General features: G+C 45.1%; 4 protein-coding genes across 8 annotated transcripts in view; 2 read left to right on the forward strand and 2 right to left on the reverse strand.

The window, feature by feature from the left end:
• Positions 1 to 423: 423 nt before the first annotated feature.
• SCHIP1 (schwannomin interacting protein 1) lies at positions 424 to 79401 on the forward strand. 5 transcript variants are annotated; one of them, XM_056498878.1, is made up of 11 exons: positions 424 to 572; positions 13139 to 13203; positions 14028 to 14108; positions 15933 to 16422; positions 44569 to 45054; positions 72727 to 72845; positions 74921 to 75038; positions 75646 to 75843; positions 77280 to 77403; positions 77564 to 77657; positions 78778 to 79401. In XM_056498878.1, the coding sequence occupies exons 1-11, from the start codon at positions 564 to 566 to the stop codon at positions 78827 to 78829; spliced, it is 1836 nt and encodes a 611-aa protein (XP_056354853.1). In that variant the 5' UTR covers positions 424 to 563; the 3' UTR covers positions 78830 to 79401. The 5 variants fall into 5 exon arrangements, with proteins under 5 accessions (XP_056354853.1, XP_056354854.1, XP_056354857.1 ...); XM_056498879.1 differs by lacking the exons at positions 424 to 572; positions 13139 to 13203; positions 14028 to 14108; positions 15933 to 16422 and adding an exon at positions 35856 to 36350; XM_056498882.1 differs by lacking the exons at positions 424 to 572; positions 13139 to 13203; positions 14028 to 14108; positions 15933 to 16422; positions 44569 to 45054 and adding an exon at positions 50270 to 50541.
• A 7164-nt stretch (positions 79402 to 86565) lies between these two features.
• IL12A (interleukin 12A) lies at positions 86566 to 90621 on the forward strand. Its single transcript, XM_056499135.1, has 7 exons — positions 86566 to 87158; positions 87774 to 87825; positions 88864 to 88971; positions 89084 to 89125; positions 89226 to 89330; positions 90151 to 90221; positions 90510 to 90621. The coding sequence occupies exons 1-7, from the start codon at positions 86566 to 86568 to the stop codon at positions 90607 to 90609; spliced, it is 1071 nt and encodes a 356-aa protein (XP_056355110.1). The 3' UTR covers positions 90610 to 90621.
• Positions 90622 to 91736: 1115 nt separating this feature from the next.
• CARD8 (caspase recruitment domain family member 8) lies at positions 91737 to 105559 on the reverse strand. The gene is made up of 15 exons (XM_056499153.1): positions 105337 to 105559; positions 103478 to 103509; positions 102705 to 102758; positions 102186 to 102236; positions 100130 to 100177; positions 99994 to 100037; positions 99824 to 99873; positions 99014 to 99234; positions 97313 to 97560; positions 95958 to 96092; positions 95604 to 95742; positions 94920 to 94973; positions 94750 to 94833; positions 93636 to 93902; positions 91737 to 92676 (listed from the first exon to the last, which is right to left on the reverse strand). The coding sequence occupies exons 1-15, from the start codon at positions 105546 to 105548 to the stop codon at positions 92657 to 92659; spliced, it is 1659 nt and encodes a 552-aa protein (XP_056355128.1). The 5' UTR covers positions 105549 to 105559; the 3' UTR covers positions 91737 to 92656.
• Positions 105560 to 121131: 15572 nt separating this feature from the next.
• The window catches only part of IFT80 (intraflagellar transport 80), a 26910-nt gene continuing 5431 nt past the window's right edge, over positions 121132 to 142610 (reverse strand). Inside the window, exons 4-18 of the mRNA XM_056498251.1 lie at positions 139921 to 140030; positions 139541 to 139630; positions 137065 to 137202; positions 131829 to 132008; positions 130282 to 130400; positions 129752 to 129826; positions 129152 to 129315; positions 128560 to 128624; positions 128015 to 128150; positions 127503 to 127650; positions 126060 to 126231; positions 124265 to 124354; positions 123995 to 124167; positions 122883 to 123006; positions 121132 to 122159 (exon numbers count right to left, since the gene is read on the reverse strand). Coding sequence (XP_056354226.1) covers positions 122046 to 122159; positions 122883 to 123006; positions 123995 to 124167; positions 124265 to 124354; positions 126060 to 126231; positions 127503 to 127650; positions 128015 to 128150; positions 128560 to 128624; positions 129152 to 129315; positions 129752 to 129826; positions 130282 to 130400; positions 131829 to 132008; positions 137065 to 137202; positions 139541 to 139630; positions 139921 to 140030 — 1898 coding nt within the window. The 3' untranslated portion in view covers positions 121132 to 122045. The remainder of the gene's footprint in view (positions 122160 to 122882; positions 123007 to 123994; positions 124168 to 124264; positions 124355 to 126059; positions 126232 to 127502; positions 127651 to 128014; positions 128151 to 128559; positions 128625 to 129151; positions 129316 to 129751; positions 129827 to 130281; positions 130401 to 131828; positions 132009 to 137064; positions 137203 to 139540; positions 139631 to 139920; positions 140031 to 142610) is intronic.

Here is a 142610-nt window from a genome sequence, read left to right on the forward strand (position 1 = left end):
AGAATATAGAAGATAGAATATAGAAGATAGAAGATAGAAGACAATGTGGAATGTAGGATATATAAGATAGAATAATATAGTAGACAGAATGTAGGATATATAAGATAGGATATAGTATGTAGAAAATATTCCGCAGAAGGTAGGAGATGGGATTGCTGTATTTCTGTGGCGCTGCACACACCCGCCCTGCCCTTCCCTGCCCTGCCCTTCCCTGCCCTTCCCTTTCGGAGCCGGCGCCGCTCCCCGCCGCGCCCCGCGCAGAGCAGCGCTGGAGCGCCCAAAGCCGCCCCGCACCTCAGTCCGAGCTTCCCTCGGCTGGGAATGCCAGCGGGTCCATCCTGCCTGGAGCCGTGCCACAAGTTTCTCATCTCGCTGCCTGTGGGCTGCTCGCTCTCTCTCTCTCTCTGGCTCTTCCCATTTGTTTTTCCCTCCCCTCTCTTGGAGGTTTTTTCCCGGTGCCTTTCGAGCGAGCTCAACTCCGAGGTTCGCAGCTTGCTGCTGTTCCGCGGGAGCAGCGCCGGGAGCAGCCGCGTTCCTGCCGCCTTTCCCTGGGAAACTTCAGCATGCGGCTGGTAAGGGATGGGTTCCTGCAGGAGCGCCCCGGGGTCCCTCTGTGCAGCCCTGGGATGGAGCAGCTCCCCCGGGAATCGCTCAGGGAGGGGATGGAGGGCTGCGGGGTCCGCACCGGGACCTGGATGTGCCTCGCCAGGCCGGGATGCGCGGGCAGAATTCCCTGGGGAATCTGGGATCCGCCGCTTTTTCCCGGGGAGAAGGAGGCTGGAGCGAGCGCGGTGCGATTCCTGTAAGTTTATTAAGGGGATTTGAGGTTGGGGAATCATCTCCGGGTGATAACAATTCCAAACAGCGCTGGGAAAAGATGAGGATTCTCAGCGATTCTCGGGCAGTGGCCGCGGCAGAATTTCCTTGGATTTCACAGCGTTTTTCTTTTGATTGTACAATTACTGGGGGTGGGGAAAACGTGGCTGTGCTTCCCCGGGGCTCGGAATTCCTCAGGGATTTTCAGTTCCTGGCTGGAACAGCCGGCGGCCCCGTGCAGGGCTCCTGGAGCCGGGAGTTCGCTGTTTGCCAGCATGGAAAAGCTGCCGGCTCGGGGCTGATCCCGATGAAGTCATCCCGGGAATGCTGCGGGACCAATCCGGGCTCTGGCAGTGGGCACAGGGCTGAGATAATTCCTCGGGGCCGGATTGATTGGTTATTTTTGGCGTTCCTGCCGGAGCGGATGGAGCGGGGCTGCGTTGGGCATCCAGGATCTTTTCCCAGCGCGCTGGAGCGGAATTCCCTCAGGAGCAGCTTCCAGAGGGTTCTTGCCATCCCAAACTCCATCCTCTCTGCACTGGGCACAGACATCCCATTCCCAGAGCACTGACATCCCACGAGGCTTTTCCAAACCCCATCCCCAGGGAAAGAATGTGATGGATGAGAGTGATATAAAGACCAGAAGGTGGAAATAAAACAGGGAGAGACACTCTGGAGGCAATGCAGGGAGCTGGGAATGGTTCCTCAGGAATTCCAGGGGCAGGGAGCTGACCCTCAGGTGAGGATCCATCCTGCACATCCCATTCCTCACGGGAGGCTGAACACGTTGGGATTGATGGATCCTCCTCAGCCCTGAGTGGGTGGCTGGAAATCAGCAAATATTGAATTCTCATTTCTCCCAAGATGAGATTAATCTGAGCTTCTCTGTTTTCCAAGGATAATCTGTCAGGCAATGGAAATTCATTTGTTAAATTGCACAGGGAGAAAAAGGCTGCATTAGGAATATCTTGCTTACCCAGAGCTGAATTTATTTGGATTCCCTTCGCTGATTCAAGTTTTTCAGCTTCCCAAAAGGCTGGAGAAGCTCTAGAGGAGTCTTATAAATAAAATGAATCCAGAAGAATTTCCCTGAGCTGTAGGTGCTGGGGTTCACTTCATGTTCTCAATGCAGCACTGTCAAATATCTGGAATTATGTCCAACACTTTTGTCCCCTGCTTTCCCTGAGTATTCCAAGGCACAGACAGAATTTGAGTCTTTTCCCTGCTTTAAATCTCTTAAAACTCGGATTTTTTTGTCATGAGGCTCCTGCAGGTTCCTGCTCTGGCAGTCTGGGGATTCCTGGAGTCCCAATAAAACCAGGGAGACTCTTTATGTGCCCAAGGGCTGAAGCCTGGCTTTGTGTGTAAAGCTCATCCAGACCTGAAATACAGGGAAGAGATCAAATGCCAGGGAATGTTTGTACTTCCAGCAATTTCCCTGGATGCCACAGAAAACACAGGAATAAACAACAAACTGGTTGGGATGAGCTCTCTGAAGGGGAAATTTTCCTCTTTCAGGGGACCTGTAACTATTTCACAGACCTGTGGCTCTCAGTGTCCTGATTCCAGCTGGGAAACACAGCAAGGCCAATATTCCATATTTTCTACATCTGGAAAACCTGCCTGCAGCATCCTGGAGCACTGGGATTCAGGTGGGCCCGAGAAGTGGGACAGCTCCAGGTGTTGTCCCAGATTTCTGTGCTGTCCCCTGAGAGCAGGGGCTGGGACCTGAGCTCCAACTCACTCCTCTACAACAGGTTGGATGAGCAAACACAGGGTGTAACTACAGAGTAAAATCACCCAGAGAAAACATGGAAATGGCTCCTGAAACAAGGATCTTGGCTGGGGTTTAACTGGAGTTTGGGCAGCTCTGCTCATCCCAGGTTTCCAGCAGGATCTTGCTGTGGGGACATTTCCATTTAGCAGGGCAGAGCCTTTGAAGGGTCTAAAGAGTGAATTTGGGGAAAAAGCAGAGAAAATATCCATGGGGGAAAGGAATTCTCAGCTCTTCTCCTTCTGAGTGGGACCTGGAGATGGAACTGGGACAATCCCTCATTTGAAGGGATCTCAAGGGAGTGGAGACAGAGCTGGTGCCAGAGTGGGAGCAGGAAAACTGGGGAAAAGTGGGAATTTGAGAATCAGACACTGAACTGAACCCCACTGGATGATCCAGGCTGAGCTGTTGGGAACAAAGCAGAGGAGCTCCCATCCCTTAGGAATGGGAGATGAAATCCCAGCTCTGTGGGATTTAGGAACACCCTTGAGGCCTTTCCCAAATTTAATAATTCCATGATTGCCACTGAAGGATGCTGGTTCTGCTCTCCCAGCTGCAGGAATGCTGCCATTGGTTTTGTGTGTAAATCAAATTACACCCTCCAAGTGTTTTTTGCATTTCCCTTGTTCATGATTAATTTATTTGCCCTCAGTTTTACCGAAATTCCAGCATTTTCTGTCAGGTTTCCCTGAATCCTGGTGTCACCTGCAGTTCTTCCCCCTTGCTGTTCCTCTGCTTTTCCCACATAAATAATAGAAGGGATTTTTGGGAGCTCTGGGAAGCTCCTTTCAAGCTGTGCAAGTTGGGCTGATTTAATTCCTGAAGGCTGCACATCCACATCCTGATATCCAGGCAGAAAATTCATTTACATGCCATGGATAGCTCAGCCACCCCTCAACTGCTGGCACTTCGTCCCTGCTTTGGAATATTATTTACATTTATTAAAAAGCAGTTGGAGAATGTTCAACTTGGTGCCTTTTACAACAATGTGGAGCAGCTGCTTTCAGAAAGACACAGACAAGGGTGGTTTATTAATTAATTTCCTGCTAATCCTTTAAATTCCTTCAATTATCAAGTATTTAAAGTGTTTTTTGTGTGCTAATAACTGAATGAGAAGTATGGAGTGTTCCATTTTCCCAGGTGTTGGAGCTTGAGGCTGATTTTAAATCATCTTCTGTCTTGTTTTCCCCCTGCACAAAACATCCCAACTTTTATCCCATCCCTTTCCCCCTCTCCCTGAGGAGCCTGATGAGGCCAGCAGTGCCTGACAGGAATTTTCCATTGGACAGTGACACTGTTGTGGTGCTCATTGATTGGAATCTGATGGAAAAAGTCAGAAAATGCTGCAAAGGGAGAAATGCCAAAGGAATCTGGGAATGCTGGTGGGGTTTAGGCTCAGCCTAAATGAAAGAATGTGTCTGTGTCAGCTCCTCTCAGGATTATTTTAGGTCACTATTCCAGCAGCTGATTTGTGTCAAACTCCTCATCCCAAAGTTCTGCCTGCATCTAAAAATAAAGCCCCAAATTGGGTACAATTAAAATTAAATCAATGTTCAAAGTGCAATATGTCCTAGACAAAACAAACCTGAATTATCCATTTACAAGCACAGTTTAAGTTTTTTATTATGTGATATCATATTGTTTTATTTAAGCTATATATTTATAATTTTAGTTTTATTATTTAATTTTGGAAGGTTTTTTAAATATGGTTTTAGGTTAAATGTAGTGGTTTTTTAGGGATTAGTGTTTGTTAGTACAGAAAGTTTAAAATTTTTAGTGACTGGGGTTCTAACAGTGCCCCATGACTGCCAGCACATTTCTGCTTCCATCTCTCAGTTGTTCCTGGGTGTATTTTGGGACAGAAACACGTGTTTGGTAAAAACTGGAGTCTCTGGAATGTGAATAATTCATTTTTGGCAGGAGGCTCCTGTTGAATCTCAAATGACCAGGACATTTGGGATCAATGTGTGTGCTGGGAATCCCAAAGAAGGAATTCTGGATGTCAGCCCAGCTTCTGGGAAAAAGTCAGGGAAATCAGGAAAAAGAGATTCACTCACCATGGATTTGTTTCAACCTTCTTGAAACACCCCAAAGTTGTGTTTGTCCTTTGGGAAAATCCAGTTTTGTCACCAGGATTTCTCCTTGACCTCCTCACTCCAGAGCAGCCTCTGAGCTACTAGAGTTCACTGGAATGGAGCTGCTTGGAGCACATTCCCCTGGGAATTATTAGTTCCATGAGGAAATATTTTTGATTTCAGCTCTTCCCTTGCCATGGCTCAGCCAGGGTTTTCCAGAGTCACCTGCAACTCCAGGGCACTGCCCAGCCCTGGCTGTGAGGAGCTGGGAATCAAAACCCCTGGTGTGTTGTGCTATAATTCATGCCAGGAAGCAGATTTAAATTATGCAAGTTGCTGTCTGCACCAAATCTGCCATCTGGAAAAAGTTCTGCATGCAAAAATCTGTCGGGGCAAGGCAGGGGACAAGGGATCATTGGGAAGGGAATAAACACAAGATATTCCCAGAAAATGGATTCCCCTGCTCCAGTCAGGTGGCAAAGCTGCTGTTCTGTAGGAGCCAGGTTAATACAGTAGGGATAAAATATTTCTTTAAAACTGCTTTGGAGCAGGAAGAATTCCTTCTCAAGATGGATAAAATGCAGGTTAGGAGGGAAGGGAGGAGCCCAAGGGAAGGGGGAACACCCAGAGCTGGAGACAAGCAGGGATCAGCAGTGAGAGGGTGGGGCTGAGAGATCTGGCCTGGAAAAGTCCTGGAGCCATCCAACATGGAATATTTCTGTAACAATGGGAATTGGAGAGGTTGAAGGATGCAGGATTTGCTGCCTCTCTAGTGCTGGAGATCAGGGGAAGGTTCTTCCCAGAGGGGGCTGGGCACATTCCCAAACCTGCCGAGCTCCAGCAGCCTTGGGACACTCCCAGGGACGGCCAGGGTGGGGTTGTTGGGGTGTCTGTGCAGGGCAGGGCTGGGCTGGATGATCCCTATGGTCCCTTCCAGCTGAGCATATTCCAGGATTCTTTATTTTCCATCAGAGCAGGGCTGTGTCACTCTCCCAGAACTCCTGTGGCAGGAGGAATGTGCACTTTGGAGTTCCATCACCCCCAGGGCTGAATTTTCGGGGCAATCCCTCCCTTTATGGGCAGGAATTTCCTTTTCTTGTGCCCCCAGGATGTCCTCAGGTCAAACTCTGCAGAGCCCTCTCCAGAAATCAGTGTTGGTGGGGTCAAGGACTTGTGGGACTCCTTGGAAAGGCAGAGGTTGGTTCTGCACACCCTCACAAATACAAAACCTGTTGGCTCACCAGGCCCATTCCACGTGTGCTCTGAGCCCTGTTTGTGCTCAGTTTGGGTCCTTTGTCACCAGAGTGGCACAGGGAGTGTTTGGTGGCATCCTGTGAAGCAGAGCAGTAATTACAGAAAGTTTGTCAGGTTTTATTCTCAGCTCCTGCAAAGGATGCTGAGCACGATGCCAGGGCTGTGAGAGACTCCCATTAACTCCACAGGCACGGCCTCCATTTGGAAAATAACAGTTGGAGGCTGTCAGGGATGCTCCATAAAACCCCTGCCAGCTCCTGCTGCAAGGCAGACAGAAAACAAATGGTTCCCATTTCAGCTTGGCAGGCTGTAACCCCCCTGAGCTGACTTCCCAGGATAAACTATTGCCATGGAACTGTATTCCCACAAGCAGCACCAGATCCTGTTTAAAAAGCATCACACAACCCTGTGTATTCCTAATTATTTGTGATGAAGGAAGAAACACTTCAGTGCTGGGTTAGTCTTGTTCACCATCCTCATAAGTGAGCTGCTTTTCCTCTTTCCATGGAGTTGTTCTGGTAGCTGGGATACTGGGAAGGAATTCCTGCCTGGGAGGGTGAGGATGGATGGGATGGAATTCCCAGAGCAGCTGTGGCTGTCCCTGCATCCCTGGAAGTGTTCAAGGCCAGGCTGGACAGGGCTGGGAGAAGTCTGGGACAGTGGAGGGTGTCCTGGGGAGAATTGGATGGGTTTTAAAATCCTTCCAGCACAAACCACCCTGGGATTCTCCAGCAGGAGAGTTTGGCTCTCAGCAGCTCCTCAGCTGGGATGGCACAGCTTTGCAGTCCTGGTGCTTTGGTGTTTTGTGCTGCTTTCTTCTGTCCATAAAAATGGATTTTCCAACAAGGAAGGAAGGGATCACTGAACCAGGGACCCACTTGATACTCCTGAAGTTTGGGGCTTGTGTTTTTTGGTGGCTTTAATGCTTTACATGGCATGGAGAGCCATGTGCTTCAAATGCCCCCGTTGCAGCTTTGTGTCCCAGCACAGGGATGGAAGGATGGGATTCCTTCCTGTGACAGGAACACAGACCAGTGAATGCCCCCAAACACCCCAGCAGCCACAGCATCCCTGCAGCATTTCCAGACTGAGCCTTGCCTGCCTCCCAGAGATCACAAAGCATCACCCAGCTGCCCCTTCCTCCCCACAGCCAGAGCTGATCTCCCTGCAGAGCCTTTCCTGTGTTTGACCTTTCCCAGCTCCAGCAATCCCTGACAGAGGCAGCAGCAGAGCACCCAGCACCAACATTTGTATTTTTTAAGCCAGATTGTGGCAGATCCCTCCCGTGAAGGCTGCAGCTGCCAGAGCTCCAACCCAGCATTAAAGCAGCATCTGCAATGTAACATTTCCAGAATATTTCCTTCCCTCCACACACACAAGCCCAGGGATGGACTCCCAGTGCCTGTTTGACCTTTTCTGCTGCTTTTCACTGGATGAAGTTCCCTCCTGTGACCTCGGTGCAGCCTGGCAGTGCTTGTGTGCAGTTCCAGTGGTGTTCCTGACGTTCCTGCAGCAAACCTGGCAAAAATGGGATGTTTCACTCTCAGACTCGGCTGTGAAAGGTCTTTGGTGTCACTGTGAGCTTTGAAAATTAAAGGTGTTGTGAAAGCAGCAGGAAAAGAAGAGATTTCATCAGTGAGATGCTGCCATGGGGGAGCCCGGGGCTCTGCCTTGCTTTTGGATGGCAGAAAAGTTCAAAGCTCTGGTGAAATGATTTTCTGTCCTTTCTGCCCCTTGGGTGGAGAAAGGAGGGAGAGTTTCAAAGGGAAGGTTTAGTTGCTGCTCTTTCTGACAATTCAGTTTTGGTCTTGGAAACCCAAAGCAGAGGCTCATTCCTGGCAGAGAGTGCAGGGAGAGCAGACAGAGGGGAGGGGGGTTCATGTCATTTTTGGGGGATTCTTTTACTCAGGATAATTATGCAGCACTTTGGTTTAATTTGGAGAAAGGTCCTGGAAGGCAATAAAGCTGATGTAATTCCCCTCCCCCTTCCTGTAGCCAGGGCTCCTTTCATTATCCAGGTTTTGTTTGTGAACGCTGGGATTTGATTTGGTTTTTGATCTGATCTTGTGATGTCTGGGAGCTGAGACCTTTAATTTCCTGTCCTGGTGGATCTGTCTTTGAAATCCTCCCAGGGATGTGTGTTTGCAGAAAACTGGGACTGTAAAGATGCACCAAACACCTCAGGCAGGGAGAGCAGAATTAACAACCCAGTCAAGCCACAATTGTTTAATTCAGTTCATTATAAGCTGACCCCATCTGGCTGAATTAACTGAGGATGCTGCAGGTCCTGGGGTCACCTTCACCTTCCCAGCAAAGAAGTTCAGTGGAGCAGCACCAGCTGCTGCAGAAAATCAGGATTTTGGCTCTGTGATGGAAGAATCCAAAGGCTCAGCTGGGATCATCTGAGCAGCAGTTTTGTCTCCCAAGAACTTGTCAAAAAACTTGAAATAGGTATAATTTGGTCATAATGGGGACTCCCACAAAGCCAGGTGGGGTTTTAATCATTATTTTGTGATTATTTTATACGTATTTATATAAATGAGTGGCAGGAGATTACTCCAGAAACATCAGAGTTGAGGCTGGGAGTTGTGTGGCTGCCTGGGAGGAATCAAAGCTTTTCCAGCTTTTCAGGATGGAGCAGGCTCTGACATTAGAAGGAAGAAGAATTGGATGAGGTGTTGAACAAGTTCTCCTGGCAGCTCCTGTGAGCTGAGGAGCAGGATTAGGGAAGCAAAGTTCAGTTTTACTCTGCCTCCAGCATTTGTGATTAACTTCTCCTGCCTCTTGTTCTGCAGGGCAGTGAGGCTGCAAAATCCAAACCAAACTGCTCTGGACACAATTTCATTTCCAGTGCCCATTAAATATCAGGATATTTTTTTATCAGGATGAGGTTGATGGGAATGTTGGGTGCGTTCAGGGAGATTAATTAATGGGATCTCCATTATGTTATGGCTGGGGTGATATCTGGAAATAAAGCCCCACCTGCCTATTTTGTTCCAAAAATTGAAAAATATCCAAAGGTTTCTCTGGAATTCAGAAATCCATCTCAGCACTGGAGTCACATTCCCATGGATTTTCCACATTGGATTTTTCCACAGCAAAGCTCAACTTGGGAGTTGTCTGGGGAGCAAACTCAGAGTGCCAGAACAAGACTAATCCCCCTCTGTGTTTTCTCTAATAAAAGGGAAGAACACTAAATAATTAACGTCAACAAATGAAAACTAATTTGCCAATTTTTAATTTTTCCCCCATTGTGTGATCCCTGTTAATGAATAATTCAGCAGCCAGGGGTGAATACTAAATGAGAGGATTTCTCTGGGGTCTGCTGTGCTCTCTGAACATCCAGGCTAACTGTTTAGATATCCATATAGATTTTTTTCTTAAAAGAGTAGAAAATAACCCCAGAGAAAACAGCATTCAGCAGGAGCCAGGCAGGAATAAAAAGAGCTGCAGCCTCCAGAGGTTTTCCCATTTCCTTCTAGGCCTGAGATCATTTGTCTGAGGCAGTTTGTGAATTATTCATAACAAGTGGAGCTCTTTGCTTTCCCACACTGGATGTGACCAGTTTCCATCTCAGGGTTTCCTGTGCTGCTTTTTTTGTTTGCATTTCAGATTTTCCTGGGATGTCCTTTATCCCAAGCCCTGCATCCAGAACCTGCTCTGTGCTCAATGCCCAGCACTTCCCACAGCTGTGGGAATGGGAATGGGAAAATTGAGAGAAATGGGAAAGCTGAGAAACCTTGGGAATGATGCTGTGGTTCTGGAGTGCAAACTCCAAAGGAAAAGTGTTTGTTATTTTGGCTCTGGGTTGATTTTAAGGGTCCTGTGCATCCCCAATCCCTGTGTCAGGTCAGCAGGAACATCCCAGTCTGTGGAAGTGTCCCTGCTCGTGGCAGGTGATGGAATGGATGGGATTTAAGATCCCAGTTCAAAACCCTTCTGCTTCAGCTGCCACTCAAAACCTGCTTAGGTCTGGTTGTGTTAAACAGAACTGGGAAAACAGATCCAGGACTGGGAAAACAGATCCAGAATTGGGAAATCAGATCCAGGACTGGGAAAACAGATCCAGGACTGAGAAAAGAGATCCAGAATTGGGAAAAAAGATCCAGGACTGAGAAAACAGATCCAGGACTGGGAAAACAGGTCCAGGACTGAGAAAACAGGTCTAGGATTGTAAAAAGAGATCCAGAACTGGGAAAACAGATCCAGGATTGGGATGAACTTCAGTGTTTAGGCTTCCTTGGGGCTCCATGCCCCTCCAGCCCCCAACATGAGCAGCATCTCCACATCCCATGGACACTGGGGGCAGCCTCATGCCACAGAATTCCAGACTGGTTTGGTGGGAAGGAGAAGGAGAGGAGATGAATTCCACCTGCAGCTGAGTTTCCTTTGGCTTTCCCTGCTGCTGGCACCAGAGGCACAACAGGAGGAGAAGCACTGGTGGCTCGTTGCTGTCACTGTTTCCTGGCCCTGCCCAGCTTTGGGAGGAGCATCCCAATGTTTGTAAGGAGCCATCCCAATGTTTGTAAGGAGCCATCCCAATGTTCCTGAGGACCATCCCCCTGTTTCCTTGCTCCAGGTGAAGAGTGGTGCTGCCACACACAGGTGCAGTTGCTGAGCAACCACCAGCAATTAAAAACATCTTTGGAGCCATCAGTGGTGTCTGAGAGGGGAAATTTCAGTGTCTGAGAGGGGAGATTTCAGTGTCTGACAGGAGATTTCAGTGTCAGACAGGAGATTTCAGTGTCTGAGAGAGGAGATTTCAGTGTCTGACAGGAGATTTCAGTGTCTGAGAGAGGAGATTTCAGTGTCAGAGAGAGGAGATTTCAGTGTCAGAGAGAGGAGATTTCAGTGTCTGAGAGGGGAAATTTCAGTGTCTGAGAGGGGAAATTTCAGTGTCAGAGAGAGGAGATTTCAGTGTCAGAGAGAGGAGATTTCAGTGTCTGACAGAGGAGATTTCAGTGTCTGAGAGGGGAGATTTCAGTGTCTGACAGGAGATTTCAGTGTCTGACAGAGGAGATTTCAGTGTCTGACAGAGGAGATTTCAGTGTCAGAGAGAGGAGATTTCAGTGTCAGAGAGAGGAGATTTCAGTGTCTGAGAGTGGAGATTTCAGTGTCTGACAGGAGATTTCAGTGTTTGAGAGTGGAGATTTTAGTGTCAGAGAGAGGAGATTTCAGTGTCTGACAGAGGAGATTTCAGTGTCTGAGAGTGGAGATTTCAGTGTCTGACAGAGGAGATTTCCTCCTAAAATCCCAGGAAGAAAATAATGTAGAATAATGTATTTTTTGTATAGATGGGATTATTTTTTTTACCTTCTGATTCCCAAACTAGTTCATCCCTCTTTTGTGAGAATCACAGACATTCCCCTATGCTGAAAAGCTGAAAATTGGATTAATAGATTTCCTTTCAGTTTTCAAACACTCCTCTGTTGTTGTCACTAAAATTAACAGGCTCAGGAGCTATAAAAAGAGCTTCCTGCTTTTCCTGGGGAAAAATCCTTCCCCTGGGAATTCAGAAATGGATCTGTCATGTGAGATTTCCCCCTGCCTTCCCCTCCCTGCCATGTTGGAATTCACCCTGCCTGAGTTCCAATCTCCTCATATTTCCCTCCAGAGTAATCCAGATTCAAGTATGTCATGCAATTAAAGCCATAAAAAATGAAAAAATATAAAATTAACAAACCCCAGGATGCTGGGTAAGCTCAGACTGAAAAATAATTAATGGATAAATGGAATGAACACGTTAAGGACTAAGAAAAACACTTCAGGTTGCTCTGAATGTGCTTCTCAAGCTTTTTTGGATTTTTTTCCCTCAGTGTCTCCATGTCTGGAGCAATCCCTGTCTGTGTCTGTATCCAGCTGAAGGAGGGAAAAGAAAACCCCAGGAAGTTTCACAATATATTTGTTTTAACTGGAACTCCTCCTGGGTTCCAACAGGAGCGTGGATCCCTTCCAGTTTAATTCCCTGGAGCTGGGTGGCTCTGGGCTCAAGCTTCCCTGGATTTTTTTTCCCTCAGTGTTTCCATGTCTGGAGCTGCCCAATCCCTGTCTATGTCTGTATCCAGCTGAAGGAGGGAAAAGAAAACCCCAGGAAGTTTCACAATATATTTGTTTTACTGGAACTCCTCCTGGTCTCGTGGATCCCTTCCAGTTGAATTCCCGGGAGCTGGGTGGCTCTGGGTGGCTCTGGGTGGCTCTGGGGCTGTCCCTGTCCCCCTCAGTGTCCCTCAGACCCCTTTTCCCCGGGCTCAGCACACGGGCAGCTCCATCAATCCATTGATCAATATCCCACGGTTAATGAGGCCCAAGTGAAATTAGGATCGATTTCCTGTCTCCTCCTCCTCCCATCGATGCCAACTCGCCGTGCCCCTCCCACAGCTGTTTTTATCCCAGTTTTTACAGGCACTGCCCAGCCGTGTTTCATTGGGAATAGGCAAAAACGTCACAAGCAATTTTGGCTTCTGCTTTTTTGTTCTCTGCTCAGTCTTCACCCCGGGGTTAATAGAGAGTGATGTCAAGCACCAGGAGTGATTTGTGGAAGTCAGGCAGCTTTCGGCACCCTGAGCTATGGATAAAGTCAATTGCAAATTGTTTTCACATTCTAAATTACTGTACCCAGCTCTGGAGGAGGCTGGAAAAACTGCCAGGGGGAAACTGTGGGAGAAGGAAAGGTTGTGTGCTTATCTCTGAACTGAGCTGTGCCTCAAAAATATTCCAGTTTTTTTAAGCCAGACCTCTGTGCTGAACGCCAGATTTTTTCTGGGAATTATCGTGGATGTGGGAATTCCCAGCTCCACATCTGCCACGTTAAACTGGTGCTGCTGGAACAGGAGCTGGTGCAGACTGGAAATGTCTTCATTAAGAGCCTGGATAGGTTTTGATTTCAGAACAAAGATTCTGGAAGCAGGGGCTGGAGCTCTTCCCGAGACCATCTCTGGAATCAAAGACACCCAAGATGGGAAAGAAAACCTCCCTCTTTTACTCTGTGTATTATTTTTATAGCTCTGATATTTCCTTTCAAACTCCTGCTGGATTATCAATAAATTATTGGGGGTTTTGTCATTAATATGGATTTCTAAGTTTGAAATCTCAGGTGACACTCGAGGGATTGGTTTTGTTTCAGGGTTGACTCAAAACTTGGGTTTTTCTTCAGGCTGAGAGGGAATCTCCAAGGGCTTCCCATAAAAATAATGAATATTTTTTCTCTCTCTCCTTGCAGGAAGAGCTCAGGAGGCTCCAGCACACCCTGGAACAGGTCAATGATGGCAAAGACTCACTCCAAAGGTAAAAGTGCCTTTTCCAAAATATCTCCCCCATGAGAAAGTGAAATGCACTTCCCAAGGTGTGAAACCTTTTCTGAGGGATTCTCTTTGTCACAGACAATATCCCAGAATTTGCTTTTCTCCCACAAACAATCCTGTTTTTGGTTACAAGAGGATAATTTCTGACAATGATATCCTTGAGTGCCCAGGAAAGTCTCAAAGTAACCCCACAGGTTGGGGTCTGCTCTCCCAGATTTCCCTGCTGAGAGCTGCCATTCAATCCATCCCATCCAAGGCAGTGTTCCCAGATGCTGGATTTGGAAATTCCAGCATTTTCAAATTGCTTTCTTCCAGCCATCAATTCCCAGCACCAACTCCTCAGCCATCATTTATTACAAAGAATTTATTCTTCACCCCCACGTGACTTTTGCTGCAGTAACTCTTTTGCTACCAGCATTCCCATTGTTCCTTTTCCTCTCCAGCTTTTCCAGCGTGGCCATGGGGATGGAAGTTAATTTAGCAGGAATATCTGTCATATTTGCCAGGTTTGGTTTTTTTAAATTTTATTATTATTTACAGCAGCTCTTTTGCTGGCTGGGCCTGTCCCTGGAGCTGTGGCAGCTGGGAGATTTAAAGCAGGGATTCGGGCAGGTACCCACTGGAAAACTGGATCCAAATTCCCATTTTTTTGTTGGGAACTGGACACAGAATTTCAGATAACTTCCTCCAAAGAGAGCAACACCTTCTGATCAGCAGCTCTTGTTTGTTCTTGTCCAGATTAAGGAATTCATTCACATTAATGTCAGGCTGGAATATGTTAAACTCATTTCTTTTTCTTTCCCATAGCCCTCAGCTCTCCATGGATGAAGAAAATAATGTCCAGGATTATCCTATCAACCTCCAGCCCTCAGAGTCCAAAGTGAAAATGTGAGTAAGGAAAAGTGCTGGGTCTGCCTTGGAATGCAGCTGAGGGTGTCCAGGAGCTGCAGGATCACACTGGATCATCCTGGATTTCTGTGTAACTGGATAAAAGAGCTTCCAATTAGCAAATTAATGAAATTCTCTATGTTTAAGCATGTGGAGCTGAGAAAATTGGGATTGTTCAGCCTGGAAAAAAAAAGGAAGGCTCCAAGATGACCAAATGGTGGGAATGGGATGGGATTTATGTTCCCTTCCCACCCAAACCATCCTGGCATGAATCACAATCACAGATTCCCTTTGATCCCAGTTTCAAATGTTAAACACCAGTGTTGCACTGATTCTGTCATTCCCTCTGTGTAACTGAAGCATATTTGGGAATTATGGGATTTTTCTGTGTGCAGAGAAGCCAGAGGAGGGAAGGGCAGCACAGAACCTTTTCCCTGGCGTTTTTCCCATCCAACATCAGTTTCCCCTGGAAGGAGCAGCCCTGGAAGTGCAGAATTCCTGATCTGGGGGAGGTGGCTCAGGAAAAACAGGATTTCCTTGGGAATGAGCTCCCAAATTCCAAATACCACTAAATCAGGGAATCATGGAATGGTTCAGGTTGGAAGGGACCTTTAAAGACCTTTTAGTCCAGCCCTGAGCAGGGGTGGTTTCAATTAGGGCAGCTTGTCAGCCTGATTTGGGGTGTTTTTAGGGATGGGGCATCTTCCACCTCGCCACCCTCATGGAAAAAAATCCTTCCTCATATCCTAAATCCACCCTCTATTCAAATTATAGAATAATTTTAATTTTTGCTGTACATTACATGATATGGAGTTTTCCCTGGGCTCAGTAATTTTAGAAGCCTTGATTTTGAATAATTAAAACTTCCCCATGTATTTATCAGAGCCCAGGATTCCTTTTGGAGCTTCTCCCAGCATGGATCCTCCAGCCCTGTCTCCATCCAGCAAACACTGCCTCGCTTACAGGCCATTCAAATATTAATGCATATTAAAATATTAAAACAACATGAAGTTTCAAATTAGAACCCAGTGTCTTTTAAGCTTTTAGTGATGCAAATAAAAGCCAAATGAAAGAATCCATTTTCAGGGAGCTTTCTAGGAGGGTAATTAGGACTTAAGCTCAGTCTATTCTCCAGCTTAAAAATAGAAATAGATGTAAATATAAATATGTAAATAAAAGTATGTAAATACTGCTCGTCCCAGTGAATAAACCTTCAACTGCTTAAAAATCCTACAAGGAGCTAATCCTATAGTGAAGTTGTGGATGCTGGAATTGTTCCAGGCCAGGCTGGATGGGGTATGGAGCAACTTGGGATAGTGGAAATCATCCCTGCCCATGGTAGAGGATGGAATGAGATGACATTTTCCAACCTAAACCATTCTGGATTCCATAATTCCATGATACTTCTCTGGCTCTCAAATTCCAGTTGTATCTGAATTATAATCTGCAATGTGGTATAAAAATAAGATATAGAAGGTTGTTAATTCCTTTAGGTGGACAAATGGATATTTTTTATATTGATTGCAGGATGTAGGATGAATTCTGAGTTCTGGATGGCTTCAATTGAAATCACTTCCTTAGGTTTTGGGATTGGGCTGGACTCTGAGTAACATGGCAGGAGTTTGGAACCAGATGATCTTTAAGGTCTTTTCCAACCCAAACCACTCCAGAATTCCCTGATTCTCCTTAAGAAATATCCTCAATTATCCCCTTATACAAACCCTACAGAAGTGATCCTTACCCAGATAGGAAAACAAAATGCAGGAACCCCCAATCCCAAAATTTTGAGCCAGGGATTTGAACTGAAATCCTTTGTTCCCTCAGCATCCAGCGAGCATGGCGTGAGCACCTGCAGCACCAGGAGCTGTCCCCATCCCCAGGGCTACGGGACAAGCACAGCCCCAAAAATCCAACATCCCCAAAATCCTCAACATCCCCAACATCCCCAACATCCCCAAAATCCTCAATATCCCCAACATCCCCAACATCCCCAACATCCCCAAAATCCTCAACATCCTCAACATCCTCAACATCCCCAACATCCCAAACATCCCCAACATCCCCAACATCCCTAAAATCCTCAACATCCCCAACATCCCAAACATCCTCAACATTCCCAACATCCCCAAAATCCCCAACATCCCCAAACTCTCCAACATCCCCAACATCCTCAACATCCCCAACATCCTCAATGTCCCCAACATCCTCAACATTCCCAATGTCCCCAGTGTCCCCAACATCCCCAACGTCGCCGGCCTCGGGCAGGATGAGCAGATCCATCAGCATGAACACCTTCTCTGACAGCAGCACCTCTGTGAGTCCACCTGCAATTCCTCCTTTTTGCTTTCTGGCTTCCTGTCTGGGATTTGGGATTAGTGAAAGCTCAGCTGTGGGTTCACTGGGTTGATAAAGGGTTAAAAAGGGATTTGTAGGTGTCTCAAATGACCTCCAGGCAGAGATTCCTCTTGTAGGATGGGACTGTGGATATCAGAGCTGGATATCAGCAGGTTTTGGAGGTGTTTTTGCTGGGGAAAAGGTGCTTCCAAGTGGTCTTGTGTTCCCAAAAACTCAAATTGTGGTGCTTTTCATGCAAAGAAATGTGGTTTCTTGGTTGGTTTGTTTCTTGTGGTTTCTTGGTTGATTTTTTTGCGTTGTTTTGTTGGTTGATTTTTATATTTGCTAAAAGAAACTTTGAGAAGTTGATTTAGGGGATCAAAATTAAATTTGATTTTGGGATAAATATTCCACCTTGACCAGTGGTAAAGGCTTTCTCTTTTTGAGGTGACCCCAGATAAACCCCAAATACAGATCCCATTTTTGGAATACAAAGAGCTCTGTGGCTGTCTCTGAATTGGGAATTTTAGGTAAATAAATAAATAAATAAATAAATAAATAAATAAATAAATAAATAAATAAATAGAGTCTGGAAATGTTGCCTTCAGCTTTGTGGCAGAAGATAAGATTTGATGGAATTACAGGCTGGAGTGCATGGAATAGTTCAGGAATTCCAGGAGCAGGAATTGCTGTGGTGGGGGGCGCAGGAAGTGTCTCCCTGCTCCTGAGGAGGGAACAGGGTTGGATCCTCACTGTCAGTGGCTCTTGCCACTCACAGAACAGCTTTGGTGGCTTCTGAATCCCTGCAAAAATCTGGCAATTATTAGTGGTTTATTTCAAGCTGAATAAATTTAATTCTGCCTTGAGTTGCAAATTCGGAGCGATTTTAATCTCGTCAAGCCCAAAGCACTGATCAAACAGAGCTTTTCCACACTTAGAACTCTAATCTTGGAATTTTGGAGATAATTGACTCTGGTTTCCAGTGTTGATCCAAGTGTTGATCCAGGCCCAAAGTGAAGCTGTTTGCAGCAGGTTTATTTTGGGACATGGTGCTGGACAGAATTTAATAAAATATTCCTGAGTGTCCTGCTTTGTGTTCAGTTGGGAGCTGGAGAGCAGGAGGATGAAGTGGGCTGGAATATTGGGTTAGGCACTGATGTTCCATGGATTAAAGGTTTGGTTCCTTTAGTCAGAGCAATAAATGAGGATATAAATGTTTATCTGCCACTGGAATCTGCTTCCAGCAGAGGTCCCTCGTACCCTGCGCAGGGACACTCCCGGGCACTGCAGAGCTTCTCCAGCACTAACCTCGTCTGGAAAACGACACTTTTGGGATGTTTGGAGTTCAGTAAGGACAGCTGGGAGTTCTGAACTTGTGGGGAGAAAGTGATGGCTCCATCCCCGAGTGTCTGTGGGGTAGAACATGAGGCTCCCCTGGGAGACAACTGACAGAACAGGTGGGATGTCAGAGCTTCAGGGATGAGATGGGAAACAGGGAATTCTCATTTTTCTGCTGCTTTGTAGCAGAGAAAGGTGTGTGTGTGTGCAGTACAAACAGTTATTTAACTCTTGGAAAAGATCTGTTATTGATCACTGATTGGATTATAGGATGAGGAGCACACAGGCCTGAGCTGTGTTGTCTTTCTTTGCTTTTGTTTTCCTTTTGTGCTGCTATTTTTGCTAAAAATGGATTAGAAGACAGACATGTAATAGATTTGAAACTTTCTTGTAAATGTTTTAATTTTTGTTACCATGTAGAAAAGTGCCAAAACTTCCCTTCCTAGATGGGTTTCTGCTTTTTTCCTCCAAAATCACTGAATGGTTTGGGTTGAAAGGACCTTCAAGCTCATCCCATCCTACCCCTGCCATGGCAGGGACACCTCCCACTGTCCCATGTTAATCCCAGCCTGGCCTTGGACACTTCCAGAGATCCAGGGGCAGCCACAGCTTCTCTGGGCACCTGTGCTGGGGCCTGCTCATCCTTCATTTCCACCCTTCAAATTTCCTCTCCTTCGTCTTGGAGCCATTCCCTTGTTCTGTCACTCCAGTTGCCAATAAAGTCTCTCTACATCTTCCTTGTATCCCCATTCAGAATGTGAAAGGAGCTCTGGGCTCTGAACACAGCTCCCTCTTCTCCAGGCTGAAAAACTCCAGCTTTCCCAGCCTGACTCCATAGGGGGAAATCTCCAGTCCCTTTATCCACTTCATGGCCCATTCTGGGTTTGCTCCAACCGTTCCACATCCTTCTTACAGTGGGGACAGCAGATCTGGGTGCAGCATTCCAGGCGGGATCTCGAGGAGCATTCCATGTCCAGGAGGATGTGTTAGCTCAGGAGCAGGATCCCCGCGGGATGTGGTGCTGGGCTCGGCCGTTCAGAGGAGCTTTAGGAATCCCTTCCCAGGAGGATGTTTAAGCTCAGCCACACCCTGCAGGGATGCCAGGGAAGCAGCGGGATCCCCGCGGGATGTGGTGCTGGGCTCGGCCGTTCAGAGGAGCTTTAGGAATCCCTTCCCAGGAGGATGTTTAAGCTCAGCTCTGCAGGGATGTCAGGGAAGGAGCGGGATCCCCGCGGGATCCGGCGGGGCTCGGCCGTTCAGCACCGCGGGCAGCGGCGGGGCCGGGGCCGCTCAGCACCGCGGACAGCGCCGCGGTTCTCCCGCTCCTCCGGGACTCGCTGCCTTTAACGCAGATCTACAACCAACCCCGTCACTCCTGACCTCCCATCCTGGCAAAGCACCTCTTTTCCTCTCCTAAAAATCATTGGGATGCTCATGAGAATGGCGCAAATTGATTCTGTAAAATTGTCTTTTTTTTTTTTGCCTGAGCTAAATTCTCCAATAAGCAACTTTCTACCAATAAATCCTTTTTTTTTTTTAGAGGTGGAACCACACAAACAGGAATGGTTATTTCCCAGTCCTTCTCCACCGGTTGATGCCACAGAAATATCCAGTGGGGGAAAAGAGCCAGGATTGAATTCCTCTGCCCCAAACCCCAGTTTGTTTGTCCTCCCTGCCCCGTGTGGTACCTTCAAAGCTGAGGCTTTTTTAAATGATTTATTGAGGTTTGGTTCTAAAATAGAACAAAATCTCTCTGCAGCCTTTGTGTGTTCCTAGATCTCCCAGGAGAATCCCATTTTCCCACTGGTGCCTGTGACATTCCCAGGTGTGTTTTGTTCCTGCAGGAGCAATGGGAAGTTGAGGGAGAGGGAAAATCAATGTATGGGAGGCAGTGAAATCCTAACAAGCAGTGGGGTGTTAATATGAGGAACATTCCCTCATTCCTGTGAGCCTGAATTCCCAAATCCACGAGCAGCAGAAGAGGGAACCATCTGATAAATATTTACAATGTGATTTCTATATAATGTAAAAATGCAAATCTTGTTCTTGAGCAGCGCAGATGGAAACATAATTAAAGATGTGGGAGACAAATCCAACGGAGATGAAAAGGCCTTAATTAGAAATCAAATATTTGATGGGCTGGGGAGAAACATGAGCGCTGATGAGGCTGTCAGATAACATTTGGAATGAAGGGAACATGGAAAAAAATGTTGTTTTCAATCCCTCCCATTGGCTTTGGATAATCTCAGTTCTAAATGTGAGCAGGGAATTGACAGTGCTGTGGCCTAATATGGAACTTGTTTTCTAAATGGGTTTTTAATGGAGAAATAGTTGTTGAGTTTGTGTTTATTTGATTGTGTTTATTATCATCCCCAATGATTATCCAAGTTTAACTCCCTTACAAATATTATCCTGTGGGATTTTAACTGCTGGGATACAAAAGGACCCTCTTGATCCTTTCTGCTGGTGGGAGCAGAACACCAATAATTTCTCCTTTTTTATGTTGTGTGTACTGAAGGTTGGGTATTGATGTGATTATTGATGTCAATTTGAGTCTTTGTGGTTTAGCAGCAGCAAAATCAATCCAGAAATGATCCTGGTTGATGATAAAACCACTGATAAGACATTTCTGATGATGCTTCTGTGGGAATTTTCAGCTGCTTGAGACACTTGAGAACGGTTTTTGGTTTCTGGTGTTGGGTTTAGCTCTGTGAAGGTTCATGATGAGGTGACTCTGGTGGGTATCAATGAGAGGTCTGAAAAATAGTTTTATTTATGTCCCAATTCAGGAAATTGGGCTGGATGCTTTCTAAATCCTTTCTAAGCTGTTTCTATCTACACTATCTCCCTTATTCCCACAGCAGGGAAATTCCACTGCCTGTCTTTTCCAAAGCCAGGCCCTAAAATGAAAATAATATTAATGAAGACTTTAATGATTAATTAAGCAGGGGGGTGCAGAGCACATTTGCACCATCACAGAAAGTTCTGGGGGGTTTCTCTCCAGCCCTGTGATAATACACTGAAAATCCAGAATTTCCTTAGTCTGAGGAACTTCCAGGGGGAGGCTTTGGGTGTTGATGACTCAAGAGCTGGGCTTGGATGGGGAGAGGACACAGCAGAGCACAGCAATAATTCCTAGGAATTATTGGGAATGCCAGGATTTGGCAAATCCAAAATAACAAAGCCTTTGTTTGTCACCCATCCCAAGCCAGAGATCAAGCAGCTCAGTCCAATCCTGGACAGTGCAGGAAATGGGAGTGGATTTGGAATGGGAAGGAAAGACTGGGAATGGTGGACATGGAATTATTTGAGACTGGGAGATTTCCAACTCCAGGTTTCCCACAAGGAATTATCTTCACTGGCTGGAATGAATTCTATTTTTGTGGCACCAAAAAAGAGGGGAAAATGGAAGAAATTTCAGTAATGGACAATAAAGGCATGATTAGAGTAGGAGGAATTAGATGTATAAAATATATTTAATAGAAACTTACTGGGGTGAAGGGAAAATCCAATGGAAATTGTCCCATTAAATGATTTTATTGGCTCTATCACCACTGAAATGTGGCAGCAGCACTTTAATGGGGTCTATCACAGAACAGTGGATCTTCCCAAATATATCCAGATTATCTCCTCCCAAAGGGCACAGCATTGATTTCTGCTCATAAAATGAATTTTCAGAGTAAATACACCAGAAATGTACATTTTTGTGGGAATAAGTGTGATTTGAGCTATTTCACTGCTTGGAATTTAAGCAAATAATAATCATTGTTCTGTTTTTTGGGAGATTCTGACTCTGCTTCAATAACTCCATTTTTGGAGGCAATTTTCCACCTGTGAAATGACTTCTTAGGGTCAGCTAAAGGTCATTAGGAAGACATAAATGACATTTTAGGGAAGCATTTAAGGAAAAAGCCTTATTTTCTTTGGGAATTTCTTCAGGGGAGTGAAAATTTCACACTGGGGCTTAAAAATATCCATTTTAATTTTAATTTTAAATTCTGTATTAATGGAGATTCCCACATTGGAGTTATTCAGGTCTTCAACAAAACCTGATCAAATCCTGTGTTAATGGAGATTCTCATGCTGGAGATATTCAAGTCTTTAGATTTTCTCCCAGCCCTGTCTCTCATACCAATAATTTTTGGCAAAGCCACCCTTTAGCAAAGGTCTTTAGGAGATCTAAGTCCAGCAGTGGAGTTTGGGGTTTATTCTGGATTATTTTTTACTTCCATGATTTATTTGATTGATCTCTTGGTTCTCTCTTTTTTTACTTCTGTTCTTTCTCCCTTTCCTTTAAAGTATCAGCATTATGAACCCCAAAATTCCCCAAGTTCTTCTGTCCTACCCCTGTAATGTGAATTTTGGAGGGGTTTCCCATTTCCAGTAAGATTTTGTTGAGCAGTGCCAGGATCACCTCACACCCCACTTGTGTCCTTACTCATGGACTGTGCTTTTAATTTTCCATCACTGGTGACCTGAAATTCTGACCTTGCTTTGCCCTTCTTTGCCAATTAAATATTTTTCCTCCTGTTGGCTGGGAGCTGAGCAGTTCCCACCTGGGAACACCAGAGCCAGAGGTGAACATGGAATTTTCCTGTGGTTTATTAGCTCAGACATTTTCCTGCTGTTCTGATAACCCATTCTGTGTGCACACCAGTCCTTCATTATTTGCAAATTTAGGAGCTCTTGTTTTTCCAACTAAACCCTTGTTTAAAAACCTTGTTTAAACCCCAGTTCCTAATTAAGGCTCTGCTTTAATTGCAGTAATTCCTCTCTGAATGTGGAGCTTGGAATATGCTGCTCCAATCAGTGGCCACACTTTGGTTTTTCCAAGGTATTTAAAATTCTGTTGCTGTCCCAATAAACCTCAGCCAGTGGATTATTTCTCCTGGACAGACAGTCCATCCTTCTCCTGGGGGTTTTATGGACAGAGTCTATAAAATGATAACACAATGAATGGGCCACTTGCCATCCTCTATCAGCTGCTTAAATCAGCTGCTCCAGACAGGAATTCAATAGAGGAGAAGCTGCTCCAAATGGATTTTTCAGGTACAAGGCATAACAAGGAATTTCAGGAGTATTTTTGATCCATTGGCACCAAAATAGCTTTAAAGACATTTATGGGCCTTCAATAAAGATACTTTCAGAATAATAAAATTGCTTTGGTGCTCTGAGGAGCTCGGAAGAAAATCAAATTATTGTTAGATTTGATTATGTCAGTGTCCAGAAATCCCAGATATTGGATAAAATCTGCTGAGAAGCAAAGGGAGAATCTCATTCAGGGAGGGAAAGGAGGAGAAGGTTTTGCATGCAGGAATTGGATATTCCCCTGTAATTTTATTTTTATGTAAATTATGTAAATTAGATGAAGATGTCATAATATTTCCTGTGCTGAATTCATGCTATTTATGAACACTGCAGTGCTGTTTCCCCCTCTCCTGTAAAAACCTGCTGTGCTTCCCAGAAAGCTGGGGATTTATCTCCTCTCCTGTGTTTAATTTTGCAAAATTAGGATGCAAACTTAAATATGAAATCTTGAAGCCAAATTTCAGGAACAGATTTCCTACCTTGAAGGAAATGGAAAGGGAATATGGAGGTGCCATGGAGAATTCAGTGTTTTTAGTCAGAGCTGTGGGTTTTGGCATGTAGAGAAATTAAATCAGGCTGCCCAAGCAGTGGGGGATTCATGGATTCACCATCCCTGGAAATGTCTCAGAAATGTGTGGATGTGGTACTTGAGGACATTTTTTAGTGGGAAACGTGGGTTGATGTTTGGACTTGATTTTGGGAGTCTTTTCCCACCTTAAGGACTCTGTGACTCCATGAAATGATGGCTTTGGTGTCTCTCCCAACACTGGGAATGCTGCTGTGGCTTCCTGCCCACTTGGGGCCCATTTTGATGTTTCTCCTCCTGACTGCCAAATATTTCCTGGATTTTCTTCCAAAATAATTCGAAATTATCTTTGTGGGGTGGAGTTCCATGGGTGGCTGCAGGGCAGGGCTGGACCTTTGTCTGTCCCTTCCCATTTCTGGGGGGGAAAAAAAAGCCCCAAACCTTTGACTGAGCCCTGAATCTCCTCTAGGACAAGACTGAGGCTCAGAGGAGCTGGAATTTGCAGGTACAAATCCCAGTCTGGCTTTTCACATCCCAATTCCCATTCCATACCTGTAATCCTGATGAACACTTCATCTGCAGCAATTCCTTCATTCCCTTCTGGTGGAACAGATCCTTTGCTGCTCCTTATCCCAAAAGAAAGGGAATTGCACAATTTTGTGCCTGGGTTGTGACCTTTCCCTAGGGATTCTTGCTCCCTCTTGGAGAAATCCTTGGGAGGGCACTGACTCCCTGCAAATCTGAGCCTGACTCATCACATCATCAGAAATCCCCAAACCTTGGATGCTGTAAAAATATCCCAGAGTTCCTTAAATCATTTTCCAGGAGGAGTTTAATGATCCAGAAAATTAAGAATATTCACTTTTTTTTTTTTTTTTTTTTTTTTTTTTTTTTTTTTTTTTTTTTTTTTCAGAGAGGAGTTATTTTAATTCCAAATGTTCCCACTTAATTTCTCTCAGACCATAAACTCAGACCTTCTGTGGCAATGTCCTTTCAGCTGTCCTTGTTTTGGAGGATTTATCTTTTCCATGCTTTTGTTTTAAACCCTCATCTTTGACACAAAAAAAAGAGAATTATTTCATTTATGAAAGGCTGTGCCCACCATGAGATAATCATGGCAATGAGAGGCTGTCACTGACTCCTCTCTCCATGAGACAGGAATTGCAGTGCTGCTGGATGTCAATGGATGCATTTTCCAGCAGCACTGAAGGGCTTTATTTGGCTTTTTACAGCACCACTGTCCTTTGTTTCCACACAGTGGAACTTTGTCTGCTGGAAGGGTGGATGCCAATGGTGGGAAAGATCCTAAAAATTCATGGAATTTCTTTTGGGATACATGAGCCTCAGTAAATGTTTTATTACAGCAACAGGAGCATAAAGAGAGGGAAAGTTGGAGAAGGGTTTTGCTTTGAGTGTGGCAGAACAAATCAGGTTGGGGCAGGTTTAATTCAGCTAAATCTGGGTTTAGTCCCAAACTGGGGCACTTCCAAGAGGGATTTTTTATTAAATGTGCAAGTTTAAACTAAATGTATCAAATTTTTTAAAAAGTTGAATTAAAAGTCATTTTTAGCATAACCTGATGTTGGGGTTTTCCCACTCAATTAGGGCTGAACAGGAACCTGAGAATGAGATTGTTTTATGGTGTTTTTAATGTTCCTTTTAATGGTTTATTTTAGTGTCTCCAGTCATGGAGCAGCCAAACCAGCTGTGTTTGTAATCCCAGCACTGGTTTGGGTTGGATATCCTGGATTGATCCATGCCATAAATTTAGATGTCTAAAAGTGAATTCCCAATGTGTTGGAATTTTTGCTCCTCCTGTGTTTTCCTAGAATTCCAGGATGATTTGAGTGGGAATCCCATCCCACCCCTGCCATGGGACACTTTTAACTGTCCCAGGGTGCTCCAGACTCTGTCCAGCCTGGCCTGGGACACTCCCAGGGATGGGGAAAGTGTCCCAAAATGTTCTTTGTTTCCTTGGTTAAATAAATTCCTTGGAGATAAATTTAATTCCTTTAATTTCACTTAAAATTATCTGAGTTTTTGGGAATTCACCTTGATGTAAATGGGAAATGTAGCTGTATCCTCATATAAATATTTCCAAGTATGATGTAAGCTAAAATTGCATGATCCAGATGTTTTCTGTTCCATAAAACCTGGATGGACACATGCAAAACACAAATATCCAATCTCCATCTGCATCCTGGATCCCTTGGCACAGGGATGTGGGATCAGTCCCTGCCTCCACAATTTGGGGATTTATCAGAGCCTGACCTTCCCCAGGGACTGAAAACTCAACTTCCTCCCCTTCAGCACCTCAATTAAACCATGGGAAAGCCTTGCTTGGTCATTAGGATGAGCAATCCAGCATTGGAAATTGTTGCTTATTAAATAAATAATCATAATAATTTTAAAAAGTTGGATTTTTAAATGTAGTAATGCAGCTGGTTTGGGAGATCAGCAGATGGAGAAGGAGCAATGAACTCCCCTGATCACAGCTGAGCAAATGTTTCCACAGTGACACTAAAATCTTAATAACCTGTCAAAGGCACTGCTCAGGAGAGCTTTGGGATGAAAAATAGCTCCAAGATTTCCAGCTGAACAATGCTGGGTTCATTAAACATCCATCAAAACCCAAAGTGAAAGTTAATTTACCTCAAGTCTTGCTGCTGAGCAAGGCCAGGCCCTACTTTTTAATTTTCCAGGAGAAAATTGGGCATTTCAGCCATGACTTTCTGAGAACCCAAATTTGTGAGGAGTAAAATTCCCAGTGGGGAAAGATTGGGAGTGATCAAATACTTGAAGGTGCTGTTAAATCTCAAATAATTGTTACCTAAGCAGAAAAACTGGGGGAAAAATTAAATAAGTAACACCAGAGCCTAATTAATCTGACAGGGTATTTAGGGAAAATGTGGACAATTGGATCAGGAAAAACTGAATTGGTTTTGGAGAATCTGATCAGAAATTGAAATCTTCTGGTGTTCAGGAGAGCCTGGACACCCAAATTGTTCAGTTTTGGGAGGCCTTCAAACAATCAGACAAACAGGAGCTGCTCCCAAGGCATTTTCTCCCAAAATCTGAACTCCATGCCTTCTCCTCTCATGGGTGCTGTCCCAAACTTTGCATTTTTCCTCATCCCTGCAGGCTGCTGTTGCTTTATTTTGGGGGAGCTGATGTCCCTGAAATAGTTGTGGGGGTTTTTTTAGGTTTTTGTTTTAAACAGGGCTCTGTGGAAGGAAAGGGGAATTTGAGTTTTGCTTTTCACACAATCCATCCTGTCTTAACCAGCCAAAATTTCTTTTATATGTATATTGGAAAAACAGTATTTCTCTATAAGCTTGATTTTTAAGGCTCAAATTTCGTTTCTGTATTTAATTTTAAAACCATTGTATTAAGAGTATAAATTCTGTATTACAGAATGATTTTTATTTCTGTTTTATTGTTTAACTTGAATTCTTTCAACATTCCAAGTAAATTTTGGAAAGCCTCCAGACATGCCCTTGAATCAGATGTATGAGGATAATTAGTTAGGTTGTGAATTTAATATTCCTTTGTTTTCTTTTTATTAATTCTCTCTTTTACTTTACTCAAGTACAACTGGTTATGGCCCAGCCTGGGACAGGCAGGACAATATTTTCTCCTGCTTTAAAGCAGGATTTTCTGGGAGAGTCAACATAAGGAATGTGGGGACACCCTTTAAGGAGTTTTTTGGGGCTGTTATGCATTTAAATTGTCCCATTATGGGGCCCTGCTCCCCTGGCTGCCAGTAAAAATCACTCTCAGAGAGCTATGGAGGCTCTTCCAGGAAATATTCCTGCTATTTCCCACTTTAATGGGTTGCTTATTTTAGGAAAACAATGATTTTCCCCAAATGAGGCAGCCTGAAGTTTAACCTTTGTGGGCAGATATTTCTTTGCTGTGATGTTCTTATCTCTTATCACAGATTTATTCAATAAATGAGTTTATAACAATCTGATCAGGCCCTGCATGGATCCAGATTCCTGCATTCCTTCTCAATTCCTTCATTCCCTGCTCCTTCCAAACCAGCAGGAATCCCAGAGGTTTGTGTCCCCAAAAACCAGAGGTGGGGACACAACAATTCCCTGCAGTGGCTTTTGTCCATAATGAATAATAAAAGCTACAACAGAAATATTAATGAATGCCTGTAATACTCAGCTCTGCTTCTAAAGGCATGAGAGAATTTAAACAGAATATGGAATATTTAAAATATCCTAAAAAATATGAATACCTGGATCTACTTAAAAAAAAAATACAAACAAAAAGAGGTGGTTAAAACAAGAAAAAAGTGGGGAGGAAGAGTGAAAATATTTATATGAAGGGTTAAGACATTTCCATTGGAATTTACCTTTAATTTTCAGATTAATTTTCTTCCCAGGGTTGTGATTTCTCTGGGATGGAAGTTGGGTGTTAAATCAGGATCTTCCTTTAAATCCTTCCCCCTTCAGTGATCCAGTGATTGTTGTCTGCCAGGGAGCTGATGGAATTAATGAGGGATTATTCCAAAATTCTAGATTTGAAACATTAGACAACAACCCCTCCCTCTGCCCCCAGGAGATGGGACTTTTATCAACAATTCCTAGAAAAGATTGACACTGGGAAGCTGCAAATCCTCTTCCCAGGAATAGTATCAGGTAAAAAGTGTGGAACTCAAATACATTTATTTTCCTACAATTCTGACAGATCTCACTTGAAAATTTTCTGTGCCCCTCACTATTTTGTCTGACAGGAGTTGGGGAATGGAAAACAGCAAAGAAATTCAATTTTTTTCCCCACTCCAGTGTTAAAAAAAAATCATTTAGCAATGCTGCTCTGAAAATGTCTTTATTTTTCATTAAATTTGCTGCTGCCACCTCGTATTTTGGGATCCAGGAGATCCCAAAATCTGGCCAGAGTTTGTGCTGCCATTGGATTTTTAAATTCTGTTTCCTGGGAGCAAAAGGATGAGAAAAGCCTTGAAATCCTTGATTTTTATTTATCCCAACCCAGCTCCAGGTGTGGGATTGAAGCACCCTCGAGGTGTCCATGGATAAATTTACTCCTGTGACCAGGGGTTAGCAATGTTTATGTGGTGGAAAATCAAATAGAATTAAAAAAAAAAAAATTTAAATAAATCTTTAAAAAAAAAATTAAAAGTTTTAAAATTTAAGTTTAAAAGAATGAAAAATAATTTCAAAATTTAAAAGTGCCACCCTGGTCCATAAACCCAGGAGGAATTCTCCCAAATCCATGAATAAATCCTGATTTTGCTGTGTCACTGCTGCCGAGTTTGAATTAATTTAATTCACGGAATTAAAGCTGACACCTCTTTTCTGAGCTCACCTGAGCCCCTCCCAACCCGAATTTATCCCTTTGCCAGAGCCCAAAATCCAGCTCTTGTCCCAGCGGAATTTGCATTGCCAGGAGGGATTTCTTTTGTCTCCCAGCGCTGATTTTGTTGTCCTCGCTGATAATCTCTTGATTAGCCTCCCATCAGCGCTAATCACTTGTTTCCTCCTGATTAGGGAGTCTGAGAAATAAATACGGGACGGGGAATCAATTAGGAGCAGGAGGTTGGGAATATCCCGCGTTCCTTCCAGAGGAAATGCCACCGGGAAAGGCACAGGAATTAACGAGGGCTGATATAAATGGGGATTAAAATCCCACTTTTGGTGTAAAATAGGGGTTGAAATGTGTCCCGAAATGGAATTGCAGGAGAGGGAAAGCAAGAGCACATTTGCTGTGCTCCCACATCCTCCCCAAAGCCTGGAGCTCTTCCTGTTCCATCATTCCATGTTGGAGAATTCCAGAATTCCATTCCAGAGCCAGGAACCTGGAGCTGAGGTTGGGAATCCCCAGGGCTCATCCCTGTGGCTCCAGGACAGGAACATCCCTGTGGTTCCAGGAATTATTTAATAAACAAGGGCTGATTTCAGCCACCCATGGATATAAATGGGGATGAAAATCCCACTTTTGATATAAAATAGGGGTTGAAATGTGTCCTGAAATGGAATTGCAGCAGAAGGATTGCTGGGCTCTCCACCTTCCCTGTGCTCCCACATCCTTTCCAAAGCCTGGAGCTCTTCCTGTTCCGTCATTCCGTGATGGAGAATTCCAGAATTCCATTCCAGAGCCAGGAACCTGGGGCAGGAGTTTGGGAATCCCCAGGGCTTGTTCCAGAGGCACCAGGAATAATTTAATTACCAAGGGCTGATTTCAGCCACCTCATGGATATAAATGGAGATAAAATCCCACTTTTAATATAAAATAGGGGTTGAAATGTGTCCTGAAATGCTGGAATTGCAGGAGAGGGATTTCTGGGCCCTCCACATTCCCTCCCCTCCTGCCTGATCCACTCATCCCTCCCTCCCTGGAACATTAGGAAAGTAAAGAAAGCTGAATAAATGAAAAGCCCTGTGAATTATTTATCCCTCTGGAGCAGCTCTTCCCAGCTTTTCCAGAGCCTTCCCTCCCCCTCTGCAGCTCAGCTCTGCTTTAGGTTTATTTTAAATTATCCAATTTTAATTCTCCCCTGCTAATTAATAATTCATGGCCTCACTGGCTCTGGAATCTTTTTTTTTCCAAGCAGGGATTCAGGGAAAGGGGATGATGCTCATCCTGCCCCTGCTCAGGCTCCACCACTGCCCAGGTGGGAATTAAATTCAATTTTAAACTAAAGTTGTATTTTTTTAAAATTCCTGGTGTATTTTTCTCCTTTTTGCTCTATTTTTTCCCACTTTTTGTGGTATTTTCTGACCTTTTGGTGCATTTTTCCCCCTTTTTGCTGATTTTTCCTCTCACTGTGCTTCTATGTGCTTCTTTCCCAGGTCTTTTTCTTGTCTGCTCAATTTCTTCCCTTTAATCTCATTTTTTGGGGCTTTTCCCTCCAATTTTTGCCTTATATGCCACCACCCCAATGGATTTTTTGGGTTTTTTTCCCTTTTTTAATGGTTTTCACCCCATTTTTTTTCACTTTCCTCTGTTCTATCTGGGTGTTTTTCACTCCAGCTTTGCTCAGGTGGTTTTCCCCAATCTGCCCCTGCTGGAGGTATTTTACAGCCAAAATATCTTGATGATCCTTCCATTTTTCCAACAGCAGATGGACCTAGAATGCCAAATTCTGGGATTTATCCCCTTTTTTCCTTGTTTTTGTTTGAGCCAGGTATCATTTAATCCTTGAAAATTCCTCACCTTTTTTTTTTTTTCCTTTAAACCTTGCAGGAATTTTTTGCCTTGTGGTTCTTCCTGGGATTAACACATCCTCGAGGAACTGCAATTGGAAAAAATAAGATAGAAAATAAATATATTTTTATTTTAATATTTTTTTTCCTTGGAGGAAGTTTGCAGGGAGTACTTTGTGTCCATTTTTCAGCTGTGCTGATCCATGAAAAATTCAAATTTAGCTAAAGAAAGGCTCAAGGAGGGCACTGAGGATGCCTCTCCTGGGATTCTCCTGCTCCAGGTGTCAGCCTGGATTTCCTGTCAGGATGCAGAGCATCCCAACAGCTGCTGCTGCAACCTTCACAGCTCCTCTTAGTCCATTAAAAAGGGAACTTTAAAAGGTTATTTAAGGGAAAAACCCCTGATGGGAGTGAGATTTCCAAGCCTTACTATGAAAAAGAGAATTAAAAAAAAGACAAGTTGGAATTTCAAAGGCAGAATGGAACTAAGGGTTGGAATATTGCTCTGGGATTGATTTATTTGTGGTTTGACCTGGAAAAAGGGGGGATTTTTCCTGTCTCTTCCCACCATCCATAGAGCCTGTAGAAAGGAGAAGTTCATGGGCACATTTCAAGGACTGGGCCTTGGAAATGAATTCTCATTTTTGAGCTTCCTGCAATTTTCTCACTGCTAGAAACATTCCTTTTTTTTTTCTGTCTTGGATGATCTCTACATTTCCATGACACCTCCCACTATCCCAGGGTGTTCCAACCTGGCCTTGGACACTTCCAGGCATGGGGAATCCTTGGGGAAAATCCATTCCACCCTCACAGGGAGAAATTCCTTCCCAATATCCCACCCATCCCTCTGGCACTGTGAAGCCATTCCCCCTTCTCCTGTCCTTTTCCAAGGGATGTGTTCACAGGATGGGAATGGGAAGAGGAAGGTGGAATCAGGGATGTGTTTGTTTGTGCTCCAATCTCATCAGGAATTAGCAGAAACCCATTAGGGAAAATCCTAATCCCATATTGGAAAGGGGGAATTAAGGGACCCAAGGAATTGTCCCTGTCTGGAGTTGCAGCACATCATGAACTGTTCATTAATTAATTAATTGTGAGGGTAACAGGGACAAACTGGTTGTGGCTAAAGGGGGAGAAGATCTGAAAGAAGAAAAGCAAATTTTTATGGACAAAACAGAAACATCTGGGATTTTCCTTAATGCAACTTTAGCCTCTGCTGCTCAGGTTTTTGCTGAGCACCTCTGAGGAGAGCCAAGCTCTGTCTTCCCTGGAACCACAGAATATCCTGAGCTGGAAGACACCCACAAGGATCATGAAAATCCAACTCATCCTGCACTGGACCCCAAGTGAAAAGTAGTTGATTAAGACTGTGAAAACCCAAAATCTGGGATGTCCCCAGAGCCAGCCTGCACAATCCTTGCTCTGCTGCCACAGACCCATTTAATGCCCTTGTGAGGAGCAAATTTACCTTTTTGTGGATCAGAGATGCCACATCCAGGAGGCACTGAGGAGGAGAAGCCTTGTCTGTGTGGAGACTGTCCTGGCAAGGACACAGCTCATGTCCCAAATGACACTGAGGACACTGAATCCTGCAGGGACAGAATGAAATCAGATGGGAAAAGGACACTGAATCCTGCAGGGACACACTGAAATCAGTGGGGAAAGGACTCTGGATCCTGCAGGGACACACTGAAATCAATGGGGAAAGGACACTGAATCCTGCAGGGACACACTGAAATCAATGGGAAAGGACACTGAAATCAATGGGGAAAGGACTCTGGATCCTGCAGGGACACACTGAAATCAGATGGGAAAAGGACACTGAATCCTGCAGGGACACACTGAAATCAATGGGAAAGGACACTGAAATCAATGGGGAAAGGACTCTGGATCCTGCAGGGACACAATGAAATCAATGGGGAAAGGACTCTGGATCCTGCAGGGACACACTGAAATCAATGGGGAAAGGACACTGAAATCAATGGGGAAAGGACTCTGGATCCTGCAGGGACACACTGAAATCAATGGGGAAAGGACACTGAATCCTGCAGGGACACACTGAAATCAATGGGGAAAGGACTCTGGATCCTGCAGGGACACACTGAAATCAATGGGAAAAGGATTCTGGATCCTGCAGGGACACACTGAAATCAATGGGGAAAGGACTCTGAATCCTGCAGATGGAAAAGGTCTCTACCAAAGGACTGCACTGGGACATTGCCCTGGGCCAGGGACAGGAGCACAAAAAGTGACTGTCACAAACCTGAGGGCATTTTGAACTGGTTGTTTGGGTGTTGATATTTGGGATCTTGTGCCTTTTGCTTTTTCACCCTGCAGCTTTGGGAGCTGATGTTTTGTCTTTTGGGAGGGTTTGAGTGTTACGTCTTTGCCCTGGCCCTGAGCCATGTTTTATCCACTTCTCCCAATGTTTTGTCCATTTTGCCTGTGCTTTGTCCCTTTTGCCAGTGTTTTTCCCTTTTACCCATTTTTTGTCCCCTTTTCCTGTATTTTATCCCTTTTTCCTGTGTTTTGTCCCTTTTACCCATGTTTGGTCCCTTTTACCCATGTTTGGTCCCTTTTACCTGTGTTTAGTCCCTTTTGCCCATGTTTAGTCCCCCCTGCCTAGGCCCCAGCCCGTGTTTCATCCCTTTTACCCATGTTTTATCCTTTTTTGCCCATATTTTGTCCCTTTAGCCCATGTTTTATCCATTTTTACCTGTGTTTTGTCCCCCTGCCCTGCCCCCGGCCTACCTCTCTGCCCTCCGCCATGGCTCTTCATCACGGCTTTCCCTCATGGCTCTCCCTCATGGCTCTCCCTCATGGCTCTCCCTCATGGCTCTCCCTCATGGCTCTCCTTCCTCATGGTTCTCCTTCATGGTTCTCCCTCATGGTTCTCCTCCCTCATGGTTCTCCTCCCTCATGGCTCTCCTCCCTCACGATTCTCCATCATGGCTCTCTCTCATGGCTCTCCTCTCTCATGGCTCTCCTCCTTCACATCTCTCCTCCCTTACAGCTCTCCCTCATGGCTCCCTCGTGGTTCTCCCTCATGGCTCCCTCACAGCTCTCCCTCATGGCTCTCCCTCATGGCTCTCCTCCTTCACGTCTCTCCTCCTTCATGTCTCTCCTCCTTCATGGCTCTCCATCATGGCTCTCCCTCACGGTTTACCCTCATGGCTCTCCCTGATGGCTCTCCTCCTTCACAGCTCTCCCTCACGGCTCTACGTCATGGCTCTCCTCCCTCATGGCTCTCCTTCATGGCTCTCCCTCATGGCTCTCTGCCCTTATGGTTCTCTGTCATGGCTCTCCTCCTTCATGGCTCTCCCTCACGGCTCTCCCTCACGGCTCTCCCTCACGGCTCTACCTCATGGCTCTCCCTCATGGCTCTCCTCCTTCATGGCTCTCCCTCACGGTTTTCCCTCATGGCTCTCCCTGATGGCTCTCCTTCCTCATGGCTCTCCCTCACATGTCTCTCTGCCCTCCCTGTATCCCTTCTGCTCCTTCCCTGCTTCCTCCCAGAGCCACCAGAGTCTTGCCCAGCTCCAACCTGGAGCACTTCCCATTCCACTATCCCATCCCATTATCCCATCCCATTATCCCATCCCATTATCCCATCCCATCCCATAATCCCATTATCCCGTCAGTGTCCGAGTTCCTGGCCCTGCTCCCCTGTGCCCTCACCTCGTGACCGGTGGCTCCGGAGCCTTGGGGACACGGGACACAGGGCTGGCACTCCCCAATGCTGCTCTCACCCTCTTTCCCTCTGTCTCCCCTCTCTCCCTCCCAGCTTTCTGCCCCTTGTTCTATTTTCTCTATCCCTCTTTGGTGTGCTAACTCTTTTTTATTTTGCTTTTTCCTGCCCTCTTTTCCCTGTCTCATCTCTCTCTCCCCCTCCCATCTTTCTCCCTTTCATTCTGTCTTTTCTATCCCTCTTTAGCATGGTAACTCCTTTTTATTTTGGTTTTCAACACCCTCTTTTCCCTCTGTCTTCTCTCTTCCCCATCTTTCTACCTCTTGCTTTTTTTTTCTAGCCCCCTTTAGTAGGGTAACTAATTTTTGGGGGTTTTTCCTGCCCTCTTTTCCCAATCTCATCTCTCTCCTTCCCTCCCATCTTTCTCCCCCTTGCTCTATTTTGCTAGCCCTCTTAATATGGTAACTCCTTTATATTTTGGTGGTTTTTTGTTACCAATAAACTATTCTCAGACATGCTGTTTGCCTCATTTGAGTTAATTTTGTTCCCTCAGTCTGTTTTTAAAGCAGCTCTGACACACCTCCAGTTGGATCAGGATGCAGCTCCCAGCAATGCTGGATTTAGGGATTTCTTTTTTCCCAGGTGGAATCAGTGATTTTCAAATCCCACTAAATTCTGAGAGTTCCCAGTCCCAGAGCTGGCTCCTGCTCCAGCCCATCCCAAAGTGCAGCTTTGTGTTCTCATCCATAAGGAAATATTTCCAATATTCCCTTCTTTCTGAAATCTGGGAAAAAGGGGATTTTGTTGGAATTGGTCTCTTCCTATTTTGGATAAACTGGAGCTGCAGGAATTCCATGCTGGGATGTCTCAGGATACCCTTCATCTTTCTCCTCTCAGACACAGCCCAGTGAAGCAACAAATCCACCTTAAATATGGAAAACAATCCAAGGGACAATAAACTTGAGGAATTGAGGCTGGAATTCCCTGCTGCTGGAATTTCATTTAGTTCAGCTGACAGGGCAGCAATTCCAACTTTTGCAGCCCAAATTTGAGCAGAGGGAAGCTCTAATTGCTCATCCCACTTCCAATGGAAAGGGGTTTTCTGTGGGAAAAAGTGGATTTTGGGATTTGACCACTGTGGAGCAGCTTCAGACAGGCAAGATTCCAACAGATCTCCACGAGGAAGGAAGGAGGATCCTCTGGACACGTCATTTCCAGAGCTTGGAGAAGGTCTGGGATTGCCACAAACAGCAAAATTCCTGGGACAAATCCCAGTGGGTACATGGGGAGCAGAGCCTGGCCTGGCCACCACCCCCAGCACCACCAGGGCTTGCCTTCAAAATTCCTTCAGGATTCCTTCAAACAATAATCCCACAGTTTCCCCTGGAATTCCCACATGTTTTTTTCCTTGCAGACCTGGAAGCCTCCCCTGCATTCCATGCCCAGGCAGGCTGGGAAGTGCTGCCAAAAGCAGCTGGATCCAGCCCTGCTCTCCCTGTTCCCAGAGCTGTTCCTGGGCTGATTCCCACTGGGAAGGGAGTGAGGGAGGCTGGAGACGCTGATTTGATCCAGGAAATCCCAGGAATGCTGAGGAACAACCCCAGGATGGCGTGAGTTTGGAAGAAGGGGGGAAAAATAAGCCCAAAAGAATAAAAAGTCATGGCATATTAATGCCTGGAATTGTCTGCTGGAGCAGCACGGGAAGAGGGATGAATAATTCAAGGCAGACAGGATTTCCCTGGCAAGGTCGAGGCTGGTGAAGGGGAGGATTTTTTGGAGACAGCAGCATCCTGCTTTCCTTGGGAAGAGATTTCTCTCCATCCTGAGGGTTACAGCGACTCCAGGACCCGTCTGGATTTTGGGGGATTCTTTTCTGTCAGCAGGACACAGAGTTCAGCTGGAATCTCGGATGCCAAAGGAATTTAAAGTCGATTTTTGAGCTCCACAATCCCGGAGGAATGAGCAGCAGGAAGGGGAAAGGGGCAGCACAGCCATAGCAGGGCTCAGGATCCCAAAATCCCAAAATCCCAAAATCCCAACCCCTGGGATTTCTCCCAAAATGCCCTGGAAGGAGCCAGCACTGGAAGATGAATGTGAGTACCCTGGAAATGCAGCCTGAGCTCTGCTCTCTGCTGGTTTTACCTCAGTCCCCTCTGTGAGGCACAATCTGGGGGACAGATCCTTTAAATAATTCCCAAAAAACCCTTCTGGGCTTCCTTGGGATGAGGAGGAATTTATGGGCTCTGGGGAAGGAGCTGAAGGATAAGGAAGAATTCCAGGGCTTCTGATTCCAGAGCCCAGCTCAGCCTGGAGCCACCTCAGCAGCTCATATTTATTTGAACATTAATTTGTTTTTAAAGATATTTATTTATTTATTTATTTATTATTTATTTATTTATTTTTAATAAGGTCCTTTTATTTGTTTATGAAGATATGTGTTTGTTTGTTTGCTTAGGCATTTCTTTTGTTTATTAAGACATTTATTGCTATTAGGTGATACACAGTATTACAGCATATAATAATAATAATAATAATAATAATAATAATAATAATAATAATAATAATAATAATAATAATAAATGTCTTGGCTCATTCTCCACACCCCCAAATCCACCCCAGGCTCCATTCCAAGCTCAGCAGACAAAAATATCCATGGATTTTATTCTTCTGCAAAGAAGAATAAATTCTTCTCCACCAGCAAATCTTGAATCCTTGGGAGGGTTCCTAATACATCTTAAGTCATTCTTTTTAACCTTAATTTAATTTATTTGATGAATTTTACATTTTTGTTTCTCAAAGAGCATGTCAAGTGCAGAATACAAATTCCTTGGAGTGACCTAAATGGAATTTAAGGGCTGGGGATTTTTATAAGGAATTATTCCAGGAGGGATTTTAATGCCAGCAGAGCTGAGGATTTCATGGGAATTTGGGATGTTGGGCTGGGATTGTGACTCAGCATCTCCAGCTCAGGGGTGGAGGTGCTGGGAGGAGGCAGAGGAGGCAGGAATTGGTGTCCAGGAAATTCCCTGGATTTCAGACTCCTCTAGCCTGGGTTTAGAACTGCTGCTTGGGCTGGGTTTTGTGGAGGGTTGGACACTCTGGACAGGGAGGGATTTGGTTTTTGGGGCAGAGCAAAGTGAAACTCCAGCTCCCTCTCAGGGAAAAGGCAACACTTGGATATTCCCTGTGGCCACCAGGCCTGAGCAAAGTTATTCCATTCCCAAAGCCCCCCTGGTTGGGATTTGGGGCTGGAAAAGCCCAAACTGGAGCTGCTTGTGTGAGGCACTGAGCTGAAAAGAGCAGTGAGAGATGGAACAAGAGCAAGACAAAGCCTGAGCAGTTGCTTTCAGCCTAAAATGTAGATTTATGCAGAAAACAAATATCAAGAGCTGCATCTGTTGTGAGCAGAGCACAATTCCCCATCAGGGAGCAGAGCTCGTTCCTCACTGCTCCATTTGCTGCAGTCACTGATTTTGTTTTCCCTGGATTTGTGTGTCATAGAGGAGTTTGGGGTTTTTTTTCTGAAGTTGTATTTCTTTTTTTGGAATAGAAATGAGTATAAAAATACTTCCCTGGGCCGACCTCATTCCTGATGTGGCACATGAGGAATCTCAGGGCATCCTCATCTCTGGGCTCCTGAGGCAGCAAATCCTGGGAGGAGCAGCTGGGAAAGGGAATCAGCCTGGAGAAAAGGGGATCAGGGGGAAATTCTGGCTCTGCACAGCTCCCTGACAGGAGGGGACAGCTGGGGGGATTTGGGATCTGCTCCCAGGGAACAGGGACAGCAGAGGGAGCAGCCTCAGGCTGGGCCAGGGGAGGACATCAGCAGGAATTTCCTCATGGAAAACACTGGAAGGGGCTCCCAGGGAGGTTTGGAGTCCCCATCCCTGGAGGTGCCCAAGGAATTCCTGGATGTGCCACTCACTGCTCTGGGACAGGGACAAACATGGGGATCAGGCCCAGGTTGGATGATTTTGGAGATCTTTTCCAATTGCAATAATTCCATGATTCTGTGACTTTGGGGCTGCCCCATGGATGCAGCACCCCAGGTTTGGGGAATAACTGCAGGGAGAGGCCACCAGAAATGGGTCAGGGGCCTCAGGGCCACCCTCCCAAAAACAGCTCTTGGAATCCCAGAACCATTAACAAAAAGGAATCCCAGAACCATTAACAAAAAGGAATCCCACAATCATTAAGGTAAAAGAATCCCAGAATCATTAATGAAAAGGAATCCCACAACCATTAAGGAAAGGAATTCCAGAATTATGGATTAATTATGCCAGATTTCTGGGATTTCCTGGGATTGCTGGGATTTGATCCCACCCTTTGAAGCAGGAATTCCTCTTGCAGCCAGAATTGCACCTTCCCCTCTCCCTGGTTTGCTCCCTGCCCAGCTTTTGGCTGCTTTAGGCTGGGATTAATTATCTGTAACCTGACCTGACCCCTGAGCTGGGCTCAGACAGTGCTGGCAGGGAGGGGGATCTTGGTGAAGTGAGATTAGGGACTGTGGGAGGAATTTCCAAACTTTATTTTTCCAAATTTTTTTTTTCCAAACCATTTTCTGTACCTCTCCTTCAACTGATTTGGATGAAAAAATGATTCACTGTAAAATATTTACAGCCCCAGAAAATTTATGATCCTCAGCCCTAAGTCAGGCAGCGAGCAGGATGAAATAAAAACTTGGGAGAAATTCCTGAATTCTGGTTTTTGCTCCAAATATTCCTGGTTTCAGGCAGGTGGGATGAATCCTGCTGGATTCTGCTGGAGCTGAGCTCGCTCCTCCCTGCTCCAGCCCCTCCCAGTGACAAGCAGAGGGTGATTAACACACTCCTTAATTAAGCTGAGACAGCCTTTGGGGGCTGATTCCTCTCTGCCCAAAGGAATTTTGGGGGAGAAATGCTGCAAAAGCTTCTCTGCACAGGCTGGAATTTGGGAGTTAATGCATTCAGAGGAAGAAACACAAATATTGAGCTTCAGCAGGGCTCTGTGGATTCATGCATTTGAAATATTCCAGCTATTTCCCTGCTCACATTCCTTCCCCACAAAGCACTTTATTAAAGGGCTTTTTTTTTTTTTTTTTTCCTGGCCTTGATGATTACATGGAATTCCAGATAAGGAGATTCCTTTTATTTACTCCAAAGGTTTTGCTGCATCTGGACTGGGACAGGCACAGGAGGAGCTGCTCCATCTCTGGAATTGTTTCAGGACAGGTTGGACAAGGCTGGGAGCAATTTGGGATAGGGGAAAATATCCCTGCCCATGGATAGGGAATGGGATGAGCTTTAAGGTCCTTTCCAACCCATCCCATAATTTTATGATTCATCCCAGAGCAAATAATTTAAGCACAAGTCTGGGCAGGAGCAGCTCTTTCATCTCCAATTTTTCCAAAGGAAAAGAGACAATGTGGGACTTTGTGGGTGTTTTAGGATGTGGGGAAAACTTCTGGGAACAAGGGAAGCCCTGGCAGAGGTGGAGCCATCCCAGCAAACATCAAATCCCAGTTTGGAGAATGCTGAGCTTGGCCTAAGAGGAATTATTTTGGGGATGCTAAGAAATACTAAATAATTGGAATAGAATAGAATAGAATAGAATAGAATAGAATAGAATAGAATAGAATAGAATAGAATAGAAGTAAAATAATAATAATAATAATAATAATAATAATAATAATAATAATAATAATAATAATAATAGTCCCTGTCCTGCACCTCTGTCCCCTCCAGTGCCACCAGCAGAGCTTTGGTGGCAGTGCCACCACTCAGAGTCCTGCTGTGATTTCCCTCCCCCTCATTCCCCCTCTAGATTAAGCAAAGGATTAATTGGCTAAATTTAATTGGCTAAATTTCAAGAGTTCAAGCTGCAGATCCACGAGGGACAAGAGCAATGCCCACGGGGTTTTGCTGGTGGCCAGGAATGCTGAGCCATGGCATCCCTGTGCCCTGCAGCTTCCCCAGGGAGGATGCAGCATTCCAGAGGGGGATGCAGCTGGATGGATCCTCCCCCTGCCCCCCAGGGAGCTGCAGGTGAGTCCCCATGGTGTCTATTTTAAAATTAATCAGCCTTAATTTGGCGTTTCAGGGGTGGTGTTGGGTTTGTTGCTGGAAAACCTGAAGCAGTGCAGCATCCCAGTGCTCCTAATCCCAAATTAGGGATTGGGATCATCAGAGTGCACAGGCACTGCAGGATGTTATTGGGATTTTTGGGGAGGAGACAACTTTGCTGGGTGGAGAAGCTGTGGGATATTCCACCCTGCCAGAATATTTATCCCAGAGTCACCAAACCATAGAATTCCAGGATAGTTTGGGTTGGGAAGGACCTGAAAGCTCATCCAGATCCAAACCCCTGGTCAGGGGCACCTTCCACCATCCCAGGTGAACTCTGACAGTTTTTTCCTGCCCATGGAATCACAAATCCCAGGAATTCTCACAGAGGGGTGGCAGCAGGAAAAGGAAATGTGCCCTGAACTCAGTGCAATCCTTTTCCTTTCAGGAAAGGGAAATTCTTTGTGTTCAGAGGAAACTTCCCTTTCCTGCTTTACCCCAGGGATATTTTTATCCCACCTGGGCAGGGACAATGCTCAGCTCTGTGTGGCAGCCAGTTCAAGAAAAAAACCCCAAACCCCATTTTTGAAGGAAAAACACAATTTGGGAGCTCTGGCTCTGAGGATGTTGGGATAAAGACCCAGCTGGCAGAAATGTTCCCATATTTAGGGATTTCTGGTGTTTTAAAGGTGCTTGTGACTTCCCTGCTTTCCTCCTTCTCTGGCCCAAAAACTTCTGCAATTTAGCAGGAGAGAACACAAGAAACCCACTTTAGAATGGGGTTACAGCAGTGCCAAAATAGAAAAATCGACTCCATTTAAAAGTTTATGATAATCAGCACACTGTCTTTTAAACCAGCACCAGGAAAAGAAGGGGAATCTTATTTTTGTGATGTATTTCTGCCTCAGAACCAATCCCACAAGCCTTGTTTGTATTAAACCTCCTTTGCACTGGATAAAAGAGCTGCAAAACAGATTCTTTCATCTCCAAGGGTCTGTGTTCACACCCTTGAAAATTCCCACAAAGCCCAAGTTTTCCATGGTGTTGGAAAAAGGGTTTGTGAAAGAGAAAAATGCCCAAAATTCCAAAATGTGCTTGGAATAGCAAGAACTGGGTCCTTCCTGTGCAGGGTCGAGCAGAAATATGTTCCCTGTGTATAATTAGAAGTGAGGAGGGTTTACTGTGAGATTAAAAATGATTGGATCTGTCTGCAATGGGAAAAAAAAAAAAAAGGAAACTTGAAAAATGATGTGTATGATGTGTTAAACCTTATGAGAAAACAAATCTGTTTGAGGACAGGGCAGCAGGGAGGGGTTTGCAAGGTCTGGCACCTTAAAGGATGAATTGAATGAAGGCTGAAACAGCTTTATCCCACTAAAATAGGAAAATTTGGAATGGGAAGTGCCTGCCACTCATTTCATGCCATTCCAGATGTGCAACTGGGAAATTCAGGGAGAGGGAAACACTCTTGTCCTCTACAAATCATTATCAGAGCACTCGTGGTGTTGAAGGAAATAAACTCCCCCAACGAAGATCCCATAAATCAAACTTTCCACAGCCTGGGAGCAGTGAGACTCCTCCTTTGCTCAGCAAAAAAAATTCCTTCTGAGGCTGGTGGTGACGTTAAAGCAGCCCCAAATAAAGAATTGCAGCACACAAATTGTGTCAAAGTCCACCCCCTCCTAACCTTGTGGTGAAACCTTTTCCCCATCTCATTCATTTCCAGGGTTTTGCTCCTTCCTGCCATTTGCTGGGATTATTTTTAAAACTGCACTTTGCAGCTCCTGATTTTCTGGAGTTTCAGGCAGCAGGCAGCCTGGGAGGGAGGCAGGGATCAGCCGGGAGGAGGGAGGGATTTGGCTGCTCCTTGGGGTCAGGAGAGAAAATTGGGATAATCCAGGCTGAGCACCTGGAGGAGACACCTCCAGGGAAAGGTTAATCCCAAATAAACCGAGGGATATTCCCTGTGGATCCCAGCCCCTTTATCCCTCTGGAGCCGTGCCTGGCACTCAGAGCCTCCTACAGAAAAGCTGGAGAGGGATTTTTAACCAGAGCAAGGGGGAACGGCTCCCCACTGCCACAGGGATGGTGGGAAGGAATTCCTCCCTCTCAGGGTGAGGAAGGGGCTGGGATGGGATTCCAGAGCAGCTGTGGCTGCCCCTGGATCCCTGGCAGTGTCCAAGGCCAGGCTTGGAGCAGCCTGGGATGGTAGAAGATGTTTTTAGTTCCTTTTCCCCAAATCTTACAGTGAGTCTGTGATTCCCATCCCCCAGAGAGAAGAGGGGATGACTCCAGGACACAAAAACCTTCCAGCCCCAGTCTGTGCCCTGCTCCTGATGTTTTTCCCACCTGATGTTGGTGGCTTTTGGTGCTGCCAGGACTGCCAGGACGTCCCTGTGCCCAGGAGGGGGATGTGGAGCCAGACCTGGCACAGGATTCCTCTCCTCGAGCTGTAGCAGCAGTTCAGGGGTTAACAGGCTGCAGATGTTCCCTTCTCCCTCTGATCCCTTTGGAACTCCTGACAAACCCACCAGGGCATTTTTAAACCCCCGTGCTGATTTTGGGGTGCAGTTAATTCTCTGCCAGTGGCTGGAATGATGTTTTGGATTTGTGCTGGAGACAGAGTTAGCACAGAGATGTTTTGATTCTCACTGAGTGACCTCAAGGGTGTTTCTCACACAAAATCCTGCCCCAAAATCAGCTCCTAGCCCGATCAATGTTTCAATATCTCCTAATCTAGAGCTGCTGGTTGAGCTCTCCCCCTCCATATCCAGAGGGTTGGGGTTGCAGGGATCAGAGGGCAGCTGGGCGCTGCCACAGCTCCAGCCCTGTGTGGAAGCTCCCAGTCCATGTGATTGATGCTCCCCATTTCAGCCACAGCTCCCTAAAAGGTCTCCTTGCCGTGGATTTGGGAACGGGAACATTTGTGTGTTAAACTTGGCTTCGGTGACCCAGAATACAGAAACTAGATTAGTTTTTTTTAGCGGAGTTATTTATAGGCGGCTCTTAACGAGTTACTTTAAATTACTTTTAAAGGAGGAAGGAAAGGGAGAGGGTGGAAGCAGGGGTTTGTGGCGGGTGTCCTGTGGTCCCCGGGGGCGTGGGAGGGAGGATGTGACTCGCTGTGACTCCCTGCAGCCACCACAGCCCCACACAGACACCGTGCCAGCCCCTCGCCAAAACCAGCCATAAAATCCTGGAATGGTTTGGGTTGGAAAGGACCTTAAATCCCATCCCAGCCTTGCCATGGGGACACCTCCCGCTGCCCCAGGGTGTTCCAAGCTCATCCAGCCCGGCCCTGGACACTGACAGGGATCCAGGGACAGCCACAGCTCCCTGGGAATTCCAGCCCAGCCAGGATTCCTAATTCCCAAAATCCCTCCCATCCCTGCCCTCTGGCAGTGGGAATTCATTCCCTGTCTCCTGTCCCTCCATCCCTCGTCCCCAGTTCCTCTCAGCTCTCCTGGAGCCCCTTTAGGCACTGGAAGATCTCAGGCTGGGATTCTCTCCCACCAACACCCCCAAATCCTTTCCCTCCGGGCTCATCTGATCCATTCTCTAACCAGCCTGGATTTATGTTGGGGGGCATCGCTTGGGATCGTAACAAAGAATAAAGAATAACAACGTATAACAACGTAACAGAAAAAAAAAGAAGTTACAATAGCTACTGCAACAACACTAGCTAACATCCTAATATATAATAATATAATATAATTATAGTAAGCATATAATATTATATATTATATATTATATATTATATATTATATATTATATATTATATATTATATATTATATATTATATATTATATATTATATATTATATATATACTATTATAATAGTATAATAGTATATATTATGAATAGACTAGAATAGAATTATAATAAGTATGTAATTATATATATAATATATATTATATATTAAATGATAGTATATATTATGAATAGAATAGAATAGAATAGAATAGAATAGAATAGAATAGAATAGAATAAGTAATAATGATAATTAAAATAAATAATAATTAAAAACCCAAGAAGAAGAATTACACCAACAGCAAGGAGAGGCGTTTCCGCCGCCGGAGCGGTGTTTCCCCGCCGCCAGCCGGCGTTCCCCGCAGCTGCGGGCGGGGCCCGGCCCGCTCCGCCCCGCCCGGGGCCGGCGGCAGCTCCGGAGCGCGGGGGCGGCCCCGGGCCGGCGCTTCCCGTGCCCGGCGGGCGGCAGCGCTCGGGGCATCGCCGGCACGGCCGCTCTCCGCTTGTCTCTCCCCGCCAGGACCGCCGCGAGGATGGCACGGACATGGATTTAGGCAGCGACGCCGGCAGCAGCCGCTGCAGCTCGGGGTCCAACTCCAGCAAAGCCACGCCGTGCTCGGAGGGCAGCTCCTCGCCGTGCCCCGGCAGCCTGGAGCTGGCGGCGCTGGAGGACTCGGAGGAGGAGGAGGAGGAGGATACCGGGGGCTCCCCGCCGTCCCCCGCCGCCCATGGGCTCTGCCGCGGCCCCGGCGCTGCCCGTGGCCGGCGCTGCCCCCGCCCGCGGCCCCCGCCCCGCTCGGACCCCGCTCGGCAGCGGCGGCGGCGCGGGGAGGGCGCGGGGCGCGGCACCGGCACCGGCACCGGCAGCGGGGCGCGGCCCCCCCGCGACCCCCGGCCCCCCCGGCAGCCGCAGCCCCCGGCCATGGACTGGGCAGCCCTGGAGCGGCACCTGGCCGGGCTGCAGTGCCGCGAGCAGCAGCAGAACCCGCGGGCCAGCGCCGCCTCGGTGAGTGGGGACAGCGGGGAGGGAGCGGGGCTGGGACCGGGGCGATGGGATGTGCTGGGATCCCACTGGAGCGATGTGTTGGGATCCCACTGGAGCGATGTGCTGGGATCCCACTGGAGAGATGTGCTGGGATCATGCAGAGATGGTGCTGGGATCCCACTGCAGGGATGTACTGGGATCCCACTGCAGGGATGTGCTGGGATCCCATGGAGGGATGTGCTGGGATCCCATGCAGGGATGTGCTGGGATCCCATGCAGGGATGTGCTGGGATCCCATGCAGGGATGTGCTGGGATCCCATGCAGGGATGTGCTGGGATCCCATGCAGGGATGTGCTGGGATCCCACTGGAGAGATGTGCTGGGATCCCACTGCAGGGATGTACTGGGATCCCACTGCAGGGATGTGCTGGGATCCCACTGCAGGGATGTGCTGGGATCCCATGCAGGGATGTGCTGGGATCCCATGCAGGGATGTGCTGGGATCCCACTGGAGAGATGTGCTGGGATCCCACTGCAGGGATGGTGCTGGTGCTGGTGCTGGTGGATCCAGCAGGAGGATGTGGAGCTGCTGGAGAGAGGCCAGAGGAGGCCACGGAGGTGCTCCAGGGCTGGAGCCCCTCTGCTCTGGAGCCAGGCTGGGAGAGCTGGGATTGCTCACCTGGAGAGGAGAAGGATCCAGGGAGAGCTCAGAGCCCTTTGCAGGGCCTAAAGGGGCTCCAGGAGAGCTGGAGGGGGACTGGGGACAGGGATGGAAGGACAGGACATGGAGAATGGCTTTAAGGTGCAGGATGGTGGATTCAGATTGGATTTTGGGTGTGAGGCCCTGGCACAGGTGCCCAGAGCAGCTGTGGCTGTCCCTGGATCCCTGGCAGTGCCCAAGGCCAGGCTGGACAGGGTTTGGACACCCTGGGACAGTGGAAGGTGTCCCTGCCACGGCAGGGAATGAGAGGAGCTTTAAGTCCCTTCCATCCCAAACCATTCCATGATTCTCCAACTTTCCTGGAGCATCCTTGGGCTGGTGGGGCTGGTTCCCTGCAGCTCCTGGGATGTGGCAGGGGCTGGTGTCGAGGTGCCACCACCAGGCTGTCTGTGGGCTTGGAGAGGCCAAGGAATAGTATCAGTTTTCCCCAATATCAGTTTTCCCCAATATCAGTTTTCCCCAATATCAGCTTTAACCAATATCAGCTTTTCCCAATACCAGTTTTCCCCAATACCAGCTTTTCCCAGGCTGGGAGCAGTGCCAGGCTGGTGCTGTGTGCTCTCCTTCCCTGAGGGAAGAACCTTCCCAAGGCCCTGGTGTCAGTCAGAGTGACCTCCCAGCACTGTTCTACACAAACCCCTATAAATCACACCCTGATCCCATTATTTGGGCGATTTGGGAATTGCACAGAAGTTCTGAGCTGCAGTGATGTGAGAGGAGCAAGCACTGCAGCCAGGCAGTGACAGGGCAGGGCTGAGGCTCTTCCATAATTTATGAATTCCAAAGGAATCCACCAAAGCTCTCCTGGAAGCTCTGCAGGAGCCTTTGGATGGCTGGGAAACGCTGAGTGCCTCCCCAGCCCTACCCCCTGGCCATGCCTCTGGCACACATCAGGTTTTTTTTCCATGATTTTTGTGTTGTTTCAAAGACATTCCATGCCCTAACTTCCTGTGAAGTCACCTCGCTCAGGGAGGTGGGGATTTCCCCCTGAATCCTTGAATTACAACTAATTGGTGACAAATCTGGGTGGGTGCTGGGCAGGATGAGTAAGCTGAGGGATGAGTGGGACTGCTGCCATGCAGGGATGCTTTTTTCCAAAACCTGAACACTGGAGCCTCAGTGCCTTGAGGAACTGACAGGTAACAGCTTTAATTACAGTCATTTGTGCAGGAACTCAGCCTGAAAAAAGGAGAAAAAAAACCACACACACACACACAAAAAAAAAAAAAAAAAAAAAAAAAAAAAAAGTCTCATTTTTGTGGTTTGGGAGCTGATTCCTCCAGTATTATCTGAAATCAGCTCTGCTGCCACTGCTGGAAACTCTTTGCCTCCAGGCATGAGCTTAACCAGGTGAGCTGTCACCTAAGGAATTCCACCCCTGCCAGGATTTTCCTCCTCCATCCTCCCATTCCCTCCTACAGGCACAGAGGCCCTGGAAGGAATTCAGGCTGCCTCGTGCCCTGACTTGTCCCGTGGAGAGCTGGGCTGGGAGCGTGTGCTGTGCAGAACTGGGGCTGGGATGGGGCTGGATGGGGCTGGAATGAACCTGGATGGGGCTGGGATGAGCCTGGATGGGGCTGGATGGGGCTGGAATGAGCCTGGATGGGGCTGGGATGAGCCTGGATGGGGCTGGATGGGGCTGGATGAGCCTGGATGGGGCTGGGATGAGCCTGGATGGGGCTGGGATGAGCCTGGATGGGGCTGGGATGGGGCTGGATGGGGCTGGGATGAGCCTGGATGGGGCTGGATGGGGCTGGATGAGCCTGGATGGGGCTGGATGGGGCTGGATGAGCCTGGATGGGGCTGGATGAGCCTGGATGGGGCTGGATGGGCTGGGATGAGCCTGGATGGGACTGGATGAGCCTGGGTAGGGTTAGAACGAGCCTGGATGGACACCCAGATGTGGGATTGGAGGGGCCCAGGGCACACTCCCAAAATTTGGAGTTTGCCACTCTGCAGATGTGACTTCCCCCCCTCCCCAGACCCAAAACCTTCAAAGCTGAAGCAGACTGAAGTGAAAATCCCTCTTTTTATTTTTGTTTTCCCTGCCCTTGACATTTCCCTGCAGCTCAGTGTTTATAACAAACCCCTGCCTTGCCCTGCTGGAGACCCAAGTGTTTGTAAACATGGGGATCGTGGAGAGGAGGCAGCCAGGGAGCAAATACAGGATTTGCTGTCAGGAAAAGGGGAATTTCAGCAGGATAGGCCTTGGCTGGGGCAGGGAATCATGGTGGGAGGTGAAAGCAGCTTGGAGTGGAGCTGTTTGCTAGGCTGGTTGCTGTTCCCAGATGTTTTATTATTTAATTAAATTATTTATTAAGATGACTAAAATCGAGTTTTTCCTGCTGTCAGGACTGGATTTCCCTGGGTTTATCATCACCCCAGGGGGACAGGAGTGACCCTCCAGGGGCTGCTCTGCTCCTCTCCCCTGGATCCCCCCTGGCCCTGCCTGAGCATCCCAACAGGGATTCAGGAATCTCAGCTGCTCCCAGGGCTGTGCTGAGCCCACCCTGGGTGTGCTGGATCATGCTGGAGTCCCAGGAGAAGGAAATTATCACTACCTTGGTTTTGGGAGGTTTTCCCAGCCAGGAGGATCTGGGCTGGAGTGCAAGGAGCAGTTGGGAATGCTGGATTAAATTAAAGGTTTAAATGATGGGGGAGCTTTGGTCACATCTGTCTTTTTTCCCCCCAGAATGGTGAAATTTCTGTTTTGGGGGCTGGTTTGAGTGGGTGAGGTCCTTCCAAACCTGCTGGGCTGTGCCAGGTGACTCCTGAGTTTTCCTCTTCCCTTGGTTCATTTTGGACATGCTTGGCTCCATCTCCTCACCCAGCTGCAGGAAGCCACCCCCTCCCACTTTTTTTTCCATTTTTCCTCCTTTCCTCAACTCCTGGCTGCATCCAGAGTGGCACCAAACGTGCCATGGGATGATTTATGGCCCCCAGGAGCTGGGGAAGCAGCGTTGCTGTGCCTCTAATGGCTCGAATCAAATCCAAATCTGCCTTAATGGCTTTAATATTCCTCCCATTGCCTCTCTGAGGATAATTACAATCAATAGGATGGATTGGCTGGGAAGAATATCTGCAAATTCTGGAGTCAATTAAAGAAACACTGGCAGGAGGGGAAGTGGCTCAGGCAGGCTGAGCAGGGAGGGAGGATGGAATTGCTGAAGGAATTTTAGCAGTGCTGCTAAAAGCTCATCCCTGCAGCTTCCAGGATTTCTGCAGGAGCTTTCTGGATGGGGAAGGATGTGCTGGAGCCTCTGTTTGATTTTTTCATGCCTGGAGTATTGCTGCCTGTGCTGTGAGACAGATTGATGCTGTTATCCCATCCAAGGAATCACACATCAGTCCTGCCACTTGGATTCCTGCATTTCCAATCTTTCAGCAAGTTGAATTTGTGTCCTTCTGGCTCCTTTTGCCCTGAGGTGGGCAGGGTTGGAGCTGTCCCACCGTGGCTGCAAACAGATCAACCCTGGAAGGCAGCAAGGAGCACCCAGAGTCCTGAACTCACCTCGGGAGGGTGGGAAAACTTCAGGTGCACGTTTGGAAGCAGCTGGAAACTCCTGGAAGTGTCCAAAAAATGTGGGAGTGGCACCTGGGGACGTGGTTTAACAGTGAGGATGGTGGGGTTGGTTAATTTTTGGATTTGATGTTCTTAGAGGGCTTTTCCAATCTTAATGATTCCCTGAAATGCCTTCAGGGTTAACCCAGGATATTCCAGCAGCTGGAGATGGAATTGAGCATGGGCCATGTCAATACCTCTTTCCTCCCTGTGTTTCTGAAAATTTGAAACTAATTCAAAGCATGGGCTAAAATCTTGAAATAATTTCATATTTGGCCATGGGCAGGGATGTGATTTTCATGGGTCAGAGCAGCCAGGATGGAAGGAGAAATGGATGGACCAGCTTGGCAAGAGGGAGGAGAGGAATGGAGCCAACAGGTGTTTGTTCAAACCATGTGGGAGCATTGGTGGAGCAGGATTTTTGGGAATGTGGGCTGGGATCAAGCCCAGACCTTTGGTGGAAAGCCTTGATCCACCTTGGCCCAAACAGTCAGGGAGCAAATCGTGGCTTGGAGGTTGTCAGGGAGTTGGTTCTCCCTTCAGACTGAGTGCTGGAGCTGGGATCCCTCCTCCCTGGGATGGGAGCAGGGTCAGTGCCTGCAAGGAATTTTTCCAGCCAGGAGCTGTCAGTGTGGGAACTGACAGAAAACTTCCCAAAATCCAGCAGGAAATGGCATTTCTGGCACTGCTCAGCCCTTCAGACCCTCCCTGCTGCACCTGAGCTCCTCCCCAGCTCCTGCCAAAGGCAAATCCACCCCCAGGGAGGTTCTCCGGGGCTGGGCATGGAGAACAAACCTTTGGATTTGGGAAAAGCTGTAATTGTGTCGTGAGTTGCACAGAATTGTTGTGGGATGAGTGCAGGAGTGATCCATCCCTGCTGGATCAGCAGAGCTCTGGACTTTGGGACTTCCCACCCAGCTCAAAGGTTGCCTGGGGCATTCCTGATCCTGCCCAGGTGCCAATCCCTCGGGAAAACATCCCCAGGGGTTTTCCAGCTGCTTGCTGGGAATGCCACAGACTGGAGGGATGATGAGCCTTTGCTGCTTCCCAAACTGGGCCGGGCAGAACTCCCGGGATTAAAAATCCTGAGGAAAAACTGGGTTCCCTTTGCTGCTGCTGAGCCTTTCCCACACAAGGATGCAGAGCCCGTGGATTCAGTGTGGATGGAGGATTCTCCTTTATCCCAGAATGTGAATTCCTCCAGCTGATGGAGCCCAGTCGGTTGGTGAGTGGATATTTCCTGTGGGATGAGCAAAAGCTGGAAAAGTTGGATTTTCTAGCACTAATGGTGGTGCAGGCAGCAGGAAATCTCCCTTTAATGTGATGCTGAGGGATCATTGTTGTGGGATCTGGCTCTGGAAAACCAGTATATTTATTATAAATGAGTTATAAATCATTATAATAATTATATATAGTTATATAGTTTTATATATAGTTTTTATTTATATAGTTATAAATCATTATAAATGAGTATTTTTGCTGTTTGGGAATCACAAGTAGGAAATCCAAAGGATTTCCAAGGAGAGGAGTGAGCATTTATGGCAAGCAAAATTTGGAATATCTCACAACAGTATTTTTGTTGTTATTTTTTTTTTTAATAAGGAGATTTTAGAGCCTTGCACCTCTTCCCTTAATTCTTCAAATTCCCACTTGAACCCAAGTGTCTCAGGTTGGAACAGCAGCAGGCAGCAGGAATTTTGATTTCCCAGGATAATAATTATGTGCTTAGGCAAATATTCTTTGCTTATTGAGTGGGATAAGTGCAAGGCAGGGAGGGTTTAATTCTCACAATTAATTCCCACAACTGCCCCGTGCTGTGCAAATCCTGTTATTTTCCCCATGGATGGATGTGCTCTCCCTGTGGGATGGGGTGCCTGCAACACCTGGAATTGTGGAAAATCCAGGTGCATGTGGAGGGAGAAATTGCAGGCAGAGGGTTTTTAAAAACCAGAGGAAAAGGGGTTTATTTATTATATATTAGATTTATATTTATTGTATTTTATTTATATATTTTATTAAATATTTATTATATTTTATTTCTATTATATTTATATTTATTATATTTATTTATACATATATTATATTTAACCACACTGAAGATCTGCTGAGGAGCCCTGGAAAACCAGGATTGTCCTGACTCCAGGGACTCAGGGATGTCCTAATTATTCTAAATGATTTAAATATTAAGTATTTAAAGCTTTGTTCAAATATTCTAAATAATGCTCCAGATATCCCCCACACCCTTGCAGAGTTTGTTTCTGTGAGCTTTTGATAAGAACAGCAGGAATTGTGATTTATTTCCTTCTTCCTCTCTGCCTGGATTTAAGGTGGTTTGGATCTCACTGGTTGGAAAAACAGGTGCAAAACTTGATTATTTTATAAAGTTTGTGTAGGAACTGGGAAGGAATTGCTCAAAGCATCATTATCCCTACTCCTAACAGCAACAAAAATCAGGGAAATCAATATCAGTGACATAAATGTGTGTCCCCATCTCCTCAGGATGTGCTGCAGCCCAAAGGAGCTTTAAGGGAGCATCAGATTTAGTGGGAAAAATGAACATTTTTGAGGAGAAAACGTCTTGAAAGGATAAATAATATCCCAGTGTAATTCACCAAAGTTGGGTGTAATCCCCACTGGGAGGAAATGTGATTTCCCAGCTTCTCCCTGTGGGTATTAATTTAATTTTATAGAAATGAAGCTGTTGGAAATAATGCTCAGTGCAGAGTTTTCCAAGGCTGGACATTCTGGGCACAGTGACACTGCTGAGGGGGCTGGGGAGAGCCAGAATTTGGTTCTCAAATAATCTCAAACAGTTCTGCTTTTGTGTAGGAATGTCTTTAGTCAGAACTAAAAAGATTTAAAAATCTCTCTTGCTCTGGCTCTGAAATCAATCCTGCTCCAGCAGAGCACCCGTGGATTCAGTGGAAAATTATTTTCCCTCTTCCAATTATCCTCTCACACGAGGTGCTCCATAATCCCTGGAGCTTTTCCAGCTTTTCCAAGCCCTCAGCTCATTTTTGGGGCACCTCATCTTCCCCTGTGGAGTGGTTTGTGTCACCAGGAGTGGGAGATTTTATTTATAAATCCATCTGGGAGTGCAGCTCAGTGATCTATGGATCTCCTTTAATGAGAAAATCCTACCCAGGGCCATCCATCCCTGCTGCTTCCTCTGGAAATCCCAGAGGAAATGGGATTTCCAAGGGAAGAGAAGTGCCAGGCTGAGATTTGATCCTCTCCATGGTAGAGGCAATGTTAAAAAAAAAAATAAATAAAAGAGAACTCTATTAAAGTGCTGGATTCTTTATGCACACAAAAGCTGCTGCTGTGTGTGGCCCCTGGGGAATCCAAATGCTTTTAGTGAGTTATTAAAAATTGAATCTAAACTTTTTCTTCTGTGTAATTCCTAGATTGGATTTATTAAAGAGGGATTTGGGGAAATAGCAGCATTGTGGCCCAGGGTCATCCTCTTCTCCTTGGCCTGGCAGGTGTTTGATGATCCACTCTTCTTAGGAGGTCAGGAGATAAATAATTGTGGGAATCATTTTTTTCATGTGGAATTCTCTGTGTTTTTTGCATTTGCATGAATCCAGAATATCCAAGCTCTTGGCATTTTTCCTGGCACACCCCAGCTGGCCTTTCCTTCCTTCTGCTGCTTTCTCATCCATTGTTGCTTAGCTTCAAAGCACAAAGGCAACTTCTGCTTTTTGCAAAGATCTGAGAGTCCTTTCCCTGAGAGGAAGATTCCCAGTTCTGGGCTGGCCTGGGAGCTGGAAAACCCCTCCAGGAGCTTTTCCAAGGGGCTGGTTTTGGTGAAAATCAGGGTGTGCTCCTGAAAACCTTGGCTTGACCCCGTGTTCTCCTGGAATTCCTTTGCCTCCATCCTCAGTGACCAAACTAGCTGATGTTTCCATATATTAATAATATTTAAATGGCTGAAAACAGGTGCTCAGACGTTTCCATATATTAATAATATTTAAATGGCTGAAAATAGGAGCTCAGAGCTCAGCCAGCCCTTCTCCCTGCTCAGGGGCTGCAGGAATTCTTCCTATTCCCAGAAAACCCAATCCAGGCTCTCCATAAATCACAGGGATGAGGGTTTCCCACATTTCACACCTGTCCCCATGGGCCAGATTCCAGAGAAATTAATTTATTTTGCAAGATGAGTTTGGCACTGCTGATCCTGGGCTGTGCCCATCCCATCCCTCTGGAATGGAGCAGGAATGTGTGTTAATCCCAAAAAACTGTGCTGCTGGTTTGGGAAAGCTCCAGTTCTCCAATCCCAACCCCTCCTTCCTTGTTATCCTGGAATGACTGGGATGTGGAATTGGAATGGCTTCCACTCAGGAGAGATGCTCCAGAAAAAATTCCAGGAGTTTTCACAGCTGGGCAGGGGAGTTCTGGAGACTTTTGGGAATTCTGGAGATTTCTGGGAATTCTGGAGGCCTTTGGGAACTCTGGGAGAGTTTGGGAACTCTGAAGGCTTTTGGGAATTCTGGAGATTTCTGGGAATTCTGGGAGACTTTGGGAATTCTGGAGGCCTTTGGGAACACTGGAGGCTTTTTGGAATTCTGAAGGTTTTTGGAATTCCTGAGACCTTTGAGAATTCTGGAAGCTTTTTGGAATCCTGGAGGATTTTGGGAGTTCTGGAGGCTTTTGGGAACTCTGGATGTTTTGGCAACTCTGGAGGTTTTCAGAATCCTGGAGGCCTTTGGGAATTCTGGAAGCTTTTTGGAATCCTGGAGGCCTTTGGGAGTTCTGGGAGACTTTGGGAATCCTGGAGGCTTTTGGGAATTCTGGAAGCCTTTGGGGGTTTTGGGGTCTTTGGGAACTTTGGGAATTCTGGGGCTCAGAGCCAGTGCTGCCTGGAGGATCCACTCTCTGCTCAGGGCCCTGCTAATGGGATTTTTTGGGGGGGTTGTGTTGAACCAAATAAAACCAGAAGCAAACTGGGGTAGCCCTGATTCCCAAGGGAATCCCAGCAGCTGCAGCTTCAGAGGAGGAATTTTGGTTTTTTTACAGGAATGGATGTGGAGGGAAACCTGTGTGGAAATGAGAGTTTCCTGAAAAAGAAACTTTCCCAAAGGAAAACCAGCAGGAGCATCCCTGTGCCAAGAATTCCTTGGAGCAGTGAGCACTCCTGTGCCCCCAGCTCAGCAGGGGGATTCATTTTGTTCCCCAGGCTGGAATCCCCTGCCTCAGGGAAAGGAAAATTCCCTTTCTCTGCTTTTCCCTGAAAATCCAGCTGTGCCAGTGGTTCCAGAGCCAGCCTCAGCTCCACCCCCTTCCTCATCCCTCTGTTCTCCTCTGGCTCCATCCCAAAATAAAACTGCAGCTGATCCCAGTGCTGCCTTTCCTGGGAATTCCTGCCACCAGCAACTCCATCCTGACTCAAAGGCTCAATCTGATGGTGCAAATACAAAAAAAGCCCCAAATCCAACCTCTGATACCCCCTCCCGTGCCTGTCTGTAAGAGCTGGCCCCACTCCAGCAGACACCTTAAAATGAACCACACAGCATCTCCACCCTCTGGAAAAATTCCAGGAAAATTCCAGGGTGCAGAGCAAGAGGACAGGAATGCCTGAGGTAGAACAGGAGAGGGAAAAAAAGGAGATTGAGGAGAGCAGAGTTGTTTTCTTGCTCTTATATGGTGCTGCTGTGCCACCAGCAGCTCTGTGACTAATGAGGCTCAGCTGGGATCCACCCTTGCTTATCCTGATATTTTTAGCTTTTTCCAGCCTCCTGCTCGCTGTGTCTTGTTTGAAATCCTGGCTCTGCACCCTCATGGCTGCCCAGGAATGGGATTTCTCATCCCTGAGGGAATTGTGTGTGGAGCTGGCAGCTGAAGAGGAATCACCTCTGGGACCCAGGCAGCTCCAGACAAGAGGATTCTTTTTATTTTTCCTTTCTCCCACTGACCCTGGGTTTGAGACACAAACTCCAAAAATCATCTTTACACTCACTTTTTAAAGGCTGGAAATTGAAATGATCCTGAAGCAAGAGCAGGGCTTTATTCAGCCTGGGATTTTATGGGAGTGTCACTGGGGTGGGAGCAGGAACAGAAATCCCACATCCTCTCCTTAGCAACCATTAAATTCCTGGTCTGGGGCCAAAAACCATTTCTGGATGGAATTGTGGCAAAATCCCTGGAATTGCAGGCTGGCCATGCAGGCAGAGGAAGCTGAGCTGGTGGAAACCCAGGATAATTAATTCATTAATTAATTAATAAATAATTCCTGAGTGTGCCCTGTCCTGTGTGCTGCACCTGCATTTATCCAGCCACAAAAATCAAATTGGATTTGCTCCATCCTTCCCAAAATCCCTGATCCCAGCAGGGTTTGGGGATATTTGGGTGCATATTTTAAGGAAAAAAGTGGATTTCTGCCAAAAACTTTGGAGTTCTGGGCATCAGCCTTTGGAGCTGAGGGAAAAATCCCCTTCTATTTTTGTCCTGACCATGACTCAGAGGAAGATTTGTCCCTGCAAAGTCACTCCTTTTTTGAGGAGGCTTTTAAAGGCCACTGCTGTCACCTGCTTGGCTCAGGATATTCCTATTTTTGGTGTTTGGCTCTGTTTAGAAAAGACAATTTTTCATTCCACATCCACTTTCTAGCATGCTGGGTTTATTTTTTCAGCCTGCAAGTCCCAGGTCCTGGGCTTTTGCCACCGATTTTGCAATTAAAATTACAAAATAAAGCCACAAAGAAATGAGAGCTCTCAGCTGCTCCCAGCAGGAAGCACAAAGGGAATAGAAAAGGATGGATGGGCTGGAAGTGATAGTGGGATAATCCCAGATTTATTCCCAGATTTTGCCCTCTGGCTCAGTGCTTTATTTATAATTAATAACTTGATTTTTGTTGTTGGGTGAAGGCAGGTGCAGCACACTGGACACCCCACACTCAGGATTAATTAATGAATGAATTTCCTGGATTTAAATCAGCTTGGGCTTCCCTCAGCCTGCAATTCCAGGTATTTTGCCACAATTTAAAGAAATATTCCAGAAATATTCCCCAGACCAGTGACTGAAGTGTTGAGTAGGGAATTTCTGTTTGTGCTCCCAATCCAGCAAAGTTTCCAAATAATTCCTTCTGTCCCACCTGTCCTTCATCCTCAGGGAAAATCCCTTCTTGGGCCATTTTTCCCCTCCTGGAAAAATCCATTAATTCCTCTCCCTGCTGCTGTTTTAATGGGGCTGGGGGAGCAATTTTGTATTTTTCAAAATTCTTTTCAAATTCAGCAAATTTATATTGGAAAAATGAAAATGAGCCAAATAAATGGGAGAGGAGGGATAGGGAAATTTGGCTGGATGTGCTGCTCATGGATTTGAGCAGGTCTGATAAAAACTCCTCCTAAATTTGTTATCAGAGACCAGATGAGGATGTTATTTATGGGTCACTTTTAATGATTTTGGTTTGTTCTGGACCAATAAGGAAATTTTGGGAATCTTTCCCAGATGGGTTTGGGAATGGATGGGTGCATCCTGCTGCTGGGGAAAATAGTTTGGAGCTGATGGGATTTGCTACAAATCCTCTCCCAGATTGAGTGAGGAATTTATTGATGCTCAGAGAAAAACTGATTTTTCCTGCTGAAGAGCTGCTGTTGTTCTCCATGGATTCTGCACTCTGGGAATGCTGCTTTTCCAGAAGAACTGTTGGTTCCTAACAATAGAAATAAATCAAGTTGCAAGGAGGCAGCTGGAGCTTTTCTGTGCTGTGTCCTCACACTCCTGAAGATAAATTGGTTCAGGCAGGGGATGGTTTGGGTGGGAAGGAATTTAAAGGTTACCCAGTCCCAGTCCCTGCCATGGGGACACCTCCAGCTATCCCAGTGCTCCAAACCCTGGCCTTGGACACTTCCAGGGATGATGAATCCTTGGGAAAAATCCTTCCCTTCTCTGTTCCCAGCAGTAAATCCTTGGTGGGCTCAGACCTCACCACCAGAGCTCCTCAAAATTCCCTTTTAAACACTTCTGATCCAGAAATTGTCCAACTAAAAAAAAAAAAAAAAGCCTGTGTGGTACCACTGAGCCTTCCTGGATGGCTTCCATGGAAAAATCTGCTTGTTTTCCATATGTTTGGTGGCTTTTATATCACTGGAGAGTTATAAATACTTGGGTGGCTGAATTGAGTCCCTGCAAATCCCTGGGAAGTGTTGGACATGGGAGGAATCAGGGGGGAGAATTGCTGCTTCCTTCTGCTCCAGGTTTTTAGGGAAGGGAAAATCCTGGTTTGGTTTTGTGTTTTTATCCCAAATCCATCCCTGGTGCTTGAGGTGGGGTTGTAAAGGACTCCAGAAAATTGCAGGGAAGTAAAAAAGTCATGGAAAAGGGAAGGATGTTGGGTCCTTAACCTGTTGGAGGTTTATTCCCACATCCAAAAAAAGGGAAAACCCCTCAGCATCATCTTCCTTCAATAAAAAGGGAACAGTGCAGAGCATTATCCATGGATGTAATCCAAACAAATTCTCCCCTCTCCAAGCAGATGTCGAGTATTAACTGATTAAAAATAATCGCTTTTCCCTTTATTTTTCTTGCTGGATTTAAACCCAGGGAAAGCTTTAGCTGGAATTAAAGAGGAGCTAAATCCCTCAGTCCCAGGAAATCATCAGCAAATAGAGCTGAAATCCTGGGGTGCTGGATGTAATTCCTGCTTCCATCCAAGCCTGGGGAGCCCAGCAGGACATCCCTGGGGGTTTTCCTGGGGATCATCATCCCACAGGGTTCTTGGAGCTGCTCCAGGCTGGGAGAGATGGGAATGTCCACCTGGAGAAGGGAAAACTCCAAAAAGAGCTCAGAGCCCCTTGCAGGGCCTGAGGGAGAGCTGGGGAGGGGCTGGGGACAAGGATGGAGGGACAGGACACAGGGAATGAATTCCCACTGCAGGGTTAGATGGGATATCAGGAGGGAATTCTTGGATTTTCCCAAGGATTCATCACCCCTGGATCCCTGGAAATGTCCTGGGCAGGGCTTGGAGCAATCTGGGATAGGGGAAGGTGTCCCTGCCCCGTGGATGGAGCTGGATTTAAATTCCTTCCAAACCAAACCATTCCAGGATCCTGCAATTCTCTGAAAACTGAGACAAAACCTCCCCAGGTCTTGAACCCCTCCCTGATTTTCACCTGCTCCAGCTGCATATTTATTTTGGGATTTGAAAAAAAATAAAATAAATCCAACACCAAAAAACCAAACAAAAATCACTATTTGAGTGTGGTTTTTGTATTAGTGGGTTGGCCAACACCAGCCTGGAAAATAAACCTCCCCAGCTGATAAGGCCCCTCTGGGAATGGCTGTGGGCAGGAAAATATTCCAGCAGGAATTCCATGGCTGGGCTCCCTCCTGCTGCTCCTGCCTTTTTTTCATTCCCATTCCAAGGGTTTGTGGATGAAACCCTTGCAGCTGGTGGGGATCAGCACAGTGTGTAAAAATAAATGTGTGGGGCAGTGGGAATGCCAAAAACCTCGGGAAAAGGGCTGGATGTGGCTCTGCTGTGAGCAATAACCCAGGGAGGGGTCCCTCCCCTCGGCTTTATCCCTTTGAAGGGTGTGGGAATGAGGATGGGAGAGGTGATAACCTCGCTGTGCTCCTCCCTCTGCCCTGTTAATGATTTCCTTGCAGTGGGGCAGCCAGGGGATGCAGCATGCCTGGGAATTAATTCCCTGCTTTGCCACCTCACCCCTGGCTTGGGATGGAGCTTAAGAAAAATAATTCTAAAAATACAAGTACAGGAGCAGAAATTCTCTCTTCCCCCCAGAATTTGTTATACCAGGTGTTTCCTCCTTCTGTAGAGGAGTAAATAAGGAAATTCCATTGTTTCACCAGAAGAATTTGAGAGTCTGGCAAAGCTGAGTTTTCTTCCTCTTTGTGTCCCTGAACCTGGAGATTGAATTCCCTGTGGACATTCAGGATTCAGGCCTGGCTCACTCCTGGTGCCCCAGGACAGGAGCAGCACCTTCCCAACCCCACAGGAGGGGTTTGAAGGGAAGGATTCACCCCAGGGTTGTCTCAGAACCTCTGGAGATTTCTCCAGGGATTTCTGATCCACATATTCCTAATCCAAAACTGGTTTTTGGGAAAAGCTTTGGTGTAATTTGTCTGGATAATCTCACAAGTGCTATCAGACACCTTCAATTAGGGGATGCCTCGTTAATAAATTCAAACCAGGCAGGGCAGACACCCCTGGGTGTCTCTCCCAGGAGCTTCCCCCTGGATTGTGGCTCCATGGAAAGCAGCAGCCTGTGTTCATCCTTCCTTCATCCCAGAGCATCTCCTCCCACTGACCCAGCTGGAAACCTGCCAGGAGCCTTTCCCTCGGTTTAATCCCTCTCAGCTTTAATCATCACCTGCCTGCCCACCTCGTTCTGCTGGGAATGCAAATGGAGCTGGAGCAGAGCAGCAGCTCCACAGGTCCAGGATAATTTTGGCTTTTCTGGGAGCAGCAGGTGATCCTGGCTCTCTTGGGATCGTTTTTCCAAAGGGAAAAGCTGTTGGTTCAATTGGGAATTGGGAGTTTTCCTGGTGATGCACAGAATAAATGGAATTGGAGTTTATGTCATGCATGGAGCTGCTTTTAGCTTGCCACAGATCCTCCTCCCAACAGGCCAAGGTTAGGCAGCAAATTGCAGAGTGGGGATGGTTTATTTGGATGAATTTTTATTTTGATGTCTGCCTGAATGGGATTCTCTGCAGATTCAGGAAAAACCAAGGATGACTTCACCCTCTCTTAAAAATTTATGCAGAATATATTAATTTTTTTCTTTTTAAATGAAGTGTCTTTTTTTTTTTTTTTTTTTTTTTTTTTTTTTATTAAAGCTCTACTGCTGCAGGGGAGAGAGAGCACTGGGGAGGAGGGTCTGGGGGTTTTTCCATCCGTGCCCCAGCTGCACAGGGACTCCAGGGATTCTCCATCCATCCTCCCACAGCTGCTCCAGCCTGTCTGTGCTGGTGGGAAGCTGGGAAAGCTGGGGCAGGGTGATGATCCTACAAAGGCCTTTTTTTTTTTTTTTCTTTTTTTTTTTTTCCTTGAGGCACATCTGGTGTGGGGGAATCAAATCCGAGCTGCCCTGAGCAAGTGTTTCTGGATTTCAGTCATGTGAATCCCTGAACAGCTGGGCCTAGGGGCAGGATAAATCCCTGTTTGCCAAAGGAAAGGGAATTTCTGCTGCTCCCTGCCCAGGGCATGGTGTGAGCCCGGTGTGACCCCACTTGTTTTAGTGCCCCTTGGATGAGCTGTGGCCAGACAAAACAAGGACTGAGGATGACACTTCGTGTGTCCTCACCCTGCCGGGCCAGACTCTTGGAAATGAGGCTGTTTGGGTGCGTGCTGAGGTTGAAAAACCCCCAAGTGCTCACTGAAGCACATTCCCCAGTGCCTCACCACTCATTTTAGAACCTTTCCGGGGATGTGACTCCAGCACTGCCCTGGGCAGCTGCTCCCCGTGCTGATCCCACCTGTCAGTGCCTGGATCCCAGCCGGGCTTTTCCCGTGCCCCAATCCCGGGGCTGCGGGAGGTAAAATAGCCGGGAATGTAGGGCACAGGCTCTGGCAGAGGTTCCCGGGCGGGATTCCCGCGGCAGCAGCACAGGGAAGCTGTCCGGAGCTCTTCTTCCAGGGCTGGCTGCTTTGGGGTGCCCGCGGCCGCGCTCCATCCCCGGCCGGGCGGGGTTGGACCGAGCATCGCCGGCTCTGGGGGATCCTCCCGGTGTCCAGGGGATCCTCTCGGTGTCCAGGGGAGCCTCCCGGTGCCCAGGGGGGCGTTTAAGGGGTTTTTTCCCCGCTCCTGGAGGGGAGTGAGGCCGCAGCGGCCCCGCCCGGAGCGGGAGGAGGCGGCTCCCGGGGCTGCGCAGGCGGAGCAGCGCGGCCGCATCCATCTTCCCTCCTCCTCCTCCTCCTCCTCCTCCTCCTCCTCCTCCTCCTCCTCCTCCTCCTCCTGTGCTGCTGCTGCTGCTGCTGCTGCTCTGCCTTCTCCCCATCCTCCTCCTCCTCTCCCCATCCTCCTCCTCCTCCTCTCCCCATCCTCCTCCTCCCCCGCCGGGGCCGCGGCGGCTGCGGGCGCTGCCGGCGGGGCGGATGATGCGGCGAGATGGTTCACCAGGAAAACTGCTCCTACCAGGTGAGGGGGGGGCGAGCGCGGCCTGGCCCCCGGCCCCGGGCAGCTCCGCTCGGTCCCGGGCCACCCCCGCTCCGTGCGACCCCCGGGGCTGCGACAGCGCGGGGCCGTCGATCGGGTTCGGGCCGAGCATCGCGGGGTTCGCTGCGAGCATCCCGGTGATTGTTCCGAGCATCCCGGGGTTCTCACTGAGCACCTCAGGGTTTGCTCTGAGCATCCCCGGATTCATTCCGAGCGTCCTGGGGCCCGCACCGAGCACCCCGGTGATTGCTCCGAGCATCCCGGTGATTGTTCCGAGCATCCCGGTGATTGCTCCGAGCATCCCGGTGGTTGCTCCGAGCATCCCGGGGTTCTCACTGAGCACCTCAGGGTTTGCTCCGAGCACCCCGGGGTTCACACCGAGCATCCCGGGGTTCTCACTGAGCATCCCGGGGTTCACACCGAGCATCGCCCCGGCTCGGCAGGCAGAGCAGCCCCGGGGCTTTTGTGCTCGCCATGCGATGCTCGGAGGGGCAGCGGGGCCGGGGATGCTCTGCCCCCATCCCTCTGCCCCCATCCCTCTGCCCCCATCCCGCTGCCCCCATCCCGCTGCCCCCATCCCTCTGACCCCATCCCTCTGCCCCCATCCCGCTGCCCCCATCCCTCTGCCCCCATCCCTCTGCCCCCATCCCTCTGCCCCCATCCCTCTGCCCCCATCCCGCTGCCCCCATCCCTCTGACCCCATCCCTCTGCCCCCATCCCAGCGCCCTCCTGCCGGGATAAAACCTCTCCCTGGAACCGGGAGATCCTCGGGATCGCCGTCCCGCAGCGCTGGGCTGTGTTTTTCACGGTGTTTTTCAGGGATGTGTTGTTCAGAGCATTTCTGCGAGCGCAGGGCGGTGATTCACAGGCTGCGGCTCTGCTCTGGCTCCGCAGGGATGGGGGTGTTTGTGAGCGTGCATCCCATCCCTGGGGGTCCCCGTGTTTGGGGATTATTTTAGATTATTTAGATTATTTTAGGGGGGAGCTTGAGAGCTGGGCTGGGCTCGTGGTTTAATTTCCTCTGGAGAGAGGATGGGTGCTGGGGGTGCACCTGCACCGGGAGCGGCTCACGGGGGTCGATGGCACTTTTAGGGTCTCGATAGCGCGATTAGGGGCTCGATGGCACGATTAGGGGCTCGATGGCACGATTAGGGACTGGATGGCACAATTAGGGGCTCGATAGCACGATTAGGGGCTCGATAGCACGATTAGGGTCTGGATGGCTCATTTAGAGACTCGATGGCTCATTTAGGGGCTCGATGGCACGATTAGGGACTGGATGACACGATTAAGGGTCTCGATAGCACGATTAGGGGTTCAGTGACATGGTTAGGGACTCGATGGCTCATTTAGGGACTCGATGGTTCATTTAGGGTCTCGATGGCACAATTAGGGGCTCAATGGCACAATTAGGGTCTCGATAGCACGATTAGGGGCTCGATGGCTCATTTAGGGTCTCGATGGCACAATTAGGGGCTCAGTGGCACAATTAGGGTCTCGATGGCTCATTTAGGGTCTCGATGGCACAATTAGGGTCTCGATGGTTCATTTAGGGTCTGGATGGCACCGGCGGATCATTAAATGCACCAGCATCTGTCCCCCTGGCACGGCGATGCTGAGAGATGCCTTTGCCTACGTGCAGTGAGGGTGTTTTGGAAAATCCCAATTCCCAAACATTCCCAGAACTGGACTCTCAGCAAGCAGGGCCTGGCCCAGACCAGCTCCCCATCCTTGTTCTTCCTCCATTCCCGTGTTTAATTCCAACTTCAGGCCTTGTTTCCCAGCGAAACATCTCAGATGCAAAATAATTCTCGGGGGGAGAAGATACGAAGCAGAGAGGAGCTGAACTGATTTTTCACGGAGTGTTTTCAGTCTGGCAATTCTGGGAGTGAATTTCCATTTTTAATCTCTTTGGGGAAAAAAATATCCTGGATTTTTTTGTGGTTGTTTTTTTGTGGGTTTTTTTTGGTTTTTTTGTCCCTTCCAGCCTTTTGATTTGCCTGCAGCTCGGAGCCTGTTGCTCCGGACAGCCGGGATAAATGGTGCCATTGTTTGGGAGCAGCGGATGTTTTCCCAGCGCTCTCAGGAACGCAGGGGTTAAAGGTTGGGCATTGTTTCCCGGCTGAGCAGCTCCGGGGGGTGGGATGATGATGATGATGGTGGTGATGATGGTGATGATGGTGATGATGCTGCAGCACAAGCCTGGCCAAAATCCCTGGGTGTTACTGCGACAGCGCTGCTGCCTTTCCCTGCTTGTTTATGGCTCCATTCCTCTCCTCCAAACCCAGAAATATTAGAGGGAAACCAGCCAGAAATCACGCAAATCCTAGGGAAAAAAACATCCAGGGAAACATCTTTTTAATTTAAATCTGTTTCCAAACCTTCCTAGAGCACTGCAGAGATTAGGATCAACCCCAGCCCCCTCCCAAGCCCTCAAACCCGAGAGTTTTAATCCTTTTGTGGATGGCAGTCCCGGGCTCTGGGATCACACTGGAAGCTGCAGTGATGGGATTTTGGCTGCCAGGGGGAGGGGGTGTCAGTGTTTCATCTGCTCTGCTCCCTCCTCACACCCCTTTATTTTGGGAGCTGTTAAAGGAGCAAAAAAGAAATCAAAGAGAGGAACAAGTCAGCACTTGGCAAAACTTTAAAAAAAAAAGATTTGTTTTGAAGAATTCCAGCAGAAAAACTGTGACATGCCCAGGTCATGGCTGGGCCAGCGAGTCCATGGCAGGGAGGAGCTGGGAATGGCAGGACATTCCTGTCATGTTCCATTCCCTGCTCAAATCCCTGAATCCCAGAGCTGAGCTGCCAGTGCAGGTGGCCCTGGGCTCTGCTGCCCTTTGGATGTGGCTGAGTCAGGTGAATTCCCTGATTTGAAGCTGCATTTTCCATGCAGCACCTGCCATGTTTTCCATGGATGCATCCTGGAATCAGGCTGGGCGCTGCCACTCTCTGTACTGTGGATTTCTCTCTTAATTCTGCTTCTTTTCTTTTTTATTCCAATTTATTTTGCTGTATCAAACATTTTATTTAGGGCTCCATAGTTCCTCCTGCACTCTGACCAGGAAAACCTTGGCTGGTGCCCACTGGGTGATGCTTTGTGAGCTCCTGAGCCCACATGGAATAAAAACCCAGCGTGCAAATCCAGGCTTTAGCCCAGAAATAAAGGTTTCATTCTGCTGTGTGCTTCAGCTGGGCTTTGCTGGCCCTCAGCCTCAGCCAGGCCTTCAGTTTGTTGTGTAAATCTGTATTTTCAGCAGGAAAAGGCAGATCTGTGGGGCACTGCTGGGCTCCTCAGCCTGTTCCTGGTTTAATCCGTGTTTTTTACCATCCCTGTGCAAGTGGGTGATGTGTCTAAGTGGTGGATTTTTAAGTTTCTGATGAAAAGCAGGGAATTGAGGGGCACCCAGTGCCCAGTTGCCCCTGGGAACAGGATTTGGCTCCATGTTCTGGCAGCAGGCAGGGCTGAGCTATCTGCTGGCACCAGGGTCGCTCTGGAGATGCTTCCAGGCTCCACACGTGCCAGGAAAATTAAAATGAGAAAAGAGATCTGAGCAGAAAAGAGATTTTATTGGCTGCAAACCATCTCTGAGTGGGGCAGGGAGTGTGGTGGGTTTTTCTGGGATGTGGGATGTGCCCAGGTGCTGGGATTGATTTTTTCTTTTGGCTGTTTTTGGTAAACCAGAAAGGTGCTGGTGCCACTTTGGATCAGGCTGGAAAGCCAGGAATGAACCAGGCAAGGCTGGATGCCCTCCCAGGATCCCAGTGAGCCCCAGAATCAATCCATAAAATTCACAAGCTTGCAGTGCAAAGTGATCATTAAATAAATTAAAAGAATTGGAGACTTTGGTTTGATCTCAGGAAGGGGTTTGGAGGTTCCAGAAATCAGCTTTTTTTTTTTAAATCAGTGCAAATTCTGGTGGCAAAATAGAGCTCCAATGGACAGGCCTTGGGGAAAAGCTGGAATTCCATGAAAATGCAGTGGGGAAAAGCTGGAATTCCATGAAAATGCAGTGTGGAAAAGCTGGAGAGCTGCTGGCCTGGCCTCCTGCCCATGGAGAATGCTCCAGGCTGGCACAGCTGAGGGGGCTCCTGCCCCACATCCCCCAGCCAGACAGTCCAACAGAGCCTTTGGGAGGCTTCTTCAGACAGAAATCCCAAAAAAATTCTCTGCCAAGTGCTTGGAGTGTGCTGAAAGCTCAGGGAAGTATCCCCAGAGGGATGAGTTTCACTTGAATTTTATGGACTTGCAGGTGCTTTGTGCTGGGAAGGGACTGGGGGGAAGGTTTGTTCCAGCACTTGCCATGGAATGAAAGTTTTGTGGGATGGAAACACAGAATGACAGAATCATTTGGATTGAAAGGAACCTAAAAACCCATCCCAGGGACACCTCCCACCACCCCAGGTTCCTCCAAGCCCTGTCCAGCCTGGCCTTGGACACTTCCAGGGATCCAGGGGCAGCCACAGCTTCTCTGGGAATTCCATCCCAGCCAGGAATTCCTTCCCAAAATCCCATCCAGCCCAGCTCTCATCCAGTATAAACCATTTCCCCTTGTCCTGTCACCCCATCCTTTTTTAAGGAATCTCTCCCTGACAGTTCTGGCAACTTGAGATTCCAAGATCCTGGAATTTCCCTCAATCCCCTGAGTGCTCCATGCCCATGATTTTGGAGCTGGGAAAGCTTGGAGGGTTTTTCTCGAGCTCTGCTGGGAATTCAGGGGGTTCCTCTGCTCCTTGGGATGTCTGGGAGCTGATCCCAGCAGGAAAGGGGGAATTCCTGCCCCTCTGGAGCCCAGCCCAGCCCCGGGGGTTTCACTGACTCCAGAAATGCTTTTATGCTCAGGAAAGGGGAATTTTGCTGCTTTCTTGTCCTGGGGTGTGTTCCAAGCACCCCAAACTCGTTCTGCCCTATTTCCTCACGTGGCTCAGGGAAGATTTTAACACCCAGGGACCCTCCAGCTCCAGATTTTGCTGCTCTGAGCTTTCCCTTTCTGCTGGAAAAAGGAAATCAGGCTCTTCCCCCTCTGGCTGCTGGAGAGGGGCAGTGGGATCTGCATTCCTGGGGCTCTGGTGCCCTTTTTTTTTTGGGATGTTCCAAGCAGAGGGACAGTGGTGGCTGTGGGGAAGGGGCTGAAACTCAAAACTCATTTCCCTTTTGATATCCCAGACTGAAATGGGATTTTCCTCCCTTTTCCATTCCAAGGGAGCAGGTCCTGGCTCTGAGGAGGGCCCCAGATGTGCCCCAGGTGTGCCATGGTTCCAGGGGTTTCTGAGCCAGGTTTGGGGTTTTTCCATGGACTGGAATAGGATGTAGGATTTTCCCTGGAGAATCAGTGGGATCAGCTCAGGGAATTCCCCTCTGCAGAGTCCTGGGGCATCCCAGGAGGGCAGGGCAGAGGTGAGAGCTGGGATGGGGGATAAAACATCCTAAAAACTGGTTGGCAAGGGGGGGATATATTCATTTATATTTCTATTTTTAGGGTTGTGCCACTTCCTCTCCTTAGGGACATCCCTGATGGGTGGTGCAGGATTGTCACAAATCCTGAGGTGACAAATCCCAGGCTCAGTCCCAGCCACGGGGGCTGTGATTTATTTATTTATTTGGGATTTATCGTGTCAGGACCCATCCCCAGCTGGGAGAGGAAGTGGATTTAGCAACAGCAGGAAAGGACACAATGAGTCAGCGGCGGAGGGGAACTGAAAATAAGGAAATATCCCGAGAATGACTTTGTTTCATTTGGGAATTACAGTTGCTAATCACCATCCAGGGACAAGAATGGAATTAAACATTTGCTAGTGCTGGTTTTGCCCTGAAAATTCAGAGTGGGTTCATGCTGGGATCTGTTGTTGGAGCTGGGAATTTACCTGGAATTGGCATTTGGGGTGGAATGACGTCAGCATGGCTTGGATGTCTCATTAAACATCACAGCACAAGTAAAATTATTTTAGTTGAGTATTTTAGCAATAATTATTTAGTAATATTTAAATATTAAATATTAAAATATCAGACACTGGGATTAGATATCAGACATTGGGATTTTGATATCAGACACTGGGATTTTGATATCAGCCCCTGGGATTTTGATATCAGACCCTGGGATTAGATATCAGACACCAGGATTTTGATATCAGACACTGAGATTTTGATATCAGACACTGAGATTTCGATATCAGACACTGGGATTTTGATATCAGCCCCCGAGATTTTGATATCAGACTCTGGGATTTTGATATCAGAGCTCGGGATTTTGATATCAGACCCCGGGATTTTGATATCAGCCCCCGAGATTTTGATATCAGACTCTGGGATTTTGATATCAGACACCAGGATTTTGATATCAGACACCAGGATTTTGATATCAGATCCCGGGATTTTGACATCAGACACCAGGATTTTGATATCAGACACTGAAATTTTGATACCAGCGCCCAGGATTTTGATATCAGCCCCGGGATTTTGGTATCAGATCCCGGGATTTTGGTATCAGATCCCGGGATTTTGACATCAGACACCAGGATTTTGATATCAGACCCCGGGATTTTGATACCAGCCCCCAGGATTTTGATATCAGCCCCGGGATTTTGATATCAGCCCCGGGATTTTGGTATCAGATCCCGGGATTTTGATACCAGCCCCCAGGATTTTGACATCAGCCCCGGGATTTTGGTATCAGATCCCGGGATTTTGATATCAGACACCAGGATTTTGATATCAGACCCCGGGATTTTGATACCAGCCCCCAGGATTTTGATATCAGCCCCGGGATTTTGGTATCAGACCCCGGGATTTTGATACCAGCCCCCAGGATTTTGATATCAGCCCCGGGATTTTGGTATCAGATCCCGGGATTTTGACATCAGACACCAGGATTTTGATATCAGCCCCGGGATTTTGGTATCAGATCCCGGGATTTTGACATCAGACACCGGGATTTTGACATCAGCCCCGGGATTTTTCCTGCCCTTGTGCAGCCGCTGCCCTGGGGTTATTTTTAGCCGCAGCCGGACGCGGTTCCCGGCTCGCTGCCTTTATTTGGGAAGCGGTGCCGGAGCCGCATCCCGGCTGTCGGAGCGCTCCCATCGCGGGGCAGGGCTGCGATGTCCCGGCGGCACCGGCACCGGGAGCGGCACCGGGAGCGGCACCGGGAGCGGCACCGGGAGCGGCACCGGGAGCGGCACCGGGAGCGCGGGAGATGAGCCGCGAGCGCGGCCATGGAATGGGTGACGTCATCGGGAAAGCGGCCCCGCCGCCCGGGGAGGGGAGCTATAAAAAGGTAAAGGGACAAAAAAGGGACAGAAAGGGACAGAAAGGAGCCTTTGTGTGCCGGCAGGCGGGAGTGCTGCCCGCACCCCGCCCGGGGATTTGGGAGAATTCCCGGGTTAAAGGGACAAACCTCCCTCCCTGCTCGGTACCTCCTGGTGATGAAACAGCAGGAGGAGTTTCCAAAGGTGCTCTCCCACCTGGAATTTTAAGGCGTTTTGTGACGTGGCTGAAAAAGTTTGACTCGGGTTTGGGTTTAGCCCAGGAAGAAAAAAGGAGGTGAAGCCACATTTTCTGTGGTTCTGTGCTGTTTGTAAATCCCAGAATAGCCCCGGGGCTGAGACGTGGCTCTGGGGCTTTAAATAGAGTCCTGCTGTGGGGCTGGGAGTGCCAGCCTGGCAAAAATAACCTGCTGGCCTGGGCCGGTGTCCCAGTCTGTCCCAGTGTGTCCCAGTGTGTCCCAGTCTGTCCCAGTGTTCCTGCTGGGTGTCCCAGTCTGTCCCAGTCTGTCCCAGTGTTCCTGCTGGCTGGCCCAGTGTGTCCCAGTCTGTCCCAGTGTGTCCCAGTGTGTCCCAGAGTGTCCCAGTGTGTGCCAGTGTGTCCCAGTGTGTGCCAGTGTGTCCCAGTCTGTCCCAGTGTGTCCCAGTGTGTCCCAATGTTCCTGCTGGCTGGCCCAGTGTGTCCCAGTGTGTCCCAGAGTGTCCCAGTCTGTTCCAGTGTGTCCCAGTGTTCTTGCTGGCTGTCCCGGTGTGTCCCAGTGTTCCTGCTTGGTGTCCCAGTCTGTTCCAGTGTGTCCCAGTGCTCCTGCTGGCTCTCCCAGTGTGTCCCAGTGTGTCCCAGTCTGTCTCAGTCTGTCCCAATGTTCCTTCTGGCTGTCCCAGTCTGTCCCAGTGTGTCCCAGTGTCCTGCAGGGCTGTGCCAGGCTGGGAAATCTGGGAATGCTCCCCTGGAGAGGAGAAGGATCCAGGGAGAGCTCAGAGACCTGCCAGGACCTGAGGGGGCTCCAGGGGAGCTGGGGAGGGACTGGGGACAGGGATGGAGGGACAGGACACAGGGAATGAATTCCCACTGCCACAGGCAGGGATGGGTGGGATTTTGGGAATTGGGAATTCTGGCTGGGATGGAATTCCCAGAGAAGCTGGGAATCCCTGGAAGTGTCCCAGGCCAGGTTGGATGGGACTGGGACAGTGGGAGGTGTTCCTGCCATGGATGGGATGGGATAATGGGATACTGGGATGGGATGGGATAATGGGATAAGGTAATGGGATAATGGGATGGGATACTGGGATTTTGAAGGTCCCCTCCATCCCAAACCATCCCAGGTTTCTGGAGCAGCCCCAGCCCCTCTGGCAGTTCGTGTTCTGCCCTCCCTGCAGGGGAACAGGAACACACCCACCCTGGATTGTTCTGTTCTCTAATCAGAACAGCTCTTTGTTTAAAACCCTTGTGAGAGCTGAGTTGTCCTCAGCCCTGCACAGAGCAGAAACTTTCATTTTCTGAGCCAGTGCCAAAATACACATTTAAGTTGTGTTTTCCTTGGAATCACCTTTGCATTTTGAGGATTTGACCCATTATTCCTTCTATACCAAATCAGAATATTTGATTCCCAAAACCTGCCTTGCTGCTTCCCTTCTCCATTTTTATTTTCCCATACCCAGCTCTGGATTTTGAGTGCAGCTGTCAGGTAATTTATCCAAAGCTTTAAGTCCAGCTCCCTCAGGTGTATTTTATTTCTGAGTTACTGCTCCCCATTTTACAATAACAAATAGGACTCTGGATTTCTTTATGATCATTAGCCTGGGCCTGGCTTGGAAAATGGGATATTCCCACTCAGAGATGAATTATTGAGAATCCTCAGTAATGACCTGGTGGAGAAAACAAATTGCACGTTGATTAAATGTACAGATGTCAGCCTGGGAGCAGTGGGACACAGCAGAATTCAAACAAAATTAACAAAAATGAAAATTAAAAATCTGGAGAGACAGATGTGTCAGAAATGTCCAATTCTGCCTGGGTTTAATGGGAAAAGCAGTTTTTGTGGCCATGGAGGAGTGGGGATGTGCTGTGGGTGCTGGATTTTGGCTGGAGCACAAGGAAAATCAGATTTAGATGGGAAGATGTGGGAGAGGATCATGTGAGCTGGGAAAGGGGAAATTTCCAGCATTTGATGGAATATTGATGCAGTGGCACAGCCAAGGGCACCTGAGATGGGCAGGAAAATAATTTTTAAAAAATTTTTTTCACTCATTTTTCCTTTTTTTTTTTTTTTCCCCTTTTCTGCCCTCCTCAGCAGGGCTGGCAGTTTTTGATCCTAAATCTGTGTCCATGTGATTTTAATTGATTATTGAGACTTAAAAACACAAATCTGAAATCTGGAGCTCAGCCCAAAAACTCTGTACCTCTTGGTGTCATGGGGTTTATTTTTATTATTTGAGGGATTTGAAATAGAAGGAGTTAGGTTCTAAATGAAGTATTTTGGTAAGGGATTGACAATTTAATGGGTGAGGTAATAATGTGTATAATCAGCTTTGGAGCTGGAATTAAATCATTACTGATTTTAGGTGAATAATTTGCATTTTGTCACACTTTATTTTGCAAAAAGGTTTTTTATTTTTCCTGAGATGGGATGTGGGAAGCACAATTCCATGAATTAACCCCCTGGGAGCAGCTCAGCCCTGCCTGCTCTGCTTCCTTTTGTTGTGTTTTCTGGATTGGGTTTTAAGTGTAATTTTATAATTAAAATTTGAGTTTGAGGTTTTCCAAGTGTTCCTTCCATCAAAAACTTCCTGAATTTATTGTCAGTGCTGGCATTGACCCATTCCTGACAGACACTGGGGGAGATTTTGAATTAGAGCTGAGATTTGCATTTATTGCACATTGATTACAGTTATTGATCAGGGATTCATTGCAAATCGTTTTGTTGATTGCTATTTTAAAATTCCCATACTCATTTATATTTTTTATATCTATATGTATGTGTATGTATATTTATATGCATATTTGTAGGTATATTTATATTATATTATATTATATTATATTATATTATATTATATTATATTATATTATATTATATTATATTATATTATATTATATTATATTATATTATATTATATTATATTATATTATATTCATCATTATTATTTAGAGTTGTTTGAGTTTATATTTATATTTATATTTATATTTATATTTATATTTATATTTATATTTATATTTATATTTATATTTATATTTATATTTATATTTATATTTATATTTATAAATACATTTTAAACCCAGGGATGATTTGATGACAGTGAGCATGCTGGCAGCAGAGGGATTTCTGTGGGGCTGGGGGCTGCTCAGGGAAGTGGAAGATGCTGATGGGGTGGCTGTGTGGATGTGGAGCAGATATTGGGAATACAGGAGGATCCATCAGGGAGTTTGGGTTGGGATGAGGGGACCCTTGAGGTCCTTCCCAACCCAGACAGGCTGATCCATGGGGAGGGATGGAACTGGGGATCCTCAGTGGGATGTGCTCTGTGGGTGCTCCAGGTGTGGAATGTTTGGGGGATGCTGAGCTTGGTCCTGTGCCCTGGCACATCCCAGGGTCTCATCCCTCTCTGCCCCTTTCCAGAGCCTCATCCCTTCATTCTCTTCCCAGATCTTCATCCCCTCCTGGCACATCCCAGATATTGATCCCTCCCTGTCCCTTCTCAAATGCTGATCCTGCTGTCCCTTCCCAGATATTCATCTCTCCCTGTCCCTCCCCAGATGTTCATCCCTGCCATCCCTCCCCAGATGCTGACCCTGCTGCCCCTCCCCAGATCCCCATCCCTGCCATCCCTCCCCAGATGTTGATCCCTGCCATCCCTCCCCAGATGTTGATCCCTGCCATCCCTCCCCAGATCCCCATCCTGCCATCCCTCCCCAGATCCCCATCCCTGCCATCCCTCCCCAGCTGCTGACCTGTCCCTCCCCAGCTGCTGACCTGTCCCTCCCCAGCTGCTGACCTGTCCCTCCCCAGCTGCTGACCTGTCCCTCCCTGCAGGCCCAGAAGAATGAGCGTGAGTCCATCAGGCAGAAGTTGGCTCTGGGCAGTTTCTTTGACGATGGCCCCGGGCTCTACACCAGCTGCAGCAGGAGCGGCAAGCCCAGCCTGTCCTCCCGGTAAGGCCCAGCCCAGGGCCCAGGGCAGCTGCAGGGTGGGAGGAGTGGCCCTGGGACATCCCACAGCATCCCTCACACTTTGCTTTCCAGCCACATTCCTGGGTTTGCCATGTGTGGAACAACATTTGTGTGTTGTGTAAATATTTGAAATGATAATGCTGGGCAGGGAGGTGTTTGGGTGTTGAGGGGTTAAAGGAGATGAGTGAAGTTTTCTGAGTTAGATTTCCTTTAGGTTTTTTCATTTAGGATTTGGAACAGCTGTGGCTGCCCCTGGATCCCTGGCAGTGTCCCAGGCCAGGTTGGATATTGGGATTTGGGACAGTGAAAGGTGTCCTTGCCATGGCAGAGAGAGAACAGAATGAGCTTTAAGATCCCTCCCAACCCAAACCTTTTGGGAATTCCAACCTCCATGATTCTGCAATTGTTATTAATGATTGGAAAAATTATAAAGAAGCACCAGAGGATGGATAAAACAAGCTTTAATGTGGCTTCCACATCCACGAGCTCCTTCCAACCCTGCAGCTGCACCTGGGCTCCTCCCTTGGATTTTGAAGGATTTTGCCCCAAATGCACTCCAGGAAATCCTGTTTGTGTTCAGCTGGGGGGAGCCACAGCACTGGGGAGGCATCAGCACCTCCCATGCTGGGAGTGAAGCTCTGCCTGTGCCATGGGGGGGAGCAGAGAGGAGAGGGAGGCAGAAATGCAGGAGGAATCCTGTTCCAGGGGAGAGGTGCAGTTGTGGAATTAAATGGAGCTGAGGATCCTTTGGAAGGGAAAACAGCTCTGCTGTGTGTAGTTACAGCTGAGCCAGGAGCTGCTGTCTGGTAATTAGAGCACAGCTCTAATTAATGCAGCTCATCAGGGTCTGGCAGCTGTGCCCCCAGAAACTGCCAGCTGTGCCTGAAGGGTTTGGTGCTTGTTAATATTTATAATCCAGGAAAAGTCTTCCTGCTCCAGGACCCACAGGAACATTTACAGGACGTTATTCCCATGTTTTTAATATGTATTGACAGAGGAGGATCATGGAGTGCTTGGGGTGAAAGGACCTTCAGAGGTTCTTCCACCACCCAAAATTGTTCCAAACCTTGTCCAGCCTGGCCTGGAACAATTCCAGGGATGGGGCAGCCACAGCTTCCCTGCCATTCCTTCACTTCCATTATTAATCCTATTTATTGTGGGGTGATAGTAGCTAATAAACTCTACAGGAATAAATGGAAAATGAGGAATAGCAGGATGTGAGGGATGGACTGGGATCTCTCACCTGGGCTTTTCCCTTCAGCCTGCACTGAGATTCCCTGAAAATCAGAGAAAAATCATTCCTGGGGAGGGAAATGTGGGTTAATCAATCCCAGTCCAGCAGTGAGCAGGGGGTCTGGAAAACACCAGAATGAAATCTTGTGTTGCAGGATACCAGCACTGAATGAATGATTTCCACCACTGACAAAACATGTATTATTATATATGTTATTTATATCTTTATACATTTTCTCTTTAATTTTTTTATTCTCTATTTGAAAACAATTTCTTATAGTAACACTATATAATTCTATTCCATATATCCAGTTCTGTATATTTTATTGCGTTTTATGGATTTTATTTAATGTGATCAGGGCCAAATAAGCAAAAAACAATAATGATATTGTGAAGCAATGATGATAAAAAATAATGGAAAAATCCCTAAAAAATAATGGGAACAAAATAATGGAAAATAAAAAATAATGGGAAAAAATGGGAAAAAATAATAGAAAATAAAAAATAATGGGAAAAATTGGAAAAAATGGGGAAAATAACGGAAAATAAAAAAATAGTGGGGAAAAATAATGGGAAAAAATAATGGAAAATAAAAAAAAATGGGAAAAATAACGGAAAATAAAAAATAATGGGAAAAATAATGGAAAATAAAAAAGAATGTGAAATAAAAAAATAATGGAAAAAAAGAAAGGGTTGGTTCTGCAGTTGGTCAGCAGATGGTGGTAGAAGCCCTTGTGTGTCCCTGTGTCTGTGTGGCACTGAGCTGCCAGTGCCTGCTGGGCTGGTGGCACTGCCAGCCCCAGTGCCACTGTCCCTGTCCCCAGGTTGCAGAGTGGGATGAACCTGCAGATCTGCTTTGTCAACGACAGTGGCAGTGACAAGGACAGTGATGGTGATGACAGCAAGACAGAGACCAGCCTGGACACACCTGTGTCACCCATGGTGGGTCTGGGCTCCAGGGGGCTGATCCTGCTAAACCAGCAACCCTTTTTTCTTTTTTACTTTCTAATTTTCCTTTCCTTTCCCTTTCCTTTCCTTTCCTTTCCTTTCCTTTCCTTTCCTTTCCTTTCCTTTCCTTTCCTTTCCTTTCCTTTCCTTTCCTTTCCTTTCCTTTCCTTTCCTTTCCTTTCCTTTCCTTTCCTTTCCTTTCCTTTCCTTTCCTTTCCCTCTTTCCCTCTTTCCCTCTTTCCCTCTTTCCCTCTTTCCCTCTTTCCCTCTTTCCCTCTTTCCCTCTTTCCTCTTTCCCTCTTTCCCTCTTTCCCTCTTTCCCTCTTTCCCTCTTTCCCTCTTCCCTTCCTTCTTTCCCAGTCTGGATCCAACATTCCTTTTTGGATTTCACACCACAGCCCTGAGTGTTTCCCTCCAGTTTCACCTTTCACTGATCTGAGCTCCTTTTTCCCTTTAAAACCAAGGAATCCTAGCTGGGAACAACTGATTTTTTAAGATAAAAAAATAAATAAATAAATCCATGCCTTTCACAGTTTCTGTATTAAAAAATAAAAATGACAGGACTGGATCCAACTGTGCTGTGGGTTTTTTGCTTCCCCAGAGCAAGCAGAGCTCGTCCTACTCGGACAGGGACACGACAGAGGAGGAGTCAGAGTCCCTGGAGGACATGGATTTCCTGAGCAGGCAGAAGAAGCTCCAGGCTGAGGCCAAGATGGCCCTGGCCATGGCCAAGCCCATGGCCAAGATGCAGGTGGAGGTGGAGAAGCAGAACAGGAAGAAGTCACCAGTGGCAGATCTGGTGAGTGGGGCTGGGGGTGACCCGGGGTGACAGAGAAATATGGGGAGGAAACAATGAAATGTTGGGAGGAAACAGTGGAATAAAGGAATGAAACAGTGAAATAATGGAAGGAAACAGTGAAATGTTGGGAGGAAACAGGGAAATGTTGGGAGGAAACAGTGGAATAATGGAAGGAAACAGTGAAATGTTGGAAGGAAACAGTGAAATGTTGGGAGGAAACAGTGGAATGTTGGAAGGAAACAGTGAAATGTTGGGAGGAAACAGTGAAATAATGGAAGGAAACAGTGAAATGTTGGAAGGAAAAAGTGAAATGTTGGGAGGAAACAGTGGAATGTTGGGAGGAAACAGTGAAATGTTGGGAGGAAACAGTGAAATATTGGAAGTCAACAATAAAATATTGGAAGGAAGCAGTAAAGTTTTAGAATGAAACAGTAAAATATTGGAAGGAAACAGTAAAATGTTTAAAGGAAACAATAAAATTTTGGAAGGAAACAGTAAAATAAATGGAAGGAAACAGCAAAAAATTGGAATGAAACAATAAAATATTGGAACGAAACAATAAAATATTGGAAGGAAACAATAGAATTTTTGAAGGCAACAGTAAAATATTGGAAGGAAACAATAGAATTTTTGAAGGCAACAGTAAAATACTGGAAGGAAACAATAAAATATTGGAAGGAAGCAGTAAAGTTTTAGAATGAAACAGTAAAATATTGGAAGGAAACAGTAAAATGTTTGAAGGAAATTAAATTTTGGAAGGCAACAATAAAGTATTGGAAGGCAACAATATTGGAAGGAAACAGTAAAATAATGGAAGGAGACAGTAAAATATTGAAAGGTAACAGTAAAATTTTGGAAGGAAACAATAAAATATTGGAAGGAAACAGTAAAATATTGGAAGGAAACAATAAAATATTGGAAGGCAAGAATAATATACTGGAAGGCAAGAATAATATACTGGAAGGCAACAATAAAATATTGGAAGGAAACAGTAAAATATTGGAAGGCAACAGTAAAATAATGGAAGGAAACAGTAAAATAATGGAACAAAATGGTAAAATATTGAAAGGCAACAGTAAAATTTTGGAAGGCAACAGTAAAATATTGGAAGAAACAATAAAATACTAGAAGCAAACAACAAGATATTGGAAGGAAGCAGTAAAATTTTGGAATGAAACAGTAAAATACTGGAAAGAAACAGTAAAATGTTTGAAGGAAACAATAAAATTTTGGAAGGCAACAATAAAATACTGGAAGGCAACAATAAAATAATGAAAGGAAACAATAAAATATTAGAAGGAAACAACAAAATACTGGAAGGAAACAGCAAAAATTTGGAGTGAGACAATAAAATATTGCAAGGAAACAATAAAATATTGGAAGGAAACAATAAAATATTGGAAGGCAAGAATAAAATCTTGACTGTTTCTTTCCAGCTGCCACATTTGCCTCATATCAGTGAGTGCCTGATGAAGAGGAGTCTGAAACCCACCGACCTGAGGGACATGACCATCGGGCAGCTGCAGGTGATTGTCAATGACCTGCACTCCCAGATAGAAAGTGAGTGGCAATTCTTCATTCTGCTGGGCTCTGCCTCCTTCCATGAAACAGAATTATTCTCCATGGGCAGGGGAGCCCCATCCCTGCAGGGATTTCAGAGCCCTGGGGGTGTGGCACTTGTGGGGACCCCAAATTTCTCAGCCCGTTTCTCCCTGGGCAGGCTTGAACGAGGAGCTGGTGCAGCTGCTGCTGATCAGGGATGAGCTGCACACAGAGCAGGATGCCATGCTGGTGGACATTGAGGATCTCACCAGGTCTTTCTTTTTTATTTTTATATTTTTTTTTTTCAGCTTTGATTTTGGGGTTAAAGGTTTTACCATGCAGGATATTGGCTAGGGGTTGGAATCTGGAAGTTTCCAAAATTTGTCTTTGCCACCAGGAGGGCTGGACAAAGGGGAAAATTTTATAATAATTTAAATATTAATATTTAATAACTGATTAAACAAACAGCCTTGCAGGATGTGGGCAGGTTCCCCTAAGGGCTCCATCTCCTGGCAGCAAGGCTCAGGAGGATTTTTGTGTGGGATAATTAGGGGTGGGCTCCAGAAATATAAAATGTTCTGGAATATTCTGAATATTTCACTCAGAAATGTAAAGACTGGGGATGAAAGGCAGCTCACCAGGATTGGGATTCCAAACTGAGGATTAGAGCTTGGGGAAAAAAAATAAGGATCAGGTGGTGATGGGGGAGTTTGGGATGGGAGCTGGGGCTCAGTCAGTGCCACCAACACGTCCTGGCTGCTCCTCCTTGCTTCTGCTTCCTCCCTGGCAGTCTCAGCAATGGAATTTTATTTTTGGGAATGCTGGGGGGCACTGGCTGTCCCCACCACCCCTCTGTTGTTTGGGGCTAAAGGTGTTTCCCCCAAACTCTCCTCTCCTCTTTCTTTTTTCCCTTTCTTCTGTCTTTTCTTTTTTCCTTTCTCCTTTTTTCCTTTCTCCTTTTTCCTTTCTCCTTTTTCCTTTCTTCTCCTTTCTCCTTTCTCCTTTCTTCTCCTTTCTCCCTTTCCTTTCCTTTCCTTTCCTTTCCTTTCCTTTCCTTTCCTTTCCTTTCCTTTCCTTTCCTTTCCTTCTCCTTCTCCTTCTCCTTCTCCTTCTCCTTCTCCTTCTCCTTCTCCTTCTCCTTCTCCTTCTCCTTCTCCTTCTCCTTCTCCTTCTCCTTCTCCTTCTCCTTCTCCTTTCTCACAGGGAAGGGAATTTAAAATCTCTTCCCCAAGTGACTCCCTGACCTTTCCCCACCCTCCTGCCAGGGAGGAGCAATCCAGAAAACCTTTGTGTTCCCCATAGAAATCCCAATTCCCAGCTGGCTGCTGGGGTGGCTGGGCTGGGTTTTGCAGGTTTTCCTTGTCCCTTGGTGTGACCCTGCCCTGTCCCCAGGCATGCTGAGAGCCAGCAGAAGCACCTGGCAGAGAAGATGCCAACCAAGTGATTCCTCCTCCTGCCCTGGCAGCTCCAGAGCCCCAGTGTTGCTCATTGCCCATGGCTGAAGCTTCCTGTCTGGTGATTGGCCTCTGCTTCTTAATTTATTTTAATTTTTTTACTCGTGCCACTAAATATCAGGCATTTTAATAATAATAATGTTGTTATTATTATTATTGTTATTATTACAGAAACAGAATTGTACAGTACTTATAACATTATAAATCATGGGCGAGAAGAGAGGGGTAGTTGAACTTTATTTTTTGGTTGTTTAGAGATTTTTTGGGTTGGATGATATTTTACCATTGACTACTTTTTTATTCCTCACTGTAGTTTTCAAATAAAGACCCTGTTCTTGACGGTGCTATAAAGTAAAAAAAAAAAAAAAAAAATCCATGCCTGCCTCGTAGTGACGTCGTAGCTTTCAGTAATTTGTACATTTTCCTCAGTTCTCAGCATTTTGGGGAGTGTTGATGCCCTGACATTCATTTTTAGGTGTGCTATTAACACTCAGTGGGGTGCAGAGAGTTGGAGGTTTCCTGTATAAAGCTGTAAAATAAAAATTACCACCATTGTTTCCTATGACACGTCTGTTCTTGCCAAGGGGGTGGATTCTCCAGATCAATGTGGGGTTTATCATCACCACAAAGAGTGATGATAAATTTATTTTTTTTTGCTTTGCTGATCACATGAAACTGAGAGAAGAGAGGGGTTTTTGTAGATTTTTTTATTTGTGAGTTCCTAATTCTGTTTCACTTGGACTTCAGAGATTTTTCTGTAACACTGAGCCCTCAATTTGGGGTGGTTGGAAGGAGCGGACACACACCCCAGGTGGGATTTTTATATTTTATTGTGTGGCCTGAACATTCAAAGGGTATTTTAGAAATAAAATAATCAGGCAGCAAATGGAATGAATTAAATATGGAATTCCTCACTCTGCCTTTAGGGGAGACCCAGAGCTGTCTGCAGGACACAATAAATACATTAAATGGAGACAAAATAAATTTGTCTCCATCCCTCCTTTATTGGATTTAAAGCTGGAAGAGCCCAGCCAGCCCTTCCCAAGTCCCAGCCTGGTGCTCCCAGCAGCTTTTTACCTTTTAATTCTCATTTCCTTGGGGGCAGATCCATCCCAGCCAAGGCTCTGCCTGATGACTTATTCAGGCTGTTTGCAAAAAGCTTCAGCTGCATTAAAATTTCATCCCCTGCCAGGAATGGCTTTTATTAAAGCACTTTTTTAAAAAAATTAAATTACTTTTTTCCCCCCTTTATTTACAGAAAGGGAAGAGTTGGAAGCAGAGGGGTTTGGGGGCTGGGATAATTTGGGGGTTCTGTGTAATTTAGGGAGCAATTGGATGGATTAGGAGCCCTCACCTGCAGCCCAGGAAAAAGCAAATTCTTTTATTTCCTATTTTTAAATCTATGCAGAAATACAGAGAAATGTGGGGGTGTTATAGAATATTGGGGTGTGGCTGCCTGCACATGGGGAGAGCTGCTGGGTTTAAATTTTCCCTCTGAAGGTTAAATTTTCCCTCTAAACCTCCAAATCTGCAGTGCCTGGCCCCAAATCGATTTCATGCTGTATTTAACACAAGAAAAGCCCAAAATGCACAAAGTTTGCTCTCAGCTTTAAGGAAAAAATAGGGAAAAAAAAAAAAAAAAAGCCCCTGGGTGCTGTTCAAAGCTGCCCCTGGCATCATCCAGCTCTGCAGCACCAGGAAAGGCTGGAATTCATTCCCTTGCCAAGTGCCTTTGACTTGCTGGAGAGAATTTGTTATTCCACTCACCCACCCGTGGATTTCCCCCTCCTGTGCTGGAGAAATTGGGTTTTTCCAGGAAAAAATTCCAGTTCTGGGTCTCCTTGGCTCTGTGTCCCCAGGGGGGCTGTGGGTGGTGGCAATGCTGGAATTGGTGGATTAAAGGATATTTCTGAAAGACAAGGATCTGCTGTGGTTTCTGAGCAAGATTTTGGGTTTGTGTTTTATTCTTGGAGCCTCCTGGGTGGGTTTTGGATTCCCAAAAAAGCATCTCCACAGGATGGCAGGCTGGTCTCAAACCACCAATTCCTCAATATCCTTCAATCTCATCCTAAACCTGCCTGTGCCTGAAGAGCCTGAAATGCTGCATTCAATAAAAAACAGCCCCAAAATCACCCTCCTGCCTGAGCCAGGACCTGCCAGCCAGGATTCCCCCTCCCTTGGGATGTGGGATGAGCTTTTGGGGTTTTTCTGCCCTTTTTTTGGCTCCCCCCTCTCCAGCAGCTGCTGGGTGTGCTGAGCAGCATCTCCCTGGACACGGAGGGAGTGGGAACCTGGAGAAAAGGGAAACTGTGGCTGTTCCATCCCTGGCAGCGTCCCGGGCCAGCCTGGGGGGGTTGGGTCACCCTGGGGCGCTGGTTGGTGTCCCTGCCCCTGGCAGGGCTGGGCGAGCTGAGCTTTAATGTCCAACCCACGGCCAGGAGGTGGCAGGGATGGAAAAAGAGCAGAAAAAACACCCAGGGCTGAGAAACTCTGTCAGGAGTGAAAACTGAAAGTGAGAGAGAAAGAGCTGCCCGAAAGTGCCCCGAAACCTCGGGCACAGCTGGAACCAGCTCATGAATCACCCCGAGGTGTTTTCGGGGCACAGCTGGAACCAGCTCCGAATCACCCCGGGCTGGTTTTGGGGCACAGCTGGCAGCAGCTCCTGAATCACCCCGAGGTGTTTTCGGGGCACAGCTGGAACCAGCTCATGAATCACCCCGGGCTGGTTTTGGGGCACAGCTGGAACCAGCTCCTGACTCACCCCGGGCTGGTTTTGGGGCACAGCTGGAACCAGCTCCTGACTCACCCCGGGCTGGTTTTGGGGCACAGCTGGAACCAGCTCATGAATCACCCCGGGCTGGTTTTGGGGCACAGCTGGAACCAGCTCCTGACTCACCCCGGGCTGGTTTTGGGGCACAGCTGGAACCAGCTCCGAATCACCCCGGGCTGGTTTTGGGGCACAGCTGGAACCAGCTCCTGACTCACCCCGGGCTGGTTTTGGGGCACAGCTGGAACCAGCTCCGAATCACCCCGGGCTGTTTTTGGGGCACAGCTGGAACCAGCTCCTGACTCACCCCGGGCTGGTTTTGGGGCACAGCTGGAACCAGCTCATGAATCACCCCGAGGTGTTTTCAGGGCACAGCTGGAACCAGCTCCAAATCACCCCGGGCTGGTTTTGGGGCACAGCTGGAACCAGCTCCTGACTCACCCCAGGCTGGTTTTGGGGCACAGCTGGAATCAGCTCCGAATCACCCTGGGCTGGTTTTGGGGCACAGCTGGAATCAGCTCCTGACTCATCCCGGGCTGTTTTTGGGGCCGGGACAGGGAGGATGAGCTCACAGAACTCCCAAAATTCCATCAGGATGCACCTGATGGAGGCCCCACCCCTCCCTGCAGCTCCATCCAGTCCCTGAAGGTTTTTATATTTTTTTTTTTATCCTCTGGGAATTTAAAACAAACCCTGATGGACCCACACAGAGTCAGAAAATCCTGGAATGGGTTGGGACCTCAAATCCCAGTTCCATGGGCAGGGAATGGGAATAATTCTAATTCTGTGGGCTGGGCTGTTCCTTTGTGTTTAATCATCAAATCCTGGAATTATTTGGGTTGTTTGGGTTGGAAGGGACCTCAAAGATCATCCAGTTCCACCTCCCACTGTCCCAGGGTGCTCAGTCCCCATCCAGTCTGGCCTTGGACACTTCCAGGGATGGGGAATCCAAAATTCCTCTGGGAATCCACAATTCCTCTGGGAATCCACAATTCCCCTGGGCTGGGCCCTCCTCACCCTCCCAGGGAAGAATTTCTCCCTGATTTCTGCTCCTCCCAACTCAGTGGGAGAAATTCCCTGCCCAAAATGCACCCTGAGGGATTTTTAGGGAATCCCATCCCTGATCCAGTGGTTTCATCCCTTTCCCAGGAGGAATCCCTTACCCTGGAAAGGGGTTTGGAGCTTTGGAGCCTGCAAACAACAACCTCTGAATTTGGGGATGCCAAGGCTGGGTGGTCCCAGAGCTGCTCCCTGGAATCCTGCATGGAGCATGGGGAAAATCTCAGGAATTCTGGTGGCAACTGGAAAAATAAAATAAAATAAAATAAAAAATAAAAATAAAAAAAAAGCCAAGAGATGCAGGCCTTGAGAGGTTCCAGCACCCCAAAAAAACTCCAGAAACATCATTTAATCACCCCCAATGAAACACCAGCAAAAGCAGAGGTTTGGGATTAGGAATTTCAGGGAATTCCATGAGGAATCACAACCAACAGCCACAAAAAGACCAGGAAAGTTTCTCCTGACCCTTTCCCCCCTGTTTTATGGAGCCATCAGCTCCCAACCCCAATCAGAAACAACTTCTGTCAGTGAGGCTCTTCTGGTGATAAATCTGAGCTTGGATCTTCCCAAAAAATGATCCAGAAGCAAAAAACTGATTCAATATCCCACAAGTTCTGTGAGTGGCAAACAGGATCAAATTATTTTAATTAATTGCACCCATAAATCCCATTCCATGGGATATTTTTCCATTTTTAATGGAGCAGTGATCTCTGTCTACAGCTGACCATCAGCCTGGGTGGGATTTAATCATCCTGCAGCTTTGATTTCTATTTCTCTGTAATTATTTCTATTTCTCTGTAATTATTGCTTCATTGGAGATATAAAATTATTGCTAATTACAGTGCCAGGCAATCCCCCCAAAGAACCAAACCCACTGAAGATGTCACTGTGGCTCTGTGACCTTCCCAAAGGGTTTGGAGCCTGTTAAAGAGGAAAATCCCTCTCACCTGAAATCCCAGGAGAAACAACATCCCAGGGAACATCCCCAAACCTCACTTTCCTCACAGCTCAGGGTGATCCACGATTCTCACCTGGAAACCAGGATTCTCCTCCCCTCCCTTGGCCAAAACCGAGCCAAAAATTCCATTTCTGTCTATTGGGGGGCAGAGAAGCCAAGAGTGAAACGAAAAGCCAGGAGATTTCCAGGAACCTCCTGCTTTTCCCAGAGCTGGAGCTGATCCCATTTCTCATCACTCGAATCTCCAGCCTCAAAACCAAACTGAGCTCAGCCCCCTTTGGGGCTTTTCTCTCGGGGTTTCTTTCTGATTTGTGTTCTCCCTTTCTTTCTCAAGCAGGACTTTTGGCTATTGATTTGGGTGGGCAGAGCCGGGAGCAGGGATTCCCCCGATTTTGGCGGCATGAGGTCAAATCTGATTTTATAGAGAGCCAGAATGATCCTTGCTTTTCTCGGGAAAAAAAAGTAATTTCTGCTTGAAATACAGGCAGTGAAATGACATCAGTGGAAAACCATGCAGTTAACAGTTATATATTATATATTATATATATAATATTATATATTATGTATAATATAATATATAATATATAATATATAATATATAATATATAATATATAATATATAATATATAATATATAATATATAATATATAATATATAATATATAATACGTATAATGTATACCATATATAATATATATTATATGATATATATAATATGATATACATTATATAATATATATTATAATTATACATTATACATTATACATTATACACTATATATTATATATTATATATTATATATTATATATTATATATTATATATTATATATTATATATTATATATTATATATTATATATTATATATTATATATTATATATTATAATATTTGTTATTGATATTGCATTTTATATTATATTATATTATATTATATTATATTATATTATATTATATTATATTATATTATATTATATTATATTATATTATATTATATTATATTATATTATATTATATTATATTATATTATATTTATTAAATATATTTGTTCTATTGGGCAGGCCTGGCACAGGGTGCCCAGAGAAGCTGTGGCTGCCCCTGGATCCCTGGAAATGTCCAAGACTGGACTGGGCTTGAAGTAAACCTGGGATAGTGGAAGGTGGAATTGGATGAGTTTTAATATCCTTTTCAGCCTAAAAAATTCCATGATTTTATGATTCCATGAAATAAACACAAAGGAACATCCCAGCACAAAGATCTTTAATTGTTCCCATTCCATTTCAGAATTTCTTCCCATTCCTCTGGGTCTGCCCTTGCCCCAAGCTGCTCAAGGGTAATTATCATATTTAAATATATTGTAATGTATAAAACACATTATTTTGTTCTAATATGATTCATATAAATATTAATTATCAAGATTCTTCATTCAGGCTAAGCCTGCTCAAGCAGAGAGTGCTCTGATGGATGTCTTCTTCTTTTGGGCAAAAAAAATCCCACTCAGCAGAATTAAAATCCCAGAATCCTGGAATGGTTTGGGTTGGAAGGGACCTTAAATCCCACCCCATTCCATCCCATTCACTGCCCCAAACCCACCCAGCCTGGCCTGGGACCCTGCCAGGAGCAGCCACAGCAGGATTATAGAGAAATTTAGAGGATTTAATTAGGATATATCCAAATTTAGCCAAAAATTAACCCCAAATCTCACCCTGGGGCTGATCCTGCTGGGAAACCTCGTGTCCTGCTGGGCCTGAGAAACCTGGAAAGCCAAAGTGGAGCCTTTGAGGAACAGCCCAGCAGCACATCCCGAAATTCTCTTTCACTTTTGGCTCCCCCACGAGCTGGAAACCACAGCCCAGGGTGAGATGACGGGGCAGGAGTGGGAAACACAGAGAGAAATTGGAAAATGATGCACTGCTGGTGCTGGGGCTAAAAGAAGTCTCAGGACACTCCACAGGCTTCTTATAGGAAACAGTGAAAATAAAAAGAATCTGAAAATGCGACATAAAACTCTTGATTCATCCTGCTCCCTTCCAGTTTGACAGCAAAAATCCCAGTGACTTCACGGCAGCCCCAATGCACAGAAAAGTTTTCTGCAGCTTTTTGGTGCAGCTGAGAATGGCCACGAAAAATAGGAGATGACATTGAAATATTTGTGGATTATTCCAAATATTTCAGCAAAGTCAAGGTTTTCACAGGTGTTCATTAGGGAGGTTTTGTCAGTGCAGAATCAGGGAGTGGCTGAGGATGGGAAATATCTCAGAGTTCATCCAGTCCAAGCATCCCCAGCTCTGCCAAGGCCACCCCTGAGCCCTGTCCCCAAGTGCCACCTCCAGGGATGGGGACTGGCCCCTTCCAGCCCTTTCCATGAAGGAATTTTCACTGATACCCAACATGAAGCTCCTCTGGTGAAACCTGAGGCTGTTTCCTTTTGTTCTGTCACTTTTTCCAGAGAAGCAAGCAGGATAAAGAACAGAAATGGAAAGCTGGGGAGAGATGATTTACAGGGGATGGGGACAGAATAGACAGGGAATGGTTTCAGGCTGAGAGAGGAGGGGGTTTAGGCGGGATTTTGGGGAGGAATTCCCGGCTGGGAGGGTGGGGACCCCCAGAGCAGCTGTGGCTGCCCCTGGACCCCTGGAAGAGCCCAAAGCCACCCAGGAACAGTGGAAAGTGTCCCTGCCACCAGAACGAGACCTTTGAGATCCCTTCCAACCAAACCACTCCGCGATTTCGTGATTCCGTGAAAGTTTATCCACGTGCCAGGCACTGGCCCGAACCGATCCCGCTTTTCGGGGCTCTCGGTGCCGGCGGAGCTCGGGCCGTGCCCGCAGCATCCCCGGCACTCCCGGGCCCGCCTCTCTCGGGGAAACCCCGCTGCGCCGGCGGCGCTATAAGGGCTGAGCCCGGCCCGGAGCGGCGGCGGGACCGGGATCGGGATCGGGATGAAGATGATGATGATGATGATGAAGATGAAGCGGAGCGGCAGCAGCGGGAGCGGCGGCACCAGGAATAACACCTGGAACGGCACCGGGAGCGGCTCCAGCAGATCCGCGAGTAGCACCAGAGGTAACACCGGGAACAGCACCAGGAGCGGCTCCAAGAGCACAGAGAATGGCACCGGGAATGGCACCGGGACAACCGGGAATGGCACCAGGGATAACACCGGGAATAGCACCGGGAGCGGCTCCAGGAGCGCAGAGAATGGCACCGGGAGCGGCACCGGGAACACCGAGAATAACACCGGGAGCGGCACCAGGGATAACACCAGGAATGGCACCGGGAGGGGCTCCAGCAGCACCGTGAGCAGCACCAGGGATAACACCGGGAATGGCACCGGGAGCGGCTCCAGGAGCACCGGGATCGGCACCGGGAGCGGCACCGGGAGCGGCACCGGGCGCGGGCGGGCAGCGCCGCCTGGCGGTGCCGGGCGGGCATTGCTGCTGTGCCTGCTGCTGCTGCTGCCCCCGGCCCGGGCACTGCCCACCCCTGTCCGGACACTGCCCACCCCTGTACAGCCACTGCCCACCACTGTCCGGACACTGCCCACCCCTGTACAGCCACTGCCCACCACTGTCCGGACACTGCCCACCCCTGTCCGGGCACTGCCCACCCCTGTCCGGACACTGCCCGCTCCTGTCCAGGCACTGCCCACCCCTGTCCAGGCACTGCCCACCCCTGTCCGGGCACTGCCCACCCCTGTCCGGACACTGCCCGCTCCTGTCCAGGCACTGCCCACCCCTGTCCAGGCACTGCCCACCCCTGTCCGGACACTGCCCACCCCTGTCCGGCCACTGCCCACCCCTATCCAGGCACTGCCCACCCCTGTCCGGACACTGCCCACCCCTGTCCGGCCACTGCCCACCCCTGTCCAGGCACTGCCCACTCCTGTCCAGGCACGTCCCACCCCTGTACAGGCACTGCCCACCCCTATCCAGGCACTGCCCACCCCTGTCCGGGCACTGCCCACCCCTGTCCGGGCACTGCCCACCCCTGTCCGGGCACTGCCCGCTCCTGTCCAGGCACTGCCCACCCCTATCCAGGCACTGCCCACCCCTGTCCGGGCACTGCCCAGATCTGTCCGAGCACTGTCCAGCCCTGTCCGGGCACTGTCCAGCCCTGTCCGGGCACTGCCCACCGCTCCCTGCCGCTGCCTGAGCCGCTCCCGGGAGCTGCTGGAAGCCGCCGGTGCCTTCCTGCAGCGGCTGAAGGTGCGCGGGGAGCGGGACGGGAGCGGGAGCGAGCGGGGATGGGCGGGGGTGGCACCGAACCGAGCGGGGATGGGGCTGGGGTGGCACCCAGGGGGGTGGGGGTGGCACCGAGCCAGGCAGGGATGGGGTAACCGTGGTACCCAGGATGGCAGAGATGTCACCAGACTGTCAGGGATGTCCCCAGGATGTCAGGGCTGGTCCCCAGGATCCCAGGGATGTCCCCAGGATGTCAGAGATGGTCCCCAAGATCTCAGGGATGTCACCAGACTGTCAGGGATGTCCCCAGGATGTCAGTGGTGGCCCCAAGAGGACAGTGGTGGCCCCAGGAGGGCAGGAATGTCCCCAGGATGTCAGGATGTCCCCAGGTAGTCAAGGGTGTCTCCAGGATGTCAGGAATGGTCCCAAGATGTCCTTGGTGGCCCCAGGAGGGCAGGGATGTCCCTAGGATGTCACTGGTGGCCCCAGGATGTCAGGATGGCCCCAGGAGATCAATGGTAGCCCCAGCTGACAGTGGTGGCCCCAGGAGGTCAGTGATGTTCCCAAAAGGTCAGTGGTGCCCTCAGGATGTCAGAGATGTCCCCAGGATGTCCCCAGCAGCTGGAACTCCCTGCTCCCTCCTGCCCCTCCTGCTCTGCTCAGCTTCTTCCTTTTCCCTGTTTTTGACAGAATTCCTGCTGCTTCTGCACCATCACCCCAAAGCACCAAACAGCTGCTGCTCCCCACGCTGCATTTGTTATTTTTTACTCTAAGAGATCATTCCCATTTGAAACTCGCCTGCCATGAAATTCTCCACAAATTCCATATCTGGCAATAATTTAAAGCAATTCCCAATAAAATATAAAAACAAATTTTTGCAAAACCTGGGGTGATTCCTGATGTAAATATTTCATATTTAACCACTGTCCTCCCAGAGCCTCTTTCCTGGGACAGCTGGGACACATGGAATTATTGTGTATAAATGTATAAAAATATATAAACTGTATGATGGAGCTGTCAAGAACACTTTTTAATTCTTTTTTTATTCCCTTTTCACCCCAGGAACTCGACACCCTGGGGTTTGAGTGCACCCTTGAGGAGGTGGATCTGGAGGACATCACTGAGAACCAAATCAACACCCTCAGAGCCTGCACAGCTGAGGAGCCAGGGGTAAAGCAGAGAAATTGGAGCTAAAATTCAAATTTTTCCCTCTTAGTTTCATGGAATATATAAATCCACACTCCCATTAAACAACAAATCTTATTCCTCATTTAATTTGCAGCCTGGAAATTGCCCAGTCCTGGAAAGATCAACTTTTGATAAGGTAAATAAATTCCCCAGCACATTTTCTGTTTGTGTTTAAAGGGGCAGCAGATTCCCACATTTCCTGACAATTCCCAATTTTTTTAATTTTTTTTTTCCAGGGAAAATGCCTGCAGGGCATCTCTGAGGATGTGAGAACCTACAGGGCCCAGCTGGGGAACCTGCAGGACCCCCAGCTGCTGGGGGCTCTCGATGGGATGCTGGAGGTGAGGATTCTGCCCCCATTTACCCCAAAATCCAGGAAATAGGGAATAAAAAAAGCTCAATTTCTCCTCCAAATATTGAATGCAACATCCCTGTGCACTGGATGTGATACAGGATGGAGCAAAGGCTGATAAATTAAATTTTAGCCTCAGTCCTATAAGTGCAATAATTAAATATTTGAAATTTTACCTTATTAATGATGAGTCAATATTTCAAATTTTATCCTTATTCTATTAATGACAAATTAAATATCCCAAAATCTTCCCTCACTCTATTAATGATAAATTATATATTTCCAATTTTCCCCTCACTCTATTCACAATAAATTAAATATCCCAAATTCTCCCCTCAGTCTATTAATGATAAATGAAATATCCCAGATTATTCCCTCAGTCTATCCACAATAAATTAAATATCCCCATTTTTTTTCCTCTCTCTATTCATGACAAATTAAATATCCCAAATTTTTCCATCAGTCTGTTACTGATAAATGAAATATCCCAGATTATTCCCTCAGTCTATCCATGATAAATCAAATATCCTCAATTTTTTCCTTTTATTAACGACAAATTAAATATCCGAAATTCTTCCCTCACTCTATTCATGATAAATTAAACATCCCAGATTTTCCCCTCACTTTATTAATGATAAATTAGACATCCTGATTTTTTTCCTCACCCTATTCATGATAAATTAAATATCCCAATTTTTTATCTCACCCTATTCATGATAAATTAAATATCCCAGATTTTCCCCTCACTTTATTAATGATAAATACCCCAAGGAATTATTTGGTTTAAGACATTTTTTAATCCTGTGCAGGCCCTGGGCAGCTGCGCTGGGAAAGTTCCGGAGACGCCGTTGGGATCGGGATCATCGGGATTGGGATCATCAGGATTGGGATCATCGGGATCATCGGGATCATCGGGATTGGGATCATCGGGATCATCGGGATTGGGACCATCGGGATCAGTGGGATTTGGAACATCAGGATCATTGAGATTGGGATCATTGGAGTCAATGGGATCATCGAGATCAGGAACACTGGGATCGGGATCATCAGGATCAGTGGGATCCCTGGGATCAGGATCACTGGGACTGGGATCAGTGGGATCCCTGGGATCAGGATCACTGGGACTGGGATCAGTGGGATCCCCGGGATCAGGATCCCCGGGATCAGGATCGTTCCCGGCCCGCCTGCGGCTCTGCGCGCTGCTCCAGGCTCTGCGCATCCGCAGCGTCACCATCAGCAGGATGCTGAACTTCCTGAGCTCCCTCTGAACCCCAAACCCCAAACACATCCTGGGGAGCAGCAGGATCAGCAGCCTGGGAGCTGTGCCTTTCAAACCCCCCTAAACTCCCAGATTTTTGGGAAAGCAAAATGTTCCTAACTCCAATTTATCCGGATCGACTCCGATTTCTCAGGAATTGAGAGCCATTGATGATAATCCCTCTGCTTGGGGATCCCTTCCAAATCAGGACATTCTTTCTGTTCCCTGATTGATTTAGGGTGATATTCCATCTATTCCCTGATTGATTTATGATATTCCTTGATTTGAGATTCCATTCTATTCCCTGATTCAGGATGATATTCAATTCTATTCCATGACTGATTTAGGGTGATATTCCATTCTATTCCCTGATTTATGATATTCCTTGATTTGAGATTTTATTTCATGATTTATTTATGATTACATTCCTTGATTTATTATTGTATTTCCTGATTTATGAAGATATTTTTATATTTATTATATTCCATTCTATTCCCGGATTTATTTATGATTATATTCCTTGATTTACTTGAGATTCCTTTCTAAATCCTGATTTATTTAGGATGATACTCCTTGATTTTTTTATGATTATATTCCCTGATTTATTTATGATGATATTCCTTCATTTATGATGATATTCCATTCTATTTCCTGATTTATGATGATATTTCTTGATTTATTTATGATTATATTCCCTGATTTATTTATTATGATATTCCACTCAAGTCCATGATTTATTTATGATATACCCTATTTATTCTATTTATTGCTTAATAAAATCAATGTTTAATCCAAATCACTGTGGGGTTTTTTTGTCACTTGGGATCCAACACAAATCCTTGGAAATAATTTGGGTGTTGCTGGCATGGGAAGCCACCTCCTTGTGATTGGTGTGGTTTAAAATCCAAGTTTTCTTCTTGGACAAACCTGGGATAGGACAGCTGTCCCTGCCCCTGGCAGGGGTTGGAATGGGATGGGATATTTGGGATTTCCATCCCAAAAAAAATCCCTTGGATGCTTTTGGTAGCAGCTCTAGCTTTTCCAGACACTGAGGAACAACTTCCATCCTCCTCTTCCCAGGAATTCAACAACTTCCCAACACTTCATCCAAGTAAAAAACCAAACTTCAGGTGGAAATCATGGAAATTTTTCCTGTTTAATCCTTATTTTTCAGCAGTATGTTTTCCTTTCCCAAACATACACAGAGGGAGTTGATCCCAATATCCCACGGCCTTAAAAACAAGACAATCCTGGATCTGGTTACTCCTCTCTTCTGCAAATTCCATTTTTCCCAAATTTTTTCCAATCCTTCACCACAGGGATTTCAGCTCCTCACATTTTAAGCACCTAAATTCTATTCAAGATTGAATAAAACAAGTAAAAAAATAAAAAAAAAGAAGTATAAAAAGTTTCTCGTACAAAAAAAAAAAGAATTATACAACGTAAAAAATGGAGACAAACTATACAGAAAAAAGGGGAGAAGAAATTCCATGGGGAAATTCCAAGCTGCCTGCAGTTCACAGGGGTGTTCCCAACCTTTGGGAATTTCAGGAAGCAGAAGCACAGCTTAACAAGGACTGGATGTTGAGGATCTATACAATAATTCCATATATACAGTGATTTTGCAAAGGGATTTGGTACAAGTTCAGGATTATTCTTCCCTGATCCATGAGAAATCCAAAGTACCTCATGATTCTGGCAGTTCAGTGCTTTTGGGAAGGGGATGAAAGTTTCCAGGGGAATTCTTCACCCTGGTTTTTTTCCCTGATGGAAATAAAAATCTTTTTCTTTTTGATGAAAAAGACCAAGTGGTTTCTTCCAGTGTTTGTGGCTTTCCCTGGGGGTGAAGTGCAGAATTCCAGGATCCACCTCTCCTGGAAGTCTTGGAAGTGGCTTCTATCCACACAAAATTCCATTCTTGTTTCTCTGGAGGATCCTGCCTGAATTTCCTGCTGAGTGGTGAATATTCCTGAATCCCAGCAGGATCCCAGGGGAGCAGAATGGCTGGGTTGGGAAGCTCCCACTCCTCTTCCTCTTCCTCCTCCTCCTTCCTTGGCTCAGCTCTGAGCTGAGAAACCTGAGGGAAGAGGGAAACACACCTGGATTATGGGATCTCTGGAACTCTCTGGGAGAATTTGAATTTAAAGATATTTAAGTTGAAAAATAAATGGATGAAACCCTCCCACCCACCCCAGGCAGCACAAGGCACACTCAGTGAGGGAGAGCTCTCCACCTTTTCCAGCCAGGTTGTTTCCAAGGAGAATTAATCCTGGAATTAGGTGGGAAAAGGCCTCTAAGATCATCCAGTCCAACCATTCTTCCAAGACCACCCTGCCCCATGTCCCCCACATCTGAGAAATCCCTCCAGGGTGGTGACTGTGCCAGGCCATGAAGGAATTTTCCCAATATCCAATCTAAACCTCCCCTGAGGCCATCTCCTTTTGTCCTAAGTAAAGGAATTAAGAAAGGACAAAGTTTTGCTGTTGAAAAAAAAAATCCATTTAATTTTTGAGGACAATTCCCCTTGTCTGGCTGAGTCCATAAAATTATGGAATGGTCTGGGTTGGAAAGGACCTTAAAGGTCAATTAATTCCAAACCCTGCCATGGGCAGGGATAATTCCCAGCTCCTTGAATAATTTGGATTTGCAGAAGGTGAACTGAACATAAGAACTCCACAGAAAGGAGGGGGAGCTCCCTTGGGAAATCCACCAAGCCATCCATCAGGGAAGGTGTTAATTAACCATTAATTAGCCATTAAATCAAGAAATAAGGACCCAAACAGCTCCTTGAAATCCCAAGAACTGGTTTGGACACTCAGGTCATGCTGGGAGTGCTCTCCACACTCAGAGCAAAAAATATTCTTCATTTTGTATCAGTCCCTGAAGGGAAGGATAAAAACACCACAAAGTTTAAAGTCACTGCTGAAAGTGGGAGATAATTTTGACTTCCATAGTAAACCACGCACTGGGGGTTTGGTAAATTCCCTGCTGGAATTCCCAGAACCCAGGGATGGGTTCAGTGAGAGGAGCTGATACCTTGCAGCGCCTGCAGGATCTCGTAGGTGGCTTCTTCCCCCAGGCTCCTCTGCAGAGCCTCTGCAGTGCCACTGCCCTGCTCCCTGTCTCTCCACTTCCTCAGCACCTGGAATTTCTGCATGGTCACCTCCTCCTCCATGGCCCTGATGTCCTCGATGTCCTTCATCTCCACCTGCAGGCACTCGATGGCGATTTCCCTCCAGCGCCGGTCCAGGAGCTTGGCAATGGCCAGCAGCTGCTGGTCTGTCAGGCACCGTGCTCCCACTCCTGAGAAACATGGATTTATCCAAACCCACCCCCAGCCTGTCCTGGCACAGCCTGAGGCCATTCCCTCTCTTCCTGTCCCTGGGATAAATCCCAAAACCCCCCAGCTGTCCCCTCCTGTCTGGGAGTTGTGCAGAGCCAGATCCCCCTTTTCTCCAGGCTAAGCCCCTTCCCAGATCCATCAGGAATTCTCCAAACCCTTTCCCAGCTCCATCAGGAATTCTCCAAACCCTTCCCAGTTCCCTCAGGAATTCTACAAACCCTCACCAGCTCCATCAGCAGTTCTACAAACCCTTCCCAGCTCCATCAGGAATTCTCCAAACCCTTCCCAGCTTCTTCAGGAATTCTACAAACCCTTCCCAGCTCCATCAGCAGTTCTACAAACCCTTCCCAGCTCCATCAGCAATTCTACAAACCCTTCCCAGCTTCTTCAGGAATTCTCCAAACCCTTTCCCATCTCCATCAGGAATTCTACAAACCCTTTCCCAGCTCCCTCAGGAATTCTACAAACCCTTTCCCAGCTCCCTCAGGAATTCTCCAGCCCTTCCCAGCTCCCTCAGCTGCTCCAGCCCCTTTCCCAACCCCACTCCCTTCCCTGGACACTCTCCAGCCCCTCCATGTCCTTGTGAGGAACCCAAAGTGTCCCAGGGCTGGAGCAGCCTCAGCAGAGCCAGCACAGGGGACAATCACTGCTTGGCCACCCCAGAACTGCCATCCAGCACCCCCAGCTCCTTTTTCCACCTTTCCAGCTGCTCCTCCCCAAGCCTGGACCATTCCACAGGGAAAAATCTTTGAGGAAGTGACTGAGTTTCAATGACAGGACACAAAACCAGCCCCAGCCAGCTCCCACCTGCAGTGCTGCCAGTTTTTTGCTTTTTGAAGTGGAGCTCCTCTTCCTCCAGGATGCTGAGGGCTGGCTTTCTCTTTTTCACACCTGGGGAGGGATCAGAGGTGCTGTCACTGCTGTCCCCAGAGGGGCACAGGGGACAGGGCCCCCCCCAATGATCTGCAGTCACTCACTGGCTGTGCTCCTCCTCTGCTCGTTCATGTTCTGCCCACAATGGATCCAATCCCCTGGGAAAGGGCACAGGAGAAAAGGTCAGGGAGGAATTCCCAGCTCCAGGAATTCCCAGCAAAGCTGTTGGCTGGATTCCAGCCCCTCAGGTTTGACAAAATGAGATTTTCCCCTTTTATTCAACGTGCTGCAGCAGGCCCAAACAGGCAAGAGACTGCAGGTTGTAATGCAAAAATAAAGCAATTTAATATTACATTACACAGTTCTTTGGATAATTTATGGAATAACATATTATAACATGGAATAATATGCAGGAGGGTTGGAACTGAATGGTCTTTAAGTTGCAAATGAAACCATTCCATGATCAGAGGGATAGAGCAGCTCTGCTGGGAGAGCTGGGATTGTTCAGCCTGCACTGGAGAAGCTCTGGGGTGACCTCACTGGGGCATTCCAGGGCCTGAAGGAGCTGAGAAAAGAGGGAGAGAGACACGGGGTGGAAGGACAGCACACAAGGAATGAATTCCCACTGCCACAGGGCAGGGCTGGACGGGATTTTGGGAATTGGGAATTCCCAGAGCAGCTGTGGCTGCCCCTGGCAGTGCCCATGGACAGGAGCAGCCTGGACAGTGGGAGGTTCCCTGGGGGTGGAACTGGATGGGATCTCAGCTCCCCCCATCCCCAGGACTCACTCTCTCTGAGTTTGGCTTTCCAGACTGTCTCATCTGAGTCCTGCTCCACCAGGGACAAGGTGAAGTCATCAGGCTTCTCCAAATACACCTCAAAGTAACTCTTCAGCTTCAGGAGTGATCCATCAACAAATTCAATCTCCTACACAACAGAAATGCAGAATAACAGTAGATATTTATGTAAAATAAAAGTAAATATTTACCTAAAATAAACAAAAGAGAAGGCAATGGGCTGTTGGGAGAGATCCAACCCGAACTCCAATTTGCCCAGTTTTGCTGTTGACTTCAGCATCAGGATTTCATCCCAAAATTTCAGGGCTCTGAGCTGCAGTGCAGGGGGCTGTGTAAAGGACTCACCACAGGAGTTATTTCAGCTTCTGGCTCACAGATCAGTCTGTACTTCTTTCCCTCCTGCAGTAATTTTTGGCATACAGCAGGCTTTTCAATTTTAACAAATTTCCTTTTCGAGTGCTTCACATACTTTGAGATATCCTAAAATTTAAAAATGCAATTCCAAGCTTAGTATTTCAATGTTACTCATTGAAATCAACATTTAGAACCTGTGTTCAGGTGGCTCTCTGGGCTGTTCCCTGGGCCCAGCTCTACAGAACAGCCATGATCTGTTCCACAAACTTCCCAAAAAGCTGTGGAATAACCACACTCCAAAAGCATCACTAAACCTCTCCAGCTGTTCTGCCACGGGAGTGAAATGAGAGAAAAGAGTTTGCAACCTGAATAAAAGGAAGGTTTTTGTCCCTGTCCTCACTGTTATAGGGTAAATTAAAGCCCTGAATGATCCCACAAACCCAATTTCCTCATTATAACCAACTGCAGGGCAATGCAAGGGATTTTCCAAAGCTGGAATTTTCCCCAGGGTTAGTCCCATGGCCTCTCCTTCCTCTGCAGACACATCTGCTCTCCTCAGAGGTCATTCCTGAGCTGACCCCTGGCAGCAGGAAAGTTGGTGGCACGTGGATGAATTAACTGTCCCCCCAAATTTTCACTGGGGACTCCACACTGCCCTGCTCCAATGCCTGACCACCTTTTTCCTGAAGGAATTTTCCCTAAAATCCAATCTAAACCTCCTCTGGCACAACTTGAGGCTGTTTCCTCTTGTTACTTGGTAAAAGTGATTTGGATAAAGAATGGAAATGGAAAAGCTTAGAGAGAGACAATTTACAAGGGATGGAGTGACAGGAAAAAAGGGGGAATGGCTCCAAATTCCAAGACTGTAGGTTTAGATGGGATATTGGGATGGAGTTGCTCCATGGGAGGGTGGCAGGCCTGGCACAGGTGCAGCTGTGGCTGCCCCTGGATCCCTGGCAGTGCCCAATCCAGGCTGGACAGTGGGATTGGAGCAGCCTGGGATGGTGGGGGTGTCCCTGCCATGGCAGGGCTGAAATCCCAGAATCACTGGGTTGGAAGAAATCTCCAAGATCATCGAGTCCAACCCACTGCCCAACACCTCAACTAACCCATAGCACACTCAGTCTGTTTTTAAACAGATCCAGGTGACTCCATCACCTCCCTGGGCAGCCAATTCCAGCAGTCTATCACTGCAGGGAAATGGGATTGCACCAGGCTGTTTCTAAACAGATCCAGGTGACTCCATCACCTCCCTGGGCAGCCAATTCCAGCAGTTTATCACTGCAGGGAGATGGGATTGCAGCTCCCTGCCCACCCAACCCACACCAGCACGGCCTGGGCTGTACCTTGATGAAGGAGTCGTTGTTGGTGGCCAGGTAGACCCAGAAGGAGAGCGAGGGGTGCTCATCAATGGCCTTGTAGAGGATGACAGCCCCGTGGTACTGCAGGGGCTGCTGGCTCTGGATCAGGGGCCCCACGGGGGACAGGGAGGTCACCACCCACCGCACGTGGGAGGCCGAGAACGCGGCCGAGGGCTCGATGGCGGCGCCGCCGGCCTTGACGTGCAGCAGCCTGAAGGCCACGCCAGCACCATCTGTGGGGACAAAGCAGGGCTCAGAACGTCCCCAGGGGTCCCTGTGTGTGGGCTTGGTGTGACCAGAAATGTGAATTCTGTCCCCACCTGTTAAACCAGTGGGGCAGTGCCCCTGATCTCCTGGCACACATTATCTGCTCATGGGCCATCTTTAAACCAGCTGGGCAATCATCTTTATCTTCCCACAGCCCATCCTCCCTCCAGGAGATATCTCCTGTTCATGGCCACTGAGTCCCAGGGCATGACTGATAAAATTCCATCATCCCACTGGGAGATGCTCCAGCCAGGGGAGCAGCCAAGCCTTTCCTATCCAGATAAAAACTGAGATTTTGGACACCAAGGCACCTTCTTTCCACTGGATTCCAGAGGAAAACCAGACCTTTGCACATCATCCCTGGAGCTTCAGAGGAAACTGCACCTTCTCCAGGAGCACTGCTCCAGCTGAACCACATCTGCCCCTGCAGGAGGATGCAGCCACCATTGAATGGGACTGTGCCAACACCCTGACTGACTGACTGTGTCAGCTTGGATTCTGACTCTGGCAGGGCTGGGATTGTTCTGTGTAATACTGCATTGCTATTTTAATGTTCCTAGTCAAGAACTGTTATTCCTAATTCCCATCTCTTTGCCTGAGAGCTCCTTCATTTTAAAATTTTAATAATTTGGAGGGAGGGGGTTTCCATTCTCCATTTCAAAGAGAAGCTGCTGCCTTTACTGGCAGACACCTGTCCTCCAAACCAGGACAACCTGGCACCCCCTGATTTACCAAAATATGGATATTGGTCTAATATCAATACTCAACTGTGACAGAGAAAAAATTTCTAATTTAAAGTTAGAAAGTGTCTGCTTATTTCAGCATGGGGCAGCCCCCTAATACCCACTGCAAAGTTTATCCAAAGCAATTCCACAGCCTATTTATTTACAAAGGGTTTAAATATTTACATGTTCCTAACACTAACACCTCCCATTCCCTGCTTCCATGGTAATTAGCTGGAAAGGCTGTTAAGCATGTGTGGTTTGCTCCCTCAATTGGGCCAGGATCCTTTTTATGGGGAGGGGTTGTAAAAAGAAGAAGTAAGGTGAGTCTTCCTCCTTCTGAACTTTCAACCTCTCCCACAGATGACATTAATGAGCTCTGGGAGAACTCCAATTTCATCTCTTGTTTTGTGACTTTTGAATGGGTTTTGCCCCCAGATGTAAAAGATTTGCAATTATTTGTGTTCCTTTAGATCTATTTATCAGTTTCTCCCTTCCTCACCACAAACACAGCTCAACAAACATAAACATGACAAGCAATTAATTATTTAAATCTGGGCTAACCACCTCCAATCCGGCTTTTTTTTTTTTTAACTAACTCTTAATTACTTCCAGCAAAGCCTATCTCTCTGCTATCATTAATTCCAGCTCTAACACCTCTCTGTAGGTGCAGTCTGGACTTTCCCAGGTGGCTCACCCTGCAGGCAGAGGCAGTGGGGGAACTGCAGGGAGCTGAGCACAGCCGGCACCGAGCAGCGCACGTCGAACAGGGGCCCCCCCACAATCCAGGGCTTCTCCACCAGCTGGGCATATTTGCTCCAGGATAACAGGGAATAGGTGATCCTGGCTGCACCTGTCACCTCGAAAATCAGCCCTGTGATGCTGCACTGGTAGGAGCCCTCTGCATCCAGCTGCACCCTGCAAAGAGACAGCCAAAAAGAGACAGACAGAGTGACCCCCTCCTGCTTTATCTCCACTGCACAGCAGCCACCGTGGGCTCCAGGCTGCTTTGGAGCTGGCACTGGGCTGGTAAAAGCTGGTGAGGGCCCACCCAGCCTATGCAAAACAGCTGGAACTGAGCATTTTGCATAAAACTTCCTGTGGCAGGAGCTGCTCTCGCATGAAGGGCTCGGTGCCAGAGCCAACATTTCCCATGGGTAACATCCACACCCAGCAGGACATCCCAGGGACAGGGGGAGGTCAGGGCTGCATCCCAGGAAAATGCAGGGCAGGATGCCACGTGTGCATCCAGGCTGAAATAAGCACAGAACAATGGGGCTGCTGTTAACTGCTGCAGCAAGACAAGGCAGCATCCTGAAAAACCCTCCCAGGAGCTGTCCTGGAGCAGGATCTGGAGGCAGCACAGGCTCCAAACTGTGATTTTTAAGGATTTGGGTGCAGCTTCCAGTATAAATCCAAATGCAACAAATGAGCTGTTTCTCACTTCAACCAAAGACTTGATGAAAACAATGTAAAATCAAACCCTTTATATTAAAAAAATTCATACATAAATTGTCCTCCAGCGAGTCTCCTGGGGGTCACTTGCTCCTTCTGGTCCTGCAAATAGATTTTTTTAAAAATTATCATTAAAAAGGTGAGGAGAGAGTAAAATTACAGTTTGCAAATGATCTCATGCAAAATAAGTGGGTGGGTTTTTTTTTTTTCTCACAAACCTACATTTTCATTCCTGCAGTGCTCACAGGGTGGCAAGAAGTTCTCTCCTAGTGGGAAAAGAGGAAGATGAGCTCATGAAAAGCCAAGTAATTAAACAGGCAGGAATAAAAAAAAAAACCCTCAGGAGATCTGTTCTTACCTGACTCATTGCTGTAAGGTGGGGATTCCTTCTCCTCCTGTTCTTCATCTAGGAAAAAGGAGTTTGGAGTAAATATCTCAATGTTCAGAAGGCTTCTGCTCCCACATTCACTCAGGACAAATCCACAATTTCATGTGCTTAAATTCAAATCCTAAGGAGAACATTCCTGGGAGTCCTTGCAGGCTTTGCACAGCCTGGGGCTGAAGCTGAACATCAGGATGTAAATTTGCCAAAAACTCCTAAATTGCCCAAACTCCTGGGAATTTTCACAGGGGTTAAAAAAAAGATTTATCCTGGGATGAACCTCATGGTGCCAAGCACAAAGTTCAGCCCCTGGCATGGAAACTGGGAACAGCTTTCCCAAGGAGCAGCCACCACATGGTCTGCAGTGTGTTTGTCCCTAAAATGATCTGGAAGTGCCTGGATTCTCCTGGCTGGATCCAGCAGGATGGAATTCCAGCAGAGCTGACACTTCAGGCCAAAGGCTGTGTGTCCTGAGGGCTGCACTTGGGAGCAGGGGAGTGGCAGAGCTGCTTCCCATCCCACCTCCCTCCCAGGAAAAAGGGATCCTGGAGTGTGTCCTGGACCCTGGAGGCTCTCCTGGATCCTGGATCCTGTCCCAGAGCTCTCCTGGACCCTGGATCCTGTCCCAGAGCTCTCCTGGACCCTGGAGGCTCTCCTGGATCCTGTCCCAGAGCTGTCCTGGATCCTGGATCCTGTCCCAGAGCTATCCTGGATCCTGGAGGCTCTCCTGGATCCTGGATCCTGTCCCAGAGCTCTCCTGGATCCTGGGGTCTCTCCTGGATCCTGGAGGCTGTCCCAGAGCTATCCTGGGGTCTCTCCTGGACCCTGGAGGTTGTCCTGGATCCTGGAGGCTCTCCTGGATCCTGTCCCAGAGCTGTCCTGGACCCTGGAGGCTCTCCCAGAGCTATCCTGGTCCCTGGAGGCTGTCCCAGAGCTATCCTGGGGTCTCTCCTGGACCCTGGATCCTGTCCCAGAGCTGTCCTGGACCCTGGAGGCTCTCCTGGACCCTGGAGGCTCTCCCAGAGCTCTCCTGGACCCTGCAGGCTGTCCCAGAGCTCTCCTGGACCCTGGAGGCTCTCCCAGAGCTGTCCTGGACTCCAGCCCCCCCTGGGACAGCCAGGGAAGGCTGTGCTCAAACAGCCTGGCAAACATCAGCCAGGCTGGCTGTGTGCCCAGGCCCTGCTGCCCCAGCCCCTGAGCAGGGCAGGAACAGTCCCTGCACGTGCAAGGAGTGGCCTCCACCCCTCATTTCCTAGGGATGCTCTGCAGCACCTCCTTTTCCCAAAGGAGAAATCCTTCCTGCCATCCCACACCAGCCCTCAGGCTTCCTCCTGCTGAGCAAGGGTTAGCAGGGACAATAAACCCACACTCCCCCAGCCTTCCCCCACCCCATTCCTCTGCATCTGCAGAGAAAAAACATTGCAATTGTTTAATGAGCAGTGTTACATAAACCAGAATAAACCACTGGCAGCAAAACCCAGGGAAGCACAAAGCCACCGACAGCAAACACTTCCTTTAATTCTTTTCCTATCCATCCTGTTTGGCCAGTTCTGCTGCCAGTTTTGAGGAAATTTATGGCCTCTTGGTGTTTGGAAAGCTGCTGTGGTGTAAAAATATCCCTGGGTATTGTGCCTGGGGTGTTGTGTCTGTGAGGTGAAAGCAGCACAGGCTGCTGCCCTTTGGCCCTTGATAGGAAATCACTGGCTCCCAAAAATTTTATTGGGAAAGCAATCAGAGTTAGCATTCCCTAAAAACTGTGAGGTTACACCCAGGAGCAGCAGCTGGCTTAAACTGAACATCAGCTTTAAAAAAGGATTACAGGTAAATAAATCACAATGTTCTGCCTACCTGACTCCTCTTCCAAGCTGCTGCCCTTTGATCAATGACAGGAAATCACTGGCTCCCAAAAATTTTATTGGGAAAGCAGTTAGCATTCCCTAAAAACTGTGATGTTACACCCAGGAGCAGCAGCTGGATTAAACTGAACATCAGCTTTAAAAAAGGGATTACAGTAAATAAATGTTCTGCTCACCCGACTCCTCCTCTGAGCTGCTGCTGGAGCTGTCTTCAGAACTGGCTTCTCCTTAAAAATAGGCACAGGTGGAATGTGAGTGCAGGGATCCATCCAGAGGTTTGGATCCAGCAGCAGATCAGATGGTGGAACAAAAAACAAAAAAAAAATCACAGAAAAGCAGAGAAGAGCATCAAATCCCAGCACCAGGGGAAACTTTGGCCCCCCTGAAGGGTGTTCAGAATATTTGATTCTCATGTTTTACACAGCCTGGGATAGTTTTGGAGCTCCACCCATGGCACATCCAGTTAAATTTGGGTTTTCCATGGCAGGTGGGAGCAGCCTTGGTGGGAGCTGCCTGTCCCACCAGACGTGACTCGTGTGGATGCACCAAAGGTGCCTCCAACCAATCCTTGTTACAAACATCATCACAAAGCAGCCCTGCAGTGCAGGGATGTGCTCTGGGATGTGGCTGGGGGGAAATTTGGGGTGCAGGACCAGGATCCCAGGAGTGAGGAAATCCCCCAGCCATGTGCTCACCCTCGGGCTGCTCCTCGGCCGACCCCGACCCCTCCATCCCGTTGGGTGTCACCTCTGCACCAGAAAAGCAGGGAATGAAAGTTAGAGAAGGATTTGCCAGTTTTGTAATCAGAGAAAGGGAATAAATAACAAAAGAACAGGGATTTTAAAAACTAGCATAAACCCCAAAATAATCCATAAATGAAGGGTTTACACCGAGGCTTTTAAAGCCAGTAAGAGAATTCCCATTCCCATTCCCACTCCCATACCCAAGGACAGGCATTTCCTAAAATCCTTGTATCTTTCAAACAATTTTAAAATTCCCATTCCAAAGTATAGGCATTTCCCAGAATCCCTGTACATTTTCAACTGGTTTTTAAAGCCAGTTTTATCATTCCCATTCTCAAGGATGGGAAATTCCCAGAATCCCTGAACCTTTCCAACTGGTCTTAAAGCCAGTTTTAGAATCCCTATTCCCAAGGGGATGGGTATTTCCCAAAATCCCTGTACCTTTCCAACTGGTTTTAAAGCCAGTTTTAGAATTCCCATTCCCAAGGAAGAGCATTTCCCAGAATCCCTGTACCCTTCCAATTGGTTTTAAAGCAAGTTTTAGAAATCCTATTCCTATTCCCAAGTATGACCATTCCCAGAACCCCTGAACCTTTTCAATCAGTTTAGAATTCCCAATCCCAAGGATGGGCATTTCCCAGAATCCCTGAACCTTTCCAATTGGTTTTAAAGCCAGTTTTAGAATACCCATTCCCAAGGAAGAGCATTTCCCAGAATCCCTGTACCTTTTTCATCCGAGGAGAGGGACTCAGCCCCGCTGGAAGACAAAAGCAGACACAGGTGAGAGCTCTGCCATCCTTCCCACAGCTCCCCAGGGGCAGCATTCCCAGCTCCTGCCTGCTGCCATCCCTCCCAGGCTTGGGAGCTGCCTTGGGATGGGGGCTGGGGGTTAAATATTAATTAAATATTAGCATCACCCCTGCCCTGGCTCTCTCCTGAGCCTTTTGGGGACAGCTGCCTCTGCTGGACACAATTCCCACTGGCACAAGCTCCTGGTTCCAGCCTCTTTTGGGAACAATCCAACCAATCTCCAGGAAGGAAAATTAGATAAACTCTGGACTCCAGCAAACCCATTTGTGGCAAATTCACACCAACCTCCAGCCTCCCTCCACTCCTGGAAAGGAGAAACCTGCTGTGTTCATCATTCATGGATTAAAATCCTGTTTGGAAACCTTTTCCAGGAGCTCCACAACATCTGCCAGGCAGATCCAGCTGCCCTGAGGAAGGGAATGGCCCTGGGTGCAGTCACCATAAAGCAGCAGGTGACATCCAGCTCTCCTGCACTGTGGTGGCATCAGGAAATATTCCAGAACCTCCACCCTGCCAAGGGGCAGCTGGAGGAGCAAGCAGGGAAAAAACATCCAGCCTTTTTATAGTTTTTATTTTTTTTTTTTGAGGTGGTGATGGTCACAGAGCAATCCCAGAGATGCTGGGGATGGTGAAGCTGAGCTCTGGCAGTTGCTCAGCTCAGGGGGCTGATTTTGGCCATCCTGGGTGTCCCTGGAATGAGTGGGCATCCAGAGCCTCAGGGCCACACTGAGCCACAAAACTGAAAAAGAAATAAATAGATGGGAATGGCAGGAAAATCAACAATAGGATTCCTGAGGTAGTCAAGAAAGGGATGCCAGGTGGAGGATCCTGAAAAAGCACAGCAAAGGGGCTGCAAAAGTTTCTGGGTCAAGGGCAGGAAGAAGTGGGAAAGTTTTTCCTCCACAAAAAATTACACAACAGTTTGCTCTTCCAAACTGTATCTTTGAAAAAAAAATAAAATAAAAAGCCACCAACAAAATTTATTTATCTGGAGGATTTGGATGAAGGCTGGATGCTCTCCAGGGCTGGCAGCCAAGCTAAGAGATCTTTGTGCAACCCTTCAACCCTTCCATCAAGTGCTGGCTTGCAAATTTTGGGACGGCTTCCCTCGAGCCCCTCCAGCTGCATTTCCCTCCTCCCGCGCTGGCAAACAGCGCAGAAACGGGAGGGGAGCGGGGAGAGAAGAAGGAAATAAAGAAACAAAAAACGCAGTTAAAGAAGCGGGCATTGTGCAGTTAATAACTGTAACCACGAACGGCACCGAAAGGGGGAGGAGGCGGCAGGGAACGCGCGATAAAGGAGGGGAGATAAACACGAGCTGTGCTCGGGGTTCGGGGGTTCGGGGGTTCGGGGGTTCGGGGGGCGGGCGGAGCGGAGCAGCAGCAGCAGCGCTTTGTCTGCAGCGGCTGCAGGTGCACGGCAGGGCTGGGATACCCCAGAGCAGCGGGATGGGGATTTGGGGGATTTGGGGATGGGAGGGATGGGAGGGACCCTCCGGGCTCGGAGCACAGGAAAAGGGGGGGGATGGAGGGGGGATGGAGGAGAGGGAGGATGCGGGGATGCAGGTGGGGTGGGGGATGGGAGGATGCGGGGGCGGGGCTGGGGGTGCAGGGGGACAGCGGGACAGCGAGAGGGGACAATAGCGGGAGGGCGGCCGGGACGCCGCGCAGCCCCGGGGGATGGCGGGGGGACACGGGGGGACACGGGGGGACACGGGGGGACACGGGGGGACACGGAGGGACACGGGGACAGCAGGGAGCCCGTCCCCGCTCACCTGTCGGGCTCCTGGGCCGGGCCGGACATCGCCGCGGCTCGTTCGGCGGCACCGAGCGGGAACGGCCGCGTCCTCCGCGCGGGGGGGCGGGAGCGCGGGGCGGGGACACGCCCCGGACACGCCCCGGACACGCCCCGGACACGCCCCGGACACGCCCCGGACACGCCCACGGACACGCCCACGGAGCTCCCGATCGCCCCCTTCGTTCCCATCCCCGCTCCGAGCTCAGGTGCTGTGCGTACATCCCACCCTCCCTCCGAGTATCTGCACGGATATAAGATATATATATATATTTTTTTAAATATCTATATCTATATATCTATAGATATCTATATATCTATATATCTATAATCTATATCTATAGATATATAGATAGATATATATATAGCTATAGGTATCTAGAAATCTATATATATAGATATATAGTTATAGATATAGATATAGATATATAGAAATATAGATATATAGATATCTATATATATAGATATCTATATATAGTTATAGGTCTCTAGAAATCTATATATATAGATATATAGTAATAGATATCTATATATATAGTTATAGAGATAGATATATAGATATCTATATATATAATTATAGGTATATAGAAATCTATATATAGATATAGATATATACATATATAGATGTATAGATATATAGTTATAGATATCTATAGATATAGATACATAGATATATACATATCTATATATATAGATATAATGCGGATATAATATAATATAGAGCCAGTATAATCCATAAATAGAATGAATTTATGAATTTTATCCAGATGTTTAAATAATAAAATAATGAAGACAATAATTAAACATTTATAATAAAGAATAAAATAACTACTATATAGTTAGTAACTTAATATTTTAAATAATTTAATGAAATAATTGAAATAACATAAGTGAAATAATGAAAATAATTAAAAATGAAATAATAAAACAATAGCATAATAACATAATAAAATAATAACATAATAAAATAATAAAATTTTAAAATAATAAAATAATATTACCCAGAGATAATATTGATATTCTGGGCGTATGAGGTGTTAACTATCTGAATATTTGTATTATACACACGTGTTTTATCGTTCTAAAACCCCAGAATGGTTTGGGTGGGAGGGACCCTAAAGCTCCTCTCGTTCCACCTCCCCTCTGCCACGGGCAGGGACGATTTCCACGGATCCGGTTGCTCCAAGCTCTGTCCAGCCTGGCCTTGGGCACGTCAGGATCTGCCTCCTGCTGGCAGAGCTGCCTGGGGGAAGAAAAAAATAAAAAGAACAAAGTTTAACTAAAAGAAAGAAAAAACCAGCCCAAACCTGCAGTAGATTCAGACTTAAAAAAAAAAAAAAAAAAAAAAAAAAAAAAAAAAAAAAAAAAAGAGTGTGGTTTAAGGACATTTCTCTTATTCCAAGAGCTGATCCAGCCCCAGTCCACAGCTCAGGATCCCCCCCTGCCCCTGTGCCCACCCACAGCAGCTCTGGGGGGACCTTTTTGTGTGTCAGAGCAGAAACTGAAAGAATCTCTAGAAACAAACTCAAGTACTTGAGCAAATACAGGCTCGGAATGCAGCTCCAGGCACCATCAAGTGCTCAGCTCCCTGCTCCTGGAAATATTCTGGATTGGGAGCCCCTCAAATCTTCCCCCCTTAAATCCCAGCCCTGTGGAGCCCCAGGACACCACAGAGTTCTGGAAAATCCATATTCCCAGGAAACTCCATCTCAAAGGAAGGAGCTGTCACAGCTGGGGGGTGTAAAACTGATGGAAACCCAACAAAATGAACCAAATTTTAATGGGAGAATGAAAAAGTGACTTCAGGGGTCGGTTTGGGCAGAGAGGGAAGTGCCAGGGAAGGAAATCCCCTGTAAACAACTGGTCCAGGAACCTGGCAACAAATCCAGCCTGGAACAAACTGAAGGGAGAGGGAAAAGTTCATGGCTCAGTGACAGTTGGGAGGGTAAATAATCACCCACAGGGGAGGGTAAATGAGGAAAGGAAAGCAAAGCAGCAGAGAAAGGACAGGGAGGGTGGGGGGTGCAGAGGGGTTTGTCTTTCCCAGCTCCATCCCTGGGATGCTGCTCAGAGCTCCCTAAGTGTGGCTGAGCCATCATTTCCCAGTTTTCCAGATGTCCCCAGGCCCGAGGATGATGCAATAAATGAGCAATAAATAAATAGGAGCTGTCCCAGCTCTGGGACAGCCCCAGCTCCTTGCTCATGGATTCACAGCAGCTCAACCCAAACCTCTCCAATTTTGAGTTTTCCTCTGAGGGTCTGATTCACCCCCAGCAAAAACTGGCCCAGTTCACATCAAAACCCTTCCCAGTTTAACTGGAGTCTGCTGAGGGAGGCTGGGGTTCAGTTTCTCAGAGCATAAATCAGATTTTTTTTTTCAAGGACAGTGACAGATTGGAGACACAGCTTTGCTGGCACGTTATAAACCAGGCTTTTCTGGGGAAAAGGAAACTGGAGCTGCTGGTTGGAGCCCTGGACAGGTCCTTGCAGGCAGATCCCAGGGGAATTCCAGCCCTGGGGACATGGCCAAGCACCCCTGCAGGGCTGGCATGCAGAGCCTGGGGTGCCTCAGGGTGGTTTTTTTAGGTATTTGCCACCTAAAAATCAGGCCCTGGAGGCACCCAGAGCAGTGCCAGCCTCCCACAACCCCTCTAATTTTGCAGGTCCATCCTCTGAGCCCCACAATCATCCCAGTCTTAAGAATGGGGATAAATCATAGAAATGCAGAGCCTGAAGCAAATACATGGAGGAAACGAGTATGTGAGGAGGTGAGAGGAGACATCTCTTCTTTCTTCCCTGGCAGATTGCATCTGGGTCTTCTGGAGGTTTTTCAGCACTGAAGTTCATGGCATTTCTTCTTCTCCTTTTTTTTTTTAACTCCTTCTCTCTTTCTTCCTCTTCTTCTTCCTTCTCTTCTTCCTCTTTTCCTCCTCCTCCTCCTTTTCTTTGAATCTTCTTTTCCTCCTTCTCCTTTCCTCCTCCATCTCCTTCTTCTGTTAATCTTCTTCACTTTCTTCTATGATTATTGTTATTACTGTTATTATTGTTATGATGATTATTATTACTATTGTTACTATTGTTATTATTGTTATTATTGTTATTATTGTTATTATTGTTATTATTACTATTGTTACTATTGTTATTATTATTGTTGTTACTGTTGTTATTACTACTTACAGCAGACTACCCATTCACTTTTTGGGTACTATTTGAATAATGCATTTACCAGATCACTAAACAGAAAATAAAGAGGCACCAAAAAGCTGTTGTAAACTCCCAGAATCTCCCACTTTTCTGCTCCCAGCTATTTGTGTCTTCTCAGGAGGGTGAGAAGGGTTTGCAGTGCTCAGTTGGATTGTTCAGCTCTTGCAGGCATTCCCATTTTTTTGGGAAAGCTCAGTGAGAGGCTGGTTTTATTTTCTGGGTGCATCTGGCCCTGCAGCATCACAGCACAAGGGGGAATGCTCAGCCAGGGTGGATCAGGGGTGAGAGCAGGGCAGGGGGAGCTGGGGATGCATTCAGAGAGCCACAGTGAGTGCTGCAGAGCCCTGGGGCTCCCGTGCCAGCCTGGCAGTGGGGGCTGGGACTGTGTGCTCAGCACGGAGCTGTCCTGGCACTGGAACCCTTTTGTCATGGAGATTTTTCATTTCAGCCACAGCAGAACCCCAGATTCACCGGAGAGCCCTTTGCACTCGGCTGAAGGATGGAATTCATGTTTTGTCTGAAAGGGAATCATCGGGTCATTAATGACAGGAAATCACTGCTTGGTTGAGGATGGAAAAGCCTCTTAAGGCCATCCAGCCCAACCATTCCCAGCTCTGCCAAGGCCCTTCTGCCCCGTGTCCCCAAGTGCCACCTGCCCAGGGCTGTTAAACCCTCCAGGGATGGCAACTCCACTATTGTCCCAAATTTTCCCAATATCCAGTTTAAACTTTCTCTGGTGCAATCGAGGCTGTTCCCTCTCCTCCTGTCCCTGTTTCCTGGGATAAATCCTCCCTCCAGTCAGGGAGTTGTGCAGGGCCACAAGGACACCCCTGATCCCCCTTTTCTCCACAGGCTGAGCCCCTTCCCAACTCCTCAGGAATTCTCCAAACCCTTTCCCAGCTCCCTCAGGAATTCTCCAAACCCTTTTTCAGCTCCTCAGGAATTCTCCAAACCCTTTCCCAGCTCCCTCAGGAATTCTCCAAACCCTTTCCCAGTTCTCTCAGGAATTCTCCAAACCCTTTCCCAGCTCTCTCAGCTGTTCCAATCCCATTCCCTTCCCTGCCATGTCCTTGTGAGGAACCCAAAACTGCCCCAGGGCTGGAGCAGTCCCTGCCCTGAGGCATTGCTGGGACAACCAGGATGCTGCTGGATTTGGGATAACGGGGTTAAACAGCAGGGATGCTCTCCTGGGCGCTCCTGGATCCCAGACTCTCCCAGTTGCACCAGTATCCAGTGATCCACCCTCCCCAGTATCCACAGGGATCTGTTCCCGAGCTGCCTGCAGATGGCAACAGCTCCCCAGCCCCGGGCTCGTTCCAGCTCCTGGCATGGAGAAAGGGAGAATTTTATTCATGATAATATTGTGTGGTCGTCAGAAACTAAAAGAATAAACAATAATAGCCAATAAAGAAGAAGAATATAAGAAGTTACAAGGAGTTATAAAGATAAAAAATAATAGCACCACTTTACTCTATATACTTCTATACTCTATATAATACATTATAAATATAAATAAATGTATACTATAAATATATATATACTATACTAGTATTTTATATACTATATAAATACTATAATATAAATAAATATGCACTATAATATAGTATACTATATATAGTATGTATATATATACTATAGTAGTATTTTTATATACTATATAAATACTAGAAATATAAATATATAATAAATATATGCATCTACTCTATATAACTGATATATATAATTCTAATTATGTATTTTACTCTATATACATCTATACTTTATATAATACATTATAAATATAAATAAATATATACTATAAAATATATATACTATATTAGCATTTATAATACTATTTGAAATATATATTATATTAGTATTTTATATAATATATAAATATTATACATATAAATTAATATATAATAAATATATACATTTACTCTGTATAATTTATAGATATCATGCTAAATATGCATTTTACTCTATATACATCTATACTCTATATAATACATTATAAATATAAATAAATATATACTATAAAATATATAATATACTAGTATTTATAAATAATATATAGATATTATAAATATAAATAAACGTAAAATAAAAATATACATTTAGTCTACATAATTGATATATACAATGCTAAATATGTATTTTACTATATATACATCTACACAACACATTATAAACATAAATAAGTATATACTATAAAATGTATACTATACTAGTATTTAAAAATACTATATAGACACTATGAATATAAATACTATATTAGTATTTATAATATAATTTAAATATATTAGTATATTAATATATATAAACACTATATTAGTATTTATATAAATATAAATATAAATATAAATATAAATATAAATATAAATATAAATATAAATATAAATATAAATATAAATATAAATATAAATATATACTCTGTACTCTTTATATAGATAATGCTAAATATGTATTTTACTATATATACACCTCCATACTCTATATAATACATTACAAATAGAAATAAATATATCCTATAAAATATTTCATTTTGCTGTAAGAGCCAGAACTGTGTCACTGCTGCACAGAAATGGGGGGGCAGCCTGGCTCTGGGGATCATGGGGTTTTTTGTTGGATATTCACTATTTTTACATTCTGCTCCAGGTTGTGCCATCCTGGAGCTCCAAAACCGACAGGAATTCCAGGAGCCACCAAATTTTTTGTTGCAACTCATTGAGAGGCACGGGGAGGGAGAAAAGGCCGAGAGTCACTGCAGGTGATTCATTACTTGCTGTTTTTTGGTGTTTTGGTTGAATTGTGTGGGGCAGGAGGGGCTGGGACCATCACCCACCCCCAGCCCAGCTCTGCATCCCCTGATCCCCCAGCCCGGGGGGCCTGAATTCCAGAGCCACCCCCTGAGTGCACAGCGTTTCACGGGAGCACTTCCCTGATTCCCATCCCTGATTCCCATCCCTGATTCCCATCCCTGATCCCCGTCCCTGATCCCCGTCCCTGATTGATCCCCGTCCCTGATCCCCATCCCTGATCCCCATCCCTGATCCCCGTCTCTGATTCCCGTCCCTGATCCCCGTCCCTGATTCCCATCCCTGATTGATTCCCATCCCTGATCCCCGTCCCTGATCCCCGTCCCTGATTGATCCCCGTCCCTGATCCCCATCCCTGATCCCCATCCCTGATCCCCGTCCCTGATCCCCGTCCCTGATTTCCCGTCCCTGATTTCCCGTCCCTGATCCCCATCCCTGATTGATCCCCATCCCTGATTGATTCCCATCCCTGATTTCCATCCCTGATTCCCGTCCCTGATTTCCCATCCCTGATTCCCATCCCTGATTTCCATCCCTGATTGATCCCCGTCCCTGATTCCCGTCCCTGATTCCCATCCATTCCTGATTGATTTCCATCCCTGATCCCCATCCCTGATTCCCGTCCCTGATTCCCATCCCTGATCCCCATCCCTGATTCCCGTCCCTGATTTCCATCCCGATTTTCAGCATTTAAATGTCACTGAGTGAAGCAGGAAGCCGGGGCTGGACACGGCCTGGCAGAACCGCCCACCTCATTTTCCAGTCGGGAATATTTGCCCTCCTGCAGCCATCCCACCGCTTTGTGCTGCCCAAACGGGTCCCCCGCGGGCTGGGATAGATCCAGGAGGGGCCATTCCAGAGCTTTTCCCTCTTTTCCACGCCGCCCCCAAGGCTGACACGGTTGTTTAAGGAGAGTAAAAATAGCAGGGTCAAACCTCTCCAGCCCCCTCAGCATCCTCCTCATCCCTCCCTGCATCTGCATCTTTCCCTGAGGATGCTTCCCTGTGGAACACACGGCCCTGGGCTTGCATCATTCCTGGAAAAACAGCTGGAAGGGTTTTCTCCCGTTTTTTAAAAAATATTTTCTCCCTTTTCCCCATTTTTTGACGGCCTCCTACCTGGGTGATGCCCTGGCCAGCCCCAGTTGGGGTTTTGGATTTTCCCCCAGGAAAATTCTGCCTGCAGCCTGTTGCACAGGGAATCCAGGGAATACAGGCTCCTGTGGACAAACTGGGGTGGGAAATGTTCAGTTTGGTAAAAATAGAATGTCTTCAGATGGAAGAGGAGAATGGGAGGGAAATGGGAAAAGTTTTGGGGCTCACTTCCACTCTTCTGACCCCCCTAAAATTCCTGGGACATGTGGGACAGCAGGGAAGCAGCCAAGGTGACCTCCACAAAAACTGGGATCACCTGGAATTCCTGGTAGGAGGGCAGGAAAGCAGCCAGGGCTCATCTGAAATTCCTGGTGGAATAGAAAGCTGTTGGGATGCAGGCAGGAAAACTGGGATCACCTGGAATTCCTGGTGGGATGGAAAGCAGTTGGGATGCAACCAGGAAAAGTGGGATTACCTGGAATTCCTGATGGACAGGAAAACTGGGATTACCTGGAATTCCTGGTGGGATGGAAAGCAGTTGGGATGCAGCCAGGAAAACTGAGATCACCTGGAATTCCTGGTGGACAGGAAAACTGGGATCACCTGGAATTCCTGGTGGGATGGAAAGCAATTGGGATGCAGCCAGGAAAACTGGGATTACCTGGAATTCCTGGTAGGAGGGCAGGAAAGCAGCTGGGGTGCGGCCAGGGGTCATATCTGAAATTCCTGGTGGGATGCAGGCAGGAAAACTGGGATCACCTGGAATTCCTGGTGGACAGGAAAACCGGGATCACCTGGAATTCCTGTGGGAGGGCAGGGAAGCGGCGGATGATCCCGCCTGGAACGCTGCAGCTGGCGGCGCATCCCGGGCTGGGTCACACAAATCCTTTCACCTCCCGCTCCCGGCGGGGCTCGGGATGCTCCAGGGCAGCCGGGGCGGGATCATCCCGCCGGGAATCGCCGCTCCTGACTCATGCCACTCGTGTGGGAGAGCGGCAGGGATGGGAAAGAATCCGCTGCTATATTTAACCACAAATAATAGGAAGAGGTCGAGCTGTTGGGCTGAGTTGTAAATAACAGCGGGATGAAATCACGGCACAAATCCACGCCTGGATCGGGGCAGCCTCTGGAGAGCCGGCATGACTAACGAGGAAAAATGCTGGAAAACACGAAGAATTCCAAAATGAAAAAGGTTTTGGTTATTCCAGACCGACACGGGGATCCTTCCAAGCGTGACAAATTGTCCCGTAGTGGCTTTTAGGAGATCTCAGTGTTTGTGTGTCCAGCTGCTCCCACCCAGCCCTGAGGGGCTGCTCAGCTCCCCCCTGGATCCCAGAGGGATTCCATGTGGATGATGTGGGATTGGGGTTTCAGCTCCCCCCTGGATCCCAGAGGGATTCCATATGAAAAGTGTGGGATGGAGGTTTCAGCTCTTTCCTGGATCCCAGAGGGATTCCATGTGGATGATGTGGGATTGGGGTTCAGTTCACCCCTGGATCCCAGAGGGATTCCATATGAAAAGTGTGGGATGGAGGTTTCAGCTCTTTCCTGGATCCCAGACAGGTTCCACATGGAAGGTTTGGGATTGGGGTTTCATCCTGGAATCACTTTTAGGAGTTAAGATCATTTGATTCAGAGGAAAAACAGCAAATCATCCCGTATAGGAAGAGATGCTCATTATTTGTAACTCCAAAAGCCTCAGCCAAAGTCATTGCATGAGTGGGAGCCTTTCCATGGAATCAAGGGAATAAAATCCTAATTATGAGGAATTATTGCAGAGGGAAAACCAGTCTAAGCCAATCTTTCTAATGCTTCTGTGTAGCAGAAGGAATAAAGAAGAATATTTCAAGTGTCACATGTGAGCTGGAAGCCTGAAAATCCATTGATACCAATATCATTGCCCTGATATTTCTACCTTTCATTTATTGGAGAAAATGGTGTTATATAAATATTTTATACATAAAGTACAGAAATAAATACAGAGTGGATAGCAATGAATAAATTTTATTTATTTATTCGATTGGACTGATTTATTACAGAAAACACATTTCATTTCTGGAGGACACCCAAACTTGTTAACAGCCTGGGAAGGAATCAGAGTTCTCCAGGAGGGTTTCAGCCTCTCTTTCTCACTTTCCCTGGGTTTTGAACAGTCCAACAGCAAATATTTGCTGGCAGAGGGGATTTCTGAGCTGTGAGGTAATGGCTGGTGGAGTTTTTGTACATTTGCAGAGTCATCTCCTCGGGTTCTGGGCCCTAGTGCAGTTACAGATGTGCTTGAGGAAGGGGAGCTCAGCCTGGGGAGGGATTGCAGCAGCTCAGAGCTCAGGGCTTCCTTAGCAGCTTCTCTGGGACTTCCTGCAGGAATATTATCTGTTTTGTTCTGTTCAAAACGATTTAAGGATTATTTTGGCCTTGGAGGAGATTCCCACCAGGCTGTGTTTGATTATCATGGAGTCCTGGAATGGTTTGGGTGGGAAGGGAGCTCAAAGCTCATCCCATCCCACCTGCCATGGCAGGGACACCTCCCCCTACCCCAGGCTGCTCCAGCCTGGCCTGGGACACTTCCAGGGATTGGCAGCCACAGCTTTTCTGTCCAGTCTTCAGTGCAGCAGTGATTTGCTCCATAATTCCTACAAAAGCCTCAATTACCACAAGGTGTGGATCTAGTGATATTAAAATATTGCAGCTGAGAGTGCTGAACCTGTTCCTATCACCATCCAAAGCTGTGCTTCCCTCCATCAGTCCATGGGATTTTTACACCTCCCAAGCACATGAGGCTTTCAGAGTCTTCCCAAAAACCCAAACCTCATCATGATATTTTTTTCCTGAGTATTTTTCCCATATTTGAGGGAAAAACACACCAAAGGAAACTCAGATGTGAAGCATCACTGTGCATTTTATGGAGCAGATTTCCGTGGGGGAAGAGTTTGGAGCTCCCCAAATGCCAACAGTCCCAGGGACAATGACACCACCAAGTGATTTTTTTGTGCTGTGTCAGCACTTTGGCACCACCTGAAAGGTCTGGAAGTCGAGCCTTAATGATCTGCTGCTCCAAAGGGATCGATGGGTTTCTGCAGGGGTCATTTGCAGGATCAATAGTTGTCCATCCCCTGCAAAACTGCAGAAAACCAACTTGAAAGCTCCTTCCCAGAAACAGTGTGATGGCTCCAGGTTTTACCTGACTCCAGGGAGTCTCAGAGTGGGTTTCCTACAGATTTTGGGATGGGGCAGGCAGGATGTGGCCACTAATTGTGAGTTTATTCCTGGTCCTGCCCCAGTGCTCTGCTGTGCTTGGGGGACAGAGAAATTCCAGCTTGGATGGAGCTGGGAGCAACCTGCTCTAGTGGGAGGTGTCCCTGCCCATGGAATCCTGAGGGAATCAGAGATCCCTGCCTGCCACCACATCCCACACTCCCATTCTCCACAGATTCCCAAATGTAGCAGCTGAGCCACCTCCCCAAGCCCCCAAACCCACAGAGGGTGCAGCCCCTCATCCACAGGCACCCAGGATGAATCCTCTGGCCCTGATCCCTCCTGAGCCTCTATTCCTGCATTTTCCCAAGCCAGGCATGGGGGCAGAGCTCAGCTGCACACCAGGACTGGAATTCTGATTCCTTCTTGTGCCCTGCTCACTCCAGCCACAATTTTCCTTGTCTGCTGGGACACAGAGCTGCTCCTGAGCCACTGCTGCAGGCTGAGCACCAAAGCCCAGCTCACAGCACACAGGGCCAGCCAAAATGTTGGCTTTAACGAGCTATCAACAGGCTTTAATATTTCATGGAGCTCAGAGGGAGTCCCAGCTGATGAGAAATGCTGTTAAAAGGCTGAGCTCTATTAACAGCCAGGCAGGTTTCACCAGGCGCCTGCTGTTTACTCCCAATTTATCTCCAAAACACCACATCCCTTATTGTCAGCTCTGGAGGGAATGTGGGCCCTGGAACTGCTGCTGGAGCTGCTGCAGAACATCCCAAATCCTGCTGGCCATGGGCAGGGATGAGCCCCCAAAGGGCCCCCAAAGTCACCCCCTGTGTGAGATCAAGCAGCTGGGGCTGCACCCACTGCTGGCACCTCCTCTCCCAGCCCCTGCTGCCTTCTGCAGGAGAAATGTCCCCAAAGTGAGGAAACAGATGCAGAACAAACCCCTGAAATTCACAGACAGCAGTTTCTCCTTTTTTGCCAGAAGCCCAGAACCACCAACACTTCATTCCTCAAACTCCATATCACAGCTGAGAATTTTTCCCCTCGTTTTTATCCCTGAGCACTCTAAAATGTGTCATAAATAGAATTACCCCAAACTGGGGCTGACAGCAGGGGAATGGCTTGCAGCTATCAGCAGTGAAATCATCACCAGGCGAGTAAACAGGACAAAGGAAACAAATTTACCCCACGAGAGGCTCACGTAGGTGGGTCAGCAGCTGCCTATCAGATTTGGCAGGGACACCTAAGAGGAAACCAAGCAGAAAGGGTCTGGTCAGCCTTTGCCATGTTTGATGTTAGTCAGTTTTTCCATGATGAGAGCTCCCTCTCCTCTCCCTTTTGCTGGAGTTTTGTAATTAAGCTGAAGGTAATCAGCAAACCACAGGGATGAGGGGCTGTGCTCGTGGGGGTGGGTTGGGACACCACTATGAAACCTTAATGGCAGCAATAAAACTGAACAAAAATGAAGAAAAAAGTCTTACAGTGCCTGCACAGCTACCAGGGCCCCAGTCTGTCAGTGCCTGCTCTGACACTGTTGAACCCCTTTTTTGCTGCAAAATCAGTGCTGGGCTCTGCACCTTGAGCTGTTCAGATATCCCTTACCCTGATGACTTTGGGTACTGCTCATCCCTGCACCCTTGGGTTTACCCCACATGCTCAGGTACTGCTCATCCCCACTCCTAAGGTGCCACTCATCCCTCTGTCATTGGCTCCTGCTCATCCCTGCATCCTCAGATTCCCTCTCCTATCCTTGGGTACCACTCACCCCCTCATCCCTGGCTCCTGCTCATCCCTGCATCCTCAGATTCTCTCTCCCCATCCTTGGGTACCACTCATCCCCACATCCCTGGCATCCCGCACCCCGCCCTGCACCGCTGCCCGCCGTGTCCTCACACACAGATCATCGCTGTCAGGGCTCATGATTCGGTGCCGGGGCCACCCCTCCGCTGCCCCTCGGCTGCTGGCGGCGTGCCCCGGCCCCATTAGGCCGCGAGCGGCCGCCAAATGGCCGCATCAATATTTGATGCGGATCAAACGCCGCCGGGCGCGGATAAAGCGCGGCGCTGCGGGCGGCGAGGAGCGCAGCGGCGATGGCGGGCGGAGCGCTCCCGGGCCCGGGGGTCTCTCCCGGCTCGGGGGCGGCGGAGGCTCCCCCGTGGGTGCCCCGGGCGCGGTGGCTGGCCCGGAGGCTGGCGGCGCTGCTGGTGCTGCTGGCGCTGGTGGCCGCGGGCTGCGCGCTCCGCCGCCGCGCCTGCCCCGCCGCGCCCCGCCGGCCGCGCCCCGCGCCCCGCCGGAGCGCCCGGCCCGCTCCGGGCACGGCGGGCACCGCGGGCATCGCCGCCCTGCCCGCGGGCATGGAGCTGCCGCACCTGCCCAGCTACGAGGAGGTGAAGAACCTGCCCAGCTACGAGGAGGCGCAGCGCTGCCCGCCCGAGGAGCGCGGCTGAGTCCCCGCTGCGCGCCCGCGGGCACCGCGCGGAGGGACTGCGGGATGGGATCGTCCTCCCCCCCTCATCCTCCTCATCCTCCTCATCTCCTCATCCTCCTCATCTCCTCATCCAGCCTCATCCTCCTCATCCTCCTCATCATCCTCATCCTCCTCATCCTCCTCATCCTCCTCATCCTCCTCATCTCCTCATCCTCCTCATCCTCCTCATCCTCATCCTGCTCCGGAGCCTCGGGAGAGACAGCGGACAGCTGTCCCAGGAGGGATGCGGAGCCAGGAAGCAGCAGCGTTCTCTGGTGGGACAATGGGGATCGCGGGAATGCTCCCACACCGCAGGGCGACCTGCAGGACACCTGGTTCTGCAAAAGGATGAACAGGAACATTTGGGATTCCTGGGAATGCTCCCACACTGCAGGAGGAGCTCCTGGACACCTGGCTCTGCAAAGGGGTGTGCCAGGGACGTTTCGGATTCCTGGGAATGCTCCCACACTGCAGGAGGAGCTCCTGGACATCTGGCTCTGCAAAGGTGCCAGGGACATTTGGGGTTCCTGGGAATGCTCCACGCCGCAGGGTGACTTGCTGGACAGGACGCACCAGGGACATTCGGGATTCCCGGGAATGCTCCCATACTGCAGGGTGACATTCTGGACACCTGGCTCTGCAAAGGGACCTTGCAGGATTCCTGGGCACCATGGAAGGATGGGACACACTGCCCGGACCCACTGGGGCCCTGCAGGACACCAGGAGCACCTCGGGGACACGGCACAGTCCTGCAAGGAGTTCCACGAGGAAGGTGACCTGGGGACATCCCACGAGGAAGGTGACCTGGGGCGTCACCTCCAGTGCAAGGACATGGAGAGAAGGGAAGAGCCCAGTGCAGCATTCCCAGCTGGAATTCATTCTCACCTGGGCTCGTGCTCCCCAGGAATTTTGGGATTTGCTGTGTGGACGGCACTGGGTGATCCCCACCCCCACGGGTGCCAGGGGGAGCTTTTGGGACAGCCAGACCAGGTTGTGCCCCTGGCTGGGCAGCAGGGGAAGGAGAGAACCCCTCCAAAACCTACAAATAAAATATCACACCTCCAGCTGCCTGCCTCCTGCTCTCAATAAACGTCCCATGGAAACCTCCCATGAAGGCAGAAACCTCAAAACTGCATCACCCTCAGTGCCAGCAGCCCTGGAGGAGCTGGGAGTGCCTCAGTCCCTCCTGAATTCCCCCTCTCCTGACAATGGGGCTGCCTGGTGCCCAAGCTTCCATTAAAACCCTTTTTTATTTCCTTTCCCAGCTTGACCTCAGCACTTGGAGCTGAGGATGTGGTCGGTGCAGGAGCAGCAGCCACGAGCACTTTGCTTTCTGCCTTTGGAAGGTAATGGCAGAGAAAACCTGCAGCTTTATTTAAAATACAGGTTAGAGCTGCTCAAAACTGCAGGGCTCCAGCTAGCACAGGCATTTCTTTATAAGTAAAATAATTCTTGCAGACCTTTCATGAAAAACACAGAAATATTTAAATATTTTGGGTTTTGTAGACCCATCCCCTCTGTCTCTGAAGGCAGCAGCCCATCCAATATCCCAAAATTTTTACAGCAGGGCAAAGGCACCTGAATTGAAATTAAAATGTTAAATTCCAGTATTGGAGATTTTATAGCACAAAGCAACCCCTGATTGATTTAGATCAAAAAAAAAAAAAAAAGAAACTTTGGAAATAGAGATTCTCTTATGTGATCACTTCATAAAAATCTTTTTTTCCCCTGGCTCTTCCCCATTCCCCAGAGTAAAATCTCATCTCTCTTATCATGAAAATAAAGAAATGGAGGCCTTAAAATGTTTAATAAAAACATGTTAAAAACAATATAAAAAACATACCTATAATATAAAAAATAGAAAATTGCTTCTCTCCAACTTCCCCCCCAGCTGTAGGTGATACAAACTTTATATTTATAAAAATATCTATTAAAATTTCAGAATTAAACTTTAGGAAGCTTCAAGCTTTTCCATTATTATTTCTAATTTTAACTATTCTGAAGTGAGTAAGGCAACAACCACCACAGTTTTTCTGCAGGAAGTGGTTCCACATAATCTGTAAAATCAAATTTTCATGTCAGATGATTCAAACCTTCCTCCTGTTCCTGTCCCAAAGAGTAAAATCCCACAGATCTCAAAGTTTTATTCCCTTAAAAACCAGAAAAAAGATATTTTGATTTTTCCTCTGAACTATTACAAATAGCAGATTTTTAAACACCCACCTGAACTTTTACTTTTACATCATTTGAGGACTTTATTGTTTTTCAACCTCCCTTTTTATAATCAGAGAGGATTTACTGTGGTCAAGGGTAAATGAAGTGAATGGACTCAACTCCCAGCCTGCAATGGCAAAATTTGGGATATTTTTGATTATTGATCCATCAAAGCAGCACCTAAACCACTGAATTTTAATTGTGTTAATTAATCTCTGTTTCTTTAATTGCTTTATGATGGTTTAAATCAAGGAGTAATTAAATAAGAGGGATTTATTTTAAAATAATTTCTTTTTCTGGGCAATAATGTAACCAAAATGTACCTGAACCATCTGTATATTCTGCTGTTTATTTTTACTTAATACTGAAAATAATTGAAAACAGGTAAAAATACAATGCAAAACTTTGGAAAACCCAGAAAAACCAGCTCAAAATTGCCTTGGCATGGGTGGATTCCTTGGAATTATAATTCTTAAAATCCCTGCCACAATGCTAAAAAAGTCAGATATATGATAGTTTTTTCCTGACAATATCCTGAAATTCAGATTTCATACCCAGGGTCATAACTGTATTTAGATCCTGAAATAAAAGTGCTTTTCCAAAATATTTTGTTTTTTATTTAACCCCAGGATGCTGAGGACTGGATGTGTGTGATAAAAAATGGAATTAACCACCTCTCCCATCCCTTTCAGATGTAATTAAAACTAAATTAAATTTAAATTTAAACATTGAAACACCCCAAATATTCTTTTTTTTTTAGTACTCAGTGGAGATCCCCACATGCAGCAGCTCTCAGATACATTAAAAACCACAACTTTTATTTGGTTTTATTAAGAAATTTATGAACTGTGCAAGGAAGAATCACACAATGATTTACAAAATGTGCTGGATGTACATTTAACATTTTGCTGGAAACATTTAAAAGATACATAATAAACCTTGGTAATGTATTTATAAATGAGAATGCAGCCAGGTTTGGGTGTGAAACAATGAAAAATGTATCTCAAAATAACAAATTAAAAAAATATATTTACAAATCAAGTGCTTTGGGCATAAAAAATACGTAAAATATTTTCTTATTTTAAATCTTCTTGTCAATTTTACATATCAGATGCTACAAATGCTGTTTGTTACTTCCAACAACCCTGAAAGCACATTCCAAAGTATTTTAAACAACAAAAAAAATCCTTTTAGTGCTGAATGTTTTGCTCAGTGACAAACCTGAGTTGCTGAAATTATCTGAAATCATCTATTAAAGCACATCCTAATAAATATGGATTCCCACAACTGTGAGGGAAATATTTGTACTTTAGAGGCTCAAGCTCCTTTTTAAATTTTTTTTTTTTTTTTCATTTTCAGTACTTCCAGTTTGCTCATTTTGTTTTTAGGGCAATTTAAGCAAACCTGGGGAGGTCCCTGAGGTTACAGATTTTAACTTGGGGCTTCAATTGTGATTTCAGTAGAGGCAACCCAGGTTAAAGAGTATCAATGGAAATGAAAATTGAAAATCACCAAGAGAGGAGCAGTTAATTCCCTTTTTTTCTCATATATTAATCCATATGAAAATAAATTATTCATCCTGTGTGTCACCCAAGGATCCAAATCTACAGATTCTCCTTCTTGGCCCACAAAATGTTTGCTGTTTTTTTTTTTGTACAACAAGCCAGTACCAAATATTGAAGCAGCACTTTGGAGGTGCCCAAAATGTGAATTATTGCTGCACAGTCACACTGGTCCTCACTGCAGCACTGGCTGCTGCTCTTTCTCTTTCTTTGGCAATTTCCATCTCTATTTTGGCTTTGATTTTATTCCAATCCACTTCCAGCTGCAAGAAGAGAAAAATTAAACACACAGAGCTCAATAGCAGAGAGAGACAGGTGAGTGACTGAGTTTAAAATACATTAAAAATACATTAAAATACATATAAAATTATCAAGTGTTGAGTAGCCAAACTCATGAAAGATGAAGGGTTCTAACTGAGCTTCCACCCTTAAAATAAACCAAGCCTGAGATATTTTAATAAATCTCATTGTGGCAATAAAAACCAAAAATAACCTGCTTCTAATTCAATATCATGACATCAGTGTCCTGTTACTGAAAATTTAGCCCTGCATCATTAATTCAGGAGTGATGTCTCCTCCAAGGAAGCTGGTAAGATATTAAATAAATTATCTGCTCCAACAGAAATCAGATTCCTGCTTGGAACTGCCCTTCTGCATCAATAAATGTTTTAGTTTCAACCTTGGCAATACACACAGCACAAATGTGGGTAGAAAAGTTGTTTTTTCCCAAAATAATGCTTGACAAGACAAAAAAAAAAAGGACCATGGTGCATTTGATGACCATAAAAACATCCAAAAATGTCACTGTGAAAGTCAGTTTATTGCTGGAAAATGAACACTCTCAAAGGTGGGATGGGAGAAGAATTTTGAAGGCTGCACAGGGAATTTTCCTCTGGGATTAATGGAATAACAGGGGAGATTCTCTAAGAGGGAAAGTGAAATTAAATAACCACATTCTCAGGTGAAAATATAATAATAATACTTACACCTTCTGCATATTGCAAAAACCTTTGGTTGGTTTCTTTTTTCCCAAAATCTCCCAAGAATTTCTGTCTGTAAGCCAGGACTGTGTCCACATGAGTCCTGTGCTTCACTGCCAGCTCCAGGGCTCTGGAAAAAGCAGGAATGGGGTGGGAATCCATCACAATCACCAAATCCAACCCCACATCAGGATCAGGAGGTTCAAACCAGCCAGTGATGAAAAATTATTCCAAATTATTCCCACTGACAACCCCATCACATCATTAATTTGAGCTCAGGAGGTTTTTTATTTCATGGAAATGCAGAGTATTTCAGAGTTTAGCACTAAATTAAGAATGTTTAATAACTTTTTTCTAGTCAGAAATAGGTTCTGAAGACTCATAATACACATTTATGATATATTCTATATCATATTTATAAATATTGTATAGGTGGAAAAGATCAGACACTGGATTAATTTAATTTATTACTCACACTTGGTTTCTTCTCATTGGCTTAACCCCAACAAATTCACTGATATTTGATATATAGAGAGACTTTAGATGATAGAATAAAAGAATAATATTTTCTTGATATCCTCTGACACAACTTCATAACAAAACAAAATTACAGATTTGTGGGGGAAAATCAAATCTAACAGCAGAGAAATTAGGAGTAAACAACTCAGAGGCTTCTGTTAGAAAATGTGGGGGTTTTGTTTAAAGGAGAAATTCCTCCTTTGTTTTCTCAGCCTTAATTCATCTTTTCTCCACCTACACAATGCTGGGAGTCTGAGTTGCCACAGTTTTATTTTTAGACATTCAAAGACATTTTAGACATTTCAAAGCAGCCCAAATTCCACAGCCAGTCTGGGCCATCACTGAGGGCTCCTTGTGCTAGCAGTGATGAGAAAGCAAAATGTTATTTCAAAATGCTTCCAGGAGTATTTTGGGCTTTTATCACCAAATATTTGTATTTTCTAAATAGGACACAAAAAGCTCATTTTGTGATTATTGTCAGGATAGGATTTGTTTTTTTTTGAACTTGTGGGCGATTAAGAGATAAAAAAATGAGTCAGCAATGAAACAAATTATGGAAATAATTAGGAAAACTGATTTTAATGGGGAAAAAATCCTACCTTTCCCAGTTGTAAAGATTAATGTTGACTTGGATAGCCTGGTACACCAGGCCTGACTGCAGCAGGAGGGTTTCAGCCTCCTGGGTGTTCCCACTGAACAGCAGCATGTGAGCCAGCCTGGACTCCTTGGATGGCAGATCCTTGATGGAGTTGATGTACTGCACTTTGTCAATCTGCTCAGGAGGAGGACAGCAAGGGAATGAATTCATCAACTTGGTTTTGTAATGATTTTATTGGGATTTAATTCAATTTTTTATTGTGTTTTCCTACCTCGCCAATTGCTGCGTAGGCAATTTCAGCTGTGGTCATGTCCTTGTTGGCCACTGCCATGGCAGCCAAACAAGCCCACAGGGTCTGATCCTGAAATTCAAAATAAAAACAACTTGGAAACCTTCAAATGTTTATTATCATGCTGCAAATGACTCCTCAGAGCAACTACACAAGGTCTGAGAATTATGTGAAATGTGACATTTCTCCAGGTGTCATTTATGGCACTGTGGTCAAAATCTCTCATTAGGAAATTATTAATTATTTCTCAGAACCAGGAATTAGAAAAACTTATTGGTAATAATAATATTCCACCTTTTTACTAGTATTTTTATTTCTTTTATTGTTTCTGTGGGGTTTTTTGGCTATTTTACCTTGAGGAAACCCCATGAACTCAGATTCTAGGAAGATCCTAAATGACATTTTGATGGATTTTCAAGTGACAACATCATGACAAAGACACACTAATAAAACATATTTTAACACAGTCTAAGCTGCCACATCTAAAACTCTATTCAAACAAGAAAAATGTAATTTTGGACTTGCTAGTCCAAGAATTAAGGAGGTTTTAATATTTGTTTTTGAGTGTGTTCAATAACAAATCTGGAAACAAAGACTTTGCACTGTGAAGGTTTTTTGAAGGATCACTCTTGATAGAAATCAGAATTTACAGCTACACTGAGGATGTTCTTTTAAAAACTACCACACTCACCTCATCTGTTCCTGTTGTCTAAATAAATACAAAAGAAAGCAATGGAAAAGGAAAAAAATAAAAAGAAGTGAAATGAAACATGGAAAATAACAGGTGATTGTGGAAATGTCACTTTTAATTGGTTATATTAAGGCCCACACCTGAAAATTTAAGTTTAGAACTGAATTCTGTGAACAGCTGTGTTCAATCCAGCTGGATTCTGGTGTGACTAAAAACAAGAATTATTATTTATCATGGAAATTACTGAATTATTATGTTATGAAATTAAGAAAATCACATCATTTCCCACGAGCAGCCAAAAAATGAGTGAGAACTCATGTGATATGATATGGAGATATCATAATGATATGGAGATATGGATATTGATTTGGAGAGATCACAATGAAGGAACACTTCAGGCCATCAGTATCCCATGGAATGGGATGGTGTGAGGTTAATGACCTCCAGTGCTCTGGGCACCAATCTTCTTGGGTTCTCTTAAATGAACAAAGCAGCTGATAGCTGCTAAAAAGGATATTTATTCCAAAGCACCTCAGCCTCAAAAGGCACACAGAAAAGCAATGGCAAAAGCAGCAGCAAAGCAAAAGCAAATGGCAAGAGCAGATGGCTAAAAGCCCTGGCAAGAGCCAATGGCTAAAAGCACCAACACTCCCCAATACAAACTCTTATACAGGATTTTCCCAACAAGCTGAGACACAAACTCAGACCACCACTCCTTAGCCTATGAGAATTCCAGTTTCTCAGCACACCAGGTTATGTATAGACTATGCATACAACCTGTCTTGTTCTCTCTGGAAAATGTCAGCAATATTCTCACTAGAGCTCTATTGTGTCTAAGCATTCTCTACAGTCACTGTCCTAGAGCCTCTGCTGAAAACATCAGCATGTTTTTCAACTTCCACTTCTACTTTAGCACCTAATCCTTCACTCACTAAAACCATTAGAGCTCATACTAAAACTTACTGACTTCTACTAAAACATCTACTTTATGTGTGAGGGCTTAACATAGCTCAACCCATGCAGAGGCTGTAACTCAACCCTGATTTGACTCCTCCCAGAAGGACTCAGCCCCAGCTGAGTGAGCACCTTGACGAAGCGGCAGAGCCGGAGCCCGTCCTGCCAGCGCGCGGCGCCGACGTGCTCGTGCAGGATGGCGGCGTAGGGGGGGATGTGCAGGTGCACCAGGGAGCCATCTGCCCTCCTGATGGTCACCTGGCTCCCCACAAAACTCACAATCTGAGGGCTCTTGCTGAACTCACTGAGTGGAGAAAGAATAAAAATGTTAATATTCGTTCTTGGGTTGTAATGCAGGGTGTGATCAGAAATGTGAATTCTGTCCCCACCTGTTAAACCAGTGGGGCAGTGCCCCTGATCTCCTGGCACACATTATCTGCTCATGGGCCATCTTCAAACCAGCTGGGCAATCATCTTTATCTTCCCACAGCCCATCCTCCCTCCAGGAGATATCTCCTGTTCATGGCCAGTGAGTCCCAGGGCATGACTGATAAAATTCCATCATCCCACTGGGAGATGCTCCAGCCAGGGGAGCAGCCAAGCCTTTCCTACCCAGATAAAAACTGAGATTTGGGACACCAAGGGACCTTCTTTCCACTGGATTCCAGAGGAAAACCAGACCTTTGCACATCATCCCTGGAGCTTCAGAGGAAACTGCACCTTCTCCAGGAGCACTGCTCCAGCTGAACCACATCTGCCCCTGCAGGAGGATGCAGCCACCATTGAATGGGACTGTGCCAACACCCTGACTGACTGACGGGTGTCAGCTTGGATTCTGACTCTGGCAGGGTTGGGATTGTTCTGTGTAATACTGCATTGCTATTTTAATGTTCCTAGTAAAGAACTGTTATTCCTAATTCCCATCTCTTTGCCTGAGAGCCCCTTCATTTCAAAATTAGAATTTGGATGGAGGGGGTTTACATTCTCCATTTCAAAGAGAAGCTCCTGCCTTTACTGGCAGACACATCTGTCCTTCAAACCAGGACAATTCATTTGTTTTTCCAGGAAAGAGTTTAATACCAATGATCTGTGACCTGGCATTTTGCTATTTCTAATTTCTGACTCAATCAAACCAAATATTTTCTGTTTGTTTTTTACAAAACGTGAGGTTTTGGATTTTGTACTATTTTATTGAAATTTTGCTTTTACTTCAAGATGCTGCTCAGCTTTCAAACCTTGCATCATCATTTCAACCCTAAACTTTATCATTTTTCTTATAAAACCATTTTTTTCCTTATTTCCCAATCAAGAATCAGGAGAATTTTAAAAGCTGCAATGCCAACTTTTACTTCTCCTGACCACAATTTCTTAAGGAAGGAGGGAAATGGTTAAAATAAATATTATTTGGATTAAACTTTATAATTTTCATTGTAAAACCCCTTTTTCTCATTTTCCAATCAAGAATCAGGAGAATTTAAAAGTTGCAGGGTCAGCTTTTACTTCTCCTGATCACAATTTAAGGAAGGATGGAAATATTTAAAATAAATCATATTTGGATTAAAAAATATTTTTTACCTGGCATCTTTTTCATACAAGGTTTTTGGGAGAAGATCTTTATCCACATAAACTGTGTTGGGATAATACCAGACTGTGAACCTGGAATCCTGAATCCCACACAGGATGTTGGAGGTGTCATTCCAGGCCAAACTTTGCACCATTGTCCCTTCATTTATCAACAAGAAATAATTATAATGAAGAAATAAATAGGTAAATAAATAAATATTTCCAGGAGAAACTTAAAAATAAAGGGAATTCTAACAGGGTGGTTATTCAGCCTTTTTGGTTGCTTTTCTAAGGTTTTACCCCAAATTTGTAACATTTTAAAAGCTGCTTTGCATAGAAGTGAAAGAAAAAAAATCAGAATTTAGATAAAATTTACTAAAATTGTTTCTACCTCTATCATATAAAAGCCACAGTTTTAAAAATTCCATTTCACTATTAATTAATAATAATGTTGTCTCTTGTATTGAATAAAAATTTATTCCCCTCCCAGCATCTTCCCAAACAACAATTTGAATTTTTCTCACCTATTTTGACAATTTTCTGTTCCTTCCCAAACCTTTTCACTGAGGTGATGAAAAGATCTCTGTTCTTATCAATAAAAGCTATTTTTCTCTCACTTGTCAGCCCCTTCTGGTCCAAAGCAATCTCCACAATCTCTGTCTGAAAAGATACAAGAGAATCTCTGATTTTTATTTTGGAGATTTTATATCTGGATATTCAAATTGATTCTTTTTCCTAAAAACAAGGCACAAAATTCTTTCACAGACTGGGCTGGAAAAACATTTTGTGTGTGATTTCTCTGTGGAATAAATCATTCCATGGGGTTAGAATTAAGATTATTTTAAAGTCCTTTCCAACCCAACCCATTCCATGATTCTGTGGTTTTATAAACTGCATTTCATGAAGATTAAAACAATTCTGAAGAAAACACAAAGCATTAAAAACCATCTGAAAAGCTCCTTTTATAGATTTTAAATCTTTAATGGGTTTTTAGTCCCATTACAGAAAAAAACCATTAGTGATTCTTAATTTTTTGAGTAAAATAAAGATATTAAAACCTTCACTTTACCTTGTGGGTCAGAGGTTTTCCATCACCCAGTGGCTTCCCAGATAAAGCTTCAAATATGTAGATAACTGGAGAAAAATAATTATATAGTTTATTAATTAAAAGCAGTTCTTAGTGGATTTTTCCAGTGATTCTACTCTTTTTCTGAGTGTAATTTAATGCAAGTGGATAAAATATTCTGGTGAGTTTTACCAGTGATTTTCACACAGTGGTGAAAAAAAAGCCTTATAAAAAACTGAATTTTCACTTCTTATCCCTATTTTTCATTTCCTATCTCAAATGGAGCTTTACAGAAATGATCAAAGTCTGCACCCAGAATTTAAATAAATTCACATTTCCAGTATCATACTGACTCAATCTTAACCCACAATTTAATGAATGGGAATGTTTAGAAAGAGAAAAAAACTGAAAAATCCCATCAGGGAGTAAAAACTTATTCAAGTATTTTCTGTAAATATTTTGATCCATGGATCAAAATTCAGAGCCAAACCACTCTCTTTAAGTTTTTAAATTAATTTTAAGCAACACTCATGACTCTTAAAATAATTTTAATAATAAATAGATATATTTTTATCCTAAATAAATCAGAATTTACCCTTCTCATCAGCTTTGTCCTTCACTGCCAGGGTGTCATTGCTCAGGGACACTGTCTGGGCATTTAAAATGTCTGTTCTCATGCCTGGATATTTTGGAGAAGAAATTAATCTGCCTTCATAGGAATATAAATAAAGTCCTCCACCATCCACAAGAAGAAAATGTCTAAAAAAAGAAAAAAAAAAAAATCCCAACAACAAAGAAGTAAATCACTAAATAATATAAAAAAAAAGAATTTTCAACAATGTGAAAATCATTGTTTAATATCCTGCAACTGTTCTTCTAGTTTCCATCTTTCCTAAGCTTTAAACTTTCAAGATATTCTGGAAGTTCTTTATGGAAAACTTTGGTTTTAATGTATGATCTTTTTCCAGGAGAAATAGTTATAATGTGAAAGATTTATGATTTTATCTGGGTATTTTTTGTTTATTTCTGATCTTTCAATTTGAGCTGATTTTGTTCAATATAAATATGTATATGATAAATTTATTATAAATATAAGAAATAAATTTATGTATTTATAATACAGATACTGAATTTATTTTTTATTTATTTAATAGTTACATTATGTTCATAATGAGCATTTTAAGAAGTTAAATACCTTTCTGCTTGGAGAATCAAGCTCACAGTTCCTTCCTTCAGGTCAAAAATCAATGGAGTGTTCCAGTTCTTTGTCCTGCAAATATAAAAAAATCAGCATTAAAATCAGCCATTTCCACATTTTTCAAACACCAAGTTGGATTCAGCAAGAAAAACACACATTTTAAATTTTTAAATATTCCTAAAAGGGAGGTTTTCCAACTTCAAACAGCATTTAGGAAGCCATGGGACACTGATAACACAAAATATGATGGAATAACAAATTTGCCTTCATTGTTTCATCCCTTCACACCAGCAGCAGCTGCTCAGGAAGTCTTAAAACCCAGCAAAATTATATTTATATGATTATTTTATTTTAAAAATATTTATAAATATTTACATCTCTTTCACAGTCATCTGCACCAGCATTCATCGAGCAGATATTCCACTGATTATTTCAATTAATTAAAAAGAAATGAATTCTTGTGCTTCCAATCAAGTTTCTGCCACTCTTTCCCAAACAATGAAGGAAGAGGAATTTGTTTTACTCACGAGAAGACGTAACACTGCAGGGAGGTGGAAACCACCAAATAGCCACAGCTCAGGGAGGCTTTAATGACCCTGTCCCGAAATTCCAACAAATCCACAGCATCATTGATGACATTGTGCACCTGAGACAGGAATTCAACAAAAGAGATGAAATTAAAATCAATTAATGAAATATTCCTGTTGGGAAAATCATTTGAGACAGAGGAGGTCTGAAAATTCCCATTTTGAGATTGTTCAGTTGTTGATTATTTGAATAGTTGAAATAAACAGGTCAGTGTTTATTTAATTGTTATTTAAATAAATTTCAGTGTTATTTAAACAATCCAGCAATATCCAGGATTGGGATGAAGGTGTTGCAGAGCTCTGGAATTTGAATGATTCCTCATTTGGAAGTACAGGAAATTCAGGAGATGGGCTGGGTGAGCAGGTTGTGGTTTTGTTATTCTGCTTCAAATTTGCTCAAGAAAATCAGAATTTGCCTCAAATCAACACAGATTTTTCAGCTCAGAGATTTTAGAGAGCTAAAAATCCAAGGAGGGACCTTAAACAAAAAAGTATCCTGTTTTTTGTGGGGTTTTGGGGTTTTTTTGAAGATGTCATCATTCTGAGGTGTAACTTCCTTCTGATGTTCTCCATTATGCACCAATTGCAAAACAGGGCCTGACCTCAATTATTCCAAGAGCCTAGAAACAATTTCCAAGGGTATGTTAATTGCTATGCCCACCACTGCATCACTAATTAACTCTGCCATTGTAACACTCAGGAAAAAAAATCCATCTGCAAATTTTCTGTAGGATTTTCCTACATAATATACATGAAAAAAAAAATCACCATAAAATAATGAAAATTAAAAATGAGTCAGGGTTTGCTCCACTTCTTCAACATATTCAAAAAGAGAAATCAAATCCCATGGAGATCATTCCCAAGTCCATCTGGTACGAGTCAATGTCTGGGAATGAGGGAAAAAATTGGGAATTTTGAGCTGATTGGTGCTGTGTGTTCCCAGCCACTGACTCACAACATCCCACCCACGGCCCCAACCCCAAATCCAGCCCTGCTCCAGCCCTTCCCAATTCCAAACCCAGCAAGAAAACACAAAAAACCATTTAAGGGTCTAACTAAGAATTTAAAAACTTGATGCTGAAAAGCCCAAATGTGTAAATTGGGAATCATGGAAGGATGAAAATCTTCAACACTGTGAGTCAATGTCTGGGAACACAAATTCAAAATTCTCATTTTGTATTCAGTTTTGTGATCAGGCTGCCCAGCTCTGAGGTGATTTTACCTTCATGGTTCTTCTCTTAAAGTAATTTTTCAGTTTTTCTACTCCTGGTGTTGTTCCACCACGTGGGCAAAGATGAAAAAAAAAAAAACATTTAAGGGTCTAACTAGAAATTTAAAAACTTGATGTGCAAATTGGAAATCGTGGAAGGATGAAAATCTTCAACACTGTGAGTCTATGTCTGGGAACACAAATTAAATTCAAAATTCCTATTTTGTATTAAAAATGAGCTTTGTGATCAGGCTGCCCAGCTCTGAGGTGATTTTACCTTCATGGTTCTTCTCTTAATTAAGGTAATTTGGAAGTTTTTCCACTCCCAGTGCTGTTCCACCACGTGGGCAAAGATGACCTGGCCATTCCCACAGGCTCCAGCCAGCTGGGTGCCATCGATGGACCAGGAAATGGCAAAAATGCTGCCAGTGTTGGGCTTCTCCAGGGCATAAGACCACTGCAAATAAAGAAAAAAATAATAATTTAAGTCACTCTGTATTTTTTAGAAGTTATTTATTGACATAAATACGTTTGCAGGGTTGAGATTTTTCAAGAAGTAACAATAAATGAAGTTTTTGTTGCATTGGGGCTGGATGTTTAAGTCAGACTCTGGGGAAAAAAAATCAGGTAAAGAAGAAATTAAAAAGTCACAATGCTTGAAGTACATCAGGTACCAGTTTTCTACTCATCATTTATTCCAAGTGTATTTTTATTCATAAATTCAGGCAATCACTACACAAAATTAAGGTGATCAAGAAGCATTTGAATTTAAGGCTTCACTTCCCCCATCAATTCCTGTCTGTGTGAGCTGCACTTGGGAAGGAAATTCCAATTTTTGAATTCCAAGGAAGGAAATTCCAATATTTGAATTCTGAGGAAGGAAATTCCCACTTTTGAATTCTGAGGAAAGAAATCCCAATATTTGAATTCTGAAGAAGCAAATTCCAATACTTGAATTCTGAGGAAGGAAATTCCAATATTTGAATTCTGAGGAAGGAAATTTCCATTTCTGAATTCCAAGGAAGGAAATTTCAATATTTGAATTCTAAGGAAGGAAATTCCAATATTTGAATTCTGAACAAGGAAATTCCCACTTTTGAATTCTGAGGAAGGAAATTCCCAATATTTGAATTCTGAGGAAGGAAATTTCAAATATTTGAATTCCAAGGAAGGAAATTCTAATTATTGAATTCCAAGGAGGGAAATTCCCATTTTTGAATTCTGAGGAAGGAAATTCCAATATTTGAATTCTGAGGAAGGAAATTCCCATTTTTGCCCAGTCCATAGCTGCTCCTGTGCCTGGCCAGGATGAATTCAGCCCTGAAGACTCCCCAGTAATTAACCCCAACAATTCAAGGCTGACTCCAGCCCTGGAAGCCCCAATTCCAGATGTTTTTCCCAGCTGGAATCTGTCTGGAACACTTGGAAGGAATTGGTTCAAGCTGGGATCCTCCCAGCCAGACCTGGCTCTTTCCAGGGTCATTTCCTTGGATCAAGGATCCACCCAGAAGGAATCAAAGGACATCAAACCTTAATTAAAAACCATCATTAAAAAAAATTTGAAGGAGCTGCAGGAATGTTCTTTTGGAGCTACTTTTCCATGGAAAGCAGACACATTGCAGCTCTAACAGGATCCATTCCCAAAACTCCTTTTTTTAATCAACTTTTTTTTTTCTTCAAGCCATTGAAAATCACTCAAATATTTCCAGATCATAACCTACATTAAAAAAAAAGAAAAAAAAAACCAGAAAAAGCCATTTCCAAACTTTATTTTCCAGCTGTTTTGAAGGCTCTGTGTAACTCAGAGCACTCCAGTGATTCATGCTCCCTGCAGATGTCTGGGCTATTTATCATGGCCATAAAATGTTATCAGAAAAATCATTTCAGCTCTTCATTTTTTAAATAGAAACAATTTCAAAACTGGAAGAGCTGTTCTGGAGTTCCTAAAAACACACAGATTTTTTTTTTTTCCTAGCAAAGTTCTGACAGTGACTCCAGGAATGAATGTTGATCCAACATTAATGCAATATTTTGGGTTTTTTCCTGTGCCATAATTAATTTTTCACTGGTTTCTCTCAAGAACAAACCCAAGAGTTCTAGAAGTTTCATTTTATTAAAGAAATTCATGAAAGCAACAACTTGAGCTTCCCTTTCCTGATTGCACAATGGAGTAAAAGTCTGCAGAATGTTTTCCTCTATTTTCCAAAGACATCAGGCAATATTCCATATTTTATTACAATTTCTAGCAAAATTTGATAGACTATAAAAATATAAGAGGATCAGCCAAACATGGAAACTCCCAGTGTAGTGAAATGGCCAAAATTCACTCTGAAATACAAGAAAAAGTGTGAAGAATGTACAAAATAATTTAAAAATGTAAGGATTAATAGATGTAATTGCTTTTATCACACAGAATTTTCTCAGCAGAGTGTTGATGACAGGAATAAAGCAAAGTGCAGGATTTAGCAGTAAATAAACATCAACTTATAGATGAACATCACCAGAAAATAAATGTTCAACCAGAAGTGAACAAAATTTGGAAATTAAACAAAACTATTAAATTAAACTGATCAATCCCATTCTGGGTAAGCCAGTCACTAAGAGAAGATGCAGAAATGTATTCAGCATTATTTAAATATAAATTGGATGCCCTTATTTACTAATTAAAATCATTAATTGAATGGTTTTTTATCACTGATCCCTCAAAACTTCTAAAGCCCTGGGAACACAACTTGCCTGTAGGACAGCACATATATATATATATTTTACATATAAATAAATCATTACTATTGAACTTGTTTGTTCTTTACCATATATATATTTTATATACAAATAACATTTCTTTTCTTGATTTTTAATTCAAGATATACAATCTCAAATGTTATTATTAAATCTGTAAGTTTGTTCTTTACCATATATATATCTTGTATATAAATAACATTTCTATTCTTGATTTTTAATTCAAGATATACAATTTCAAACGTTATTATTGAATTTTTAAGTTTGTTCTTTACCATATATATATTTTATATATAAATAACATTTCTTTTCTTGATTTTTAATTCAAGATATACAATTTTAAATGTTATTATTGAATTTGTAAGTCTGTTCTTTACCATGAAGCTGCTTGAACATCACAGGGAGGTAGAAAAAAAAAAGAGAAAAAAGAGCATTGAGTGGAAGAATTGAATTGAATTATGGCCCAAAGTGAACCCATGTGCTGAGAAGAGTTAATGATAAATATTTCTTGCCCTGATGGCTCCCTGGGGAGCAATTTGCCAATTCCATTATTCACAAGCAAAGTGTCTGTGCTGAGCAGGACAAGCAGCTCTGCTTCTCTTCAAACCCCATCCCCTCCTTTCCCTCCACTCCAGCCACTTCTTCAGTCAATATTTACATTTCATGTCATTATTTACATTCCCAATCCTGAATTTAAAGAGAATAAAACCTGCTAAACACACAAAGCATCTGCCAGCAGCTACTGTTCATTTTTTAAAGAGCTGAGTAATAAACCAGGTAAAATAATTTTAATTTTATACACAAAATAAACCTGTCTGCATGAAAATTCCCACTAACTTCCTCAGCATTAAATGCTGATTAAAACATTGATTTTTAGCTTACAGAAGTCTGAGCCAGGCTTACAGTAAATGAAATTACAGATCTGCAGATATCAAAATAAACCATTTTTAAATCAGCCAATTGACACTTTGCAAAAGCAAACTGCATTTGAATCTTTTTCCTTCAATAGTAATTAAGTTTTACTTAAAAACTTGTAATTAAATTCTATTTATAGACTGTTAGTGAGAATCAGTGAAATCAGAATCAGTACAGAAGTTTAAATAGAAAAACTCAGATTTTATTCTTATGCCTCTTAAATAATCTTTCAAGGTTCCTCTTAATGAATTTAAAATATTGTAAATATTATTACTTATTATATATTATAATTATTTATACTATATAAATCTATTACTAATGCAAATTATAATTAAAATGTTTGAAATACACACTCCAAATTCACAGTGAGGTGAACCATGATTGACTGAACACACCTAAAACACCACAACAATTTTTTCCCCAAAAAGAGCAATAAACACAACAAGAAAATAGGAGAATAAAAGTCCCAAATAATCAAAGTTTGCTGAAAAAAATCTGAACAAAAATGTGCAGAAGCACAAGAAATCCCCAGAGGTCAATCTGTGCTAACTCAGAGCACCAATGAAGGGAGGTGAAACTGCAGATTAAATTCAAATTCAAATTAAATTCATTTTAATTGGGAGAGCAAGTTGCAAAAAATCCTATAAAAATTATGATTTGGGAAAAAACCTCCAAAGGAAAAAAAAATTTAAATAATCTTAAATAATAAAAGTGCAGGACATGAGTCTTCCACTTCCTTTTCTATCTTTTCTACAATCCTTTTTATGGTTAAAAATTGGAATTTATGATTTGGTATGAGATGCTTTTGAATTCTGGGATTTTCAGGTAAAGAATTTCATGTCCCAAAAGACAAAATATAATAAAAAAAAATTATTCTGGTCAGCAAAAAGCTGTTGGCAACCACAACTAGTTTTTGCTAATAAAATAAATACCCACCTGTACATGGATATCCTGAAGAATATTTGCTGTATTATCAATAAATCTGGACAATTTCAAGAGTTTTACTGTGGAATTTCACATTTTTTAAAGTATTTTTATTATATTTTAATTTTTTTAATATATAAAATCAATTTGCAAAGTTTTACTCACCCCAGTTTTAGCACAGAGACATAAAATGGTTTTGCTAATAAAATACTCACCTGCACTTTGATATCCTGAGGAATATTTGTAATAAATTTGGACAATTTCCAGACTTTTACTCTGAAATTTTGTATTTTTAAAATATTCTATTTATATATATATATATATATATATATATATATATATATATATATATATATATATATATATTTATATTTATATATATATATATATATATATATTTATATATAAAATCAATTTGCAGAGTTTTACTCATCCCAGTTTTATCACAGAGATATAAAGTGATTTTGCTAATAAAACACTCACCTGTATATTTGATATCCTGAGGAATATTTGTAATAAATCTGGACAATTTCCAAACTTTTACTCTGAAATTTTGTATTTTTAAAATATTCTATTTATATATGTATATATATTTATATATAAAATCAATTTGCAGAGTTTTACTCATCCCAGTTTGATCACAGAGATATAAAGTGATTTTGCTAATAAAATACTCACCTGTACTTTGATATCCTGAGGAATATTTGCTGTATTATCAATAAATCTGGACAATTTCAAGAGTTTTACACTGAAATTTTACATTTTAAAAATATTTTAATTATATTTTATATATATATAAATATTCTAATTCTATTATATATATATATATTTATATATAAAATAAATTTGCAGAGTTTTACTTGGGAATTTCGCATTTTAATTTTTTTAAAATTATATATTTTTTTTTTAAGACATAAAATCAATTTTTTACTCACCCCAGTTTTATCACAGAGTCTTAAAGTGTTGAAAGATCCCACAGCAAATAATTCTCCATCCAGAGCCCAGGCAATGGAAGTGATGGGATATTCATGGGGCTGGGAATTGTACAGGGCACGGCCAAAACTGTCCCAAACCTGCAGAAAAATTCAAATTTCATCCATGGCAACACACTTTTATTATTCCACAATATCATTTCCCCTCATGTTCTAGTGCAATTTGAAAAATTACCTCTATTATAGCTCACTTTTGGTTTATATATATATTTTTTGTATTTTTTTTTTATTCCAGAAGTGTGATTTTTTTCTCATGTTTTCAGTGTAATTTGAAAAATCACCTCTATTATATCTCACTTTTGGTTTACTTAAGTATTTTTATATATATATATTTATTGTTTCATTACTTATTATATTATTATATAAAATATTTATATATCTAAATATATAGATATTTGTTTTTATTACTCCAGAAGTGTAATTTCCCTTCATGTTTTCAGTGTAACCTGAAAAATCACCTGTGTTACATCTCACTTTTAATATTTTTTGTATTTTTATTATTCCACAAGTATAATTTCCCCTCATGTTCTAGTGCAATTTGAAAAATTACCTCTATTATAGCTCACTTTTGGTTTATATATATATTTTTTGTATTTTTTTTTATTCCAGAAGTGCAATTTTTTTTCATGTTTTAGTGTAATTTGAAAAATCACCTCTATTTGATTTATATATATATATATATTTATTATGCCATATAAAAATATTTATACATCCAAATATAGAAATATTTCTGTTTTTATTATCCAGAAGTGTAATTTCCCATCAAGTTTTCAGTGTAACTTGAAAAATCACCTGTGCTACATCTCACTTTTAATATTTTTTGTATTTTTATTATTCCAGAAGTATAATTCTCCCTCTTGTTTTAGTTTAATTTGAAAAATTACCTGTATTACAGCTCACTTTTGGTGTGTATGTATATATATATATATTTTTTTTTAAATTTTATTTTTTGTATTTTTTTTTATTCCAGAAATATATTTTTTCCCCTCATGTTTTCAGTGTAATTTGGAAAAATCTCACTTTGATCTATATATATATATATATATTTATATATATATATTTGTATATATATTTTTATTATTCCAGACATACAAATATTTACATATTTATATACTTTTTATATATCCAAGCATATAAATATATATTTTTATTATTCCATAAGTGAATTTTTTTCTCATGTTTTCAGTGCAATTTGAAAAATCACCTGTATTATAGAAAATTTTTTTTTTCATTTTTATTGTTCCAGAAGTACAATTTCCCCTCTTGTTTTAGTGCAATTTGAAAAATCAAATATACTACACCTCAATTTTGATTTTTATACATATAAAATTTTATTCATTTCAGAACTGTCATTTTCCCTCATGATTAAGTGTAACTGGAAAAATCACCTCTATTACACCTCACTTTTATTTTATATTTACACTTGTTATATTTTTATTATTATTTTATTATAGAGGTATAATTTTTCCTCATGACATAGAAATTGTAGAAATAATTGTCCAAGTTAATTAAGTGTAACTTGTAATTTTATATATACATATAAATATATACATAAGTAAATATATATATTATTATTTAATTAGTATTGGTTTATTTAATACAATATATTTTGCTTTTTGCCATGGCAAATGTCACCTAATTCTGGATAAAATATTCTGAATAAAATATTTTGCACCCCTGAGTTTTATTTCCTGTAAATTACCCCAAGTCTAGAAAAGAACCTCAAGGTTTATTCTGCTTGCAATCATGAGGCCTCTCTGAAAATTTCCAAAAAAAAAAAAAAGATTTTTTTAATGGAAGCCAATCCATAAAACAATTTAATAATTTATTGGATTTTCAAAATTTCTTAATTGTATATTTTCTATCACAGCCATTACACAATTAAATGACAGAACCAACTTGTGATACATTTAAAAATCAGTTTTTATTTAAGGGAAGATATACAAAACATGCTTTGTATTTTGGATGCAGATTATACAAATATTTCCTGCATCCAAATATATATTAATATATTTTTAAATTTACTGAGGGATTCACAAATGCTCCCACAGTAGAAAAAAAAAGCAGTTTTATCTCCTCTAATTTGATATTTCAGCTTATATTAATTCAAATAATCACTCATACACTTGTACAATATATTTGTATACAATAGACTTATACAATATATTGTGTAATATTCTATATTTGTACATATTTTTCTTTTTGTTTCACTCCCATTTTATCAGTTTTTATCCTGCTGTACTTAAAGATTTGTAATTTTATGTTACTACACAGAGTGAGGTGTATTTATAAATAAAAGAATTTTTTCTTAAAAAGTGAAAAATTTCTCATTTCATTTTGGGCTATCAGGTAAAATTCAAAAATGTCAGGATATCTAATTAATTTTTTGGTCCTCAGTTAAAACTGAACCAGAGCTCACCTTATATCTGCAATCTTCCCCTGCAGAAAGAATCAGATCATTCACTGAATTCCAGTCAGTTTTTAAAATCAGGCCATCATGGGCTTTCCACTGCAATGGAAAAAAAAAACAATTCAACAGATGCAACAATCCTGACAACTTCTATTTTCAATATTTATCACTCCTTGGACTTGATAAAATTGGAAGTTTGCCCCAGACTTAAGGATTTAGTGATTTAGCAGGAAAATAAAATTAAATAAAGCCTGAACAAGGCAGAATCAAAGCACAAAAATCAAGTTTTCAACAACTGCTTCTTAACAAAAGAAATATTTATTTATTTATGTATTATTGTATTTTTATTTATGTAAATCAATCTGATTAATTAATCAGATTATTAATACCTGCAAAACTTTGGCATTTGGCTGGAGGGGTTTAATAATCAGCTGCTTCCCTGAGGTGTAGAGAACTTTGTCAGAGTCAGGGGCCCAGGACACTGAGTACACTGGTGTTCCTGTGGGCATGGAAAAAAACATGGAAAAAGAGTCATTTTTAATATTATTATTAATGTTAATATGAATCATAATATTATTATTAATAAGCAATAGTGCATAATAAAGAGAATTTTTAATTGTATGTAATATATAGATACATATACTGGATATTTAAGTGCATAAAATGCAATATATTATATATATTACATATAAATATATTTTATAGTTATTGCATAAAAGAGATTTGTATTTCATAAATATCTATGTAGATAATACTGTTGTATAAACATACATTACATGTTTCTCAAGCCAGTTTATTGATATATTTTATTATAATTTTTAATTTTTAATATTTTAATGTGGTTATCTTTTATTCATAACCATATTATCCGTATCTAAAACTTTTAGAAGTGAACAGTTTTAAGTCCAAAACAAGTCCAGAAAATCAACAGGAAATTGGTTTATTTTGTATTTATATTCAGATTTTACCCATTGAAACAATTTTAGTCCCAACTCTCACTCCAGACATACAGAAAATCAAAATAATTCTCACCAGGAGACATCACAAAATAAATCTTTTCACCCCAAATTATGAGGCTGAACACAAATGTGGGTAGAAAAAAGTTTTGTGTTGTGTTGCACCTAAATTATTCTAGTTTAGATTTTTGGGCACCATGATTAACCCAGATTTTTGTTTTGCTGCACAAACATCCCATTCCCAAATAATTTCCAAAATAAATGACAATAAATAGACCCACAGACTTGACAGATTTTTCCCAATTAACTGAAACTTTCTTTGACTGAAACACTCAGAATTTTGTATCTGGGAAAAAAGCTGACTGTTCCCTTTTAAAATCATGTTCCAGTTTTCAAATGAGATTTTTTGAAAACAGAATAAAGCAAAAATTAGATGGAAAAACATCCAAGAGGAAAAAAAAAAAAGAATTTAAAAAAGTCAGACTTGCCAACTATGCAAATATTTTCCATATTATTTGACAGGATTTGTCTCCTCTGAAGAAAAATCAAAGGATTTTGCTACTTGATTCCTTGAAATAAAACTAAGAATGTTAAGTAAAAAGCACCTCCAAGTATTAAACTGAACAACTGAACTTAAATTCTTCAAATAAACCATTTTTAATGTAACTTTATGGTAAGAAAAAAACCCAAAAGGATTAAAAATACTCTCACAGGGTAAAATTCTCAGTGACAATTTTGGCATATTAAATTCTATTTCCAAAAATTACTCAGGAATATTTTAGTATGGGAATATTTTGATGAAATTTAGATAATTAAGTGATTGAATAGCTAAAACTGCCCTAAAATAATTTAGTTTCTCCTCACTTCTCTCTGTGCAAAAAGCTGATTTTTTTAATGGTTAAACTCAATTTCAGCTCCCAAATATTCAACCTCGAAATTGAGACCTGGTGTTGTTGCTCCTGAAGATTTCTGCATTTCACAGATTTTCTTCTAGGGAATTTTATTACTTAAAAATACAGAATGATGGCAGATTTTTTTCAACTTGTCAACCATCACAGCAGACAAGTCCCAGAAACACAACATATATTAAATAAATGTGGCTCTGGCTGTTTTCCTCCTGGCAATTCCTGGTGAAAATGCCATAAATTCTGTCACCAGCTGGAGCAGAAATTCTAAATAAACTCTTTTTTCTTTTTTTTTTTTTTTTGTCCTGTCCTAATGCTGATCTAACAATCAGAAGAGTTTTCTATTTAAACCAAATGTTTCTCTTTTTTATGATGGCTGAGGACTTAACCACAATTTCCAGGGCTTAACAGCAGGAGCTGAGTTAACTCATTTCCTTCTGCACTTAACAAGGACTGGGTTGGGAAAATGCTGCCAACACCCTGAGAGCCCAGAGGAAAAGCCACACTGCAGGGAAAAACAGAATATTCTAGGAGAAAAAGAGGGAAAAAGGCAGAAAATTGGGATTTGAGGAAGGAAGATGCAGCTGCAGAACTGGTAATTCCAAGAGTTTGTGTGGGATTTTGGATTGGCACAAGAGGAGAAATATTAATTTAAATAATTTTAGATTTTGGGAGGGTGTCTCCAAAAGAATTTAGATATCAGGAATAAATTCCTCCCTGGGAGGGATGGGATGGAATTCCCAGAGAAGATGTGGAAATGTCCAAGGCCAGGTTTGGGATAGTGGGAAATGTCCCAACCCAAACCATTCCAGGATTCCATGATAATCTTTGGGTTCCCAACAAAAAAAATCCATGGAAAAAAAGTTTCCTCATCAAAATGGATCAGTGGAAGGCCAAATCCAACATTTCAGTGTAAGGAGAAGGAGGAACAAAAGGAAGAATTTTAATGGAATCTAAAGAGGAATAAAGGCCAAAGACAGAACAGGCACGTGGATCATCATCCCAAAATGTGAGCCTGAAAATTTATTTCTAACACAAAGGGTGGAATGAGGCAAAGGAATGCTGGCAATGGGAATTTTTTCAGTTATTATAATAAAAGAAGGGAAAAATTGATTGAACAGGATCCCTTAAACAGCAGCATTCCTGCAGAATCCTGTCCTGACCCCAGGTATGGCCACATTTAAAGGGAATTAAAATTCTAAATTCTGGGATTCTAAA

The sequence above is a fragment of the Oenanthe melanoleuca genome, chromosome 9 (assembly GCF_029582105.1).
Source record: "Oenanthe melanoleuca isolate GR-GAL-2019-014 chromosome 9, OMel1.0, whole genome shotgun sequence".
In the NCBI taxonomy this organism is placed as follows: domain Eukaryota; kingdom Metazoa; phylum Chordata; class Aves; order Passeriformes; family Muscicapidae; genus Oenanthe; species Oenanthe melanoleuca.

Bases quoted from the DNA above. Each gene is read 5' to 3' on its own strand.
- SCHIP1 (XM_056498878.1), top strand. The intron at 77,404-77,563 runs GTGAGTGGCAAT...CTCCCTGGGCAG, and splicing joins CCTGCACTCCCAGATAGAAA to GCTTGAACGAGGAGCTGGTG. The intron at 77,658-78,777 runs GTCTTTCTTTTT...CCCTGTCCCCAG, and splicing joins GACATTGAGGATCTCACCAG to GCATGCTGAGAGCCAGCAGA.
- CARD8 (XM_056499153.1), bottom strand. From the start codon at position 105,548: ATGGGAACGAAGGGGGCGATCGGGAGCTCCGTGGGCGTGTCCGTGGGC. The intron at 102,759-103,477 runs GTACAGGGATTC...TTTCTGGTGCAG, and splicing joins CCTCTCCTCGGATGAAAAAG to AGGTGACACCCAACGGGATG. The intron at 99,874-99,993 runs GTAGGTTTGTGA...ATCTATTTGCAG, and splicing joins AGCACTGCAGGAATGAAAAT to GACCAGAAGGAGCAAGTGAC.
- IL12A (XM_056499135.1), top strand. From the start codon at position 86,566: ATGATGATGATGATGATGAAGATGAAGCGGAGCGGCAGCAGCGGGAGC. The intron at 87,826-88,863 runs GTGCGCGGGGAG...TTTTCACCCCAG, and splicing joins CCTTCCTGCAGCGGCTGAAG to GAACTCGACACCCTGGGGTT. The intron at 89,331-90,150 runs GTGAGGATTCTG...AATCCTGTGCAG, and splicing joins CTCTCGATGGGATGCTGGAG to GCCCTGGGCAGCTGCGCTGG.